We start from the raw sequence: 121896 nt of genomic DNA on the forward strand, positions 1-121896 counted from the left end.
AGAAAAAAAAGACAGAAGCCACACACAGGACTGGCACTAATGCAGATTTGCCAATCTTAATCTCCCACTTTTTTTTTTTTTTAATGGGAGAATTAGGAAAAAATCAGGCCCACAGTTATACAGTAGGTTTTCTGTGGCAGAAAGTGGCTTGAAGAGATATAACAAAAAAAATAAAAGGGACTGTACCACAATTACTATCTCCCTACAGTAATCTCAGAAAAGTGTGGCAGGCAGCAATAAAAAGGAGTGCTGTACACAAGTCAAAAGTGTGGACAAACAAAAAAGATAGCTGTGCAGAAAGGAAGGAGCAACAGGATTTGTGCTTTGAAAAAAGCAGTTGGTTTGTACAGCGGCGTACACACAGCAACGCAGCTATCAGGGAGCCTTATAACCTACAGAGCTGTTGCACAGAAATGTAGCCTCCACTGTCCCTGCACAGAAAAGGTGGTGTTGGACAGTGGAAATTGCTACAGCACAAGCGGTTTTGGGGTCAATTTACCCTGCCTAACGCTATCCCTGCTTCTGATGAAGCGACAGCATCCTCTCCCTACGCGCAGATCAGCAGCAGTAAGATGGCGGTCGGCGGGAACGCCCTTTTATAGCCCCTGTGACGCCGCAGAAAGCAAGCCAATCACTGCCATGCCCTTCTCTAAGATGGTGGGGACCAGGACCTATGTCATCACGCTGCACACACTCTGCATGCACCTTCATTGGCTGAGAAATGGCGCTTTAAGCGTCATATGAAACGCGACTGGCGCGAAGATCGTGTACCGCATGGCCGATCCCACGCTGGGATCGGATCAGGTTTCATAAAACCTGACTTTGCCAAAGGTCGGCGACTTTTGAAAATGACCGATCCGTTTCGCTCAACCCTACTTGACATACCTAGGTGAAAGCAAGGAAAGGCACACAAAATGTTGAAAATGGTCAAGGGAAATCAAGCAAAATGCTACATTTGGCATCTGAAATGTGCTTCTTTGACCCTGAAATGAATTCACATAAAGGGTTAAAAGACAACTTGCGCTGATTTCAATTCAATCTGTTTTTAGAAACTGGATCAGAGAAGGAGTGCACTGTTCCCGGAGATACTGCAATAACGGGTCAATGCGTGGAGTGGACAGAGCAAGCTCTTCTTCCATCTCCCTGTTCCAAAAATCCATTTAATATATGGTCCCCAAATAGGGGACGTATCAGATATTAAACTGATAACAGATTTTTTTTTTTCCCAACTCAGATAGGCAGAGCCCAATGCTCAATCAAATCAGCTTAAAAAAAAGCTTCAAATGATACTCGCCTTCATCATACATGGCATATATTCAAAAAATAAAATCACAACAAAGAACACTAATTAAACTTCACAACAAATCTCCACTTCTTGAATTTCCAAACTCCTTCAGCATCAATAACACTTCCTCGTTTCTGGTCCCACAGGTAAATCACATACATACGTGAATGAATCAAACTCAAACATTCATTAACAGACATTTTCTTCCTCCTGAAAACTAACAAATTCCTCGCATCCCATATACTTTCAATTACACATACAACCAACAGCCATAAAATCCTATCCTTCACCCTACTACACGCACCCATTCCAAACATTGCAAGCTTCCAATTAAGATACGATACTCCAGCCAATTCCTTACAAAGACCACCTATACCTTTCCATACAGCATACACAAAATTACAGTCCCAAACCAAATGTCTAACATGCTCTCTCGCACCACATCCCTCCCTCGGGCGTACCTAAGATTTAATTAAATCCCTCCTCTTTTGCACATCCCTAACAGGCAAAATATCATGCAACATCATCCAAACAATATCTCTCTGTCTATTCGTCACAATTTCTATACTTAGTTTCTTCCACATCTCAGGCACCTCTTCACCTCTCAATCCCATAATATCACATACAACCTCACGCACCATCCTAACAACTTTTTTCTTTTCTCTAAAATCATTCATACTAACAGACAACAAATCATACTTTCCAACAAATTTCTCAACAGAAGCATACCACAATGGACATTTAAAAGCAACTGGTACACTAGCATCCCTTTTCACCCACTTCAAACCATACAACATCCATTCAGCCAAAAATTTCATCATATAAGCACACTTATTACCTTTCACCAAACATACTACAATCATTTTCACATAACTGATCCCCAAAAAGAACTCAACACTCAAAAAATTCAAACCGCCATTCACACATAACTTATACACAGACTCCCGCTTCAATTTCTCCATGCGACTTCCCCAGAGAAAATTAAAAATTAATTTCTCAGTTTTCCTGATTTTCTTAAATGCAGTAGGATACACATTCCCAACAAATAACAAAATAGGCAAAATAACCGCCTTAATAATCAAGACCTTCCCAGTTAGAGTCAATTCTCTTAACATCCAAAAATTCAATTTACGCACCACTCTCTCCCCACACTCATCCCAACTTTCATTTCCCTTTAAGTCATCATTGAACTTAATCCCAAGCACCTTCATCGGACCATCCTCACATTTCACACCATCCATCCTAACATTCCTATCACCAAAACATTTAAAAGAACTCTTAGCCCAATTAACCCTAAAAGCTGAAACACTACAGAACAGACTTAATATCAACCTCGCCCTACTCAATGCAGCCATACTTTCATTCACTATCACCACATCATCCATATAACCCAAAATTCTGACATCCTTCCCACCACTCCCAGGAATCAACACACCTTTGATAACCTTATCCTTCCTAACCATACACATCAAACACCTCAATCACACTAATGAACAAAATAGGGGACATAGGGCACACCTGACGCACTCCAGACTTAATCCTCACTTTATCACTCAAACACCCATTCACCAAAAATTCACTCGTCACATTACTATACAAACTCCAAACACAGCTCACAAAATTCCTCGAATAACCCATCTTGGCCAAAACATGAAACATAAAACTATGCGACACACGGTCAAAAGCTTTTTCAAAATCAACAGAAAGAACCAGACATTTCTGTTTCGACTCATACAATCTCCAATCACATCACGCAACAAAACCAAATTCTCAGTCATACTTCTCCCTGGCACTGAACACACTTGATCTTCATCCACCACACCACCAATCACTTCCCTCATCCGATTAGCCAACAACTTACTAAAAACCTTATAGTCAGCATTTAAAAGCATGATAGGCCTCCAATTGCCCAAATCCTTGTTATCACCTTTCTTAAACACCAAAACCACCACTGCTTCTCTCATTGAATCACTCAACATGTTCTCCCAAAACATATACTGACACACTTCCACCAAGTCAACCCCAATCGTATCCCATTCCTTCACATACAATTCCACAGGCAAACCACCTTTTCCAGGAGTTTTATTCTTTTTGCAGACATAACCACTTTTTTAACTTCATCCAACACAATTTCATCATCCAATATTCCACACTCATCCTCCCCCAGTTGGCTATTTAAACACCCCAACACATCATTCATCATCTGATCATCAAACCATTTTTCCCCATACAACTCCTTATAGAACAGCACAACCTTATCCATCACATCTTTACCACTTACACACACACCTTCACCATTCACCGCCTCATGCATATCCATTTTCTTACCAAACACTTTTTTGAAAAAAAACCTTGTACATTTCTCATTTTTTTCCAAAGTGTTCAATCTTAGAACGAAAAATAATTTCTTTACCTTTTACCTCAATAAATTTCTTAATTTCATCTTTCACATGACACATCAAATCATCCACATCCACTCCAATTGTCCTCAACTTTCGCAACCACTCCAATCTGACACTTAGCTCATTAAATTTCGCCCGATTCATAGCAGCTTTCCTCCTACCCCATTTTTTAAAGAAAATACCAATCTGACACTTCAGCCAATCCCACCATTCAAGCACATTCATAAAATCACTTTTTTATCCCTCCACTTTACATACATCCTTTTAAAGTCATGCATAATTCTTTTATCTTCCAACAAATGCACATTAAGCTTCCACACACCTCCACCATATACGAAATCACACTTCCCTTCCAACCGTGCTCTCAAATACACATGATCAGAAAAAAGGGACATCTTCCTGCTGGAAATCCTACAAACAATATTTTGAGAGAAAAAAATACGGTCTATTCTAGACTCTATACCTCCCCTGTCAGCCTTATAGGTCACAGGAGGAGGTTTACCGAGGATAACTTCCGCAGCATCCTGAAAAGAAAAATCTGACACAAGACTCTTGAGTCTTTTACCTCTGATATCCATCTTATCTCCCTCTGTCACACAATTAAAATCTCGAACCAAAATCACTGCCATTTTCCCATATAAAAAAACACACAATTTCTCAAAAATTTCCAGCCTCTCCCCCTTATCTACTGGTGCATACATGTTAACCACCCCCTCCATTCCCCTTTTGTTCTAAAGTGTGCAGTAACTGAGTGGGAAATTCAAAAAACAGACAGGCGAGCAGTTGTCTTACCAGCTCTCCTGAAGCTGGGCACAGACACCCCCTGCCATGTGGTCTGCTGCTGCACCAGCAGCAGACTGAAGACGGCGGCCATTTTTCACTGCCTGTTATAGGCCAAGAGCCCATTGTGACATGTGAGAGTTCCGGAGACAATGGCCAAAGGCTCATTGTGACTGCAGGTGAAGGTTCCGTGCTCAGATTCTATCTACTGCAGGCAGCGCACCTGATTGGTCCAAAGCATTACAATACTCACACAGGTGTAGATGGACAAGACAAGCATATTCAAGATCAGCACAGACACCATTTTTCCTTTTTTTTAAATACATATAATACACTACATTTAAAAGTCGGTGGTCCACAAGAGGGAGACAACGTTTTACAAAAGAATTCATGCGGTCAGAAATGTGGTATGTATGGCAGAACTACTCATTGGATACTTCAATTTAAACACTTAGTACTGACAGCCGGGGCCTAATTTTGTAGATGGCACAGTGTATTTGCAACACTGTAACAAAGGCCTAATACAGGCCTACATCTTAACACACCTGTTGCAACCAGTAAAGACACATTGATTGATTGATTGCATATTGAATGCAATACAATGTTTGACATACATAGGTGAAAGCAAAGCCCCCAAATGGTCTGCAAATAGGGGACGTATCAGAGATTAAACTGATAACAACAGATTTTTTTTTTTTTGCTTCCATCAGATGGGAAAATCTACGGTCCAGAAATCCAAGACCAAAGAAACATCCCAAACAGCTGCGTCAAATCCAAAACACAAAAGCTGTTCCCATCATCATTGGAAAATTCATTTTTTAAAAGACATAGTACAGCATCAGAAAAAAACAATCAAGAAGTAGCTACAAGGTATCTCCACTTTTTCACCTTCCAAATTCCCTCCGCATCCACCTCCCCCTTCCTTTTCTTATCCCACAAAAAACAAACATATATCTTCCCCAAAATCACCTTCACAGTATTTCTAACCTCAATATTCTTTCTCTTAAAAACATACACATTTCTCACATCCCATAACACTTCCTTTATACATGCAAGCATTAACCACAACATTCTCTCCTTCACTCCATCACACAGCCCTAAACCAAACATGAACAACTCAAAGGATAAAAAATTCACACCACACAATTCTTTGCACAAAGGACCCATTCTTCCAATCACTTCTCTAGCATACTGACAATTCCAAAACATATGTATTACACTTTCACTCCCACCACAACCTTCTCTCGGACACATCTCACTCCTCACTAAACCCCTATTTCTCTGAAACTCTCTTACTGGTAAAACTCTATGCAATGACTGCCACACAATCTCACTCTGCCTATTCGTCATACCATCCATCCATACTTTCTTCCACACTTTTTGCACATCAGCCCCTCTAACCATATTGATGTCACACTCTATCTCTCTACACTCAATCATCCTATACACAGCCTTCTTCTTTTCCATCAATCTTACATCCACATCACACAACTCATACTTAACCAAAAACTTATAAACCCACACATACCATACAGGCACCTCAAAAGCAACAGGACACCTCAAATCCCTTTCCCTCCATTTTAACTTAAACAAATACGCTCCAAACAAATACCTACACATAGATGAAAACTTCCCATCCGCCCTAATCACTTTCAGCACAAAAACAACAATATTCACACCAAAAAAACTTCCAAATTTGGAAAACCCAACCCACCTTTCTCCAATCTCTTTACCAAAATATCTCTCCTAGCCCTCTCCATCTTCGAATTCCATAAAAACACGAACAGAATCCTATTCAAACTCCTCACACACATATACCTTGGTGGAAACACCACTGCTATATACAAAAAAATCGGCAACACCACACTCTTAATAACTAAAATTTTTCCAAAAAACGTAAGATTTCTCAACCTCCAAAAACACAATTTCCGCTCAACCTTCTCTTTCGCATCATCCCAACTTTCCTTCCCATCCAATTTCTCTGAAAACTTCACACCCAATACTTTAATAGGCCCATTAACCACATTCACTCCAACATCCCTACTTAAAACACCATTTCCAAAAACCTTACACTCACTCTTTTCCCAATTAACTTTAAATGCTGACGCACCACAATAAAAGGACACTAATAACTTCACCCGCCTCACCGAACATTCTGAATCGCACAATACACACACATCATCCATATAACCACTAACTTTCCACTCCTTACCCCCTCCACCCGGCACATGCACACCCCGAATCACCTTATCTTTCCTCAGCATACAAAGCAAAGGTTCAATTGCACAAATAAAGGCCACAGGGGATAAAGGACACCCCTGTCGAACTCCCGAAAAGACATTCACTCTCCTTCCCACATAACCATTCATCAAAACACAACTGTAAATATCCTTATATAAACTCCTCACTCGCCCAACAAAATCAGCAGGAAAACCCATTCTTAACAACACACTAAACAAAAACCCATGCGATAATCTATCATACGCCTTCTCAAAATCTAAACTCAACAAGAACACACTCTTCTTTCACCCCATACAGTCCCACAAACAATCTCTCAGCATACACACACAATCATGTATACGCCTCCCAGGTACCACACAATACTGTTCATCCCCAATCACACTCTCTATCACATCACGCATCCTATTTGCCATTAACTTTACATAGATGTTATAATCACAATTTAATAATGTTATCGGCCTCCAAATTCTCAAACTCCTCAAATCCCCCTTTTTAGATATCAACACAACCATTCCCGCACGCATACTCTCAGCCACCTCCATATTTGCCCACATATACTTACATACATCCACAAAATCATTACCAATTACATCCCACATCACTCGATAAAACTCTACTGGGAGACCATCCTCCCCTGGCGTCTTATTTAGCGCCATACTATTTATTACCTTCCACACCTCATCACTAGTCACCTCACACATCACACTCTCCCTTTCCGTCTCAGTCAACTTACTCTCTAACATACCTAACACATCACTCTCCAAACTCTCATCCCTCCACTGCATACAACTCCTCATAAAACTTAGCCACCTCTTCACACACATCCTCACCACTCACTTCTATTCCATCCTCCCCATTCAGCACACTCATACTCTTTCTTCCCAAACACCTTTTTAAAGAAAAAATGTGAACATTTCTCATCATGTTCCATTTTGTCAACTTTTGCTCTAAAAACTATACTCTTCCCTTTCTCTAACAAAAAATCATTAATTTCCTTTTTCACCTGTAATATTTCCTCTTCCACCTCCATCCCTCCTTTCCTCAACTTATACAATACACTCAAACGTGCATTCAACCTAACAAAATTCTCTCTTTTAATAGCAGCAAACTTATACCCTAAACTTCTAAAGAACATTTTTGTTTGTCTCTTCAGCCAATCCCACCAACCACAAACATTCCCAAAACCATTTTTACACTTACGCCACCCTTCATACCGTCTTGCATACTCCTTTCTCACATCTTCACTCTCTAACAACTTCACGTTTAACTTCCACAACCCTTTTCCAAACACTTCATCAACCTTTATATCCAACTCACACTTCATACACACATGATCAGAAAACAAAACATTTTCTTGCTTATAATCAACAGCAATTATATTTTTTGAAATAAAGCAATAATCCAACCTATATTGCACCCTTCCACTCTCAGAAAAAAAAGTATTCAACACAGGACTCACATTACACACATGCTGCATATCACTCAAATCAAAATCACTCACTAACTCCAACAAAGCTTTCCCTGACACATCCACATTCACTTTCCCCATATCACAATTCATATCCCCCACAATCACTACAGGCATCCTCCCTGGAACAAAAAGCTTGACTTTTTCAAATAAAGCTTTACGCTCATTTCTATCAACTGGCGCATAAATATTTATAACACAAAACTTTACATTCCTATACTCAAAATTAGCCAAAATACACCTCCCTACCTCAATCACCAGATAGTCACCCAATGCCACCTCCCTCCCTTTAACTAAAATTTCCACCCCATCATTCTTATTGCATGCACTCCCTGACCAAACAGATGCACCATAAGACCATTCATCCCCTTTCACACCATCCACTACCCCACATTCCTGTAGACAAAAAATAGATGCATTTTGCATAGCCAAAAACTCAAAAATTGCAGCTCTTCTAACGTTACTTTTAAAGACTCTAACATTTTGTGAAATTATAGTAAACCCCATATTACAAAAAAACACACTTCAGCTAAAATACTCAAGAAATAAAAGCCTTTGGCCTAAGCCAAAGCTCACAAGAGAAAAAAACAACAACACATTTAGTGCACTGTATGGCAACACTATCCAGCATCACCACTATCCTCCTCCACCATCTGAATTGAACAGCAAGTGTCTGACCCACTGATCTCACCACCCTCACTCATCCTTCTCGCAGGACCAGTCTTTCTCAGAGGAGCACGGCTCTCCACCTCCTCACTGTCTCCATCATCCTCCCGCCGGCTCTTCTTTGCATCTCTACCGTCATCTGAAACAAAATCTTCAATATGCTCAGGGTTAGACAGGTGCTCAGGGCTATCAACCTCAGAAATATGCTCTCCGCGGCATCCATTGCCTCACTGAAGGCCATCATTTCAGGCAATTGCTCCTCCTTTTCAGGCAACTGCACCTCCATTTCAGGAAACTGCGCCTCCACCTCTGCAGCTGCCTTCCAAAACTCCTTCTCTTCCCTCCTCCACTCCTTTTCCTTCTTTTTCTTCTTCTTTTCCTCCATTTTTTCCTTTTTCTCTGCCGTATATCTCGGCCTCAGACTCACACTCTGGATCTGGAGGGGGTGTGGCTCTACTTGCACTCCGCCTCCTCCCCTCTTCTTCCTCCCTCTCTACCCTTGCAAGTTCTTTTGCAACTCTTGCCCTTTACCTCCTATCCAACTCTTCCTCCATTTGCTCCTTGTCCGACCAACTAGGTGCACTCTTGGGACAGTTTTTGTTCATGTGCTCACCACTCCCACAAACATCACAGGTCTTAGGCGAAGGGCATTGATTAGCAGTATGCCCCTCCTTTTTACAATTACGGCAGCACTGTCCTTTGTTGCACTCCGCCTGTATGTGCCCAAAAGAAAGCATTTCCTACAAAACCGAGGCTGTCCTGGGTAGGTCAAAAAACCTCTATGACCTGCCACAGAAAAGTTTGCAGGAGGGTGTCTGAAACCCCCCACACTGTCAGGGTCCCTTCTCAACTTTACACGGTAAATATATTTACAGTTGAAAATTCCCCAAATATTGACCTGCCGCTCTCCTATTTTCACATAATCACAGTATTGAGAGAGAAAGCTCTGTAACAAAGCAGGATCTGTAAAAGGGTTATACACTGTAACAGTTACCTCCTTTTCCTGCAGTCCAAACAAGGGTATCCAAGCAACTCCTTCCAGAATAGGATCATCAGCGTTGTTCCGAAGCCACTCATAGACATTCAGGCAAACATTCTGATCCACAAAGGTAACATCATAATTACCTTGCCGAGGAAACTCATTGCAGCTGAAAATTTCTGTTCGTCTTGCTCCAGCTTTTTCCTCAATAACATCCCGAATAATGAAAACAATGGTGTTCTTCCTCGAGTTGCTTGGGTCCACGGTCATACGAATCGTATTCTTCACGAAATTCATGATGAAAATCTGTCGGTATAGATTACCACAGGAAAAAGAAGAAATTCCACCACGAGGGTCGTCACACACGGACACGGCCTATAGCCTAGAGATCGCAACCGGATGCAAGGGAACTAAGCCGACTCCCTAATAGCAGCAGGGGGGTGAAGTCCCACCAGAGGTGAGACAATCCCCCCAGGGCAAGGAGCCGGGTACCCCAGGCACCTCTCAGCCAAGACCAAGGCAGCAACTGTAAGGTCACTGCACTTGATCTTAGCCAAAAGGCCGAGAAGCCATCCTGGACACGCTGTGCCACGTGGGCCACACCAAGGCCTACAACCGACACCCATTGTGGAGACAGAGCAAAAGATTGCCACAGGGAAGACATTTTCAGAAACTCTGGAGGCCTTCTCAATGACAGTTCTGCTGTCAATGACAATTCTGCTGTGTATGTGTGTCTGTGTGTTCATTCAAGCTGTGCACGGCGCATTTTGAATCTGCATAACTCCGCCTACTTTGACCACACCCTCCAGCCCCATTGTGACTGCACATGAATGTTCCGTGCTAAGATTCTATCTACTGCAGGCAGCGCACCTGGTTGGTGAAAAGCATTAGAATACTCACACAGGTGTAGATGGACAAGACAAGCATATTCAAGATCAGCACAGGCACCATTTTTTTTTTTTTTTTAAATGCATGTAATACACCGCATTGAAAAGTCGGTGGTCCACAAGAGGGAGACAATGTTTCAAAAAAGAATTCATGCGGTCACAAATGCAGTATGTATGGCAGAACTACTCATTGGATACTTCAATTGAAACGCCACCAAGTACTGACAGCAGGGGCCTAATTTTGTAGATGGCACAGTATATTTGCAACACTGTAAGAAAGGCCTAATAGAGGCCTATATCTTAACACACCTGTTGCAGCAACCAGTAAAGACAAATTGATTGATTGATTGATTGCATATTGAATGCAATGCAATGTTTGACAGACATAGGTGAAAGCAAGGCCAGGCAAGGCACACAAAATGTTGCAATTGGCCAAGAGAAATCAAACAAAATGCTACATTTGGCATGAGAAAAGTGCTTCTTTGACCCTGAAATCAATTCACATAAAGGGTTAAAAGACAACTTGCGCTGATTTCAATTCAATCTGTTTTTAGAAACTGGATCAGAGAAGGAGTGCACTGGTCCCGGAGATACTGCAATAACGGGTCAATGCGTGGAGTGGACAGAGCAAGCTCTTCTTCCATCTCCCTGTTCCAAAAATCCATTTAATATATGGTCCCCAAATAGGGGACGTATCAGATATTAAACTGATAAGAACAGATTTTTTTTTTAACTTTGAAGTACCCAAATTTAGGTACACCCGTTTATTAAAGTTTTAAAAGCAATTACAGGAAAAAAAGTATATATACAGTGTTTTACATATTTGAAGCATTGTAACATATTGATCAAATTTTTTTTTTTTTTTTTTAATGTTACATGCAAACAAAACAAGCAATATACAAGCATCGGCCAATAATTCACATTAGTGGTGGCATTCAAATTATGGTATTCCACTCCTCTACCATCCATTGCTTTGACAATAAGAGATTCTTTTTCTTGTCCAATAAATAATAAATACACATCTCACTAAAAGCCAATGATAAAACGTCTTTCACAGATAAAACATCATGTTTAAAAAGAAGGATGTTCCTGGCCTTCCACAGAGCTTCTTTGATGGTGCTGATTGTCTTCCATGCAATGATCCTCTTGCTTGCGTTGGGGCATTCCATGTCACCAAATAAAACAGTCTCAAAACTTAAGTCTCTTAAATCAGTTACTTTCTGGATTAATGGAAACATTTTTGTCCATATTTGTTTTGTGAATTGACAAGTCCAAAGAATGTGCAGCACTGTTTCTTCTCCTTGGCACTGCTCTCTTGGGCATTTGGAGGATCTCACGAGTCTTCTTCGGTGTTGGAATGCCCGGCATGGAAGACAATCATGCACACAGCTCCAGGCGAGGTCCTTCTGAGAATTAAAAAGATATGAGGCATTAACATTTTTCCATATTTCTAAACACTTAGGGTCATTAAAATTTCCGATCTGTGTCACTTGTTCTTTTCCTTTGAGGCCCTTTAAGATCTTTTTGCTATCCCCTAGGGCCTCTGTGTTTTTACTCTTTAGGTCATATGTATTAACAATGGTACCTAAAATTTTATAGTTTTCTGGTGTATTAAAAGCATATGGGGAATTTAAAACTGTTTCAAACCACCCAAGGCGTCTCATAAAAAAACCAATGTTAAAACGGATAAAATATGACCAGTAACTAGTGTTGAGCGATACCTTCCGATACTCAAAGGTATCGGTATCGGATGGTATCGGCCAATATCCAAAAAGTATCGGATATTGCCGATACCGATACCCGATACCAATGCAAGTCAATGGGACACAAGTATCGGAAGGTATCCAGGATGGTTCCCATGGTCTGAAGGAGAGGAAACTCTCCTTCAGGCCCTGGGATCCATATCCATGTGTAAAATAAAGAATTAAAATAAAAAATATGGATATACTCACCTCTCCGGCGGCCCCTGGACCCTTACCGATGTAACCGGCCGGGAGCCTCCGTTCCTAAGAATGAGAGCGTGAAGGGCCTTCGATGACGTCGCGGCTTCTGATTGGTCGCGTGACCGCTCATGTGACCGCTCACGCAACCAATCACAAGCCGCGACGTCATCGCAGGTCCTTCACGTGCTCATTCTTAGGAACGGAGGCTGCCGGTTACAGCGGTAAGGTCCAGGGGCTGCCGGAGAGGTGAGTATATCCATATTTTTTATTTTAATTCTTTATTTTACACATGAATATGGATCCCGATACCGATTCCCGATATCACAAAAGTATCGGAACTCTGTATCGGAATTCCGATACCGCAAGTATCGGCTGATACCCGATACTTGCGGTATCGGAATGCTCAACACTACCAGTAACTATTTTTAAAAAGGGAATTAAAACACAGGACAAAGAATCGGATTAAAACAAAAGCTCTAAAATCTGGGAAATCTTTTTCACCATTACCTTTGGATTTTACCACCAGCTCTCTCTTTAGTTTTTCCATCTTGGAACTCCAATAAAAGGTAAAACAAGCTTTGATTATTTTGTTAAAAATGCAGTTTGGAGGAGGGAAGACCAGGCTTAAATATAATAAAAGCGGCAATATGACCATTTTAATAATTAAAATTTTCCCCTCCATAGTCAATTTTCTTAAATTCCACATAAATAATTTCTGGTTTACCTTCTTGGCCACCATATGTTAGGTGTCGAGTTCCCGCCTCTGCACAAGGGGAATCTCGAACCATCTCCACTGCGGTCTACCATTCTTCTCCAGCCACAGTGGAGTCTGCTCAGCGGAGACGTCGGTCCCAGCGTCTTGCTCAGTCCCACTCTGTACAAAGAGTTACTGCTGCTTTTCCGGCTTCTGCCATTGAAGTCAGTGCTGGGCAGCGGCGAGCAGACGCTTCTGGGACGAAGTCCTGCTTTTCTCGTTCTGAGCATGCCCTGAGTAAGATCTCTCAGTGGAGATCGAGGGTCACATGGTCAGATGCTGCAGCTAAGTCCATTGGCCCTTTCAGGAAGGTCCTTTAAGTGCTAAGGCTAAGTCTTGCTTTGCACACACTGAGCATGCCCAGGGCAAGATCTCTCAGTGGAGATTTAGGGTCACATGCTCAGGTATGGCAGTCTCTCATTGGTCCTTCTAGGAAGGTCTTTTACTTGCTGCAGCTATATAAGGCTCGCATGGCCGCACGGCCGCACGGCCATGCGCTAGTGTACATTTGTAAACGTGTGTGTGTTGTGAGTGAAAGCCGTTCTTGGAAATCCCCTCCCTATTGGATGACTGCTCGCGGAAGGTGGATGATTGCTATCTAGCGCCCGACTTAGCCATCAGCACGTAACACACCATACAGTGTCCAATTGCTGTGACCGCCAGTGCGGCGCCGTGCGCTTTCAGCGCTTTCCTGACCCAAGCCTGGGTGGTTAGTGGCATCCGCCAGTGTGGCACCGCATGCACTCTCGTGCAGCTTTAATTATTATTTTGGTTACGCGGACACCCCATTAGCGGTGTCGAGCGCAAGTGGTCTAGACGGACTCGGATCCCAGGTCTCGGGACTGAGCTCGGTGACTCCTTGCTTGCGCTCGTGTGCGGTACCGCGGCCATGTGACTTAACAGGGTTCACTTCCTTCACACAGGGTGAAGTTAACCCGTGTGTGTATTCACATTGTATCGCCATATAGTCCGTCATTACTTGGCAGCAGGTTCCATCTCTGCATGGTGGACCCCGGGCTGTGAACGCACCTTATTCGATCTTTCTTATTATTTGGTGCGTTCCGCTAGCCCTAACACCATATTCCAGCTTTCTTTGCCTTTATTTTCTTCATTAAATATTACACCTAAAATTTGAATAGAGTCCCTCTCAGGGACTTGGATATCTGTTAAAACCACTGCCAACCTTTAAAATAGAACTTTTGTTAAAATTTAACTTAAAACCAGACCCACAGCAGAAAAACTCCACCTGCCTTAAGGCTTTTTGTATAGAAGGGGAATCCCTGCATATTATGGCTACATCATCCATATACCCTGTGACTTTTGCCTCCAGACCCCATTCACCAGGCAGTGGGATTCCCCGGATTTGTTTATCCCTCCTCAGGGTACAGAGCAGAGGCTCAAGAGCACAAATAAATAAAAGTGGGGACAGGGGACAACCCTGCTTAACCCCAGATTTTAAAACCACGTCTTTAGTTTTAAAACCATTTACAACGATCTTACTTGTGCAGTCTTTATAAAATGCCTTAAGTGACAATAAAAACCCTTCTGGTATACCCATTTTACTTAAAACATTAAAAAGGAACTCGTGAGATACTCTATCAAAGGCTTTTTCAAAATCAAAGGACAAGACCGCCAATCCACCTCCCCTTGATTTAGTGTCATCAATTATGTCTTTGATTAGATTTAGGTTTTCCCATATGCTTCTCTCCGGTATACCACAGACCTGGTTAGGATGTATTATGTTTCCCACCACTTTTTGAGTCTGTTTGCACAAATTTTGGCCATCATTTTATTGTCACAATTAGGGTTGAGCAAAACGGATCGTTCATTTTCATAAGTCGCCGACTTTTGGCATAGTCGGCGTCTCATGAAGCCGACACGATCCCTGTGTGGGGTCGGCCATGCGGTACGCGACTTTCGCGCCAAAGTTGCGTTTCAATGACGCTAAAAGTGCCATTTCTCATCCAATGAAGGTGGACGCAGAGTGTGGGCAGCATGATGACATAGATCTCAGTCCCCACCATCTTAGAGAAGGGCATTGCAGTGATTGGCTTGCTGTCTGCCGCGTCACAGGGGCTATAAAGGGGCGTTCCCGCCGACCGCCATCTTACTGCTGCTGATCTGAGCATAGGGAGAGGTTGCTGCCGCTTCTTCAGAAGCAGGGATAGTGATAGGCAGGGTACATAAAGCCACAAACCGCTTGTGCTGTAGCGATTTCCACTGTCCAACACCACCTTTTGTTTGCAGGGACAGTGGAAGCTACATTTTTTTTTCCTCAGCGCTGTAGCTCATTGGGCTGTCCTAGAATGCTCCCTGATAGCTGCGTTGCTGTGTGTGTACGCCGCTGTGCAAACCAACTGCTTTTTTCAAAGCACAAATCCTGTTGTTCCTTCCTTTCTGCAAAGCTATCTTGTGTGTTTGTCCCCACTTTTGTGTGCAGCAGTCCTTTTTATAGCTGCCTGCCATACTTTCCTGAGATTACTGCAGGGAGATAAAGATTGGCAAGTCTGCCTCTGTGCCATTGCTGTGTGTGGCATCTGTCTCTCTTTGTGTGCCACCGAAAACCACTGTGTAATACTTGGCCATTTTTTGGGGGGGGTAAATTCTCCCTGTAAAAAAAAAAAATAATTAGTGGGAGATAAAGATTGGCACGTCTGCCTCTGTGCCAGTCCTGTGTGTGGCATCTGTCTCTCATTGTGCCATTGAAAACCACTGAGTAATACTTGGCCATTTATTGTTTTTGGGTAAATTCTCCCTGTAAAAAAAAAAATAATTAGTGGGAGATAAAGATTGGCAAGTCTGCCTCTGTGCCAGTCCTGTGTGTGGCATCTGTCTCTCATTGTGTGCCACCGAAAACCACTGTGTAATACTGGGCCTTTTTTTTTTCTAAATTCTCCCTTTTAAAAATAAAATAATTAGTGGGAGATAAAGATTGGCAAGTCTGCCTCTGTGCCAGTCCTGTGTGTGGCATCTGTCTCTCATTGTGTGCTACCGAAAACCACTGTGTAATACTTGGCCATTTATTTTTTTGGGGGGGGTAAATTCTCACTGTAAAAAAAAAAAATAATTAGTGGGAGATAAAGATTGGCACGTCTGCCTCTGTGCCAGTCCTGTGTGTGGCATCTGTCTCTCATTGTGTGCCACCGAAAACCACTGTGTAATACTTGGCCATTTTTTTGGGGGGTAAGTTCTCCCTGTAAAAAAAATAATAATTAGTGGGAGATAAAGATTGGCAAGTCTGCCTCTGTGCCAGTCCTGTGTGTGGGATCTGTCTCTCATTGTGTGCCACCGAAAACCACTGTGTAATATTTGGCCATTTTTTTTTTGGGGGGGGGTAAATTCTCCCTGTAAAAAAAATAATAATTAGTGGGAGATAAAGATTGGCAAGTCTGCCTCTGTGCCATTCCTGTGTGTGGCATCTGTCTCTCATTGTGTGCCACCGAAAACCACTGTGTAATACTTGGCCATTTATTTTTTTTGGGTAAATTCTCCCTGTAAAAAAATAAATAAATAGTGGGAGATAAAGATTGGCAAGTCTGCCTCTGTGCCAGTCCTGTGTGTGGCATCTGTCTCTCATTGTATGCCACCGAAAACCACTGTGTAATACTTGGCCATTTATTTTTTTGGGGTAAATTCTCCCTGTAAAAAAATAAATAAATAGTGGGAGATAAAGATTGGCAAGTCTGCCTCTGTGCCAGTCCTGTGTGTGGCATCTGTCTCTCATTGTATGCCACCGAAAACCACTGTGTAATACTTGGCCATTTATTTTTTTTGGGTAAATTCTCCCTGTAAAAAAATAAATAAATAGTGGGAGATAAAGATTGGCAAGTCTGCCTCTGTGCCAGTCCTGTGTGTGGCATCTGTCTCTCATTGTATGCCACCGAAAACCACTGTGTAATACTTGGCCATTTATTTATTTTTTGGGTAAATTCTTCCTGTAAAAAAAAAACAATTAGTGGGAGATAAAGATTGGCAAGTCTGCCTCTGTGCCAGTCCTGTGTGTGGCATCTGTCTCTCATTGTGTGCCACAGAAAACCTAGTATGTAATGTTGTTTTTTTTTAAAAAATTCTCCCAGAAAAAAAAAAAAAAATAGTGGGAGATTAAGATTGGCATTTCTGCTTGAGTGCTGGTCCTGTGTGTGCCATCTGTCTCAAATTATTGGGGCACAGAAAACCTAGTGTGTAACATTGGGCCTGATTTTCCTTTGTGTCAGGCACCTATAAAGGTATATATAAATCCTACAGAAGTTTGAGTTCACCTTATAAGTTGTTTTACAGTAACAAATACCGTTACTTTGGTTACGTTTTGCAAACAATGAGGAAGTCTAGTGGAAGAGGTCGTGGCCGTGGGCGGTCATTGTCAGCTGGTAATGATGGTAGTGGTGGTGGAGCATCAGGTGGTCGTGGTAAAAGCAGTACAGCACCTAAGTCTCGAGTTGTTGAGCCAGGTTCGTTGTCTGGCTACACAAGGCCTCGAACGCTCTCTTTTCTGGGAGTAGGAAAACCACTTTTGAAGCCGGAGCAGGAGGAACAAGTATTGGCTTTCATTGCTGACTCTGCCTCTAGCTCTTTCGCCTCCTCCTCAGAAAGTGCCAAATGTCAGAGCAGTGCATCGTCAGTGGATGCTCCCGGTCAGGAACAAGTCGCTTCCTTGTGTCCTTCACCCAGAACAACAGTGAAGGATGCGTCAGTCAACAGAACAGGTTACTCCATGGAGCTCTTTACACATACCGTTCCTTGGTTAGACAGTGAAACATTTAACAGGCCATGCCCATTCGAAGTTGAATCGGACATGGAGTGCACAGATGCACAGCCACAGCCAGATTACTATGCTGTTCCTTTGACTCAGACCAGAACATTGCCCTCGCAGTGTACTGAGGCAGAATCAAACCCAGCGGAGACTATGGTGCCCCGTCACGAACGCAATACCACCGGCTTACACGGTGACACAGACGAAGTTGCACACGACATAGAAGAGGAGGTCATAGATGACCCAGTTGTTGACCCCGATTGGCAGCCATTGGGGGAACAGGGTGCAGGCGGCAGTAGTTCTGAAGCGGAGGAGGAGGAGCCGCAGCAGGCATCAACATCACAACAGGTTCCATCTGCCAGGCCCGTATCTGGCCAAAAACGCGTGGCAAAACCAAAACCAGTTGGAGGACAGCGTGGCCATCCGGTTAAAGAAGCTCAGTCTGCAATGCCTGAAAAGGTGTCCGATAGTAGAAAGAGTGCAGTCTGGCATTTTTTTAAACAACATCCAAATGATCAGCGCAAAGTCATCTGTCAAAAATGTTCAACTACCTTAAGCAGAGGTCAGAATCTTAAAAGTCTAAATACAAGTTGCATGCATAGAAATTTATCCACCATGCATTTGCAAGCCTGGACTAACTACCAAACGTCCCTAAAGGTTGCAGCACCCTCGGCCAATGAAGCTAGTCAGCAACGCTACATGCCTTCCCTCCCTGTAAGCCCACCATTTCCCGCGCCACCTGCAGTATCTGTGCAGCTTTCGTCGCCAGGCCAAAGCAGTCAGGGAATCACCAGGTTAGTAGTAGGAAACACTGCATGTAGGGCACCGGCAAGAATACCATCTCCAACCCTCTCTGTCACCCATGTCCACCGCCACCACCGCTAGTTCCACGATCTCCAGCTCTCCAGTCCAGCTCACCCTACATGAGACTCTTGTTAGGAAAAGGAAGTACTCATCCTCGCATCCGCGTACACAGGGTTTGAACGCCCACATTGCTAGACTAATCTCATTAGAGATGATGCCCTACCAGTTAGTTGAAAGCGAAGCTTTCAAAGCACTGATAGACTACGCTGTACCATGCTACGAGCTACCCAGTCGGCACTTCTTTTCTAGAAAAGCCATCCCAGCCCTCCAACAGCATGTTAAAGACCGCATCATCCATGCACTCAGGCAGTCTGTGACTACAAAGGTGCACCTGACACCAGATGCATGGACCAGTAGGCATGGCCAGGGACGTTACGTGTCCATCACGGCACACTGGGTGAATGTGGTGGATGCAGGGTCCACAGGGGACAGCAATATTGGGACAGTTCTGCCTAGCCCACGGTCAAGGAAAGAGTTGGCTGTAGGTATTCGCCCCCCCCTCCTTCTCTTCCTCCTCCTCCTGCAGAAGCGAGAGCTCGTCCACAGACCGCAGTCGCACATCCACTCCATCCGCAGCTGCCACTGTTGCACATCAGGTGTGCCATTATGGGACAGCTAGTGGCAAGCGTCAGCAGGCTGTATTGGCAATGAAGTGTTTGGGCGACAACAGACACACTGCGGAAGTTCTGTCCGAGTTCTTGCAGAAAGAAACTCAGTCATGGCTGGGCACTGTACATCTTGAGGCAGGCAAGGTAGTGAGTGATAACGGAAGGAATTTCATGGCTGCCATAGCCCTTTCCCAACTGAAACACATTCCTTGCCTGGCTCACACCTTAAACCTGGTGGTGCAGTGCTTCCTGAAAAGTTATCCGGGGTTACCCGACCTGCTCCTCAAAGTGCGTAGACTTTGCTCGCATATCCGCCGTTCGCCCGTACACTCCAGCCGTATGCAGAACTATCAGCGTTCTTTGAACCTTCCTCAGCATCGCCTAATCATCGACGTTGCAACAAGGTGGAACTCCACACTGCACATGCTTCAGAGAGTGTGCGAACAGAGGCGTGCTGTTATGTATTTGTGGGAGGATACACGGGCAGGCAGTTGGATGGCAGACATGGAGTTGTCAGGTGTGCAGTGGTCGAAGCTACAAGACCTGTGTCAAGTCCTTCAGTGTTTTGAGGAATGCACACGGCTGGTTAGTGCAGACAATGCCATAATAAGCATGAGCATACCCCTAATGCGTCTGCTGATGCAAAGTTTGACGCACATAAAGGAGCAGGCGTCTGCAGCCGAGGAAGAGGAAAGCCTTGATGACGGTCAGCCATTGTCTGGTCAGGGCCGTGGAGAGGACGCGGTAGCGGGCGAAGAGGAGGAGGAGGACGAGGAGGATGATGGGGATGAGTACTTTTTTAATGAGGAAGCTTCTCCTGGGCCAACAGAAATTAGTGGCGTTGCAAGGCCGGGTTCTGTTTTTTTAAGGGAGACAAGTGGCGTAGATTTGCCTGTAACTGCCCCTCAAACCAGCACAACCGCAGATTTGACAACTGGAACTTTGGCCCACATGGCGGATTATGCCTTACGTATCCTCAAAAGGGACCCACGCATTATTAAAATGATGAGCGATGACGATTACTGGTTGGCCTGCATCCTTGACCCTCACTATAAAGGCAAATTGCAAAATATTATGCCACATGAGAACCTCGAACAAATATTAGCAACCAAACAAGCTACTCTTGTAGACCGTTTGATTCAGGCATTCCGAGCACACAGCGCCGGTGATGGTTCTCACACGAGCTGCAGGGAGCTACAGGGCAGAGGTGTTAGAGGTGCACAGATCAGAAGTGGCGTTGGACAGAGGGGTTTTGTGACCAGGTTGTGGAGTGATTTCGCAATGACCGCAGACAGGACAGGTACTGCAGCATCTATTCAAAGTGACAGGAGACAACATTTGTCCAGTATGGTTACTAACTATTTTTCATCCCTTATCGATGTTCTCCCTCAACCGTCATTCCCATTTGATTACTGGGCATCCAAATTAGACACCTGGCCTGAATTGGCAGAATATGCATTGCAGGAGCTTGCTTTCCCAGCAGCTAGTGTGCTATCAGAAAGAGTATTCAGTGCTGCTGGTTCAATATTAACCGAAAAAAGGACTCGTCTGGCTACCCAAAATGTGGATGATCTCACCTTCATTAAAATGAACCACTCCTGGATTTCAAATTATTTTGCCCCACCTTTCCCAGCTGACACCTAGCTTTCCTATAAAAAGGTCTTGCTTGTGGACTGGTCTTACTGAGTGTTCCAATCTCTTAATTTGCAGCAGCTGTTTGTCCAGCATACGACATGTTTACACCTCCCTCAATGGGGAAAATTCCCCCCACGGGGCCGTGGTCTCGCCACTTGGCGCAAGCACCCGTTACAGTGCTGTTTGTCTGAAGAGGTGGGTGTGCCCGCTTTTGGTCAACGGCACTGCCACTGGGTCCCTCATAGTACAATGAAGTGTCTCTGGCAGTGGTGGTGCGCACCCAACGTCAGACACACCTGTTATGATCCTAGTGGCAAGGATCGCAGGTCGGACTAGCTAAGTAACTGAACAGACTACTAGCTCTGGGGAAGTGGTAACTAGATTGACCGCAACCTGATCCTATCCGCAAACAACTATAGGCAGCCGTGGAACGTTACCTAAAAATTCTAGACGTCTCGTCACGGCCTGAGAAACTGACTATTCCTGGAGGGAAAGTAAGTCCTCACTTGCCTCAGTGGAAGACCCCAAAGATATAGAATAGCCCCCCACAAATATTAACGGTGAGTTAAGGGGAAAGCACAAACGCAGAGATGAAATCAGATTTAGCAAATGAGGCCCGCTAATACTAGATAGCAGAAAATAAGAAGGAAACTGTGCGGTCAATAAAAAACCCTATTCAAAATATCCACGCAGAGATTGCTCGAGTCCCCGCACCAACTAACGGTGCGGGGGAAGCAACTCCATACCCCAGAGCTTACCAGCAAAAAGAAATCACATATTAGCAAGCTGGACTAGACTCATCATACACAGAAATCATATTGCAGGCAGATGAGCAAAAAATATTCAAACAGAACTTAGCTTATCCTGAAGAGGCAGAAAACGAGATAATCAGGAGTAATCAGAATAGCACTGAATACATTGACAGCCGGCAACAAGTGGAAGTGAAGCAGAGCTAAATAGGAGCCTCCCTGGTGAATAACGAGACAGCTGATCCAGCAGACCCGCAGGATAATAAACCAAACCACCAGGGGGAGCCAAAAAACCAAAGTCACACAATACCATCTGTGACCACAAGAGGGAGCCTGAAAACGGAGTTCACAACACACACCATTGTAACATGAGGGGCCCTGGGACGGTACCGCCGGCCACAAGAGAGTTCCCTCCCCCCAGCTCAAACTGTGCTCTACCACGTGCAAAATTATCTCGCACAGCTCCACCAATGTTTAGTCTATGCGCTGACATCATTCAATGCCTGGCACTGACAATACCAATTTGTTGACATCTATGATGCTAGTTAAAGTAGTCTGGGTCAGTGTCCTATATTGACACCAGTAAATACTTACTGCCAAATTACTTTGTCAGAAACTCAGCAGATGAGCCCACCCCTGTACCTAAGTATGCCACACTTTTTTTTTTTTTTTGTTGTTTTGCGAGACATTAACATCTATTTATTTTTTGCGAGTACTAACTGTGTCAGACACTCCTTGCAATCCTCCTCCACTGACCACAATGCTGCCTGTGTATCCATGTAACCGATTTAAAACTGCCTTGAGCCTATTTTTTGTTATTTTAGGCCTTCGTTAGCCTGTCTGTGGTCCCTCCTTGCAATACTCCTCCACTGACCACAATGCTGCCTGTGTATCCATGTAACCGATCTAAAACTGCCTTGAGCCTATTTTTTATTTTAGGCCTTCATTAGCCTGTCTGCGGGCCTTCATTAGCCTGTCTGCGGTCCCTCCTTGCAATACTCCTCCACTGACCACAATGCTGCCTGTGTATCCATGTAACCTATTTAAAACTGCCATGAGCCTATTTTTTGTTATTTTAGGCCTTCATTAGCCTGTCTGCGGGCCTTCATTAGCCTGTCTGCGGTCCCTCCTTGCAATACTCCTCCACTGACCACAATGCTGCCTGTGTATCCATGTAACCGATTTAAAACTGCCTTGAGCCTATTTTTTGTTATTTTAGGCCTTTGTTAGCCTGTCTGCGGTCCCTCTTTGCAATACTCCTCCACTGACCACAATGCTGCCTGTGTATCCATGTAACCGATTTAAAACTTCCTTGAGCCTATTTTTTGTTATTTTAGGCCTTCGTTAGCCTGTCTGCGGGCCTTCATTAGCCTGTCTGCGGTCCCTCCTTGCAATACTCCTCCACTGACCACAATGCTGCCTGTGTATCCATGTAACCTATTTAAAACTGCCATGAGCCTATTTTTTGTTATTTTAGGCCTTCATTAGCCTGTCTGCGGGCCTTCATTAGCCTGTCTGCGGTCCCTCCTTGCAATACTCCTCCACTGACCACAATGCTGCCTGTGTATCCATGTAACCGATTTAAAAATGCCTTGAGCCTATTTTTTGTTATTTTAGGCCTTTGTTAGCCTGTCTGCGGTCCCTCTTTGCAATACTCCTCCACTGACCACAATGCTGCCTGTGTATCCATGTAACCGATTTAAAACTGCCTTGAGCCTATTTTTTGTTATTTTAGGCCTTCATTAGCCTGTCTGCGGGCCTTCATTAGCCTGTCAGCGGTCCCTCCTTGCAATACTCCTCCACTGACCACAATGCTGCCTGTGTATCCATGTAACCGATTTAAAAGTTCATAGAGCCTATTTATATATTTTATTTAATATTAATAAAGCCATGATGGACTACGCTGTACCACGCTACAAGCTAACCAGTCGACACTTCTTTTGCGAGAAAAGCCATCCCAACCCTCCACCAGCATGTAAAAGACCACATTGTCCATGCACTCTGGCAATCTGTGAGTACAAAAGGTGCACCTGACAACAGACGCATGGACCTGTAGGCATGGCCACGGAAGGTTACGTGTCCATTACGGCGCAATGGGTTAATGTGGTGGATGCATGGTCCACAGGGGACAGCCTACTAAGTCTGTCTGCAGTCCCTAATTCAAATTGTCCTCCACTGTCTAAATCTGAGCTTTAACCTTCTGGCTCTTAAGTGCTTTTTTAAAAACAAAATTGGTGTTTGGGGCCTAATACCTCTGTTTGCCGCTCACTGTTGTTTGTCCTCAACTGTATAAAGCTGAGCTTCAACCTTCTGGCTTTCGGCCTATAGTATCAGATATTAAACAGCATTTGGCCTTCAACTTTGGTTGCGGCCTACTAACGGTGTCTGCCGCTCCCTGGTGTTTGTCCTCAACTGTATAAAGCTGCTCTTCAACCTTCTGGCTCTCCTTAAGTGCTTTTTTTAAAAAAATTGGTGGTTGGGACCTAATAACTCTGTCTGCCGCTCCCTGGTGTTTGTCCTCAACTGTATAAAGCTGAGCTTCAACCTTCTGGCTTTTGGCCTATAGTATCAGATATTAAACTGCATTTGGCCTTCAACTTTGGTTACGGCCTACTAACGGTGTCTGCCGCTCCCTGGTGTTTGTCCTCAACTGTATAAAGCTGAGCTTCAACCTTCTGGCTCTCATTAAGTGCTGTTTTTTAAAAAATTGGTGGTTAGGGCCTACTAACAGTGTCTGCCGCTCCCTGGTGTTTGTCCTCAACTGTATAAAGCTGAGCTTCAACCTTCTGGCTCTCATTAAGTGCTGTTTTTTAAAAAATTGGTGGTTAGGGCCTACTAACGGTGTCTGCCGCTCCCTGGTGTTTGTCCTCAACTGTATAAAGCTGAGCTTCAACCTTCTGGCTCTCATTAAGTGCTGTTTTTTAAAAAATTGGTGGTTAGGGCCTACTAACGGTGTCTGCCGCTCCCTGGTGTTGTCCTCCTCCTGAGTGTTCTCCTCCTCCTTGGTGTTCTCCTCCAGGTTGCCTTGTCTGAGCTTCAACCTTCTGGCTCTCATTAAGTGCTTTTTTAACAAAAAATTGGTGGTTAGGGCTTACTAACGTTTTCTGCCGCTCCATGGTGTTGTCCTCCACTGTATAAAGCTGAGCTTCAGTCTTTAGGCTTTTGGCCTATAGTAGCAGATATTAAACTGCATTTGGCCTACTAGTGTGGTTGGGCCCTTAAAACAGTGTCTGCTGCTCCTGGGTTTGCTACTCCACTGAACAAAGCAATGCCGCCTGTTTAGTCCTGTTACCAATTTTGAACTGCATTTAGCCTACTTTATTCTTTGGCCCTATATCTGTGTTTCCTCCTCATCCTGCCCATTGCCCAGCCACTGCTAGATGAGTCTGCTGGTACATTGACCTAGACCACTACATTCCCCTTGCACTCTACACAGCCAGAATCTGACCCTGCTGAAAGTAAGGTTCCCCTTCCCGCATGTTATACCACCTTACACAGGGACAAAGAGGAAGGTGCAGATGAAAGTACAGGTTCCTTCATCAGGTGGGGGGCATACTCGCTGGCGACGTCACTGGCACAGGGCCCCTCAGAGTACGCAAAAGTGTCGCTGCTGGTGGGAGCCGCCCCCACCGTGCAAACACACCGCTGTACTTTGAGGGGCCCTGTGCCAGTGCCAATGCCAACGAGTGGGCCCCCCCCTGCTTGCTTAGGATCACAGCACTTGCAAACTTGACATACTTACCTCTCACTGCTCCACCGCCATGACATAGTCCACGTTTCCTGGGCCCACTAAAACCTTGAACCAGCCCTACCCCCCACAACTTTTGCCAAATGACCCCCAATTTCCAATGCCCAACTATTATTATAAAGTTAATTAAGATTGACAAGCTTCAGAAACAAGAATGGATGTTTTTGGCATTAAAATGGGCACTGTAGGTGTTTTCCTGGCCTCCACTCACTGCCGACTATGCTTCCCCATTGACTTGCATTGGGTTTCGTGTTTCGGTCGATCCCCGACTTTTAGCGATAATCAGCCGACTGCACTCGACTCGACTCTGGACAAAGTCGGGTTTCGCAAAACCCGACTCGATCTTAAAAAAATGAAAGTCGCTCAACCCTAGTCACAATTTAAAAGGGTTATTGGTCTCCAATTTTTTATGTCCGATTTGTCCCCTTTCTTATGTATAAGGGAGACCTCACCCTTTTTCCAAGAGGTGGGGAGAGTTTTTGTATTAAAAACCTCACATAAAATATTTAAAAGATCTTTTTGTAAAAGCTCATAAAATGTGGAATAAAATTCTATAGGAATACCGTCTGGCCCAGGGACTTTCCCTGTTTTAAAACTTTTAACTGTTTCAGCCACCTCTTCCTTGCTCAGATCCTGCAATAAGAAATTTTGTGACACTGGGTCTAAAATGGTTGTGATTTCCTCCATAGAGCTTTCCATAAAACTACTGTCTATAATTTTTGTATTAAAAAGGTCGGCATAAAATTGGTGGACTTTATTTAAAATTCCCTCTATTTCATTTTCTCCCTCCAAAGAATTAATAATTTTCCTACCATATTTTTAAATAAATAACGAGAGCAGGTTTCATTTTCTTCTACATGCTTGGCTTTAGAGTAAAAGATTAATTGCTTCCCCCTTTGTTCCAAGCATCTTGATATTTCAGTTTTAAGATTGATAATATCTTTATCCACATCTATGTCGTGTTCCCGTAGTTTAAAGAGCGTTTGCAGTCGGGTATTTAGGAGGTTGTAAATATCTCTCTTTTCTTTAGCTTTTTGTATTCCAGCTTTAATAAAGAAATCTTTAATATTTTTCATCATTTTTTCCCACCACCTACTAATAGGGGTATGGGGATTTCTAATTTGTTTGCAATTTGTATAAAATTCCTTAAAAACAGTTAAAATTTCTGGATCATCTAAAAGAAAGATATTTAGCTTCCAGGCACTTTTACCTTTTTTCTTAAAATCATCATATTTAACATTAAAAAGTAAAAGTTTGTGGTCTGAGAAAACATTGGTTAAAAGCTCGCAATTAAAAGGCAGTATGGAGTTAGAACAAAAAATAAAATCAATTCTGGAGCTGCAGTTCACATTGCTCCAGGTTACCCACTCTTCCGCAGGGAGATTCATATTGCATTCCTTAAAACAATCGGTAAGTTTAAAATCCTGCACAACATTTCTGAGCATAAAAGAGGTTTTGTCATAGTTTCTGTTCACCGCATTGGAGAATCTTTTCTCCCCACCCATAATACAATTAAAATCACCTGCTAAAATAAGAGGATCAGCGTCATTAATAAAAAGGGGTAACATTTCTAACATTTTTGCTCTTTCATTTTTCTCAGTAGATCCATAAAAATTTAAAAACTGCCATTTAAAACCATCAATAAAAGCTTTAACCAATAAAATCCTGCCTGGTAAAACCTCCTGAACAGAGTCAATAAAAACATTACCTTTAAAAAGAATGGCGACCCCTGCTGACCTGGATTCGTTTGATCCTGACCATACTGAGGGTCCGTGTGTCCAATCTGTTTTATACTTGTTTTAATTTAAGGAATGTGGAATATTGCATTCCTGTAAGAAAAAGACTGATGCAGACAAGGTGTACAAAAACTCAGAGCGCCAATCTCCTGGGTTTTGTTTTAATCCCTCTAGCATTGAGGGAAATTCCGGAAATCCCCGCCATAAGAGAAAATAAGAGATACAGAATTCAAAAACTCTTACCTCAGCTGGTTAAGTGTCCTCATCGGAGGGTTCGGTCTCGTCTTCGACGGTCATGAGGGAAGAGACCACGGAGGACTCTCCATCAGACAGAGCTTCGAATGGCATTACACTACCCGGGACGAGCTCATTTTTCATTGATGCCAGGTAAGCCGGCACCCATCCCTGCTCCTGATCTCCCACTGGCCCCCCCTTGGGGGAACCGATCGGAGGGGTCAGATCGAGCTCAGAGGCCGGCTGTCCTCTGACTGGAGTTACAGGCATGACTGAGGCAGTCACCCCAGTCCCCCTCTCCATCTCTGAAGAGGGTGGGGTCTCCTGCTCCTCCATGGGCTTCTCGTCGGGTTTCCCACCTACATCAGGGGGTTCCTGTGGGGGTACTTCCCTTGATACACCACCTGTTTTCTCCTGGACTTTCCGCCTTTTTACGTCCAGTTTTATGTGCCCTTGAGCCGTCCCGGAAGATCGCAGAGACGAGGGTTGGCTTTTGGCAGAAGCAGCTGTACCCTCTGCGGGGTCTCCTTGCTGCCTGCTCTCCTTCTGCCGTTCCCTCCTGCGTCTCGCTTTCTCGTTCCTCACTTCAGTAAAGGCATCCTCACCTGTACCAGGTACCTCATTTGACTCGTCCATCGACTCCTCCTCACCCTCCTTTGTCTCAGGGACAGCAGAACCAGCCGAGGGTTGGTGGGGAGCCGGAGGCTGTTCCTTCTCAGGTTGCGCTCCTTTTGTATTGTTTCTGTTAGGACAAAAGGAAAAAGAATGATCTTTGGCAAGACAATTTGTACACATACTCTGTCTGGCAATGCTCAGTTCTATGTTCCTGGCTTCCACAATTTGCACACGTAGGGTCACAATTTGAATGCCCATATAGCTTACATTTCCTGCAGAAGGAAGGCATGCCATTAAAATAGAGGTCGCCATTCGTTTTGCCAATTTTAAAATGAGCTGGTGGTAAATCTACTCCTCCAGGTTTTGAGGCATTTTTCACACAGGTTACAACGTATCTCCATTTGGAGGTCCAAATGCTGCATTCATTCAAAACCTTTCCTAAACAATTCACTTTTTTAAAGAAACCCAACAAGTATCTTCCGATTTCGCTCTCTTGCATGTTATGATCCGGTGACCCTGGAGTAGCATGAGACGTTCTCTGGAGTAAGTGGAACCTATACTGACCACAACCCTAAACTAACACCGCAACTAGAAGTAGCCGTGGGGTGTACCTAACACATCCTAGACACCTCGACACAGCCGGAGGACTAAATACCCCTAAAGATGGAAATGGGAATTCTATCTTGCCTCAGAGCAGAAACCCCAAAGGATAGGCAGCCCCCCACAAATATTGACTGTGAATATAAGAGTAAAAGACACACACAGGCAGTAGACAGGATTTCGCAAAAGAGGCACCTCTAGCTAAATAGAATAGGATAGGACAGAGTACTAAGCGGTCAGTATTAAAACCCTACAAAAATCCACAGCAGAGAATAAAAACACCACATCTAACTAAAGACATGGGATGTACATCTGCATCTCCTGAGAATCCAACATGACTGAAAAATATCCTAACTCAGTCAAAGCTGGACAAAAACACAATGAATTGAACTGAACTGTAAAGCACACAGCATGTGTGCAACAGAGACAAAAATCAGAACTTATCTTTAGCTGGATTGACAGCAGAGCAGGAGGAACCAGACAGAGATGTAACACCTCCAAGTACAATGGACAACTGGCAGGGAATCATGGATCCTGCACACCTAAATACCTAACAGAGCTGCAATCAGCAGAAACACCTGCCCCAGATTACAACCCAGAGCCAACTGCACTACCACCAACAACCACCGGAGGGAGCCCAAGAGCTGAATTCACAACACTTGCATATGGGGTGAATAAATTTTAACAATTAAGAGCCTGGTCTTTTCCAAATCATGGATGGCAAATCTAACCCCTTTTATGTCAGGGTTTTTCCGGATAATCGCATCAGGGGAGATGACCTGGTCGCAAACATGCTGGTGGATACCTTCTCCGGTGACAGTAACATCGTAGACACCACGTCTCGGATAGTCCTGGATGGCCAGGATTTCGTGTTTCCGGACTGAAAGAGTCTTCTCAAGAACATTGCCAACCACAAATTTCAGTCCACGGCCATCTCCTCCACCTTTTTCAAAAAAGATCCGAAGCGTATGCTTTAAAAGGGCATAGGCTGGAACATCGCCAGGATCGGAATCCATGGCTATAGGGCGATCGCAACTCGTTGCCTAGGGACCAAGCCCACCTCCCAATAGCGACAAGGGATTGGATCCCACTACAAGAGTGGGACCCACACCCAAGGCCGAGAGGCGGGGTACCCCAGGCACCTAAAGAACTTCGACCAAATGCAAGAAAAATCCTACACTTGATCTTAGCCAAAAGGCCGATACTCGATCCTGGATACGCTGTGCCACGTGGGCCGCACCAAGGCCTACAACCGACACCCATTGTGGAGACAGAGCAAATGATTGCCGCAGGGAAGACATTTTCAGAAACTCTGGAGGCCTTCTCAATGACAGTTCTGCTGTCAATGTGTGTGTGTGTGTTTCTTCAAGCTGTGCACGACGCGTTTTGAATCTGCATAACTCCGCCTACTTTGACCACACCCTCCAGCCCCATTGTGAGTGCACATGAATGTTCCGTGCTAAGATTCTATCTACTGCAGGCAGCGCACCTGGTTGGTCAAAAGCATTAGAATACTCACACAGGTGTAGATGGACAAGAAAAGCATATTCAAGATCAGCACAGGCACCATTTTTTTTTTTTTAATGCATATAATACACCGCATTGTGGTCCACAAGAGGGAGACAATGTTTCAAAAAAGAATTCATGCGGTCACAAATGCAGTATGTATGGCAGAACTACTCATTGGATACTTCAATTGAAATGCCACCAAGTACTGACAGCAGGGGCCTAATTTTGTAGATGGCACAGTATATTTGCAACACTGTTACAAAGGCCTAATACAGGCCTACATCTTAGCACACCTGTTGCATCAACCAGTCAAGACAAATTGATTGATTGCATACTGAATGCAATGCAATGTTTGACATACATAGGTGAAAGCAAGGCCAGGCAAGGCACAGAAAATGTTGCAACTGGTCAAGAGAAATCGAACAAAATGCTACATTTGGCATGAGAAATGTGCTTCTTTGACCCTGAAATCAATTCACATAAAGGGTTAAAAGACAACTTGCAGTGATTTCAATTCAATCTGTTTTTAGAAACCGGATCAGAGAAGGAGTGCACTGTTCCCGGAGATACTGCAATAACAGGTCAATGCGTGGAGTGGACAGAGCAAGCTCTTCTTCCATCTCCCTGTTCCAAAAATCCATTTAATATATGGTCCCCAAATAGGGGACGTATCAGATATTAAACTGATAAGAACAGATTTTTTTTTTCTTGGCTGCATCAGAATTAGACGCGACATGGTTAAAATTACTCACCAAGTCGAACGTCATTCATCATGTTGCAGCCATATTTGAATTTATTAAGCTAATTAAAAAAAAGAACATTCAAATACATGTACATAGAGATAAACAACAAAATTAACACATTCCTCCCTTCTTTGCATGCTCAATAATAATAGCCATCTCTTCTTTGGATATACGTCCCTTTTCAGTCTTGATTTTATCAATTAACTATCTGGGTAGCTTATACGTATCCGCAAACCCATTGAAATTTACCGACATATTTGTAAGGACCTTACTTTTGAAATACTCATAATCTCCACTTGCTGCTTCCATTCCCTCTACGTCAGGTTCTTCCTTTGCAGGAATTACCTTTTCAGGTGGCCGAGGCATCTCAACCTTTCTTGGAGTTCCTTTAACTTTAGGGTTCAGTTCTTCCCCTTTACTCTCACTCACAGGGGTTTGCTGTTTCTTTTCTTCTTTTCTCCTTTTAGGACAGTCCTGGAACACATGCCCAGGCATTCTACATAAGTTGCATAATTTTTCTTTCATACATTCTGAAAAAACATGACCTTGTTCGCCACACTTAGAGCATATTGTTTTCTCACAATTACTTCTTTCATGACCATATTCTTTACAATTCCTGCAAAAAGTTCTCATTTCGGGAAAAAATAAGTCTCCGGTCACATTCCCAAGCTTAAATCTTGCTGGTGGTAATAAAAGTTCACCAGGTTTTTCCGGATCTTTCTTCATCTGACACATAAATTTCCTTTTCCCAGTCCAAAAGCCAAATTCATTAAGAATTTTCCCTTCACTTTTAACATTCTTGCAATACATACTTAAGAATGTCATAATGTCTTCCTCTTCCACTAAACCAGAGTACATTTTAACTATAATCAATTTGTCACATCTTTTGAAGTGAGGTATAACACTCACTCCAGTCAACAGAGGATCTCTTTTACCCTTTTCATAATATACCGCAAAATCAAAGTAGGCTTTATCATCTATCAGAGTAACATCATAGTATCCTTTCTTGGGGTACTTCATCACCGTAAGTACCTTTTCTTTAGGAATTTTGAAGAGACCAAGAAGAAGCTCCATAATGAGAAATCTTAATCCTTTCTCCATGCGCACCGACTCGTCCATAACAACGGATAGCATTCCGCACTCGAGCATATTCTGGAATTGCTTCCATTGTGAAAAGCTCCAAACACAATCAGGAAACCTTCAGCAAGTTAGTGCCAGGTGGGTGATCGCCTCTCATTGTCTCGGGACTAAGCCGTCTCCCTATAGCTGCAAGGGGGTGAAGCCCTCTGTGATAAAGGCAATCCCCCAAAGCCGAGAGAACGGGTACCCGAGACACCTTAGGCCAGACCAAGCACAGCAACCGCTAGATCAGGTTTCAACATATTTATTAAGTCATAAACCAAGAACATGACATAACATTATTTACAATGAGCATTAAAACCATTCCAGAAAAAAAAACAAATCACTCAGTACAAAATAGTGTTCCACATATAAAAATTCCATCTCTGATTTGCCTCCTGTCTACCCGCATCTTTGACATCTTTTAAATAATAAATATACATTTCACTAAAAATTATTCTGATGCAATCATTTATGGAAATAAAATTACGTTTAAACAATAAAATGTATTTATTATGCACCAACATATCTTGTTTTGATGCAAGGTGGGGCAATTAAAAAGTCCATATAAAACATACTCATGATTAAAATCCCTCAACCCACAAACCCATTTTAAAAGCACCCCTAACTTTTTCCACAGTTCTTGAGCATAGCAGCAGTCCCAGAACAGGTGTAGCACAGTCTCACAGCTCGCACATGAGTCCCTTGGACATTTTGCTCGTGCCACCAGGCCCCTTCAGTGCTGGAAGTCTCTAGTGGGGAGGCACTGGTGGACGGTCATCCAGGCAAGATCTTTATGAACATTTGCAAGAAATTTCCCATACACGTTTCTCCAGACGTGCTTGGATCTGTTCCAAGAGAAGTTGATTACCTCCGACACTCCTTCTCTCCTTAGATGAGCCATAAATCTCCTGCGATCCTTTAAAAGGTCTGAGTCCAATTCCTTTCAATTATATTTCCTGCATACTTTCTCTAAAATACTAAGGTGCTTAGGTGGGCATAATAAAACAGGCGAGGATAGAGACGGCCGAAGCCATCTCCTAAAAACATAACCACAAGTATACTTTAAAAACTGACTAAAAACACTATTTGAATTAAAAAGCTTAAAACAGAAACAGAAAAAATTTATGTATAAAAACATGGTCAAATCTGGGACATCTTTACCACCATTTTGATATCTCTTATACATTTCTGTGCGCTTTAATTTCTCCATCTTTGAGCCCCAAATAAACATAAAAATACAACAGGTCAGTTTTTTAAGCATTAAATCAGAGGGAGGGTACACCATTGCAACATATAAAATCATTGGCAATAAAATGGACTTGATAATTAAAACTTTCCCTTCGATTGACAAACTCCGCAAGTTCCAGAAAGATAATTTCTTCACCATTTTCCCTTGTACCTCTTCCCAACTTTCACTCCCATCATTTTCTTTATTAAAAGTGATACCTATAATTTTTACATTATCCTGCTTCATTTTGACCGCTGGCAGGTCAACATCCCAAGTACCAGTTATCAAACACTCAGTTTTATTAAAATTCAACTTAAAACCCGAGGCCTGACTAAAAAAACTGGTACACCTCACCACCCTCCGGAGAGAAGCAGGGACCGTGCAGATGGCGGTGACATCATCCATGTACCCAAAGACTTTAATTTGAACCCCTCCTCCACCAGGAACAGGGACCCCTCGAATTACTTTATCTTTCTGGCATAATAAAGGCTCCATTGCACAAATAAACAAGATTGGGGAGAGCGGGCACCCTTGCTTCACTCCGGATTCCAGCGGTATCTCACCTGTTAAAAAACCATTCACAGAGATTTGACAAAATGACTTCTTGTATAAAACCATAATACGAGACACAATAAAATCTGGGATCGCCATCTTCTTTAAAACACTAAAAAGATATTTATGCGATACCCTGTCGAACGCCTTCTCAAAGTCCAGCGCCAACAGGGATACATTTTGACCACGGTCTTTAGAATACCATATTGTGTCTCTAATAACATTTAAAACTTCAGTAATACTTCTTCCTGGCACACTACACACTTGTTCAGGTTGTATCAACTTGTCAATTACTGTTTTAAGTCGGCATGCAATAATTTTAGCAAACACTTTATAGTCCACATTAAGTAGGGTTATAGGCCTCCAATTTGCGAGGTCCTCACGGGTCCCTTTTTTCTTAAAAATCATGGACACTATTCCCCTCCTCCATCCCTTCGGCAACTGTTCACACACAAGCACTTCTTTAAAAACTTCTAAAAGATCATCTTTTAAAATATCCAAGAAAGTCAGATAAAATTCTACAGGAAGACCATCCGCACCTGGGGCTTTGCCTCTTGAAAAACTCTTAAAAACACTAAAAAGTTCTTCTAGGCTAAAATCCCGAGCTAAAAAATCCTGATCTGACTGACAAAGCTTGACATCTAAAATATTAAGAGTATCACGTAAAAAAGAAAGATCTATGCTTTTCTCACTAAAAAGAAGTTGGTAAAAATCAGTTGCCACTTTTTTCATCCCTTCTATAGTGGACTCTCCATCAAGGCAGGTAATTATCTCCTTTCTCTCCATTGCTTTTAAAAAAAAGAAGCGGGTACATTTTTCATCTTCTTCTAATTGCTGCACTCTTGAATTAAAAATTATTTCTCTCCCCTTTTGCTCTAAGACTGTGTGTATCTGCGCCTTTAGGCTAGCAATATCAGCATCTACTTCAAGTCCTATTTCTTTAAATTTATAAAGTGTTTGCAGTTCAGTATTTAAATTAGAATTAAAACATTTTTTCTGCCTTGCCTTCTTCCTACCTGCCACAATGAAGAAAAGCCCAATTTTATTTTTAATATTTTCCCACCAAGACAACATCTTTATATAAGGAGGTCTATGCTGTCTCCACTTTTGGAAGGCTACACAAAAATCTACCTTATCTGAGGATCCTCCAGCAGATGCGTCCCCAAATTCCACAGCCCCTTATTTATTCTCTGCTCTCCTTGGTACTCAATCTGTAATTTTAAAAGTTTATGATCGGAAAATAAATTAGACATAATATCAAACGTTACCGGCTTAAAATCCATAGATAAAAACATAAAATCGATCCTGGAGGCCACTCCCTGACCGGACCATGTAAATCCTGGGTCCGTCGGCGAAAGCGACATCCAGGCATTGCACAATTTAAAATCAGCCTGGATGTTTTTGAGCATATAACAAGATTTATCAAGTTTACGGAGCGGGTCTCCTTCATCTCGGCGCTCGTTCACACAGAGGCAATTAAAGTCGCCACCTACCAGGAGAGGAGAAGACCCAACACAAAACACAGGTAATAACTCAAATAATTGGATATGCTCCTGCTTATCAGTAGACACATACACATTAATTATACGGAAGTTGAAGCCATTTATGTGTGCATGTACTAATATTGCCCTGCCTGGCTCAATCTCCGTAACGGAAGAAATGACAATATTGTTACCATGACAGAGCAAACCTACTCCAGCAGCTTTGTTTATATTTGAGCCAGACCATACTGATGAGCCCAACTTCCAGTCCTTTTTTAGTTCTTCATATCGTGTCGCATGCTGTAGGCCACATTCCTGCAATAGACATATATCAAAATCTACTGTCTCTAGATATTGAAAAAGAGCAGCCCTGCGGACAGGACTCTTTAAAGACCTCACATTTAGTGAGACACATCTTATAAATGGCATCTAAATCACGGTGGGAAAGTAGCATCCGTAATCATATCGTCCTCTTCTGGATATTGACCCATAACCTCCTCCAGGATTCCGGGTGATGGGGAGTCAAAAGAAATAATGTTACTAGGGTCTGAGGACGAGACTGGGTACACCGTCTTTCCCAACCACAACTCTCCTTCTTCCAGGGTGACATCAGGCGACTCTGGATTGACCTCCGTGATAATCTCTGCCCGAATCTTCTTCCTGCTAGGCTCAGGCAGGTCACTAGTGCAATCCTCTTCAGCCACTGCGACGTGACCTCTCTCCTCCACGATGCCACCTAGAAAAAAACACACAGCGTTCTGCTGGCTCGACTCCCGAGGAATGTCTGGGGCCTTCGCAGCAGGGCCAGGGCCCCCCAGTGCCAACATACTGGGGGCACCCTGCTCCAACCCAACAGACTCATGAACATGACCAGGTGTTTTGGCCTCTGCTGCAAGAGCGGCAGGACCTCTCAGCCTCGACTCCCGAACCTCCGACTCCACAGCCCGCCCCTCAGAAGGGGCTAGAGGACAAATAGGCAAAACATGAGAGGAGGTACTGGGGTCTTGGGCTCTCCCAGCCCCCACAGAGGACCCAGCAGCCTCGGCATAAGTCTTTGCTCTATTGGGGCAGTTCCAGAACACATGTCCATTATCACCACAGAGATTGCACATTCTGTCCAAAGGACAGTCCTTCATTTGGTGCCCATAACCACTACAATTATTGCAGCGGTCTACCTTTCTGTCTTTGCAGGATGCCTGTGTATGTCCCATCTTTCCACAGTTCCTGCATGACATTGGCATTCCAGGATAGAACAGATACCCCCTGCTCTTACCGATAACAAAAGTTGATGGGGGTGTAACATTCCACCGAAACCACTGGGGTCTCTCTTCAGGCGAACCAAGAACCTCCATTTCCCACACCAGAAACCAACTCCGTTCATCACTTCCCCTTGGTATCGTAGCTCATCACAGTACCTCTTTAAGTAGGTGGCGATGTCATCTACGTCCACATAGGGATTGGGGAAGTGAACCACCACAGGGATTTCATCATAGGCAAATAGGAGACAAAAGGTTAAGTCATCAAGTTCATCCATGTGAGAGTTCTCATTTACCTTTTGCACCAGTTGTTGACAGCATCCCTGGGTCTTAAAGGTGATGGTGTAGGTTCCTTTAAATTCATTGTCCTGGAAACAGAAGATGTCACTCCTCTCGAACTCCAAGACTCCAAGCAAGATCTTATGGCAAATGAAAGACAGGTTCTTCTCCTTCCGAGCACTTTCACGAACTTCAATCCTCACGGTATTCTTCATCCGGGATTCCCCCGATGCATAAGATAGCAAAGACGGCATCCTCCACAAGGAAATCCACACCGACTGTAAGAAAAAGAAAAGGCACAAGCCTTTAGGGGATCCCTTCTCGTTGCCCACGGACTAATCCTCTCTTCCAATAGAGGCAGGGGGTGAAGTCTCTCCGAAGAGGAACGATCCCCCCCAGGCCAAGAGAGAGGGTACCGAGGGCACCTAACTCGACCAGATCGCACAGGTAAACCTGATAGATCTTAGCCAAAAGGCCGAGAAGCGATCCTGGACACGCTGTGCCACATGGGCCGCACCAAGGCCTACAACCGACACCCATTGTGGAGACAGAGCAAAAGATTGCCGCAGGGAAGACATTTTCAGAAACTCTGGAGGCCTTCTCAATGACAGTTCTGCTGTGTGCGTGTGTGTGTGTGTGTGTGTGTCTGTGTGTCTGTGTTCGTTCAAGCTGTGCATGACGCGTTTTGAATCTGCATAACTCCGCCTACTTTGACCACACCCTCCATCCCCATTGTGACAGCACATGAATGTTCCATGCTAAGATTCTGTCTACTGCAGGCAGCGCACCTGGTTGGTCAAAAGCATTAGAATACTCACACAGGTGTAGATGGACAAGACAAGCGTATTCAAGATCAGCACTTGCACCATTTTTACTTATTATTTATTTTTTTTAAATGCATATAATACACCGCATTGAAAAGTCGGTGGTCCACAAGAGGGAGACAATGTTTCAAAAAAGAATTCATGCGGTCACAAATGCAGTATGTATGGCAGAACTACTCATTGGATACTTCAATTTAAATAGCAAGTGCTGACAGCAGGGGCCTAGTTTTGTAGACGACACAGTATATTTGCAACACTGTAAGAAAGGCCTAATAGATGCCTATATCTTAACACACCTGTTGCAGCAACCAGTAAAGACAAATTGATTGACTGATTGACTGATTGCATATTGAATGCAATACAATGCTTGATATACATAGGTGAAAGCAAGGCAAGGCACACAAAATGTTGCAAATGGTCAAGTGAAATCGAGCAAAATGCTACATTTGGCATCTGAAATGTGCTTCTTTGACCCTGAAAAGAATTCACATAAAGGGTTAAAAGACAACTTTGTGCTGATTTCAATTCAATCTGTTTTTGGAAACCGGATCAGAGGAGTGCACTGTTCCCAGAGAGATACTGCAATAACGGGTCAATGCGTGGAGTGGACAGAGCAAGCTCTTCTTCCATCTCCCTGTTCCAAAAATCCATTTAATATATGGTCCCTAAATAGGGGACGTATCAGATATTAAACTGATAAGAACAGATTTTTATTTATTTTTTTTTTTTTTATTTGGCTATCCCTTACAAGGGGATAAAACCGTTTATTAAAAAACTTTTAACAAATTACAAGCAAAAAACAACAAATATCAAACCATATAAACTAAAGAAACTTTTACAAAGATTTCCTTAAATAATTAAGTTCCATTGGTCGACAAGCCATTTTTTGGGAATATGTACATTCTTCTTTTTGTTGATTAAATAATAAGTGTACATTTCACATAAACATAAGTCTAAAACATCATTCAGTGATAAAACATCCTGTTTAAAAATAGCAATATTTCGCGCTTTCCAGAGAGATGACTTGGCGCAGTTCACTGTCCTCCAAGCCATTGTGCACTGATCCATTGTGGGGCATTCCATGAGTCCGTACAACACCGTTTTATATGTTAAGTCCATGAGGTCTGCCACTCTTCTCAGTAGGGGGGAACAGTCTTCGCCAAAGATCCTTTGCAAAGTTACATGTCCATAAAAGATGTTCTACCGTTTCCTCTTCCTGGCATCCGGCTCTTGGGCAGATGGCTGACATCACAAATCCTCTCCTGTATTGGAATGCCCGGCAAGGAAGACAGCAGTGCGTGCAGCTCCAAGCCAGATCTCTCTGTTCATTAGAAAGGTAAGAATCATTAATCTCTTTCCAGATAGATTTAGAATCATCATCATCATATCTGTCAACATTACATATTTCCTCACTTTTACGTATTTCTTTAATTAATTTCTTACTATTTTTTAATTCTTCTATTTTCTTAGTCCCTAAATTAAAATCAGATACTATTTTCCTTAAAATCTCGTAATGCTTCGGCAAGTTAAAAGCATGGGGAACAGATATGTTAACTTTATACCATCCAAACTTTCTCATAAAAAAACCTGCATTAAAACGCATAAAAAAGGACCAATGGTGATTCTTAAAAAGGGCATTAAAACAGTAAACGAATAGATGAATTAAAAGAAACCTATTTAGATCTGGAAAATCTTTACCACCTTTTGCTTTTGATTTCATCACAATTTCTCTTTTCAGCTTTTCCATTTTTGAATTCCAAAAAAAAGTAAAACAGGTCTTGGTTATCTTTTTTAAGACATTAACAGGTGGGGGGAAAACCATGTTTAAGGGTACTGTCACACAGTGCAATTTTGAGCGCTACGACGGCACGATTCGTGACGTCGCAGCGTCGTATGATTATCGCTCCAGCGTCGTAGACTGCGGTCACACGTTGCAATCACGGCGCTGGAGCGATGCCGAAGTCCCCGGGTAACCAGGGTAAACATCGGGTTACTAAGCGCAGGGCCGCGCTTAGTAACCCGATGTTTACCGTGGTTACCAGCGTAAAAGTAAAAAAAAAAAAACCGTACATGCTCACCATCTGATGTCCGTCAGGTCCCTTGCCGTCTGCTTCCTGCTCTGACTGAGATCCGGCCGTACAGTGAGAGCAGAGCGCAGCGGTGACGTCACCGCTGTGATCTGCTCTCACTTTCTGGCCGGCAGACAGTTAGAGCGGGAAGCGGACGGCAAGGGACCTGACGGACATCAGATGGTGAGCATGTACGTTTTTTTTTTTTTTACTTTTACGCTGGTAACCACGGTAAACATCGGGTTACTAAGCGCGGCCCTGCGCTTAGTAACCCGATGTTTACCCTGGATACCAGCGAACGCATCGCTGGATCGCTGTCACACACAACGATCCAGCGATGACAGCGGGAGATCCAGCGACGAAAGAAAGTTTCAAACGATCTGCTACGACGTACGATTCTCAGCAGGGTCCCTGATCGCAGTAGAGTGTCAGACACTGCGTAACGATATCGCTAGAACGTCACGAATCGTGCCGTCGTAGCGATCAAAATTGCACTGTGTGACAGTACCCTAAGATACAGTAACAGAGGTAAAATCACCATCTTTAAGATCAAAACTTTACCCTCCATTGTGAGTTTCCTCATATTTCACATACATATTTTTGTATTTATTCTTTGTGTGACTATTTCCCAACTATTGAAACCATCATTATTTTCAGTGAATGATATACCTAAAATGGTAATGGATTCAGACACATTAATGGGCACATCACGTAAAATCATCTCCCCAATATTTAAAATATTACACTTATTAAAATTAATTTTAAAACCAGAAGCTAAACAAAAGGATTGTATTTGATGGAGTGTGGTCACAAGTGATGGCGCATCCGTACATAAGACTGCCTCGTCATCCATGTATCCCACAACCTTAGCCTCCAAACCACCGCCTCCTGGCAGAGGGACACCACATATTTGTTTATTTCGACGTATTGCACATAACATTGGTTCCAGTGCACAGATAAAAAGCAGGGGGGACAGAGGACATCCCTGTTTCACCCCTGACCGTAAAAATACGTCGTGTCTTAAAACCGTTAACTAAAATCTTACTTGTACAATCCTTATAAAAAGCTTTAAGAGATAGTAAAAACCCTTCTGGTATGCTTATTTTCTCTAATACTTTAAAGAGATAAAAATGTGATACACGGTCAAAAGCTTTTTCAAAATCAATAGATAAAATCGCTGTTTTCCCCTTTCTATCTTTCACATCCTCAATACAGTCCTTTATTAAATTCAGATTGTCCCATATAGGCTACGTTCACATTTGCGTTGTGCGCCGCAGCGTCGGCGCCGCAGCGCACAACGCAAACAAAAACGCGGCAAAACGCACGCTAAAACGCTGCGTTTTGCGCCGCATGCGTCGTTTTTGCCCGCAAGTTGGACGCAAAAAAAATGCAACTTGAAGCGTTTCTTGCGTCCAACGCTTGCGGCCATGCGGCGCAAAACGCAGCACAACGCATGTCCATGCGCCCCCATGTTAAGTATAGGGGCGCATGACGCATGCGGCGCCGCTGCGGCGCCCGACGCTGCGGCGCTGACCGCAAATGTGAACGTAGCCATACTGCGCCCCGGCACCCCACACACTTGATTAGAATGGATAACTTTGCTGATGACTTCTTTTAGACGATTTGAACATATTTTATCCATTATTTTATGGTCACAATTTAAAAGTGTGATTGGTCTCCAGTTTTCTAATTTTGATTTATCACCTTTTTTATATAGAAGGGAGACTTCACTTTGTTTCCAAGAATTCAATAAAACCTTGTTATTAAAAACCTCGGTAAACAAATAAAACAAATCATCTTTTAAAACATCATAAAAACATACATAAAATTCTATTTTGAAATAGAATTGTGAAACCCATAAAGGCAACAGGTTTCTGCTAATAACCAAGAAAAATTATCTTTCACAATTGGTGCAGAATCCAACCAGAGGAGCAGCACTTTTAGACCTAATACTATCTAATAGACCTGACAGAATAACAAATCTGCAGGTGGTCGGGCATCTAAGAAATAGCGACCACAATATTGTACAGTTTCACCTGTCTTTCACTAGGGGGACTTGTCAGGGAGTCACAAAAACACTGAACTTTAGGAAGGCAAAGTTTGACCTGCTTAGAGATGCCCTTAATCTGGTAGCCTGAGACAATATCCTCAGAAATAAGAATACAGATAATAAATGGGAAATGTTTAAGAACATCCTAAATAGGCACTGTAAGTGGTTTATACCTTGTGGGAATAAAAGGACTAGAAATAGGAAAAACCCAATGTGGCTAAACAGAGAAGTAAGACAGGCAATTAACAGTAAAAAGAAAGCATTTGCACTACTAAAGCAGGATGGCACCATTGAAGCTCTAAAAAACTATAGGGAGAAAAATACTTTATCTAAAAAACTAACTAAAGCTGCCAAAAAGGAAACAGAGAAGCACATTGCTAAGGAGAGTAAAACTAATCCCAAACTGTTCTTCAACTATATAAATAGTAAAAGAATAAAAACTGAAAATGTAGGCCCCTTAAAAAATAGTGAGGAAAGAATGGTTGTAGATGACGAGGAATAAGCTAACATATTAAACACCTTCTTCTCCACGGTATTCACGGTGGAAAATGAAATGCTAGGTGAAATCCCAAGAAACAATGAAAACCCTATATTAAGAGTCACCAATCTAACCCAAGAAGAGGTGCGAAACCGGCTAAATAAGATTAAAATAGATAAATCTCCGGGTCCGGATGGCATACACCCACGAGTACTAAGAGAACTAAGTAATGTAATAGATAAACCATTATTTCTTATTTTTAGGGACTCTATAGCGACGGGGTCTGTTCCGCAGGACTGGCGCATAGCAAATGTGGTGCCAATATTCAAAAAGGGCTCTAAAAGTGAACCTGGAAATTATAGGCCAGTAAGTCTAACCTCTACTGTTGGTAAAATATTTGAAGGGTTTCTGAAGGATGTTATTCTGGATTATCTCAATGAGAATAACTGTTTAACTCAATATCAGCATGGGTTTATGAGAAATCGCTCATGTCAAACCAATCTAATCAGTTTTTATGAAGAGGTAAGCTATAGGCTAGACCACGGTGAGTCATTGGATGTGGTATATCTCGATTTTTCCAAAGCGTTTGATACCGTGTCGCACAAGAGGTTGGTACACAAAATGAGAATGCTTGGTCTGGGGGAAAATGTGTGTAAATGGGTTAGTAACTGGCTTAGTGATAGAAAGCAGATAGTGGTTATAAATGGTATAGTCTCTAACTGGGTCGCTGTGACCAGTGGGGTACCGCAGGGGTCGGTATTGGGACCTGTTCTCTTCAACATATTCATTAATGATCTGGTAGAAGGTTTACACAGTAAAATATTGATATTTGCAGATGATAGAAAACTATGTAAAGCAGTTAATACAAGAGAAGATAGTATTCTGCTACAGATGGATCTGGATAAGTTGGAAACTTGGGCTGAAAGGTGGCAGATGAGGTTTAACAATGATAAATGTAAGGTTATACACATGGGAAGAAGGAATCAATATCACCATTACACACTGAACGGGAAACCACTGGGTAAATTTGACAGGGAGAAGGACTTGGGGATCCTAGTGAATGATAAACTTACCTGGAGCAGCCAGTGCCAGGCAGCAGCTGCCAAGGCAAACAGGATCATGGGGTGCATTAAAAGAGATCTGGATACACATGATGAGAGCATTATACTGCCTCTGTACAAATCCCTAGTTAGACCGCACATGGAGTACTGTGTCCAGTTTTGGGCATCGGTGCTCAAGAAGGATATAATGGAACTAGAGAGAGTACAAAGGAGGGCAACAAAATTAATAAAGGGAATGGGAGAACTATAATACCCAGATAGATTAGAGAAATTAGGATTATTTAGTCTAGAAAAAAGACGACTGAGGGGCGATCTAATAACCATGTATAAGTATATAAGGGGACAATACAAATATCTCGCTGAGGATCTGTTTATACCAAGGAAGGTGACTGGCACAAGGGGGCATTCTTTGCGTCTGGAGGAGAGAAGGTTTTTCCACCAAAATAGAAGAGGATTCTTTACTGTTAGGGCAGGGAGAATCTGGAGTTGCTTGCCTGAGGAGGTGGTGATGGCAAACTCAGTTGAGGGGTTCAAGAGAGGCCTGGATGTCTTCCTGGAGCAGAACAATATTGTATAATACAATTATTAGGTTCTGTAGAAGGACGTAGATCTGGGGATTTATTATGATGGAATATAGGCTGAACTGGATGGACAAATGTCTTTTTTCGGCCTTACTAACTATGTAACTATATGTAACTATGTAACTATTGGGATACCATCAGGACCAAGAACCTTTCCATTTTTAAAACTTTTAATAGTTTTTAAAATTTCTTGTTCTGTTAAAACTTGGGATAAAAACTCTTGGGATGCGGGATCTAAACCAACTGTTATTTGTTGTAGTGAATCTTCCATTAATTTATTATCTATATTTTTCTCATTAAAAAGATTAGAGAAAAAACTCTCAACTTTACCCAGCATATTTTTTATATTATTCTCCCCATCTATATGGTCAATTATCACTTTTTCTTTTTTCTTTTTTTCTGACAAATATCTAGAACACCTTTCGTTTTCTTCTATATGCTGTACTCTGGAACGAAAAATTATCTCTTTTCCTTTTTGTTCTAGCCATTTTGAAATCTCTTTTTATAGGTTTAAAATATCGAGTTGTACATCTATCCCATTGTCTCTGAGTTTAAATAACGTTTGTAGGCGAGTATTTAAAATCCTATAATCCTCATATTTTTCTTTGGCTTTACATATACTCTTTTTAATAAAAAAAATCTTTTATTTTTACTTTCATTTCATCCCACCATACACTCATAGTCACATTTGGATTCTTCCTTTTACTACATTTCCTATAAAACTCAATTAAATCTGATAAAATCTGCGGATCAGTTAAAAGGGATACGTTCATTTTCCAGCTTTTCTTACCACATTTTTTGTTGTCATTTACTTTTATGGTAAAAGATAAAAGCTTATGGTCTGAAAATATATTAGTTAAAACTTCACATTTGGCAGGTATTATTTTATCTGAACCAAAAATAAAATCAATCCTAGAGCTACAATTAGCATTACTCCAAGTGAAACCGGCGTCCTCTGGGCTGCCTCTATTACACTCTTTATATATATCTATCAATTTAGCGTCTTTGACTATATCATGTAGTATACCTGAGGTTTTATCATAGTTTCTGCTTACAGAGCTGGCCCGCCGGTTTTCACCTTTTAAAACACAATTAAAATCCCCTGCTAAAATAAAAGGTTCAGAGTTATTAATAAATAATGGTAAAAGATCAAGCATTTCATCTCTTTTATTTTTCTCTGGGGACCCATAAAAATTTAAAAACTGCCATCTAATACTGTCAATGAAGGCTTTCACTAATAAAATACGACCTGGTATAATTTCCTGAATAAAATCAATTAGAACGTTCCCTTTAAAAAGTATGGCGACACCCGCTGATCCTGCAGCATTAGATCCGGACCAGACAGATGGCCCACACTTCCATTCATCTTTATATTTTCAATATGATATTTCATGTGAGATTTGACATTCTTGCAGAAAAAAAACAGCTGCAGTAAAACATGTGAGAAAATTAAAAAGAGCAGTTCTCCTCATGTTAGATTTTATGCCTCTCACATTGAGGGAAATAACTTTAAGTTCAGCCATCAGTAAAAAATGAAGGAGTTTTACTTAGGCTACTAAGAGCAACAGATTTACCTGTCCGATGAACCTGATCAGACCACTGGGCTTGCACCTCCCTCCTCTTCCGATGGCACCGTTAAGAGAGAGTCCGTGGAGGAGGAAAGATTACCATTTTTATATAAACCCGACGCTATATTGGCATAGCTCGGAAGAGGGCTGCCTGGCAGGAACCGCTGGGTCTCCATTGGCTGTCCATTTAATTCCTCATCAGGTGGGTCCCCGGGGGGGTCCGCCGCCCCTGTTTGACCTGTAGAAGGTTGTTCTATAGGAGGAGGTTGCGCACAAGGAAGAGCCTCCAACTCTTCAGAGGCAGCAAGATCCCGGTCCCCACCTGTCACAGCAGAGACCGAAACCCCTGAGGGTCCAGTGTCCACCTCCTTTTCAGAAGAGGTGTCCATCTGATCTCCTTCTGCTGCCTCCTCTGAACCACCCTTTTTCTTTTTCTTAGAACCCACCTTTATCCAATCAGCGCCCTCAGCCCTAGGAGACCCAGACTGGGCATGGGCCCCCGCGCCGACCCCTTGCCGGTCCCTTTTGGTCTTACCAGGAATGCCCTTCTGCTCCATCTTATCCCTCCTTTTAGACTCCCTCTGGTCCTGCAACCAGGTTTTGGGATTTGGTATGTCACCTGTCATTGACTCTGGAGACATCTCACTATTTGGTACGCCCTTATTGTCTCCAGAGGCTCCAGGTTGTTGTTCCTCCTCCTGAGGGGTGGTCTGATCTTTTGTTCCTTGTTCGGACGTCTTGGACTTTCCCTTTTGCTCATCTTCCCGGAATCTGTGAGGACAAGAAAAATAAAAATGACCTGGAGTCTGGCAAAAACTACATTTCTTTTCCTTAGGGCATTCTCTTGTCTCATGCCCTTCACTGGCACAATTTTTACATGATACATTACAGTTTTCTTTTGAATGACCATATTGCCCACAATTCCTACAAAATGCCGGCATCCCAGAAAAGAAAAAATCCCCATTTGTTTGTCCAATTTTGAAACGGGCAGGGGGGAGCCGTATACCACCTGGTGTATTTGGATCTTTTATACACTTCACAAGAAATTTCCACTTAGATGTCCATATGTTAAATTCGTTAAGTATTTTCCCAATACATTTCACACTTTTAAAATAAATTGCTAGAAATGACATGATTTCTGGAGCCGAAACAAAGGGCGAAAATACTTTAACTATAACCAGTGTTACCTCATCCAGGACGTGCTCAGCGATTTGTATCCCTTTCAAAACAGGGCGATTTTCAACTTTTTTAATCTTTTCTACAACATCTCTGAAAATACCTTCTCCGGTGAATGTAATGTCATAGTCACCTCTTCTGGGATAGTCCTGGATGGACAAAATTTCATTCCTCTGCATGCCAAGAAGGTTCCTGAGCACGTCCTGGACTTCATACCCTAATTTCCTCATAAACGAGCTGCCCTCTGTGAAGTGAACCCAGATAGAGTTTTTTAGCCTCGCATAAAGAGGCACTAGGTTAGGTTCAACCTCAATGGAAAACGCAACAAGGTTGCAAATTGCAGTCGCTTGCAATCTGCGCTCCCAGTGTTCTGCTCGGAAAACACCTGGAAGCTGGGGGATCGCAACTTGTTACCCTGGGACTAAGCCCTCTCCCTAATAGCAACAAGCAGGTTAAATCCACCTAAGTGGACGATCCTGCCAGGCCAAGGAGAGGGGTACCCGAGTGCCCTTCAACCACAATCTCCTGCAAAAAAAGCACTTGATCGTAGCCAAAAGGCCGAGAAGCGATCCTAGAAACGCTGTGCCACGTGGGCCGCACCAAGGCCTACAACCAACACCCATTGTGGAGACAGAGCAAAAGATTGCCGCAGGGAAGACATTTTCAGAAACTCTGGAGGCCTTCTCAATGACAGTTCTGCTGTTAATGACAGTTCTGCTGTGTATGTGTGTCTGTGTGTGTGAGAGACAGAGAGTGTGTGTCTGTCTGTGTGTGTGTTCGTTCAAGCTGTGCACGACGCATTTTGAATCTGCATAACTCCGCCTACTTTGACCACACCCTCCAGCCCCATTGTGACAGCACATGAATGTTCCGGGCTAAGATTCTATCTACTGCAGGCAGCGCACCTGGTTGGTCAAAAGCATTAGAATACTCACACAGGTGTAGATGGAGAAGACAAGCATATTCAAGATCAGCACAGGCACCATTTTTACTTATTATTTTTTTTTTCAAATGCATATAATACACCGCATTGAAAAGTCGGTGGTCCACAAGAGGGAGACAATGTTTCAAAAAAGAATTCATGCGGTCACAAATGCAGTATGTATGGCAGAACTACTCATTGGATACTTCAATTTAAATAGCAAGTGCTGACAGCAGGGGCCTAGTTTTGTAGATGGCACAGTATATTTGCAACACTGTAAGAAAGGCCTAATAGAGGCCTATATCTTAACACACCTGTTGCAGCAACCAGTAAAGACAAATTGATTGACTGATTGATTGACTGATTGCATATTGAATGCAATACAATGCTTGATATACATAGGTGAAAGCAAGGCAAGGCATACAAAATGTTGCAAATGGTCAAGTGAAATCGAGCAAAATGCTACATTTGGCATCTGAAATGTGCTTCTTTGACCCTGAAAAGAATTCACATAAAGGGTGATTTCAATTCAATCTGTTTTTGGAAACCGGATCAGAGAAGGAGTGCACTGTTCCCAGAGAGATACTGCAATAACGGGTCAATGCGTGGAGTGGACAGAGCAAGCTCTTCTTCCATCTCCCTGTTCCAAAAATCCATTTAATATATGGTCCCCAAATAGGGGACGTATCAGATATTAAACTGATAAGAACAGATTTTTTTTTTGATTTTTTTTTTACACTCAGATTACAAAGTCTTAGACTCCCATTAAAAAAAGAATAAAAGACTCAAATCCATCATCGTGCATTCCACCATTTTTTGTGGTTATATTTTCTATTTCCAATATCTCATTTTCTTTTTTAACTTTCCTTATTTTTACATTATCATTATTTTTCCTCATTTTTTTTTTAAGTTTTTTGTTTTGTTATATTCTTTTCCACTCATATAAAATTATATATGATATGATATATGATATAAAATTATATCAAAACAATGATTACACAGTAAGTACATTCCATTCAGACTGTTTCCATATTTCACTTGCTTTCTCCATACCAAGCGACATTTTATCTCTCCAAAAATACAAATACAAATAACTTAGACATAATTTAATACACTGGCTAACTGTTATCTCATTATGTTTAAATATCAGAATGTTTCTTGCTTTCCACAATGCCATTTTCACACACGTTATAATTACCCATACTTTTTTAAAATCCTCTTCTTTTATACCCATCCCATAAAATATTCTATTAAAATCTAGAAAATTTACAGTACTTACAGCCTTCACCAGATTACACACATTCCGCCATACTGCTTGTGCAAAGTTGCAATTCCAGAAAACATGCATGGGTGTTTCACTGTCACCACACCTGGACCTTGGACAAAACTCAGATCTTACCAATCCCCTCCTATATTGGAACTCACGGGTTGGCAGACAATCTTTAACAATACACCACAGTAGATCCTTGTGCTCATTAGATAAAAAGCTATAATTTACATTCATCCAAATCTCATTCACAATTTTCCACGAAAAACGTTCCACGGGACTAGTACCTATTCTGTCTTCTAGTATTTTCAGGATTTTCTTATGGCACTTAAGAACATTTAAATCAGCTGTTTTTAATCTAAAATCTCTTAAAATTTTTTCTAAAACAATGTAATTTTTCCGGGGGTAAAAACCTATAGGGCCTATTTAAAAACATCTCCAACCACTTATAATTTCTAATATAAAAACCTAAATTATATATAGAAAATTGTTTGAGCTTCGAATCTGGCCCTATTAAAGTGCTTACACAGTTAGCCATATATTTTGCGTATAAGAAAGATCTAATACCTGGTAACCCTTTTCCTCCTTTTTTCTTCTGCTTATACAACTCCTCCCTCTTTACTCTCTCCATTTTAGACTTCCACAAAAAATTAAAACATACTTTAATAATCTTCTTCATCATGTTATTTGGAGGAATAAAAATTGTTGCCACATATAATAACATTGGGAGTAAAACCTGCTTTATAATTAAAATCTTCCCTTCCATGGTTAGGTCTCTGAGCTGCCAAAAACAGATTTTTTTCCTAACTCTTTCCAACAAAGACTCCCAATTTTTCACATTATCACCTGATCCCGAGAAATAAATACCTAAAATTTTGACTTCGTTAAGTTTTGCTAGTTTACACTCAGAATCTAGGTTAAAATCACCAACAGTAAAGATACCAGATTTTTCCATATTAATTTTAAAACCTGGTGCTCCTCCAAACCATTCCACCATTCTTATGGCTCTGTTCATACTTCTGGTATCCTTCACCAACACCGTCACATCATCCAGATATGCTACAACTTTTACTTGTTCATTGCAACTCCCAGGAATAAAAAAGCCATTAATCACTTTATCCCTCCTAAAAGCTGCTAAGAGTGGCTCTATTGCACAAATAAATAAGATAGGGGATAAGGGGCACCCCTGTTTTACACCACAATTTATTTTCACTTCCTCAGATAAAAAACCATTGATAGATATTTTACTAAAACATGATCTGTACAAAGATTTAATACGTTTACTAAAAACATTGAAAAAGCGTACGACAGAGTTGCTCATGATTTTTTATTTTCAGTTTTAGATAAAATGGGATGCCCCAAAGTCCAAAGTTATCAATGCAAGTTTCTGTTTTCTGTCTGAAACATCCCATAAGATATCCCTGATTAAAATCAATGAGTCGCTAATTCTCCGATTCGGTACCGCACATGTCTGATCCACATCTATTACTGAACTGATCCCCTTCTTCAGCCTATTCGCCAATAATTTTGCATATATTTTATAGTCTGCATTTAAAAGAGTAATTGGTCTCCAGTTCTTTATTTCTTCCTTATTGCCTTTTTTAAAAAGTAAAACAATCAGACCCTCCCACCAAGACTCTGGGACACTAAAAGATGTCTCTGCTTCCAAAACGACTTCATAAAAATCATCGCCTATAATCTCCCATAAAAACTTGTAACATTCAATAGGTAATCCATCTGCCCCAGGTGTTTTGCCATTTTGTAATGAATTAATTGTATTAAAAACTTCTTCTTTAGTAAAATTCTCTATTAACCACGACTTATCATCTGTATCAAAAAAACTCTCCAAACCTTCCAAAAAATGTTCTTTTAGTGAAACATCCGTGTTCTTAACCGAGAATAAATCATCATAAAACTCTTTCGCTTTTCTCTTCTTTCCCTCCAAACTTCTTTCCCCTTCCAAAATTTTCATAAAATCCTTTGTGCCACAAATTTTTGAAAAAAAGAATTTTGTACATTTCTCATCCTCATCTAAAACTTTAACACGTGAATTAAAAATAATTTCCTTACCTTTTTCTTTCAGGCATTTTTGGATCTTCTCCTTCCTTACCCTAATTTCCTCCTCCATATTACATCCATTATTCATGAGGTGAAAAAAACATTGAAGATTCGCATTAAGATCACTATAAAAACGACATTTTACAGCAGCTTTTTTCTTCCCTTCTTTTATAAAAAATTCCTTTATCTTCTCCTTTGCAAAATCCCACCATTTAAAAATAGACTTAAAACTATGTTTTCTGCACTTTAGGTTAGCATATACTTTTTTAAAACCTTCCATAACCGCCTCATCTTGTAAAAGTGATACATTTAATTTCCAGTGTGAAGGTCTTTTTTCCTCATCTAACTCCATTACGCATTCTATTATTTTATGGTCAGAAAAAGGTGTCATGTGCGTTTTAAAAGCTGAACATGTTAGAGACTGTGATATAAAAAAATAATCTATTCTGGAAGAAAAACCTCTCCCTACCCAAGTGATTTCATGTTCCTTTTTTGTCCATCTAAAAACCATGCATCTTTAAGATTAAAAGCTGTTAAAATATTTCTAACACATGAAGCTGAACCATCTTTTACATTTTTCAAGTGGCAATTAAAATCCCCACCTAAAATTGTTGGATCTACTCCAGGTAAAAACAACAGCAATAATTCAAACAGATGTAGTCTCAGGGCTTTCTCTGCATTTGCATACACATTAAAACACCTCACTCTCTTTCCATCTTTCTCCACATCCACTCTTAAAATCCGCCCAGGGTATATTTCTTCATGACTTACAATTTCCCACTCTTTTGAACACAAAAAACCAACCCAATCACCTTTTAACTCATTCCCACCAGAAAAACATAAATTACCCTTCCATATTCCCTGTAGATACTGATAACTTAATTTTTTCACTAAATTACATTCCTGTAGAAAAATAAAATCAACATTTTCATTGTTTAAAGAATCCTAAAAAGCAGTTCTCTTATATAAGTCATTAAACCCCTGAACATTCAGGGACAATGAGCGAATCATTTATCCACATTAATTTTAGGGCAAATCCCCCCGCCCTCATTTTCTACCTCTGAAGAAGATAAATCCGATGCTTCTGAGGTTGAAATAACCCCCAACACGTCCGCTGCATCTACTGCCTTCACTTTTCCACCACATGGAACTACTTCACTTCAAACGCTTGTTTCCACACTTCTTTTTAAGGATTTCCTTGAGCAGTCCATTTGCTCCTGCGCGCATGGAAGACTTTGTGATAGGGAACTAGAAGGGGTGGGTTCTACCACTGTGGAACTATCACTTTTTTCTCCCTCCTCCTTCCCACCTACACCCCCTATATTACTTCCTTTACTGGGCGGAGGACATTTTTGCACCACTTGCCCCAACCCTCTTAATATGGCTTCTTTATCTCCTTCAGTTTCTTTCCTTCTTTCTTCAGTTCTTCATTCTTCAGTTCTTCATTCTTCAGTTCTTCTTTCTTCAGTTCTTCTTTCTTCTTTAGTCCCTCTTGCTCTCTCTTCTTTTTCCTTTCTTCCATCTTCCTCACCTCTTCTTCTTGTGACTTTCTAGACCTTTCCTCTTTCTTCTTCACCTTTTCCTCCTCTCCTTTCTTGACCTCTTTTTCCTTCCTTTCTGTCTCCTCCTTTTCTCTATTTTCACTTTCCTCTTTTTCTTTTCTCTCATCTGCAGCTATTCCTACTTCCACATCATTATTAGCCTTTTGCTGCTTTTCTTCTGACGATGTGTCCATTATTTCTTCATCCCTTTTACTTTTTGGGCACTCGCTTGCTTGATGAGGAGCACCGGTGCAACTATGGCATTGTTTACATTGTTCATCCCTATGTCCATATTTCTTGCACCGACGACAATAATCCGGCATCCCTTGAAAATACAAGTAACCGCGACTATGATTAATGTAGACTTGTTGCGGCGGCCTACACACGCCACCTTCCTCGTCCGAGTCTCTCTTAAATTGCACCAAAAACACTCGCTTTCCATTCCAAATTCCGAAACTTGTTTCCACACGCTTCCTTGGAATGATCTTATCACAATATCTCTCAAGGAAGTTTTCTATATCACAGTCTGGAACAAATGGATTAAATATATGAATAGTCAACAATTTCATTGTTAACTGGAAAGAGGGGATCACCTTCACTCCCTCCAGTTCCTCCTTCCCTCTATTAGCTCCATAGAGAGCGAAGGCATTCTCACATTGCGATGTACTGCATAATGTAACATCATACATTCCTCGTGTAAAAAAAGTTTGAAAACAAAATAGCTGCTCTTTCTCGATCTTCAAGAGCTTGCACACAACCTCAAAAATATATTGTGAGTCTTTCACCTGCCGATAACCAGGGCTTACCACAAACCTGATGGTATCTTTCAACGGATAATGCTCCGAAAAATAATCATTCAGGTTGCTCTCCTGGTTTTTCCCTCCTTCCTCCAGGATTCCTCCTTTCTTCCATAATTTTCTCTCCTTTTCCAGATGCCAAAGGAAAAAAAAAGAACACCGATCGCAGTTCCTCCCAAATTCCGCTTTCCACCGTCCAACGACCACCACTCCACGGACCACGGACACGATTTCCAGGAAGAAAAGGCAATCCCAGGTTTACTCTGCACCCAATAGCAACAATTAGACCAAAGTCCAAAAGGCCGAGTGTATGAGATTCCCCCGGATCACCTTAGCCAATTGACAAAATCCACTACAGATCTTAGCCAAAAGGCCGAGAAGCGATCCTGGACACGCTGTGCCACGTGGGCCGCACCAAGGCCTACAACCGACACCCATTGTGGAGACAGAGCAAAAGATTGCCGCAGGGAAGACATTTTCACAAACTCTGGAGGCCTTCTCAATGACAGTTCTGCTGTCAATGACAGTTCTGCTGTGTGCGTGTGTGTGTGTGTGTTCGTCCAAGCTGTGCACGACGCGTTTTGAATCTGTATAACTCCGCCTACTTTGACCACACCCTCCATCCCCATTGTGACAGCACATGAATGTTCCGTGCTAAGATTCTATCTACTGCAGGCAGGGCACCTGGTTGGTCAAAAGCATTAGAATACTCACACAGGTGTAGATGGACAAGACAAGCATATTCAAGGTCAGCACAGGCACCATTTTTACTTATTATTTTTTTTTAAAATGCATATAATACACCGCATTGAAAAGTCGGTGGTCCACAAGAGAGAGACAATGTTTCAAAAAAGAATTCATGCGGTCACAAATGCAGTATGTATGGCAGAACTACTCATTGGATACTTCAATTTAAATAGCAAGTGCTGACAGCAGGGGCCTAGGTTTGTAGACAACACAGTATATTTGCAACACTGTAAGAAAGGCCTAAAAAAGGCCTATATCTTAACACACCTGTTGCAGCAACCAGTAAAGACAAATTGATTGACTGACTGATTGCATATTGAATGCAATACAATGCTTGATATACATAGGTGAAAGCAAGGCAAGGCACACAAAATGTTGCAAATGGTCAAGTGAAATCGAGCAAAATGCTACATTTGGCATCTGAAATGTGCTTCTTTGACCCTGAAAAGAATTCACATAAAGGGTTAAAAGACAACTTTGTGCTGATTTCAATTCAATCTGTTTTTGGAAACCGGATCAGAGGAGTGCACTGTTCCCAGAGAGATACTGCAATAACGGGTCAATGCGTGGAGTGGACAGAGCAAGCTCTTCTTCCATCTCCCTGTTCCAAAAATCAATTTAATATATGGTCCCCAAATAGGGGATGTATCAGATATTAAACTGATAAGAACAGATTTTTTTTTTTTTTTACCAACTCAGATAGGCAGAGCACAATGCTCAATCAAAAGCTTCAAATGATACTCGCCTTCATCACACATGGTATATAGTCAAAAAATAAAATCACAACAAAGAACACTAATTAAACTTCACAAGAAATCTCCACTTCTTGAATTTCCAAACCCCTTCAGCATCAATAACACTTCCTCGTTTCTGGTCACACAGGTAAATCACAAACATACGTGACAGAATCAAACTCAAACATTCATTAACTGACATTTTCTTCCTCCTGAAAACTAACAAATTCCTCGCATCCCATATACTTACAATCACACATACAACCAACAGCCATAAAATCCTATCCTTCACCCTACTGCACGCACCCATTCCAAACATTGCAAGCTTCCAATTAAGATACGATACTCCAGCCAATTCCTTACAAAGACCACCTATACCTTTCCATACAGCATACGCAAAATCACAGTCCCAAACCAAATGTCTAACATGCTCTCTCGCACCACATCCATCCCTCGGACATACCTCAGATTTAATTAAATCCCTCCTCTTTTGCACATCCCTAACAGGCAAGATATCATGCAACATCATCCAAACAATATCTCTGTCTATTCGTCACACCTTCTATACTTAGTTCCTTCCACATCTCAGACACCTCTTCACCTCTCAATCCATTAATATCACATACAACCTCACGCACCATCCTAACAACTTTTTTCTTTTCTCTAAAATCATTCATACTAACAGACAACAAATCATACTTTCTAACAAATTTCTCAACACAAGCATACCACAACGGACACTTAAAAGCAACTGGTACACTAGCATCCCTTTTCACCCACTTCAAACTATACAACATCCATCCAGCTGAATACTTAATCATATAAGCACACTTATTACCTTTCCCCAAACATACTACAAACATTTTCACATAACTAATCCCCAAAAAGAACTCAACACTCAAAAAATTCAAACCACCATTCACACATAACTTATACACAGACTCCCGCTTCAATTTCTCCATGCGACTTCCCCAGAGAAAATTAAAAATCAATTTCTCAGTTTTCCTGATTTTCACAAATGCAGTAGGATACACATTCCCAACAAATAACAAAATAGGCAAAATAACCGCCTTAATAATCAATACCTTCCCAGTTAGTCAATTCTCTTAACACTAGAAGTCCCAGAGACGCGTCATTTGACATTTCTACCTTTGAAACCCAGAGAAGGGTCAAATGACCTAAAGGATTTTATCTATAGCTTATCTTATCTCTATTCACTGTCTTTTGTTCTGTAATTAAAGGTACATTCACACTAAGCGACGCTGCAGCGATACAGACAACGATGCCGATCGCTGCAGCATCACTGTTTGGTCGCTGGAGAGCTGTCGCACAGACAGCTCTCCAGCGACCAACAATGCCGAGGTCCCCAGGTAACCAGGGTAAACATCGGGTTGCTAAGCGCATGGCCGCGCTTAGTAACCCGATGTTTACCCTGGTTACCAGTGTAAAATGTAAAAAAACAAACAGTACATACTCACCTTCGCGTCCCCCGGCGTCCGCTTCCTGCACTGACTGTGAGTGCCGGCCCTAACAGCAGAGCGGTGACGTCACTGCTGTGCTGTGCTCTCATTTTACGGCCGGCGCTCAGTCAGTGCAGGAAGCAGACGCCGGGGGATGCGAAGGTGAGTATGTACTGTTTGTTTTTTTACATTTTACACTGGTAACCAGGGTAAACATCGGGTTACTAAGCGCGGCCCTGCGCTTAGTAACCCGATATTTACCCTGGTTACTAGGGTTGAGTGACTTTTATTTTTATAGGATCGGGTCGGGTTTCACGAAAGCCGACTTTCTCAAAAGTCGGGTCGAGTGAAATCGGCCGATCCTATAAAAAAGTCGGGGTTGGCCGAAACGCGAAACCCAATGCAGTGCAATGGGATACTATGGTTCCCAGGGTCTGAAGGAGAGGAAACTCTCCTTCAGGCCCTGGGATCCATATTTAAGTGTAAAATAAAGAATTAAAATAAAAAATATTGATATACTCACCCTCTGACGAGCCCTGGTAGTAATCGGCATCTTCCGTTCCTAAGAATGAGCGCGTTCAGGGCCTTGGATGACGTCACGGCTTTGTGATTGGTCACGGCGGCCCACGTGACCGCTCAGCGACCAATCACAAGCCGTGACGTAATTCTCTCAGGTCCTAAATTCCTCATTCTAGGAATTTAGGCCATGAGAATTACGTCATGGCTTGTGATTGGTCGCTGAGCGGTCACGTGGGCCGCCGCGACCAATCACAAAGCAGTGACGTCATCTAAGGCCCTGAACACGCTCATTCTTAAGAAGGAAGGCTGCCGGAAAGAAGCAGGGCACGTACGAGGGTGAGTATATACCTAATAGGAATATACTCACCCTCGGCTTCTTTCCGGCAGCCTTTCTTCTTAACAATGAGTGTGTTCAGGGCCTTAGATGACGTCACTGCTTTGTGACTGGCCATCTCCGTGTTCCTGCACGCACGCTGTACTCCCGCACCATTTGGTCCATTACATCCACACCGCACTTTGCGTGGTTGTATTGTGTGACCGTGTTTGGCTTCCTTTTGTTGGTATCCTCAGTCTCAACCACGCTGTGCATGCTGCTGAGAATGTAGATGGCCTTCTTTCGTTTGGGTGCATACACTGTCAGTGTGGCACCAGTGGTTGAAAACACCTGAGTGGTGAATTCAGTGCGGTCCATCTGTCTAACGGATTGAGGAATTTCCCGGCGACTCTTGTTGACTGTGCCGAGGATAGTGGTTCCCCGGCTAAGCAGTCGTTGTGCAAGTGACAATGATGTAAAGAAATTGTCCGTGGTTACAGTTCTGCCCTTGTCCATGAATGGTTCCATCAGCCTCATCACTATAGTTTCGGACAGTCTCTCCCCGCTGGGACAACTGGGGTCCTTGCCAAGATATGGGAGGACATTACAGATGGACTTTGATTTCAAGTCGCAAGCCACCCAAAACTTGATGCCAAACTTGTCTGGTTTTGTTGCAATGTATTGCAGAAAACAGCAGCGAGTCTTTGATGGGAAAAGCTGTTCATCAATAGTGATGTGTCGACCAGGGTTGTAGGATGCGATGCAGTTGGTGACAAACGATCTCCACACATCGGAGATTGCAGCAAACTTATCGGTCTCCTCTCACTCACTGCGCGTGAACATGTCATCAAAGCGTAGGTGTTGCATGATGTCTTGAAAGCGGTTTTGGGTCATAGTGGCAATGATCCTTGGGTTTCCCAGGTTTGCAAACCAGCTGTCACGTAGTGATGGAACCTTGGTCACCCCCGCAAGATAATGACTGAAATAAATGCCATTAGTTCCGGGAGACCCATGAACCAATCCACCTGCTCCATGTGACGTGCATGTTGAGTAGTCCATTCTTCAATGCTACGAAGCATGTCAAGACTGATAAAACAGAGGAAGCTCTGAAGGCGACTCTGGACACTTTGTCTGGCCTTAGCACTTGGCTCTCCATCTGTAGGGTACGGTTCTATTGGGGTCAAATGGAGATGTTTCCCCACTTGTACTTCATGCCACACTGTGCCATCTTTTGCGGTCTCTGTCGGCTCACTCGCCAACGGAGCTCTCTTTTTTGGTAGAGGCGGAGTCTCCTCATCTGCAAGATAAATAATTTCAAATAAGCATTTTGTTTTGGTTCAAAATAAAAAAGATAGTCAGGCACCACACCCACCCTGCACCGCAGCGTACTGCCCACGCACCACACCTGCCCCGCACCAACCCTTATCTGCACCAACCCCTGCAAAACATAGGATCCAAATGAACAGGCAAAAAGGGAGTGTGAAGCCAGCCTAACCTGAAGACAGCTCAGAGTCCGAATCCGGTTGAAGGACTATGTCTTCTCCATCTGAGTCAGAAGGGTTTGTGTTGCTCAGAATCAGTTCCAATGCCTCTTCAATGGTGTGCCTTCTCTCCATTTTCTTTCCTGTGAACAAAATAGGTTTCTCCCCCACAGCAGGTAAAGCTGCATGCAAATTTGCTAATGCAATGCAGCTGGGGGGGTGGGCAGACACTCAGGAGCAGCTCACATTCTTTGGCTAGGGACACACTTCAGTTTCTGATCAGTTTTCTTTCAAGATTGACACCTGTTCTGGGTTTTGGAGTCACTCCTGGGCCCTAATGGGGCCGTCACACGGGGAGATGATTCCCGGCGATGTGCAGGCGATCATGTGCGCGTGCACATCGCCGGGGCATCACTGGTGACATGACACATGTGGACATGTCGCCGGCGAACGTCTGTGAAGGATCGCCTCGGAACCAGCCTGTAGTTCAGAGGCGAACCCCGGGCCATTCTCTGGATGACTATACCTTCTCTGCACCAACCCCTGCAAAACAGGATGCAAACGATCAGGCAAAAAAAGGCACTGTGAAGCCAGCATCTCTTTCTTGTGAGCAGCAACCCCCACACTCAGGAATAGCTTGCATCCTTCTGTTTACACACTCTTATCTTAGATAATCCGCCCTGCAGATTCCTCAGGCAAGAGCACAATTACAAATGAAAGGATGCTAATTAAGGTGTCAATATGGACTGAGGGTCATTTGACCCTCTCTCAGGACATCAGGGGGGATCTTGAAATTCCCGGGACTTCTAGTGTTAACCTCCAAAAATTCAATTTACGCACCACTCTCTCCCCACACTCATCCCAACTTTCATTTCCCTTTAAGTCATCATTGAACTTAATCCCAAGCACCTTCATCGGACCATCCTCACATTTCACACCATCCATCCTAACATTCCTATCACCAAAACATTTAAAAGAACTCTTAGCCCAATTAACCCTAAAAGCTGAAACACTACAGAACAGACTTAATATCAACCTCGCCCTACTCATTGCAGCCATACTCTCATTCCCTATCACCACATCATCCATATAACTCAAAATTCTAACATCCTTCCCACCACTCCCAGGAATCAACACACCTTTCATAACCTTATCCTTCCTAACCATACACATCAACACCTCAATCACACTAATGAACAAAATAGGGGACATAGGGCACCCCTGACGTACTCCAGACTTAATCCTCACTTTATCACTCAAACACCCATTCACCAAAAAGTCACTCGTCACATTACTATACAAACTCCTAACACGGCTCACAAAATTCCTAGAATAACCCATCTTGGCCAAAACATGAAACACAAAACTATGCGACACACGATCAAAAGCCTTTTCAAAATCAACTGAAAGAACCAAACATTTCTGTTTACGACTCATACAATCTCCAATCACATCACGCAGCAAAACCAAATTCTCAGTCATGCTTCTCCCTGGCACCGAACACACTTGATCTTCATCCACCACACCACCAATCACTTCCCTCATCCGATTAGCCAACAACTTACTAAAAACCTTATGGTCAGCATTTAAAAGCGTGGTAGGCCTCCAGTTGCCCAAATCCTTCCTATCACCTTTCTTATATACCAGAACCTCCACTCCTTCTCTCATTGAATCACTCAACATATTCTCCCTAAACATATACTGACACACTTCCACCAAGTCAGCCCCAATCGTATCCCATTCCTTCACATACAATTCCACAGGCAAACCATCTTTCCCAGGAGTTTTAATCTTACTAGCAGACATAACCACTTTTTTAACTTCATCCAACACAATATCATCATCCAATATTCCACGCTCATCCTCTCCCAGTCGGCCATTTAGACACCCCAACACATCATTCATCATCTGATCATCAAACCATTTTTCCCCATACAACTCCTTATAGAACAGCACAACCTCATCCAACACCTCTTTACCACTTACACACACACATTCACCATTCACCTCACCACCTCATGCATATCCGTTTTCTTATCAAGCACTTTTTTGAAAAAGAACCTTGTACATTTCTCATTTTTTTCCAAGTGTTCAATCTTAGAACGGAAAATAATTTCTTTACCTTTTGCCTCAATAAATTTCTTAATTTCATCTTTCACCTGACACATCAAATCATCCACATCCACTCCAATTGTTCTCAACTTTCGCAACCACTCCAATCTGACACTTAGCTCATTAAACTTTGCCCAATTCATAGCAGCTTTTCTCCTACCCCATTTTTTAAAGAAAATACCAATCTCACACTTCAACCAATCCCACCACACAAGCACATTCACGAAATCACTTTTTTTATTCCTCCATCTTACATACATCCTTTTAAAGTCATGCATAATTCTTTTATCTTCCAACAAACGCACATTGAGCTTCCACACACCTCCACCATACACAAAATCACACTTACCTTCCAACCGTGCTCTCAAATACATATGATCAGAAAAAGGGACATCTTCCTGCTGGAAATCCCTACAAACAATATTTGGAGAGAAAAAAATACGGTCTATTCTAGACTCTATACCTCCCCTGTCAGCCTTATAGGTCGCAGGAGGAGGTTTACCAAGGATGAAAAGAAAAATCTGAAACAAGACTCTTGAGTCTTTTACCTGTGATATCCATCTTATCCCCCTCCGTCACACAATTAAAATCTCCAACAAAAATTACTGGCATTTTCCCAGATAAAAAAACAGACAATTTCTCAAAAATCTCCAACCTCTCCCCCTTATCTACCGGTGCATACATGTTAACCACCCTCACCCTCCAACCCCTACAATTAAGCTCACATACTACACACCTTCCTGCCTCCACCACTGTGTAACTCTCCACCTTAACCCCTCTACCATTCACCAAAAACCCCACCCCAGAATTTTTATTACATACAGACCCAGACCACACACTCTGACCCAAAGGCCAAATGTTGTCACTTAAGGGACCAGAAATCCCACATTCCTGAATGCAATACACATCCGCATTCAGGTTACTCAGGTAGTCCAATATTGCCACTCTCCTAGGCACAGACTTAATCTGCCTTACATTCAGTGACAATATGCTGAGAGTATGTATAGACACCATTTGTCAATTTGGGGACCCAAAGTGCGACAACATAACCACCTATGCATTATCCTAACCCTTCTGGAGGCAGGACGGTTGATGTGCAGAAGTCAAGAATCGCACCTTCCTCTAAAAAAGAGTCACCTTGGGGAACAGATTCCGTAGGATACATTCGGGCTGGACTTATACTGCAGTCACTCAACGGAGAAAAGGATGGCTCCACTTTTTTTTTTCTTCTTAGAAGAACTTCCCTCCTCATCAGAGCTACTGTCCTTCCACCGAAGGTCAAAATCCCCCTGACCTTCCTCCATCTCAGGGTCTGACACTTCTGCACCCCAATCCACATTTGGTGTTTATGACAAATCAGTCTCCTCTTCCCCCTGCAACGTGACTGCCATGCCAAGGATTTCAGCCTCAAAACCCTCCACCAGGGATACCTCCATACCTCCTTCCCCAGTTACAGTCTCAGTATCACTGTCATCTGAGGCAACAGAGACAGCCTGCTGTACCAAAGGCTTAGGCGCCAACTCCATATTTCCTCGTTCATTTACACGAACCTGTTCAGGAAAACAATCCTGTGCCTCCTTTTCATCCAGGAAAGCCACAGTGGACAGCGGTGCAGACGATGGCATACCTGCTGGAGCCGGAGACTGTGCTCTCCTCCTCCCCGCCGCAGCTGCATAGGAACCTGGGCGTGACTTACAGTCTCTGAAAAAGTGCCCCTTCTCTCCACAGAGGTTACAGACAATGGTGTTTTTACAATCAGAGGAGAGATGACCCTGCAGATAACGTCTATATTACAAGCTTCTTGTGTATGCCCGTACCTCCTGCAATGCCAGCAAATCATTGGTGCATTAGGGAAGAAAAGATAACCTCTCTCCTGACCAATTTAAAAATTCAAAGGAGGATAATGAATACCCCCTGGCTCATCCGGACTTGCACGGAACATGACCATTAGTCGGTATTTCCCCGACCATATATCCTCAAATGGAACAATGCCTTTTTAAAAAGGCGTTAATCAACTCCAGCTGTACATGTGGATTAAACATGAAAATTGTCAGAGGTATCTCTGTTGTGGATTCTGTTTGTGGGCTCCCTCTGGTGGTTACTGCTGGTACTGGGTGACTTTGGTGGGTTGCGGCCTTTGGTCTCCACCTGTCCATCAGTGGCTGGGTGTTTCCTATTTTACCTGGCCTTTCTGTCATTTCCCTTGCCGGCTATCAATGTATTCAGATGTGCTCTGTTTGGTTCCTGCCTACCTGCTCCCAGATCTTTCAGGATAAGCTAAGTGCTGATTTTCAGTTGTTTGGTTTTTTGTCCAGCTTGCGTAGCTCTAGTGGACTGAGGTTCTCCCCATGTGCCATGAGTTGGCACATGGGTTCTTGTAATCTCAGGATGGTTTTTTTGATTAGGGTTTTTTGCTGACCGCTCAGTCCCCTTTTGTATCGTTCTGCTTTCTAGTTTACAGCGGGCCTCAATTTGCTAAAACTATATATATCATCTCTATGTGTGTGCCTTCCTCTCATTTCACCGTCAATATATGTGGGGGGCAACTATATCTTTTGGGGTTCATTCCGCTGGAGGCAAGTGAGGTCTTTATTTTCTCTGCAGTGCTAGTTAGCTCTTAGGCTGGTGCGTGGCGTCTAGAACCAACGTAGGCACGCTCCCTGGCTATCTCTAGTTGCGTTTGTCAGGCGTAGGGCAGCGGTCAGCCCAGGTTCCATCACCCTAGAGCTCGTCCGTAATATATTTGTACTTTGCTTGTCCTGTGCTATCCCTAGCCATTGGGATTCATGACAGTATAGTCGGCCCACAAAGTGTTAATTGTTTGGGCTGAAGCAGGAGAAAGAGAAGTGTTTAAGGGAAATTTTTTTTTTTTTTTTCCCCTTCAGAGTTTTGCTGCCTAGCCCTTAATTGCTGTCTAGCTGCTTCTTACCTCCTCTTAACCCTTGAATGGCTCTGATCTTAGCTGTTTAACATGGATGTCCAGAGTTTGGCTTCCAGCCTGAGTAATCTCGCGGCAAAAGTTCAAAACATACAGGATTTTGTTGTTCACACTCCCATGTCTGAACCTAGAATTCCTATTCCAGAGTTCTTTTCTGGAGATAGATCTACCTTCCTGAATTTCAGGAACAATTGTAAATTGTTTCTTTCTTTAAAAACTCGCTCCTCTGGAGACCCTGCTCAACAGGTCAAGATTGTAATATCTTTCCTGCGGGGCGACCCTCAGAATTGGGCATTTGCTTTGGCACCAGGGGATCCTGCATTGCTCAGTGTGGATGCGTTTTTTCTGGCATTGGGATTGCTCTATGAAGAACCTAACCTGGAGATTCAGGCTGAAAAGGCTTTATTAGCCCTCTCTCAGGGGCATGATGAAGCGGAGATATATTGTCAGAAGTTTCGGAAATGGTCGGTGCTTACTCAGTGGAATGAGTGCGCCCTGGCTGCAAACTTCAGAAATGGTCTTTCTGAGGCCATTAAGGATATTATGGTGGGGTTCCCTACGCCTACAGGTCTGAATAAGTCTATGGCTATGGCCATTCAGATTGATCGGCGTTTACGGGAGCGCAAACCCGTGCACCAGATGGCGGTGTCTTCTGAACAGGCACCTGAGACTATGCAATGTGATAGAATTCAGTCCAGAAGTGAACGGCAAAATTATAGGCGGAAAAATGGATTGTGTTTCTATTGTGGTGATTCAGCTCATGTTATATCAGCATGCTCTAAACGCACAAAAAGGGTTGATAAATCTTTTGCCATTGGTACTCTGCAGCCTAAGTTCATTTTGTCTGTGACTCTGATTTTTTCACTGTCTTCCATTTCCGTCGATGCCTATGTGGATTCGGGCGCTGCCCTGAGTCTTATGGATTGGTCATTTGCTAAACGCTGCGGTTTTAGTCTGGAACCTCTGGAAGTTCCTATTCCTCTGAAGGGAATTGACTCTACACCATTGGCTATGAATAAACCGCAGTATTGGACACAAGTGACCATGCGCATGACTCCCGTTCATCAGGAGGTGATTCGCTTCCTTGTACTTTATAATTTACATGATGTACTAGTGCTTGGTCTGCCATGGTTACAAACTCATAATTCTGTCCTGGACTGGAAAACAATGTCTGTGTTAAGCTGGGGATGTCAGGGGGTTCATGATGATGCACCTCCGATTTCAATCGCTTCATCTACTCCTTCTGAGATCCCTGCGTTTTTGTCTGACTATAGGGATGTTTTTGAGGAGCCTAAGCTCAATTCGCTCCCTCCGCATAGAGATTGTGACTGTGCTATAGAATTGATTCCTGGCAGTAAGTTCCCTAAGGGTCATTTATTTAATCTGTCACTGCCAGAGCATACTGCTATGCGGAATTATATTAAGGAGTCCTTGGAAAAGGGACATATTCGTCCATCTTCGTCCCCTCTGGGAGCAGGTTTTTTTTTTGTGGCAAAAAAAGATGGTTCCCTGAGGCCTTGTATAGATTATCGCCTTCTGAATAAGATTACAGTCAAGTATCAGTATCCATTGCCATTATTGACTGATTTGTTTGCTCGCATTAAGGGGGCTAGGTGGTTCACTAAGATAGATCTTCGCGGTGCGTATAATCTGGTGCGGATAAAACAGGGTGATGAGTGGAAAACCGCATTTAATACGCCTGAGGGCCATTTTGAGTATTTGGTAATGCCTTTTGGACTCTCCAATGCTCCGTCAGTCTTTCAGTCCTTTATGCACAATATTTTCCGTGAATATCTGGATAAGTTTATGATTGTGTATTTGGATGATATTTTGGTGTTTTCTGATGACTGGGAGTCTCATGTTCTACAGGTCAGGAAGGTGTTTCAGGTTCTGCGGGCCAATTCTCTGTTTGTGAAGGGCTCAAAGTGTCTCTTCGGAGTCCAGAAGATTTCTTTTTTGGGGTACATTTTTTCTCCTTCTACTATTGAGATGGATCCTGTCAAGGTTCAGGCGATTTGTGACTGGACACAACCTACATCTGTTAAGAGCCTTCAGAAGTTCTTGGGGTTTGCTAATTTTTATCGTCGGTTCATTGCTAATTTTTCCAGTATTGTTAAACCTTTGACTGATTTGACTAAAAAGGGTGCTGATGTTGCTGATTGGTCTCCTGCGGCCGTGGAGGCCTTTCAGGAACTTAAGCGCCGGTTTTCTTCTGCTCCTGTGTTGTGTCAACCAGATGTTTCACTTCCTTTTCAGGTTGAGGTTGATGCTTCCGAGATTGGAGCGGGGGCGGTTTTGTCACAGAGAAGTTCTAATGGCTCGGTGATGAAGCCATGTGCATTCTTCTCTAGAAAATTCTCGCCCGCCGAGCGCAATTATGATGTGGGTAATCGGGAGCTTTTGGCCATGAAGTGGGCATTTGAGGAGTGGCGTCATTGGCTTGAGGGTGCTAAACATCGTGTGGTGGTCTTGACTGATCACAAGAATCTCATTTACCTTGAGTCTGCCAGGCGTTTGAATCCTAGACAGGCTCGTTGGTCGTTGTTTTTTTCTCGTTTCAATTTCGTGGTTTCATACCTGCCAGGTTCAAAGAATGTGAAGGCAGATGCTCTTTCCAGGAGTTTTGTGCCTGACTCTCCTGGAGACTCTGGGCCTACTGGTATCCTTAGGGATGGGGTAATATTGTCCGCCGTATCCCCAGACTTGCGACGTGCATTGCAGGAGTTTCAGGTGGATAAACCGGATCGTTGTCCACCAGAAAGACTGTTTGTTCCGGATGATTGGACCAGTAGAGTCATCTCCGAGGTCCATTCTTCTGTGTTGGCTGGTCATCCTGGAATATTTGGTACTAGAGACTTGGTGGCCAGGTCTTTTTGGTGGCCTTCCTTGTCTAGGGATGTGCGTACCTTTGTGCAGTCTTGTGAAGTGTGTGCTCGAGCTAAGCCTTGCTGTTCTCGGGCCAGTGGGTTGTTGTTATCCTTGCCCATCCCGAAGAGGCCTTGGACGCACATTTCCATGGATTTTATTTCTGATCTCCCGGTTTCACAGAAAATGTCCGTTATCTGGGTTGTGTGTGACCGCTTTTCTAAGATGGTTCATTTGGTGCCCTTGCCTAAGTTGCCTTCCTCCTCTGAGTTGGTCCCTTTATTTTTTCAGAACGTGGTTCGTTTGCATGGGATTCCGGAGAATATCGTTTCTGACAGGGGATCCCAGTTTGTGTCTAGATTTTGGCGGACGTTTTGTGCCAAGATGGGCATTGATTTGTCTTTCTCATCTGCATTCCATCCTCAGACGAATGGCCAGACGGAGCGAACTAATCAGACCTTGGAAACTTATTTGAGGTGTTTTGTTTCTGCTGATCAAGATGACTGGGTTGCCTTTTTGCCACTGGCCGAATTTGCTCTTAATAATCGGGCTAGTTCGGCCACGTTGGTCTCTCCTTTTTTTGTAATTCGGGGTTTCATCCTCGTTTTTCCTCTGGTCAGGTGGAGTCTTCGGATTGTCCTGGAGTGGACGTGGTGGTGGACAGGCTACATCAGATTTGGAATCAGGTGGTGGACAATTTGAAGTTATCTCAGGAGAAGACTCAGCAGTTTGCTAATCGCCGTCGCCGCGTGGGTCCCCGACTTCTTGTTGGGGATTTGGTGTGGTTGTCTTCTCGTTTTGTCCCTATGAAGGTCTCTTCTCCTAAGTTCAAGCCTCGGTTCATCGGTCCTTATAGGATCTCGGAGATTCTTAACCCTGTATCTTTTCGTTTGGATCTCCCAGCATCGTTTGCTATTCATAATGTGTTCCATCGGTCGTTGTTGCGGAGGTATGAGGTGCCCGTTGTTCCTTTGGTTGAGCCTCCGGCTCCGGTGCTGGTGGAGGGAGAATTGGAGTATGTTGTTGAGAAGATCTTGGATTCTCGTGTTTCCAGACGCAAACTCCAGTATTTGGTTAAGTGGAAGGGTTATGGTCAGGAGGATAATTCCTGGGTGGTCGCCTCCGATGTTCATGCGACTGATTTGGTCCGCGCCTTCCATAGAGCTCACCCTGATCGCCCTGGGGGTTCTCGTGAGGGTTCGGTGACTCCTCCTCAAGGGGGGGGTACTGTTGTGGATTCTGTTTGTGGGCTCCCTCTGGTGGTTACTGCTGGTACTGGGTGACTTTGGTGGGTTGCGGCCTTTGGTCTCCACCTGTCCATCAGTGGCTGGGTGTTTCCTATTTTACCTGGCCTTTCTGTCATTTCCCTTGCCGGCTATCAATGTATTCAGATGTGCTCTGTTTGGTTCCTGCCTACCTGCTCCCAGATCTTTCAGGATAAGCTAAGTGCTGATTTTCAGTTGTTTGGTTTTTTGTCCAGCTTGCTTATTATGTCTCTATGCTAGCTGGTAGCTCTAGTGGACTGAGGTTCTCCCCATGTGCCATGAGTTGGCACATGGGTTCTTGTAATCTCAGGATGGTTTTTTTGATTAGGGTTTTTTGCTGACCGTTCAGTCCCCTTTTGTATCGTTCTGCTTTCTAGTTTACAGCGGGCCTCAATTTGCTAAAACTATATATATCATCTCTATGTGTGTGCCTTCCTCTCATTTCACCGTCAATACATGTGGGGGGCAACTATATCTTTTGGGGTTCATTCCGCTGGAGGCAAGTGAGGTCTTTATTTTCTCTGCAGTGCTAGTTAGCTCTTAGGCTGGTGCGTGGCGTCTAGAACCAACGTAGGCACGCTCCCTGGCTATCTCTAGTTGCGTTTGTCAGGCGTAGGGCAGCGGTCAGCCCAGGTTCCATCACCCTAGAGCTCGTCCGTAATATATTTGTACTTTGCTTGTCCTGTGCTATCCCTAGCCATTGGGATTCATGACATATCTCCTTATCAGCATACAAAATGACAAAAGTCAGCCCATCCAAATATGAATGCTCCAGATTCCTTTTCAGGGACTCATACAAGTTATTACATGCAGCCATCGAAGTCAAAACAAGATTATATTTGCGCTTTAACTGCTGCAGGCACAGAATCTCCTCTTTCCTCACGCTGAGAACTTGAAACAGGACCTTCCACACCACAAAGCTGAGATTGACGATTTCTTCTTTTCCTTCCTCCACATCGATTTGGATTCCGAATTTCACACGAGCCTCGCCGGGCCCTGCGTAGCGTAAACGTCCCATGATCGCTGGTCGTGTCCTCTGGTCAACTCCCTAAAGCAGCATGTGGCTTAAGCCGTAAAACGGCGATGCCATAAGGCCAAGAGTCAACGCTCAGACAGCCATCCGGCAGACCCACTACAGATCGTGCCAAAAGGCCGAGAAGCGATGACCTGAAATGGTTTGCCATTTTGGCTGCACCAAGGCCTACAACCGACACCCATTGTGGAGACAGAGCAAAAGATTGCCGCAGGGAAGACATTTTCAGAAACTCTGGAGGCCTTCTCAATGACAGTTCTGCTGTGTGTGTGTGTGTGTCTGTGTGTCTGTCTGTGTGTGTCTGTGTGTGTGTTCGTTCAAGCTGTGCACAACGCGTTTTGAATCTGCATAACTCCGCCTACTTTGACCACACCCTCCAGCCCCATTGTGACAGCACATGAATGTTCCGGGCTAAGATTCTATCTACTGCAGGCAGCGCACCTGGTTGGTCAAAAGCATTAGAATACTCACACAGGTGTAGATGGACCAGACAAGCATATTCAAGATCAGCACAGGCACCATTTTTACTTATTTTTTTCTTTTAAAAATGCATATAATACACCGCATTGAAAAGTCGGTGGTCCATAAGAGGGAGACAATGTTTCAAAAAAGAATTCATGCGGTCACAAATGCAGTATGTATGGCAGAACTACTGATTGGATACTTCAATTTAAATAGCAAGTGCTGACAGCAGGGGCCTAGTTTTGTAGACGACACAGTATATTTGCAACACTGTAATAAAGGCCTAAGAGAGGCCTATATCTTAACACACCTGTTGCAGCAACCAGTAAAGACAAATTGATTGACTGATTGCATATTGAATGCAATGCAATGTTTGACATACATAGGTGAAAGCAAGGCAAGGCACACAAAATGTTGCAAATGGTCAAGTGAAATCGAGCAAAATGCTACATTTGGCATCTGAAATGTGCTTCTTTGACCCTGAAAAGAATTCACATAAAGGGTTAAAAGACAACTTTGTGCTGATTTCAATTCAATCTGTTTTTAGAAACTGGATCAGAGGAGGAGTGCACTGTTCCCGGAGATACTGCAATAACGGGTCAATGCGTGGAGTGGACAGAGCAAGCTCTTCTTCCATCTCCCTGTTCCAAAAATCCATTTAATATATAGTCCCCAAATAGGGGACTTATCAGATATTAAACTGATAAGAACAGATTTATTTATTTTTTTGATTTAGTAAACTCTTTTACTCTCATTCATTCCATAAAAAATAAGTTAACAATCGTGTACTTTGCCGTAGCCCAGTACACACATAATTCTACATCCTTTGTACAAAGCATAAGAATACAATGCACTACCTATACATCAAACTCCTATACTACACCAAAACACTCAAGCTGAAAAAAAAGCGTGTTAAACAAAACAGTACGACGACCTGTGATAGGGGGGAGGGGAGTGGAAAGAGGGGGTAGGGAGGGGGGAGATCACAGGCCCGAAGCTTTATTGAAAGACAAGATACATAAGGGAAAAGGGGGGAGGAAAAGAGGTTTTAGTCCTTGTCCTCATCCGCGTCCTCCAGACCGTCGACGATGGAATAGTCTCTGAGCAGGCTGTGGATCAGCCTGCGGCAGTCCTGGATGGACATCTTGTCCCTCCTTAAGGTGAGCCGGTTCCTGGCGACCCAAATAGCGTCTTTGAAGCAGTTCATAAGGCGCCAAGCCTCCTGGATGGCTCCGACGGTATGAACCCCAGGAAAAAGTCCGTAAAGCACAGAATGGTGCGATAGGCTTGCTCTGGGGACAGAGTTCCTCAAGTCATCCTCTAGGGCAGTCAACAGGCGCTGTGCAAACTGGCACTCCCAAAAAGTGTGCAAGGATGTTTCTTCCACGAAGGGGCACCTTGGGCAGTACCGGGTCTTACACAGGCTCCAGGCATGCATGAGCGACCGGACAGGCAGCCCGCCCTGAATCGCCATCCACGACAAGTCCTTGTGCCCGTTGGTCAGCCTGTCGGACGACACATTAGTCCATACAGTCTCCAGTGTGTCATGGTGGAGTCCTATGATGTCCTCAACATCGTCCTTGGCTCTGATCAGTTTGTGGATAGTTTTGGGCTTCCACAGGTCGGGCTTCAGTCCCTCCAGTTGGTGTTCCCCCACGAACCAAACAACGTCCCCGTAGAACCATGGCGTCGTCCAGTTGTAGGGGTAGGAGCTGTCCCACTTGTCCCAGCCGAGTCGCCTCCAAAGAGGAAGCAGGAAGAAGCGAGACATGGACCTTCCCGCAGAGCCTCTCTTGACTTGCAGAGTCCGGCGAACACAATCACAGACAAAGAAGGACCGCAGGAGGGTGGGGATATCTGGAACGTCCTTCCCACCCTTGCGTGGCTCCTTGTACATGACGGCCCGCCTGACTGTCCATCTTGGAACCCCAGACAAAGTGGAACACTGTCCTGGTAAGGCCCTGCACACGGTTACATGGGGGGGCCAGGCCTGGGCTGTGTACTGCAGCACGGGCAGTACTTCATTACGCAGGACAAGAACCTTACCCTCACAGGTGAGGCGTCTGAGGTTCCAGAGGCCGATCCGCTGGTTAACCTTGGCCAAGCGTTCCTGCCAAGACTTGAGGGCCGCTCCTTCCTTCCCGAACCAGACTCCAAGAAGTTTGATGAAATCCGGCTGGATGTTGAAGGGGAAAGGGGCGGAGGAGGCCAGTTGCCAATCCCCGAAGATCATGGCTTCCGACTTCCCGCAGTTGACTTTGGCCCCTGAAGCTTGACCGAACATCTCACACGTCTGGACGAGGGCATCGACTGAGCCACGGTCGGCGCAGAAGACGGTGACATCATCCATGTAGAGCGAGCACTTGACCTCATGTCGTTCCGGACCCAGTGCGGTGATCCCCCTGATCTTTCCATTCTGCCGGATAGCCTCTGCGAAGAGCTCTATAACACAAACAAAAAGAAGAGGTGACAGAGGACAGCCTTGTCTGACCCCAGAGAGGACAGGAAAGGGGTCAGTCTTCCAGCCGTTCACCAACACCGAGCTGTGGATATCAAAGTACATTAGACGGACATACGCACAAAACCTATCACCCAAACCTAACCGCTGCAGAGCTCTGCCCATGATCCCATGGAAAACCCGATCGAAGGCCTTTTCCTGATCCAAGGAGAACAGGGCCGCGTGTGCACGGCGGACCTTGATGTACTCGACCGTGTCTCGCACGAGAGCAAGTCTGTCTGCAATGCGACGTCTGGGGATGCCGCAGGTCTGGTCCGGGTGGATGATCCGTCCGATTACCGTCTTCAGTCTTTTCGCCATCGTCTTGGCCAGGATCTTGTAGTCCACGTTGAGCAGAGTGATGGGACGCCAATTCTTCAGGTCGCACCTCTCCCCCTTCCGTTTGCACAGGATAGTGACCATTCCTTCCCTCAATGACGGAGGCATTCTACCCTCCACCACCATCTCCTCGTAAAGTTCCAACAGGTCCGGGCAGATGAGGTCCCCCAGCGCTACATAGAGCTCTGCTGGAAGTCCATCACTGCCCGGGGTTCTGCCGGTCCTAAAGGATTTAGCGGCAGCGAGCAACTCGCCCACCGTCAGAGGTTTTTCCATGGTTGCCGCACCTGCAGGGTCAAGATGGTTAGTGATACCTGACAGGAACTTATCAGCAACATCGGGGTTGGTAGTCTTGTGGGAGTAGAGATCGCTGTAGAAGTCGCTGACGACCCTCATCACGTCCTCTTTCCCACGTCGTATGTTTCCACTCTCGTCTCGCAGCTCATTCAGGGGCACGTGGCCGGCATGGAGTTTCCTGAAAAAGAACGAGTTACATTTCTCACCCTTCTCCAGGTTCTCCACCTTGGAACGGAAGATGATTCGCCTGGACTCCTCCTCAAAGTGCCTTTTCAGGCCCCTCTTGGCCTCGTCCAGCTCCTCCCTCACATCCCAGCCGCAGTGGAGAAGGTCCTGCAGTGACCGCAGCTGTCGCTGCAGTCCTCTGAAGTCCCTCCTCTTCTCACATGCCTGTTGTTGACTCTTGGCCTGAAAGAAACAGCGAAACTCGAGTTTAACGTATTCCCACCAATCGCAAACTGTTCGGAAGCAACCTTTGCAGGACCTCCACGTTGCGTAGGCGGCTCTGAGTTCCTCCACAACTTCAGACTGAGTCAGCAGAGCACAATTCAGCTTCCAGGAGCCTGGGCCAGGTGGGAAACCGTGGCCTAGGGCACCCTGTAAGCGAATGGCTCTGTGGTCAGAGAAGAAGCAGGGAACCATAGAGTGCCTACTCTGCCTGACTGCTCGAGAGGTGAACACAAAGTCGATTTTTACACTTACGCCACCCTTCATACCGTCTTGCATACTCCTTTCTCACATCTTCACTCTCTAACAACTTCACATTTAACTTCCACAACCCTTTTCCAAACACTCCATCAACCTTTATATCCAACTCACACTTCATACACACATGATCAGAAAACAAAACATTTTCTTGCTTATAATCAACAGCAATTATATTTTTTGAAATAAAGCAATAATCCAACCTAGACTGCACCCTTCCACTCTCAGAAAAAAAAGTATTCAACACAGGACTCACATTGCACACACGCTGCATATCACACAAATCAAAATCACTCACTAACTCCAACAAAGCTCTCCCTGACACATCCACATTCACTTTACCCATATCACAATTCATATCCCCCACAATCACTACAGGCATCCTCCATGGAACAAAAAGCTTGACTTTTTCAAATAAGGCTTTACGCTCATTTTTATCAACTGGCGCATAAATATTTATAGCACAAAACTTTACATTCCTATACTCAAAATTAGCCAAAATACACCTCCCTACCTCAATCACCAGATAGTCACTCAAAGCCACTTCCCTCCCTTTAACTAAAATTCCCACCCCATCATTCTTATTGCATGCACTCCCTGACCACACAGATGCACCATAAGACCATTCATCCCCTTTCACACCATCCACTACCCCACATTCCTGTAGACAAAAAATAGATGCATTTTGCATAGCCAAAAACTCAAAAAATTGCAGCTCTCCTAACGTTACTTTTAAAGACTCTAACATTTTGTGAAATTATAGTAAACCCCATATTACAAAAAACACACTTCAGCTAACTACTCAAGAAATAAAAGCCTTTGGCCTAAGCCAAAGCTTACAAGAGAAAAAAAAAACACATTTAGTGCACTATATGGCAACACTATCCAGCATCACCACTATCCTCCTCCACCATCTGAATTGAACAGCAGGTGTCTGACCCACTGATCTCACCACCCTCACTCCTCCTTCTCGCAGGACCAGTCTTTCTCAGAGGAGCACGGCTCTCCACCTCCTCACTGTCTCCATCATCCTCCCGCCGGCTCTTCTTTGCATCTCTACCGTCATCTGAAACAAAATCCTCAATATGCTCAGGGTTAGACAGGTGCTCAGGGCTATCAACCTCAGAAATATGCGCATCGCTCTCCGCGGCATCCATTGCCTCACTAAAGGCCATCATTTCAGGCAATTGCTCCTCCTTTTCAGGCAACTGCACCTCCATTTCAGGAAACTGCGCCTCCACCTCTGCAGCTGCCTTCCAAAACTCCTTCTCTTCCCTCCTCCACTCCTTTTCCTTCTTTTTCTTCTTCTTTTCCTCCTTTTTTTCCTCTTTTTCTGCCGTATATCTCGGCCTCAGACTCACACTCTCTGGATCTGGAGGGGGTGTGGCTCTACTTGCACTCCGCCTCCTCCCCTCTTCTTCCTCCCTCTCTATCCTTGCAAGTTCTTTTGCAACTCTTGCCCTTTCCCTCCTATCCAACTCTTCCTCCATTTGTTCCTTGTCCGACCGCCTAGGTGCACTCTTGGGACAGTCATTGTACATGTGCTCACCACTCCCACACACATCACAGGTCTTAGGCGAAGGGCATTGATTAGCAGTATGCCCCTCTCTCTTACAATTATGGCAGCACTGTCCTTTGTTGCACTCCGCCTGTATGTGCCCAAAAGAAAAGCATTTCCTACAAAATCGAGGCTGTCCTGGGTAGGTCGACAACCTCTATGACCTGCCACAGAAAAGTTTGCAGGAGGGTGTCTGAAACCTCCCACACAGTCAGGGTCCCTTCTCAACTTTACACGGTAAATATATTTACAGTTGAAAATTCCCAAAATATTGACCTGCCGCTCTCCTATTTTCACATAGTCACAGTATTGAGAGAGAAAGCTCTGTAACAACGCAGGATCTGTAAAAGGATTATACACTGTGACAGTCACCTCCTTTTCCTGCAGTCCAAACAAGGGTATCCAAGCAACTCCTTCCAGAATAGGATCATCAGCGTTGTTCCGAAGCCACTCATAGACATTCAGGCAAACATTCTGATCCACAAAGGTAACATCATAATTTCCTTGCCGAGGAAACTCATTGCAGCTGAAAATTTCCGTTCGTCTTGCTCCAGCTTTTTCCTCAATAACATCCCGAATGATGAAAACAACGGTGTTCTTCCTCGAGTTGCTTGGGTCCACGGTCATACGAATCGCATTCTTCACGAAATTCATGATGAAAATCTGTCGGTATATACACTCACCGGCCACTTTATTAGGTACACCTGTCCAACTTCTTGTTAACACTTAATTTCTAATCAGCCAATCACATGGCGGCAACTCAGTGCATTTAGGCATGTAGACATGGTCAAGACAATCTCCTGCAGTTCAAACCGAGCATCAGTATGGGGAAGAAAGGTGATTTGAGTGCCTTTGAACGTGGCATGGTTGTTGGTGCCAGAAGGGCTGGTCTGAGTATTTCAGAAACTGCTGATCTACTGGGATTTTCACGCACAACCATCTCTAGGGTTTACAGAGAATGGTCCGAAAAAGAAAAAAAATCCAGTGAGCGGCAGTTCTGTGGGCGGAAATGCCTTGTTGATGCCAGAGGTCAGAGGAGAATGGGCAGACTGGTTCGAGCTGATAGAAAGGCAACAGTGACTCAAATCGCCACCCGTTACAACCAAGGTAGGCCTAAGAGCATCTCTGAACGCACAGTGCGTCGAACTTTGAGGCAGATGGGCTACAGCAGCAGAAGACCACACCGGGTACCACTCCTTTCAGCTAAGAACAGGAAACTGAGGCTACAATTTGTACAAGCTCATCGAAATTGGACAGTAGAAGATTGGAAAAACGTTGCTTGGTCTGATGAGTCTCGATTTCTGCTGCGACATTCGGATGGTAGGGTCAGAATTTGGCGTAAACAACATGAAAGCATGGATCCATCCTGCCTTGTATGGAGCATCTTTGGGATGTGCAGCCGACAAATCTGCGGCAACTGTGTGATGCCATCATGTCAATATGGACCAAAATCTCTGAGGAATGCTTCCAGCACCTTGTTGAATCTATGCCACGAAGAATTGAGGCAGTTCTGAAGGCAAAAGGGGGTCCAACCCGTTACTAGCATGGTGTACCTAATAAAGTGGCCGGTGAGTGTAGATTACCACAGGAAAAAGAAGAGATTCCACCACGAGGGTCGTCACACACGGACACGGCCTATAGCCTGGAGATCGCAACTGGATGCAAGGGGACTAAGCCAACTCCCTAATAGCAGCAGGGAGGTGAAGTCCCACCAGAGGTGAGACAATCCCCCCAGGCCAAGGAGCCGGGTACCCCAGGCACCTCTCAGCCAAGACCAAGGCAGCAACTGTAAGGTCACTGCACTTGATCTTAGCCAAAAGGCCAAGAAGCGATCAAGAACACGCTGTGCAACGTGGGCCGCACCAAGGCCTGCAACCAAAACCCATTGTGGAGACAGAGCAAAAGATTGCCGCAGGGAGGACATTTTCAGAAACTCTGGAGGCCTTCTCAATGACAGTTCTGCTGTCAATGACAGTTCTGCTGTGTCTGTGTGTGTGTGTTCGTTCAAGCTGTGCACGACGCATTTTGAATCTGCATAACTCCGCCTACTTTGACCACACCCTCCAGCCCCATTGTGACAGCACATGAATGTTCTGGGCTAAGATTCTATCTACTGCAGGCAGCGCACCTGGTTGGTCAAAAGCATTAGAATACTCACACAGGTGTAGATGGACCAGACAAGCATATTCAAGATCAGCACAGGCACCATTTTTACTTTTTTTTTTTTTTTTTTTAAATGCATATAATACACCGCATTGAAAAGTCGGTGGTCCACAAGAAGGAGACAATGTTTCAAAAAAGAATTCATGCGGTCACAAATCCGGTATGTATGGCAGAACTACTGATTGGATACTTCAATTTAAATACCAAGTGCTGACAGCAGGGGCCTAGGTTTGTAGACGACGCAGTATATTTGCAACACTGTAAGAAAGGCCTAATAGAGGCCTACATCTTAACACACCTGTTGCAGCAACCAGTAAAGACAAATTGATTGATTGACTGATTGCATATTGAATGCAATGCAATGTTTGACATACATAGGTGAAAGCAAGGCCAGGCAAGGCACACAAAATGTTGCAATTGGCCAAAAGAAATCAAACAAAATGCTACATTTGGCATGGAAAAGTGCTTCTTTGACCCTGAAATCAATTCACATAAAGGTTTAAAAGACAACTTGCGCTGATTTCAATTCAATCTGTTTTTAGAAACTGGATCAGAGAAGGAGTGCACTGTTCCCGGAGATACTGCAATAACGGGTCAATGCGTGGAGTGGACAGAGCAAGCTCTTCTTCCATCTCCCTGTTCCAAAAATCCATTTAATATATGGTCCCCAAGTAGGGGATGTATCGGATATTAAACTGATAACAGGTTTTTTTTATTTTTTTTTTTAAACCATTCAGGTTCCAAACATAGTCAAAAGTCAGAAGTCAACCCTAAAAAGGGCAAAACCACATGACAAGACTATCCCAAAACTCATCATAATGGCCATTTTTTATTAAGCACACAAAAGCAATCCATAATACAAAATCAGAAAAACAACATGAAATCCATCAAGAATCACACACCCGCCACCCAATGCTTCCACTTCAAAAATTTCCAGTTACCTTCAGCATCCATACCTCTATCAGCATCCCACCTGTAACAAAAATACAACTTATCCAATACCATTCTCACACAATCATCTATCTCAAACACTTCATTCTTATAAACACTCAAATTCCTCACATCCCACAAAACTTCCTTTACACATGCCAAAAACAACCATAGCAACCTATCACTTCTCCTACTCAACCTACAGAGACCAAACATAACAATTTCTAATGTCAAACGCCTAATCCCAGTCAGACCAAAACACATCCTACCTAATCTATTCCATACATCTCTTGCATACCTACAAGACCAGAAAACATGACTTACATCCTCATCATCTCCACATCCAACCCTAGGACACCTTTCAGAAGGCACAAGACCTCTCCTCTTCTGCACACACCTAACTGGTAAAATGCCATGCAAAGACATCCAAACAAGATCCTTCTGCTTATTTGACAAATCATATTTAGAAACTTTCCCCCACACAGCTTCCGCCTCAGCAGATTTCAAGCCATTTACTTCACATATAGACCCATCCACACACATTCTCTTAATTGACTTTTTCTCACTTACAAACTGTTCCATTTTTACATTTTCCAATCTATACTTCCTCACAAACCGCTCAACATACAAATACCATTCAGGACAAAAAAAAGCAAAAGGCTTGCTCCTATCCGGAACCACCCACTTCAAAAGACCCAACGCCGAACCCGCCAAGTATCTAAACATACAGGCGGTCTTGGAAGACTTAGAAAGAGACCCAACAAAAAAAACAATATAATTAATCCCCAGAAAAACATCCAAATTGGGGAAATCAAGTCCTCCAACTTCCCTCCTTTTTACCCAAATCTCCCGCTTTGCTTTCTCCATCCCAGACCCCCATAAGAACAAGAAAAGAATCCGATTAACCCTTTTTAACATCACATTAGAAGGAGGAAACACCAAAGCAATATATAAAATCATAGGCAAAACAACACTCTTAACAACCAGCACTTTACCAGTAAAGGACAAGTCCCTTAAATGCCAAAAATCAAGCTTCCTGGAAATCCTAAGTCATAATTCCACCCAACACTCATCCCCATTCAAACCCTCACTAAAATCCACCCCCAACACTCTAATACAATCACCAGCCAATACCATACCACAATCCACTAAAGAAACATGTTTAAAGAAAACCTTCATATTACTTTTCCCCCAATTAATCTTAAATGCAGAAGCAATACAGAAAAGACTATCCAATAACTTCACTCTGGCAACTTCACAAACCGAATCACAGAAAACACAAATATCATCCATATAACCCAAAACCTTTAAAAACCTCCCATCACTCCCCGGAACCAAAGAACCTCTAAAAACCTTATCCTTTCTCAACATCACCAAAAGCGGCTCAATAGCACATATAAACAAGATGGGAGACAAAGGACACCCCTGCCTTACCCCAGAAAGAATATCAAAAGGAAGAGTGAAAAAACCATTCACCAACACCCTACTTTTAGCCCCCTCATACATACCAAACAACAAATCAATAAACCTATCCGGGAACCCCATACGCCTCAACACTTTAAACAAAAACACATGAGCCACCTGGTCAAACGCTTTCTCAAAATATACAGGTCCTTCTCAAAAAATTAGCATATAGTGTTAAATTTCATTATTTACCATAATGTAATGATTACAATTAAACTTTCATATATTATAGATTCATTATCCACCAACTGAAATTTGTCATGTCTTTTATTGTTTTAATACTGATGATTTTGGCATACAACTCCTGAAAACCCAAAAAACCTGTCTCAATAAATTAGCATATCAAGAAAAGGTTCTCTAAACGACCTATTACCCTAATCTTCTGAATCAACTAATTAACTCTAAACACATGCAAAAGATACCTGAGGCTTTTAAAAACTCCCTGCCTGGTTCATTACTCAAAACCCCCATCATGGGTAAGACTAGCGACCTGACAGATGTCAAGAAGGCCATCATTGACACCCTCAAGCAAGAGGGTAAGACCCAGAAAGAAATTTCTCAACAAATAGGCTGTTCCCAGAGTGCTGTATCAAGGCACCTCAATGGTAAGTCTGTTGGAAGGAAACAATGTGGCAGAAAACGCTGTACAACGAGAAGAGGTGACCGGACCCTGAGGAAGATTGTGGACTGAGTCTGGTGTGGAAACATCCAGAGCCACCGTGCACAGGCGTGTGCAGGAAATGGGCTACAGGGGCTGCATTCCCCAGGTAAAGCCACTTTTGAACCATAAACAGCGGCAGAAGCGCCTGACCTGGGCTACAGAGAAGCAGCACTGGACTGTTGCTAAGTGGTCCCAAGTACTTTTTTCTGATGAAAGCAAATTTTGCATGTCATTCGGAAATCAAGGTGCCAGAGTCTGGAGGAAGACTGGGGAGAAGGAAATGCCAAAATGCCTGAAGTCCAGTGTCAAGTACCCACAGTCAGTGATGGTGTGAGGTGCCATGTCAGCTGCTGGTGTTGGTCCACTGTGTTTCATCAAGGGCAGGGTCAATGCAGCTAGCTATCAGGAGATTTTGGAGCACTTCATGCTTCCATCGGCTGAAATGCTTTATGGAGATGAAGATTTCATTTTTCAGCACGACCTGGCACCTGCTCACAGTGCCAAAACCACTGGTAAATGGTTTACTGACCATGGTATTACTGTGCTCAATTGGCCTGCCAACTCTCCTGACCTGAACCCCATAGAGAATCTGTGGGATATTGTGAAGAGAAAGTTGAGAGACGCAAGACCCAACACTCTGGATGAGCTTAAGGCCGCTATTGAAGCATCCTGGGCCTCCATAACATCTCAGCAGTGTCACAGGCTGATTGCCTCCATGCCACGCCACATTGAAGCAGTCATTTCTGCCAAAGGATTCCCGACCAAGTATTGAGTGCATAACTGAACATTATTATTTGATGGTTTTTTTGTTTGTTATTAAAAAACACTTTTATTTGATTGGACGGGTGAAATATGCTAATTTATTGAGACAGGTTTTTTGGGTTATCAGGAGTTGTATGCCAAAATCATCAGTATTAAAACAATAAAAGACCTGACAAATTTCAGTTGGTGGATAATGAATCTATAATATATGAAAGTTTAATTGTAATCATTACATTATGGTAAATAATGAAATTTAACACTATATGCTAATTTTTTGAGAAGGACCTGTAAAGCACATACAATCACACCACACTTCCTAGATTTACAATCCCCCAACATATCCCGTACTAACACCACATTATCATGAATCTTTCGACCAGGCACTGCACAAACCTGGTCTTCATGTATAACATGACCCACCACCTCTCTCATACGATTTGCCATTAATTTAGAAAAAATTTTATAATCAGTGTTCAACAGAGTAATGGGTCTCCAATTACCCAAAAAACGCCTATCACCCTTTTTGAAAATTAACACCACTACCCCTTGCTTCATACTCTCAGTCATCCTTGCACCCCCAAAAATCATACTCATCACTTCCACCACATCACCACCAATCACCTCCCAATATTTCTCGTAAAATTCCCAAGGAATCCCATCATGACCAGGAGCTTTATTTTTAGCTGCCTTAGATACAATCCCTCCAATTTCCTCCTTTGTAACTTCCCCCATTAGAAACTGAAACTCCCCCTCCAGGACAAACCTCTCTATCACATCCAAAAACTCATCATCAACTCCCAAATCACAAACTTTCCTTTCATATAAACCACTATAAAAATCAGCCACCACCTTCAAAACTTCCATACCACGCACCTCACAATTATTCCCATCCAACAACACACTCATGTCCCTTCCACCACTACACATATTTTTAAAAAAGAAACGAGTACACTTTTCATCTTTCTCTCTCACTTCCACTCTTGCTCTGAAAATAATCTTCCTACCTTCCTCTCCAAACCAACCATTCATCTCCTTTTTTGCCCGCTCCAAATCATTCTGTACATCCAAACCCAAAGATTTGCATTTATGCAAATAAGAAATCCTCCCAGAATGCCTCTTATACAACAACCTCCTATTCCTTGCCCTTTCATATCCCAAATGCCTGAAAAAACCACCTATTTTAATTTTAACCCAATCCCACCACAATAAAAGATTTGAAAAACAGCCCTTCTTCCTACACCAAAAAGCATACTTTCTCTCAAACACCCTCCTTACATTCACATCATGCAACATACTAACATTCATCCGCCACACACCCCGGCCATGGAAAACATTATTAACCTCAAACACTCCAGACAAACATTCATGATCAGAAAATCCCACCCGCTCCTGCTCATACTTCACACACTTAACCGCAAAGGATGTGTAAAAGAAAAAATCCAAGCGGGAATTAGTGCACCCATCATCCGCATGATAAGTAAAAGGGCCAGGACTAACTTCCACTGCATCTTTAAGTGAAAAATCAGACACCAGCTGCTTCCACCTGTTACCTGTAACATCTACCCTGGATACATAAGACCCAGCCCTGGCATCTTTCTCCAGGATACAGTTCAAATCCCCCACAACAAAGGTTGGAAGTTTACCATGCAAAAAGAATTTCAGCTTATCAAACAGAGCAAGCCTGGCGTTTTTATCTGCATGTGCATAAATATTAATTAACTTAAAATCCCACCCCCTACAGGAAAGAAGCAGACATATGCAGCGCCCCCTCCACCGCCGCAGGGCCGAGGGGTACCCGGTACCGGGCCTCTGAGTCTCTGCTTCTGGGGTTGTCACGGCGGCTAGGCCCCGGTCCGTGACCCTGCCGTGGGGGGGCGCACAGTGAAATGCAAGGTGTGGGTGTTGGTAGTAATGATAGCGATGTAGCGGTGCAGTTGTGGGGGTGCAGGTCGCAGTAAATAACAAGGACACCAGGTTGCAGTCTCTTTACCTCTTTACTGGAGATCTCTGAGTCCTCAGTCCAGAACACGGTTCACCAGGCTACGCAAGTCCAGCCGGTCCAATGGCACCTCCAGAGTCCTCCTCTCAGGTGGAGATCTGTGCCTTCCTTCTAGCGCTATGTGTTGTAGTCCTTCCCTGCTGTGCTCACGGAAAGTGACCCCACAACGGTTGTGTCTGTTTCTTAAGTTCCCTCACAACTCGATTTGATGTTCCTCTGTAATCCACCCCTTCCCTGTATTCGGGTTGGAATGGCACCCGTTTGTCAGGTAGGCCTGGAGTTCTTCCGGGACCCTAGAGATGCCCCTCTCCCGCAATTGCCCCCCAAGACTTCATAGGTGATATGTGGTAGACAGCCCGCCTGAGACCGACTGTCCTGCCGCTGTTTGGAGTATGGCTTGAAGCTGTATTCTAATCCACTCCCTCGGCGTTCCGGCCACCGGTATTGCGCCTCAGCAGGGTGCTGCCTCTTTCAACAAAACCCCTGCTGGTATTCTCCTTCTGCTTGATCTCGTTTCTCACTCAGCACAATCTGCCTCGCTTCTAGTCCTTTCTTGGGCACCGCCGCTAAGCTGAGCAGGCACGGTCCCGTTACGTTCTCTCAATGCCAAGCCTCTGCCAGGATCCCACCCCTGGCAGAGACCCTACAGTCTCTCCCTTCACAACACCCTCTGCCACAGGGTGTTGCTCTGTTCAATCCCGTCAGCGTTCTCTCTAACTTCCTGCCTGACCCCCAGTTTACCCACTATCGTGGGGAGTGGCCTAATGAATAGCACCCTTAGCTCCCCCCGGAGGCCCTGCTGTGAAACATATTGGTGTCTGTGATACCTGATTGGAGGAACTCCTTCAGTGCCATCGAACGTACCATGGCTCCCCTTAGTGGCAGAGCCACAGTACTGCAACGACCAGAACTCTGGGGCGCTGCACTCCCCCCTGGTTAAACACAGTACTCCGGGACTGGGAAGAAAAACAACAATACAGATTAGTAAACAGACATACAATTTTGTTGAGTGCAAAACAATAAGTATACTTGAACAAGCTTCCCTTTATGGGAGGTGAGGACACTTTTAACGTTACAAACATAGTCAACATTATAAATTACAGGCTATACATAACTCCTGTTACCCAACCGGGTATTCTACTTAGTGCAAATTCTGGAACAATAAATTAACATTGCCTTTAAGAAACATACACTCTTAGTTTACCAAAGGCCTTCCTATAATCACATTACAGGGTAGGGTAACTTCACATTCTCCTACTTTGAACCTGCAGGACCGCCTGTCCCTATGGCACCAGACCTACTGCCTCTCCTTTCTTTTACAGGACCGCCCCGTTCAGCCAGGGCCTACTGCCTTTCGCTACTATACATAGTATAGACATAACATTCCTTTCGCTTAAAGAACTCTGAGCCAGCTCTACTCGGCTCCTTTAAGGACTCACTCTCTAACCCCTACGGGTTCGCTTTCTGTCCTTAGTAACAAAGTAACTTTCTATGGGGACGCAGGGTTTACCTTCTATCCTCACCTTCATCATTACTTCTTTACTTTCAACTACGCAGATCTCTACTTCTACCCCTGCGGGCTCTCTGCATCTTTTCCTTTCACAAAACATTATTTTCAGATTTCACAATTCAAACAATTTAAACACATATAACTTTTCATGTAAAACAGTTACATTCTTTCTCAAAGCATCATCATATTACCGTTCTAAAACAGTATCGCTTTCAAGTTCAATTCCACGCATCCCCTTTAAGAGGGGACCAAGCCTTTCTGAGGTAGCTCGTCTTCTCAGCCTACCAGTCCACGCAAAGGCTCCGGAATGGCATCTTCGCAAAGTGTCTTTTAACTAAAACCAGTAGGAAAGGTATCTTCGCAAAGTGTCTTTTAACTAAAACCAGTAGGAGGCACCCTTAAGAAGGTGCAACTATTTACAAGGAAGTTCGAATCATGCACAGTCCATGATTACTGCAGTTTGTGTAAAACTTCTGGAAAACAACAATAGTGACCCCGGGTCAACAAAGGGGTCACCTTTTAAAGTTTACCCTGGACGGGTTTAGCAACAAACAATCAGGAACAGTTAAAGGAAAACTATTTACATTTTTATAAAGCAATAAAATCTTACTGGGGTTCTGCGGAAGGCGACCTCTTATCCGGCCTCACCAGGCCAACAGATCGCACCGGTGAGCCAGGACGCCATTCCGGTCCCAGTAATGATAAAATCCCTCGCCGGGAGGTCCTCCTTGTCGGCAGGTGCACCCGTCCTTCTGGGGCGCGGCGAGGCTGTGCTTCTCGTGATTCCGCGGGGCCGGGTCCCGCTGCCTTCCCTACGGGATCATCCCCTTCTTGTGTTCCAGCAGCCTGGAGGGCAACGCATCGCTGAACATCTCGGGCGAACCAGCCCGTCTCGCCAGTGTCCTTCCTCCACCTCGTGTAGGTGACGGCATCTCCTGGCTCCAGGTCACGATCGAGCCTCCCGCTGCAAGGCTCCACCTCCTCCCGATCCACGCGGACCTGCAGCGGCTCTCCAATTTCCTGAATCACCCCTCTTCCATACCGGGGATTGAAGGCCACCACTACACCCCAGTGTGAGGACGAAATCTCCGGAACACTGACCAGATCAATTTGCTCCGCAAGTTGGGGCCGGCTCCGCCATGCTGCCATCAGACGCCGTAGATGCTCGGCGTCCGGCATGATCTTTAAATCCGGTGTTGATAGCGTACTTCCAGCCGCGGTCAGTTGGGAGGGGACAGGAGACGCTGGAGTCAGACGGATCTCCGTGGGCTCACCTAACCGGGTGAGCACTCGGGCAACGGCCTTCAGCCGGCGGCTTAGCTGTCTGGCCTCGGCTGCAGCCACACATTCCTCGGACAGCGGCAAAGGGGGTCGACCCATCGGTGGCTCTGTGGGGATCAGACCCCGCAGTGTTGGCGTTCCCGGGGTTATTTCAGGCTGTGCAGGCTCAGGCCGAACCGGGTCGGCGCCGCGTGGTGCTCCGGGTGTCGCCATTTCTCGTTCTTTTCCCGCGTCTTCCTCCCGCGGTCTCTTCCGTGGGCGGCCCCGTCCCCATGGTCTCCACCCTCCGACCAAGATCAGGAGGCGTACCTCGGCTGTTGACGGGCACGTCCTCAGGACACAGAAATACTTAGACTGGGCGGCCATTGCTGTTCGCGCTCTCCAGCTTGTCTACGCCCACTCCACGCCCCTCTTCTCTTCCTGCGCTCTCCTCAGCGCTACAATGGCGGCGGATTTTGGCGGCAAATGGCACAACACACAGTCTTACAATAAAGTACAGTCCAAGCACAGTAAATCACAGTCTCTAGGCACACATGACCTGATTCTTCAGGCTTAAGTAGATCCTGTTCGTGACGCCAAGTTCTGCAGCGCCCCCTCCACCGCCGCAGGGCCGAGGGGTACCCGGTACCGGGCCTCTGAGTCTCTGCTTCTGGGGTTGTCACGGCGGCTAGGCCCCGGTCCGTGACCCTGCCGTGGGGGGGGCGCACAGTGAAATGCAAGGTGTGGGTGTTGGTAGTAATGATAGCGATGTAGCGGTGCAGTTGTGGGGGTGCAGGTCGCAGTAAATAACAAGGACACCAGGTTGCAGTCTCTTTACCTCTTTACTGGAGATCTCTGAGTCCTCAGTCCAGAACACGGTTCACCAGGCTACGCAAGTCCAGCCGGTCCAATGGCACCTCCAGAGTCCTCCTCTCAGGTGGAGATCTGTGCCTTCCTTCTAGCGCTATGTGTTGTAGTCCTTCCCTGCTGTGCTCACGGAAAGTGACCCCACAACGGTTGTGTCTGTTTCTTAAGTTCCCTCACAACTCGATTTGATGTTCCTCTGTAATCCACCCCTTCCCTGTATTCGGGTTGGAATGGCACCCGTTTGTCAGGTAGGCCTGGAGTTCTTCCGGGACCCTAGAGACGCCCCTCTCCCGCAATTGCCCCCCAAGACTTCATAGGTGATATGTGGTAGACAGCCCGCCTGAGACCGACTGTCCTGCCGCTGTTTGGAGTATGGCTTGAAGCTGTATTCTAATCCACTCCCTCGGCGTTCCGGCCACCGGTATTGCGCCTCAGCAGGGTGCTGCCTCTTTCAACAAAACCCCTGCTGGTATTCTCCTTCTGCTTGATCTCGTTTCTCACTCAGCACAATCTGCCTCGCTTCTAGTCCTTTCTTGGGCACCGCCGCTAAGCTGAGCAGGCACGGTCCCGTTACGTTCTCTCAATGCCAAGCCTCTGCCAGGATCCCACCCCTGGCAGAGACCCTACAGTCTCTCCCTTCACAACACCCTCTGCCACAGGGTGTTGCTCTGTTCAATCCCGTCAGCGTTCTCTCTAACTTCCTGCCTGACCCCCAGTTTACCCACTATCGTGGGGAGTGGCCTAATGAATAGCACCCTTAGCTCCCCCCGGAGGCCCTGCTGTGAAACATATTGGTGTCTGTGATACCTGATTGGAGGAACTCCTTCAGTGCCATCGAACGTACCATGGCTCCCCTTAGTGGCAGAGACACAGTACTGCAACGACCAGAACTCTGGGGCGCTGCACTTACACACCTTCCATCCTCCACCACAACACTTTGTTTTACCACAATATCCTTATTCCTAAACAAAACCCCAACCCCATCATTCTTATTAACCAAAGAAAAAGACCATATGGCCTCACCAAACCTCCATTCATTCTTTTTAGGATACCTATTCAAACCACACTCCTGCACACATACAATATCACCCTCTTTTAAACTCAAAAAATCCAGAATTGATGCACGCCTAGCCAGAGACTGAAAAACTCTCACATTTTGAAAGATAATTTTCAAACGCATAGCCACATACAGCTATCTCACAAAAAAAGAAAAAACACTGAGCATTCTAGTTCCGCTGAAAAGAGAGAGAAAAAAAAAAAAACAACTCGGGTTATCTCAGGATTTTCAAATAGGCTTGCCAAGCCAGCCACGTCCTTCTCTTCCAAAAAACATTCACTTGGTGATATGGAGGCGGCCTGGTATTGTTCAATTGACCTAGAGTCATCCCCTGAGTCAGACAAAACAGAAAAAGGATTGTGGGACACAAAAGATTCAGTTTTCTTCTTCTGCAACCTTTTCACCACTTTAACATTTTTCATCTTTACTTGTTTAGACATAGCCTTATGAACAATGGCAGCATTTTCCACCTCAATCTCCCTGGCCATCTTTCCCTTTGGAGTTTCTGACCACTCAATATCCATAGAACTGCTGGGAGACAACTCCTCAGGGCTGTATGCCTCCTCAATTACCTCATTGAGAGACTTCTCTGCCTCTGACGCAGGTAGCAACTCTGGCTTGTCAGAAGGCACCACACCCACATCAAGTGGCACCTGGTCTTCAGTATCTCCCTCTACCAAGAGTGGATCATGACCTTCAGGCACACTATTAATCAAATCCACCATCTCCTCCACAGTCACAGCAGGACCAGGGTCAACCAAAGTTTCAGTGGAACTGTCCTGAGCCAGAGGAGACTCGCGCCTGTCTCCCCATGCCCTACGCCTCTCAGGATTTGGATGTCCAAAAAAAGCCTGTCGGCTAGTGTTAGGACAAGATCTGCAAGAGTGACCACTTTCTCCGCACAAATCACAAACTCTAGGGCAGGGGCATTCAAAGGCTTCATGCCCAGATTTTTTACAATTTCTACAGGTAACATCAGAGGTACATTCCTCAACTGTATGACCATATTGAAAGCATTTCCTACAGAAGGAAGGCTGCCCAGGATAGTGCAAAAAGCCACGATTTCCACCGATAGAAAAATTTGCCGGCGGATGCATAATTCCACCAATGTTCTCAGGGTCTGGTTTAAAGCGAACCCAAAATTTCACATTTCCATTAAAGACAGCAAAAATATTTTTCTGCATAATTCCCCCTCTTATTACTGAGCAATATCTGGATAAGAAGGCTCTAATCAAAGGAATTTCCACAAAAGGGTTGTACATATGCACAGTAACAGGTCTTTCAATGTTTGAAAATAATGGCTTTGGGACTATGAATTGTAAATATTCATGATGACTTTTCGCCTTCAAACGCTGGAAAAAAGTCAGACAGTCTGCTTCCATGTAAAAGGAAATGTCATAATTACCGGCTTTAGGGAATTCTTGGATGCAAAAAATCTTCTCCAGTTTAATCCCGGTGAGCTCCAACACGATGTTCCGGACAATGTACTCCAAACCGATATTGTGCCTGTGGTCCTCAATCACCTCCAAACGCACTGTATTCTTCACTGCCGCCATTATAATGCCCAAGGCACGGATCGCTTTCTCCACCACTCGAACCCTGGATACGCACCTCTCAGCAAAGACCAGGGCAATAGACGATGATCTTAGCCATGAGGCCAAGAAGCGATCCTGAACACGCTGTGCCACATGGGCCGCACCAAGGCCTGCAACCAAAACCCATTGTGGAGACAGAGCAAAAGATTGCCGCAGGGAGGACATTTTCAGAAACTCTGGAGGCCTTCTCAATGACAGTTCTCCTGTTAATGACAGTTCTGCTGTGTATGTGTGTGTGTGTGAGTGACAGAGAGTGAGTGTGTGTGTGTCTGTCTGTCTGTGTCTGTGTGTGTTCGTTCAAGCAGTGCACGACGCATTTTGAATCTGCATAACTCCGCCTACTTTGACCACACCCTCCAGCCCCATTGTGACAACACATGAATGTTCCGGGCTAAGATTCTATCTACTGCAGGCAGCGCACCTGGTTGGTCAAAAGCATTAGAATACTCACACAGGTGTAGATGGACAAGACAAGCATATTCAAGATCAGCACAGGCACCATTTTTACTTTTTTTTTTTTTTTTTAAATGCATATAATACACCGCATTGAAAAGTCGGTGGTCCACAAGAGGGAGACAATGTTTAAAAAAAGAATTCATGCTGTCACAAATGCGGTATGTATGGCAGAACTACTGATTGGATACTAAAATTTAAATACCAAGTGCTGACAGACAGCAGGGGCCTAGGTTTGTAGACGACACAGTATATTTGCAACACTGTAAGAAAGGCCTAATAGAGGCCTACATCTTAACACACCTGTTGCAGCAACCAGTAAAGACAAATTGATTGATTGACTGATTGCATATTGAATGCAATGCAATGTTTGACATACATAGGTGAAAGCAAGGCCAGGCAAGGCACACAAAATGTTGCAATTGGCCAAGAGAAATCAAACAAAATGCTACATTTGGCCTGAGAAAAAGTGCTTCTTTGACCCTGAAATCAATTCACATAAAGGGTTAAAAGACAACTTGCGCTGATTTCAATTCAATCTGTTTTTAGAAACTGGATCAGAGAAGGAGTGCACTGGTCCCGGAGATACTGCAATAACGGGTCAATGCATGGAGTGGACAGAGCAAGCTCTTCTTCCATCTCCCTGTTCCAAAAATCCATTTAATATATGGTCCCCAAATAGGGGACCTATCAGATATTAAACTGATAAGAACAGATTTTTTTTTTTTTTTTTTTACACTCAGATTACAAAAGTCTTCCAAGAATGAAAACTTATATATCCATCATCGTGTACATCTGATATTTATCCTCTTTTGATTTTTAAGTTTTCTTATTATATATTAATTTCTATTATTATTGTCATATACTTTACGATAAATATCTAACCTTTTCACAGGGGGTTACAAGATTTACAAGAAAACGTAACATCATAAGGTAAGCGTATTCCAATCTTTTGGTTTCCATATCACATTAGCTTTTCTTTCTCCTAATAGCACTTTATCTCTCCAGAAATATAAATACATATAACTTAAACATAATTTAACACATTGATCCACAGACAGCACCTCATGTTTAAAAAGTATAATATTCCGAGCTTTCCAAAGTGCTATTTTTACACACGTTAAAATTATCCACACTACCTTAAAAATGTTTTCCTTTATCCCCATCCCGTAAAAGATAATATTAAAATCCAGAAAATTCATATTGCTTAAAACCTTAATTAAATTACACATTTTATGCCATACAGACTGTGCAAAACTACAATTCCAAAAAATATGTAAGGGAGTCTCTGGATCAGCACATTTCCTTCTGGGACATTTCTCAAATCTTACCAGTCCCCTCCTGTCCTGAAACTCTCTGGTCGGCAAACAATCTTTTATACTGCACCATAGCAAGTCTTTATGCTCATTAGACTAGTAACTGGCATTCACATTTGACCAAATCCTATCAACGATACTAGAAGAGAACCGCTCCACTGTGCTTGCAATCACTCTCCCCTCCAGTTTTTTAAAAATCTTATGATTCCTCAAAATATTCACATCCACATTTTTCAAATCATACTCCCTTAAAATTCTTTCTAAAACCACATAGTTTTCGGACGGTAAAAACCTATACGGCCTATTTCGATGCATGTTAAGCCACTTATAATTTCTTATGAAGAAACCCAGATTATAAATTGAAAAAATTTTTAATCTAGAATCGGGACCTAATAAAGTCCTTACACAATTAGAGAGGTATTTAGCATATATAAATTCCCTAATATTCGGGACATTTTTCCCTCCCTTCCTTTTTGACTTATAAAGCTCATCCTGTTGTGAACTCTGTTTTTGGGCTCCCTCTTGTGGTCACAACTGGTACTGTGTGAGTGCTGTCTTTGGGCTCCCTCTGGTGGTTCTTTGTGTCATTCTGCAGGTCTGAGGCAGGATCAGCTGTCTCGTTATCTCTTAGCTGGTTTCCTATTTAGTTCACCTGGACTCTCAGTTGTTGCCTGCTGTCAATGTCTTCAGTGCTATTTTGGAGCTCTCCTGCAGTCCTTCGTTATCAGTCTCTTCAAGAGAAGCTAAGTTTTGCTTGGTTCATTTTTTGACCATCAGTGGTCATATGTTTCTTGGTTTATTTTTGTCCAGCTTGCTAATATGTGATTTCCTTGCTTGCTGGTAGCTCTAGGGGGCTGAGTTTCTCCCCTCACACCGTTAGTTGGTGTGAGGGTTCTTGTATTCTCAGCGTGGATATTTTGCATAGGGTTTTTTTACTGACCACACAGTTCCCTATCTGTCTTCTGCTATCTAGTATTAGCGGGCCTCATTTGCTTAATCTGTTTTCATTTCTACATTTGTGTTTTCCCCTTACCTCACCGTTATTATTTGTTGGGGGCTTCCTATATCTTTGGGGTGATTTCTCTTGAGGCAAGTGAGGTCTTACTTTCCCTCCAGGAGTAGATAGTTTCTCAGGCTGCGTCGAGACGTCCAGGATTTTAGGCACGTTCACCGGCTTCCTTTAGTGTGTTGGTTAGGATCAGGTTTGCGGTCAGTCCAGTTACCACCTCCCTAGAGCTCGTGTCTATGTTCATAAACTTAGCTAGTCCGTTTTGTGATCCTCAGCCACTAGGATCATAACATCATCCCTTTTCAATCTCTCCATTTTTGAATTCCATAAAAAAATTAAAACATAATTTAATAATTTTTCTCATAACATTAACTGGCGGTATAAAAATAGTTTATACGTATAAAATTATTGGGAGTAAAACCTGTTTTATTATCAGAGTCCTCCCCTCCAGCGTCAAACTTCTCAAATTCCAAAAACTGATCTTCTTTCTCACCCTTTCAAGTAATGACTCCCAATTTTTCACATTCCCACAAGACTCCATAAAGAACACCCCTAAAATCTTAATTTCCGACAATCTCATAAGTTTACAGTTAGCATCTAAAACAAAGTTACCCATAGTTAAAACACCTGATTTATCAAAATTTATTTTAAAACCAGATGCCCCACCGAACCATTCCACCGTCCTTACAACTCTGTTAAAACTTCTGAGATCTTGCACCAACACCGTCACGTCATCCATGTAGGCTATCACTTTTACTTGATCTTTATTACTGCCAGGAATAAAAAAACCATTAATCACTTTATCTTTCCTAAAAGCAGATAAAAGGGGCTCTATTGCAACAATAAAAAGAACTGGAGACAAAGGGCACCCCTGCTTTACCCCACAGTCAATGCTAATATTTTCTGATAAAATCCCATTAATTGAAATCCAGCTAAAACTTAATTTATATAAACATTTAATACGATCAATAAAAATACCAGGGCATCCCATTTTTTCTAATACAGCAAATAAAAACCCATGAGCAACCCTATCGTATGCCTTCTCAAAATCTAAAGAAACCAGTGCCAACCTTTGTTTCCTGTCGGCCACATCCCATATAATGTCTCTTAAAAGAACTAAAGAATCGCTGATCTTACGATTTGGCACTGCACATGATTGATCAGTCTCTATCACCGATCCAATCACCCTTTTTAATCTATTGGCTAGCAATTTAGCATAAATTTTATAATCTGTATTTAACAATGTAATGAGTCGCCAATTTTTCAGTTGCTCCTTATCCCCTTTCTTGTGTAATAAAACGATAAGACCCTCCTCCCATGACTTAGGAGTACTAAAGGAAGACTCTACCTTTAAAAAAACCTCATAAAAATCTTCTCCAATAATATCCCATACAGCCTTATAGAATTCAACCGGGAGGCCGTCTACCCCTGGTGTTTTTTGATTCTGCATTGTATTAATTGTATTAAAAACTTCCTCTTTTGTAAAACACTTCATTAAAACGTATACATCATCTTTCCTAAAACACTTATCAAGGCATTCTAAAAAATGATTTTTAAATGAAGCGTCAACTATTTTCCGGGAAAATAACTCATCATAAAAACTCTTGGCCTTCGATGCTTTCCCTTCCGGACTCATCTCGCCCTCCAAAACTTCAATAAAATCTTTCTTTTCACAAATTTTTTTAAAGAAAAATTTTGAACACTTCTCATCCTCTTCTAGCACTCTTACTCTAGAATTAAATATGATCTCTTTTCCTTTTTCTTTAAGAGCCTTATTAATTTTCTCTTTAGTTTCCCTAATACATTTCTCCATTTCAACACCATTATTCTTAAAAATATAAAAACAATGTAAATTAGCATTTAAAGAATTATAAAAAAGTAGTTTTTTCTCAGCTTCTTCTTTACCCAATTTAATAAAGAAAGATTTAATCCTGCTCTTCATAAAATCCCACCATTCCAAAATACACTTAAAACCATCCTTATAACTTTTAAGTTTTTCGTAAAAAAACCTAAAAACTTCTTTAAAACCCTCACAATGCAATAAGGAAGTATTCAACTTCCAATGGGAAGATTTCTTACTATAAGAAGGATTCAAAATTAAAGTGCATATAATAAACTTATGATCAGAAAAGGGATTACTACTTGTTTTAAAAGAAGAGCATTTAAAAGCATCAGATATAAAAAAATGGTCGATCCTGGACGAACACCCTCTAGCCGACCATGTAACCTCAAACTCTTTTTTACTCCCATCCAATGTCCAAACATCCTTAAGATTAAATGAGGAAATAATTCTTTTAAGATATGATACAGACCCATCCCGTTCTTTTTTCAATTGGCAGTTAAAATCACCCCCAACTAAAACAGGATCCGTACCTGGTAAAAAAAGCTGTAAAATTTCAAAGAGATGCAACCCCTGACTTTTTTCCACATTAGCATATATACAAAAACAACGACATTTTTTCCCATCTTTTTTTACATCAACTCTTAGAATGCGGCCAGGATAAATTTCCTCATGTCCCACCACCTCCCACTCTTTTGAACACAGGAACCCCACGTCATCACTCTTTGATTCATTCCCACCTGAAAAAACCATATTACCCTTCCAAATCCCACGTAAAAACTCATAACTCATCTTTCTTTGTAAATTACACTCTTGTAAAAAAACAAAATCATATTTTACATTATTTAAAAAATCATATAAGGCTGTTCGTTTATATAAGTTATTTAACCCCTGAACATTCAGGGAACATATGGTGATCATCTCATAACCTTTACAGAAGGGCTTCCCCCACCCTCATCAGACACGGAACCTGCTTCATCAATTACTAAGGAGCCATCCTCTGAAGTGGCAATAGGGGATAAAGGCTCAGGAGTAGGTGAGAACCCACCTCGAGCCCTCTTCCCACTCGTATCCTCCACCACATCCTCAGATTCTTTCTCCTCCGTGTTTCTCTTTAAAGTATCTCTTCCAAAATCCATCTCATCTTGACCACAGGGAATACCAGACGACTCCTGAGACTCTGCCGGCGGTGCCCCACCACTGGACTCCCCAAGTGAGACTCCGGAGTTTCCTCTACTACACTTCCTGCCTCCACTTTCTCTTCTTCCCATCTTCTCTCCTCTTCTTTCTTCTTTTCTTCATTCTTCTTTTCTTCATACTTCTTTTCTTCATACTTCTTTTCTTCATACTTCTTTTCTTCATTCTTCTTTTCTTCATTCTTCTTTTCTTCATTCTTCTTTTCTTCATTCTTCTTTTCTTCATTCTTCTTTTCTTCATTCTTCTTCTTTTTTTCTACTTCTTTCCTCTTCCTTTCTTCCCTTTTCTCCCTGTTGCTCATAGAAGAAAAAGGCGTATCCTACTGTGAAGTACCATCAAGAGATGACTCTTTCTGGACTTCCATCTCTGCCACTTCTTGTATATTCTCTACACAAATCTCCGAAGTACCTCCACGCCTCTTCGGACACACATCAGTTTGATGCACTTGATGCGGGCATTCTCTACATAACACACAATCTTCAAGCGTATGACCATATTTTTGGCATGTTTTACAAAATGGTGGCATGTGAGAAAAAAACAAAAAACCCCTATCCCGTTTTATGAAAACAGTTGGAGGGGGCATTAGTACACGCCCCTCCTCATTGGGGTCCTTTTTGAAAACGACTTGGAATAGTCTCTTGCCATTCCAAGCCCCAAAAGAAGTTAAACATCTCTTTTTAAATATAATAATTGAACAAAACTTCCTTAGATATGCTTTTATATCTTCATCTTGTACAAAAGGATTGTACATGTGGATAGTCAGAGTTCTCTGCTCAAAACGGAACAGAGGCAAAGCGGTGATACCTCTCATCACCTCCGCCTGCTGCTCCTGCTTAAAATGAGCAAAGACCTTCTCGCACATGCCTGATGATCTAAGAGTCACATCATGTATACCATTGTTTGAAAAGGATTGCACACAAAAATAATCCTCATTGTCGATCTTCAACAAGGGAGAAAAGATTCTTGAATGCAAGAAATTTAAGTTTTTAACTTGCCTGTAACCTTTCTCCACCACAAATCAGATTGTGTCCTTCAGGAAAAATTCTTCCACCTCTTGCTCCATTTTCCTTCAATAGCACGAAAAAACCCAGTAAGGTCACAAACAACTTCACCAGGTTCGATCCCCTCCGTCCAGCGTATCCAGGAACTCCCATCACCCGAAGTAGATCCTCCACGATCCAGGAATCCTTCCACGCCAAAAGGTAAGTAGAACACCTTCCTTCCTTCCCAATAGCAGCAATCTAAAAAGACAGGCCGGGAAAGATATCTGGTGACCACCACGTGCCCTCTAACTCCAACCACTAGGATCGAAGCCAAAAGGCCGAGAAGCGATCCTGAACACGCTGTGCCACGTGGGCCGCACCAAGGCCTACAACCAAAACCCATTGTGGAGACAGAGCAAAAGATTGCCGCAGGGAGGACATTTTCAGAAACTCTGGAGGCCTTCTCAATGACAGTTCTGCTGTCAATGACAGTTCTGCTGTGTATGTGTGTGTGTGTGTGTGTGAGAGACAGAGAGTGTGTGTGTGTCTGTCTGTCTGTGTGTGTGTGTGTTTGTTCAAGCTGTGCACGACGCGTTTTGAATCTGCATAACTCCGCCTACTTTGACCACACCCTCCAGCCCCATTGTGACAGCACATGAATGTTCCGGGCTAAGATTCTATCTACTGCAGGCAGCGCACCTGGTTGGTCAAAAGCATAAGAATACTCACACAGGTGTAGATGGACCAGACAAGCATATTCAAGATCAGCACAGGCACCATTTTTACTTTTTTTTTTTTTTTTTTTTTTTTAAATGCATATAATACACCGCATTGAAAAGTCGGTGGTCCACAAGAGGGAGACAATGTTTCAAAAAAGAATTCACAAATGCGGTATGTATGGCAGAACTACTGATTGGATACTTCAATTTAAATAGCAAGTGCTGACAGCAGGGGCCTAGGTTTGTAGACGACACAGTATATTTGCAACACTGTAAGAAAGGCCTAATAGAGGCCTACATCTTAACACACCTGTTGCAGCAACCAGTAAAGACAAATTGATTGATTGATTGCATATTGAATGCAATGCAATGTATGACATACATAGGTGAAAGCAAGGCCAGGCAAGGCACACAAAATGTTGCAATTGGCCAAGAGAAATCAAGCAAAATGCTACATTTGGCATGAGAAAAGTGCTTCTTTGACCCTGATATCAATTCACATAAAGGGTTAAAAGACAACTTGCGCTGATTTCAATTCAATCTGTTTTTAGAAACTGGATCAGAGAAGGAGTGCACTGTTCCCGGAGATACTGCAATAATGGGTCAATGCGTGGAGTGGACAGAGCAAGCTCTTCTTCCATCTCCCTGTTCCAAAAATCCATTTAATATATAGTCCCCAAATAGGGGAACTATCAGATATTAAACTGATAAGAACAGATTTTTTTTTTTTTTTTTTTTAAACCATTCAGGTTCCAAACATAGTCAAAAGTCAGAAGTCAACCCTAAAAAGGGCAAAACCACCTGACAAGACTATCCCAAAACTCATCATAATGGCCATTTTTTATTAAGCACACAAAAGCAATCCATAATACAATATCAGAAAAATAACATGAAATCCATCAAGAATCACACACCTGCCACCCAATGCTTCCACTTCAAAAATTTCCAGTTACCTTCAGCATCCATTCCTCAGCATCCCACCTATAACAAAAATACAACTTATCCAATACCATTCTCACACAATCATCTATCTCAAACACTTCATTCAAATTCCTCACATCCCACAAAACTTCCTTTACACATGCCAAAAACAACCATAGCAACCTATCACTTCTCCTACTCAACCTACAGAGACCAAACATAACAATTTCTAAGGTCCAACGCCTAATCCCAGTCAGACCAAAACACATCCTACCTAATCTATTCCATACATCTCTTGCATACCTACAAGACCAGAAAACATGACTTATATCCTCATCATCTCCACATCCAACCCTAGGACACCTTTCAGAAGGCACAAGACCTCTCCTCTTCTGCACACACCTAACTGGTAAAATGCCATGCAAAGACATCCAAACAAGATCCTTCTGCTTATTTGACAAATCATATTTAGAAACTTTCCCCCACACAGCTTCCGCCTCAGCAAATTTCAAGCCATTTACTTCACATATAGACCCATCCACACACATTCTCTTAATTGACTTTTTCTCACTTACAAACTGTTCCATTTTTACATTTTCCAATCTATACTTCCTCACAAACCGCTCAACATACAAATACCATTCAGGACAAAAAAAGCAAAAGGCTTGCTCCTATCCGGAACCACCCATTTCAAACGACCCAACGCCGAACCCGCCAAGTATCTAAACATACAGGCGGTCTTGGAAGACTTAGAAAGAGACCCAACAAAAAAACCAATATAATTAATCCCCAGAAAAACATCCAAATTGGGGAAATCAAGTCCTCGAACTTCCCTCCTTTTTACCAAAATCTCCTGCTTTGCCTTCTCCATCACAGACCCCCATAAGAACAAGAAAAGAATCCGATTAACCCTTTTTAACATCACATTAGAAGGAGGAAACACCAAAGCAATATATAAAATCATAGGCAAAACAACACTCTTAACAACCAGCACTTTACCAGTAAAGGACAAGTCCCTTAAATGCCAAAAATCAAGCTTCCTGGAAATCCTACATCCTAATTCCACCCAACACTCATCCCCATTCAAACCCTCACTAAAATCCACCCCCAACACTCTAATACAATCACCAGCCAATACCATACCACAATCCACTAAAGAAACATGTTTAAAAAAAACCTTCATATTACTTTTCCCCCAATTAATCTTAAATGCAGAAGCAATACAGAAAAAACTAACCAATAACTTCACTCTGGCAACTTCACAAACCGAATCACAGAAAACACAAATATCATCCATATAACCCAAAACCTTTAAAAACCTCCCATCACTCCCCGGAACCAAAAAACCTCTAAAAACCTTATCCTTTCTCAACATCACCAAAAGCGGCTCAATAGCACATATAAACAAGATGGGAGACAAAGGACACCCCTGCCTTACCCCAGAAAGAATATTAAAAGGAAGAGTAAAAAAAACATTCACCAACACTCTACTTTTAGCCCCCTCATACATACCAAACAACAAATCAACAAACCTATCCGGGAACCCCATACGCCTCAACACTTTAAACAAAAACACATGAGCCACCCGGTCAAACGCTTTCTCAAAATCTAAAGCACATACAATCACACCACACTTCCTAGATTTACAATCCCCCAACATATCCCGTACTAACGCCACATTATCATGAATCTTTCGACCAGGCACTGCACAAACCTGGTCTTCATGTATAACATGACCCACCACCTCTCTCATACGATTTGCCATTAATTTAGAAACATTTTTATAATCGGTGTTCAACAGAGTAATGGGTCTCCAATTACCCAAAAAACGCCTATCACCCTTTTTGAAAATTAACACCACTACCCCTTGCTTCATACTCTGTCATCCTTGCACCCCCAAAAATCATACTCATCACTTCCACCACATCACCACCAATCACCTCCCAATACTTCTCGTGAAATTCCCAAGGAATCCCATCATGGCCAGGAGCTTTATTTTTAGCTGCCTTAGATACAATCCCTCCAATTTCCTCCTTTGTAACTTCCCCCATTAGAAACTGAAACTCCCCCTCCAGGACAAACCTCTCTATCACATCCAAAAACTCATCATCAACTCCCAAATCACAAACTTTCCTTTCATATAAACCACTATAAAAATCAGCCACCACCTTCAAAACTTCCATACCACGCACCTCACAATTATTCCCATCCAGCAACACACTCATGTTCCTTCCACCACTACACATTTTTTTAAAAAAAGAAACGAGTACACTTTTCATCTTTCTCTCTCACTTCCACTCTTGCTCTGAAAATAATCTTCCTACCTTCCTCTCCAAACCAACCATTCATCTCCTTTTTTGCCCGCTCCAAATCATTCTGTACGTCCAAACCCAAAGATTTGCATTTATGCAAATAAGAAATCCTCCCAGAATGCCTCTTATACAACAACCTCCTATTCTTTGCCCTTTCATATCCCAAATGCCTGAAAAAACCACCTATTTTAATTTTAACCCAATCCCACCACAATAAAAGATTTGAAAAACAGCCCTTCTTCCTACACCAAAAAGCATACTTTCTCTCAAACACACTCCTTACATTCACATCATGCAACATACTAACATTCATCCACCACACACCCCGGCCTTGGAAAACATTGCTAACCTCAAACACTCCAGACAAACATTCATGATCAGAAAATCCTACCCGCTCCTGCTCATACTTCACACACTTAACCGCAAAAGATGTGTAAAAGAAAAAATCCAAGCGGGAATCAGTGCACCCATCATCCGCATGATAAGTAAAAGGGCCAGGACTAACTTCCACTGCATCTTTAAGTGAAAAATCAAACACCGGCTGCTTCCACCTGTTACCTGTAACATCTACCCTGGATACATAAGACCCAGCCCTGGCATCTTTCTCCAGGTTACAGTTCAAATCCCCCACAACAAAGGTTGGAAGTTTACCATGCAAAAAGAATTTCAGCTTATCAAAGAGCAAGCCTGGCGTTTTTATCTGCATGTGCATAAATATTAATCAACTTAAAATCCCACCCCCTACAGGAAAGAAGCAGACATACACACCTTCCATCATCCACCACAACACTTTGTTTTAACACAATATCCTTATTCCTAAACAAAACCCCAACCCCATCATTCTTATTAACCAAAGAAAAAGACCATATGGCCTCACCAAACCTCCATTCATTCTTTTTAGGATACCTATTCAAACCACACTCCTGCACACATACAATATCACCTCCTTTTAAACTCAAAAAATCCAGAATTGATGCACGCCTAGCCAGAGACTGAAAAATTCTCACATTTTGAGAGATGATTTTCAAACGCATAGCCATATATAGCTGTCTCAGACAAAAAGAAAAAACACTGAGCATTCTAGTTCCGCTGAAAAGAGAGAGAGAAAAAAAAAACAACTCAGGTTATCTCAGGATATTCAAATAGGCTTGCCAAGGTTACACTACTGTCAGAGTCAGACATAAAGCCCACAGGTGTCAATGGGCTTTGGACATCAGAGTCCGAGAATTCAATATTTATTGGATCCGAAGGCCGTGGCTCTTCAGGGGGATCCACAGGGTGTAGTGGCTTCAGCTTATACTGCAGGAGGCTCGGCTTCAGAGGATTCTTTCTAGAAGATTTGATGACATTTGTGTCTTCTGTCTTCCTCTTCCTTCTAATCAGCTCCATCTCCATTGCTTCATCCTCCAGCTCAAGTTCCTCATCAAGACACTCCGACCAGTCAGCCGAAGCATCTGCCTTGTCAGGGGGACCTGGTTTCTCTAATAGAGGCCTCTGCGCAGCCAGTGCAGGCGCCGGATCACCGGCAGGTTTCATCTGCACAGTAGCTGCAGGCGCTGGCACAGAACTGCTGCCAGACACCACAACAGAGGCACTGGCCTTGACAACCCCTTGTACAGACAAAGCCTTGTTAGCAGGCTCACTTGCAGCTTTTCTGTGTCACAGGCTGTGGAGGAGTACAGGAAGCGGGTGCAGGCGTTTTGGCATAAGTCTCTGCTTTTCCCTTTAGCGGACACTCCCGGAAGGAATGACCCAGCAGCCGGCAGATGTTACACACCATGCTGTTGGTGCAATTGGCTGTTGCATGGCCGCGCTCATAGCACTTTTTGCAGATTGCCACTTCATCTGTGCAGCTTTCGTAGGTGTGTCCAAACTGCATACATTTCCGGCAGAAGCGGGGCATGTCAGGGTAGAAGAGGCGCCCTCGCTCTCTGCCAATCAGAAAACTTGATGGGGGGTGGTGAAGCCCTCCGATGCCATTAGAGTCTTCCATAAACTTAACAAAAAACTTGTGCTTCCCTGTCCACAGGTTTTCTTCATTCATCACCCTGTGGGAATAACGCAACTCCGGGAAGTATTGCTGAAGGAATGGAAGACAATCATGCACACAGCTCCAGGCCAGGTCCTTCTGAGAATTAAAAAGATACGAGGCATTAACATTTTTCCATATTTCTAAACACTTAGGGTCATTAAAATTTCCAATCTGCGTCACTTGTTCTTTTCCTTTGAGGCCCTTTAAGATTTTTTTGCTATCCCCTAGGGCCTCTGTGTTTATACCCTTTAGGTCATATGTATTAATAATGGTACCTAAAATTTTATAATTTTCGGGTGTATTAAAAGCATATGGGGAATTTAAAACTGTTTCGAACCACCCAAGTCACCTCATAAAAAAAACAATGTTAAAATGGATAAAATATGACCAATAACTATTTTTAAAAAGGGAATTAATACACAGGACAAAGAAACGGATTAAAACAAAAGCTCTAAAATCTGGAAAATCTTTGCCACCATTACCTTTGGATTTTACCACCAGCTCTCTCTTTAGTTTTTCCATCTTGGAACTCCAATAAAAGGTAAAACAAGCTTTGATTATTTTGTTAAAAATGCAGTTTGGAGGAGGGAAGACAAGGCTTAAATATAATAAAAGCGGCAATATGACCATTTTAATAATTAAAATTTTCCCCTCCATGGTCAGTTTTCTCAGATTCCACATACATAATTTCTGGTTTACCTTTTGAGCCACCATATTCCAGCTTTCTGTGCCTTTATTTTCTTCATTAAAAATTACACCTAAAATTTGAACAGAGTCCCTCTCAGGGACTTGAATATCTGTTAAAACCATATTGCCAACCTTTAAAATAGAACTTTTGTTAAAATTTAACTTAAAACCAGACCCACAGCAGAAAAACTCCACCTGCCTTAAGGCTTTTTGTATAGAAGGGGAATCCCTGCATATTATGGCTACATCATCCATATAACCTGTGACTTTTGCCTCCAGACCCCCTCCACCAGGCAGTGGGATTCCCCGGATTTGTTTATCCCTCCTCAGGGTACAGAGCAGGGGCTCAAGAGCACAAATAAATAAAAGTGGGGACAGGGGACAACCCTGTTTAACCCCAGATTTTAAAACCACGTCTTTAGTTTTAAAGGGAACCTGTCACCACGTTTTTGGAAGATGGGATAAAAATAGCGTTAAATAGGGGCAGAGGTGGGCGTTACATTAGTGTGTGTGTTATGCGTTTATTACCCACCTAAGTTGCCGAAATAACTTTGCAAAGTCTCCGTTTTCGCCTGTCAATCAGGCTGGTCAGGTCACATGGGCGTGGTGTCTTCACCCAGATTTGGCGTAGTTTTCCGTTGGTGGCGTAGTGGTGTGCGCATGCCCAAAGTCCGGAATCCTCTTCCAGGGGATTTAAAATAGCGCGGTGTTCGTTATTGCATTGGTGATCGGTGGGCGCGGCCATCTTCCTTTGGCCGCGCGTGCGCAGAAGCGGCGCTCTGCTGGCCGCGGCTTCAGGAAAATGGCCGCGGGATGCCGCGCGTGCGCAGATGGATATCGCGGCGGCCATTTTCCTGAAGCCGCGGCCAGCAGAGCGCCGCTTCTGCGCACGCGCGGCCAAAGGAAGATGGCCGCGCCCACCGATCACCAATGCAATAACGAACACCGCGCTATTTTAAATCCCCTGGAAGAGGATTCCGGACTTTGGGCATGCGCACACCACTACGCCACCAACGGAAAACTACGCCAAATCTGGGGGAAGACAACGCCCATGCGACCTGACCAGCCTGATTGACAGGCGAAAACGGAGACTTTGCAAAGTTATTTCGGCAACTTAGGTGGGTAATAAACGCATAACACACACACTAATGTAACGCCCACCTCTGCCCCTATTTAACGCTATTTTTATCCCATCTTCCAAAAACGTGGTGACAGGTTCCCTTTAAAACCATTTACAACGATCTTGCTTGTGCAGTCTTTATAAAATGCCTTAAGTGACAATAAAAACCCCTCTGGTATACCCATTTTACTTAAAACATTAAAAAGGAACTCGTGAGATACTCTATCAAAGGCTTTTTCAAAATCAAGGAATAAAACCGCCAATCCACCTCCCCTTGATTTAGTGTCATCAATTATGTCTTTGATAAGATTTAGGTTTTCCCATGTGCTTCTCTCCGGTATACCACATACCTGGTTAGGGTGTATTATGTTTCCCACCACTTTTTTGAGTCTGTTTGCACAAATTTTAGCCATCATTTTATAGTCACAATTTAAAAGGGTTATTGGTCTCCAATTTTTTATGTCCGTTTTGTCCCCTTTTTTATATATAAGGGAGACCTCACCCTTTTTCCAAGAGGTGGGGAGAGTTTTTGTATTAAAAACCTCACTTAAAATATTTAAAAGATCTTCTTGTAAAAGCTCATAACATGTGGAATAAAATTCTATAGGAATACCGTCTGGCCCGGGGACTTTTCCTGTTTTAAAACTTTTAATTGTTTCAGCCACCTCTTCCTCGCTCAGATCCTGCAATAAAAAATTTTGTGACACTGGGTCTAAAATGGTTGTGATTTCCTCCATAGAGCTTTCCATAAAACTACTGTCTATAATTTTTGTGTTAAAAAGGTCAGCATAAAATTGGTGGACTTTATTTAAAATACCCTCTATTTCATTTTCTCCCTCCAAAGAATTAATAAATACCCTTTTTCCTACCATATTTTTAAAGAAATAACGAGAGCAGGTTTAAATATCTTCTACATGCTGGACTTTAGAGTGAAAGATTAATTGCTTCCCCCTTTGTTCCAAGCATCTTGATATTTCAGTTTTAAGATTGATAATATCTTTATCCACTTCTATGTCGTGTTCTCGTAGTTTATAGAGGGTTTGCAGTCGGGTATTTAGGAGGTTTTAAATCTCTCTCTTTTCTTTAGCTTTTTGTATTCCAGCTTTAATAAAGAAATCTTTAATATTTTTCTTCATTTTTTTCCCACCACCTACTAATAGAAGTATGGGGATTTCTAATTTGTTTGCAATTTGTATAAAATTCCTTAAAACCAGTTAAAATTTCTGAATCATCTAAAAGAGAGATATTTAGCTTCCAGGCACTTTTACCTTTTTTCTTAAAATCATCATATTTAACATTAAAAAGTAAAAGTTTGTGGTCTGAGAAAACATTGGTTAAAAGCTCGCATTTAAAAGGCAGTATGGAATTAGAACAAAAAATAAAATCAATTCTGGAGCTGCAGTTCACATTGCTCCAGGTTACCCACTCTTCAGCAGGGAGATTCATATTGCATTCCTTAAAACAATCGGTAAGTTTAAAATCCTGCACAACATTTCTGAGCATAAAAGCGGTTTTGTCATAGTTTCTGCTCACCGCATTGGAGAATCTTTTCTCCCCATCCATAATACAATTAAAATCACCTGCTAAAATAAGAGGATCAGAGTCATTGATAAAAAGGGGTAACATTTCTAACATTTTTGCTCTTTCATTTTTCTCAGTAGATCCATAAAAATTTAAAAACTGCCATTTAAAACCATCAATAAAAGCTTTAACCAATAAAATCCTGCCTGGTAAAACCTCCTGCACAGAGTCAATAAAAACATTACCTTTAAAAAGAATGGCGACCCCTGCTGACCCGGATTCATTAGATCCTGACCACACTGAGGGTCCATGTGACCAATCTGTTTCATACTTGTTATAATTTAAGGAATGTGGAATATTGCATTCCTGTAAGAAAAAAACTGATGCAGACAGGGTGTACAAAAACTCAAAGAGCACCAACCTCCTGGATTTTGTTTTGATCCCTCTAGCATTGAGGGAAATTCCGGAAATCCCCGCCATAAGAGAAAATGAAAAGGTACGGAATTCAAAAAACTCTTACCTCAGCTGGTTATAAGTCATCATCGGAGGGTTCGGTCTTTTCCTCGACGGTCACGAGGGAAGAGACCACGGAGGACCCCCCATCCAACAGGACTTCGGATGGCAATATACTTCCCGGGATGAACTCATTTTCCATAGGTACTGTCTCATTTGTCAGGTAGGCCGACTCCCATCCCTGCTCCTGATCTCCCACTGGCCCCCCCTCCGGGGAACCAATCGGAGGGGTCAGATCGAGCTCAGGGGCCGGCTGTCCTCTGACCGGAGTTACAGGCATGACTGAGGCAGTCACCCCAGTCCGCCTCTCCATCTCTGAAGAGGGTGGGGTTTCCTGCTCCTCCATGGGCATCTCTTCGGGTTTCTCACCTCCATCAGGGGGTTCCTGTGGGGGGGTACTTCCCTTGATGCGCCACCTGTTTTCTCCTGGACTTTCCGCCTTTTTGAGTCAGATTTTTCGCGCCCATGAGCCGTCCCGGAAGATCGCAGAGACGAGGGTTGGCTTTTGGCAGAAGCAGCTGTACCCTCTGCGGGGTCTCCTTTCTGCTGCCTGCTCTCCTTCTGCCGTTCCCTCCTGCGTCTCGCTTTCTCGTTTCTCACTTCAGTATAGCCATCCTCACCTGTACCAGGTACCTCGTTTGACTCGTCCATCGACTCCTCCTCACCCTCCTTTGTCTCGGGGACAGCAGAACCAGCCGAGGGTTGGCGGGGGGCCGGAGGCTGCTCCTGCTCTGGTTGTGCTCCTTTTGACTTGTTTCTGTTAGGACAAAAGGAAAAAGAATGACCTTTTACAAGACAAATTGTACACACACTCTCTGTCTGGCATTGCTCAGTTCTATGTTCCTGGCTTCCACATTTTGCGCAGGTAGGGTCACAATTTGAATGCCCATATAGCTTACATTTTCTACAGAAGGGAGGCATGCCATTAAAATAGAGGTCGCCATTCGTTTTGCCAATTTTAAAATGAGCTGGTGGTAAATCTACTCCTCCTGGTTTTGAGGCATTTTTAACACAGGTTACAACGTATCTCCATTTGGAGGTCCAAATGCCGCATTCATTTAAAATCTTTCCCAAACAAGTGACTTTTTTAAAGAAACCCAACAGGTATCTTCCAATTTCGCTCTCTTGCATATGGGGTGAATAAATTTTAACAATTAAGAGCCTGGTCTCTTCTAAATCGTGGATGGCAAATTTATCCCCTTTAAGCTCAGGGTTTTTCCGGATAATCGCATCAGGGGAGATGACCTGGTCGCAAACATGCTGGTGGATACCTTCTCCGGTAAAAGTAACATCGTAGACACCACGTCTCGGATAGTCCTGGATGGCCAGGATTTCGTGCTTCCGGACTGAAAGAGCCTTCTCAAGAACATTGCCAACCACGAATTTCAGTCCACGGCCATCTCCTCCACCTTTTTCAAAAAAGATCAGAAGCGTATGCTTTAAAAGGGCATAGGCTGGAACATCGCCAGGGTCAGAATCCATGGCTACAGGGAAACAAACGGGGGTGTTCCGCAACAACCAACGGGGTTGTTCCGCGACAAAGGAAAGGCACCAAGTAATCCACGGACTACCTGGCTAGGGCAATCGCAACTCGTTGCCTAGGGACTAAGCCCACCTCCCAATAGCGACAAGGGATTGGATCCCACTACAAGAGTGGGACCCGCACCCAAGGCCGAGAGGCGGGGTACCCCAGGCACCTAAAGAACTTCGACCAAATGCAAGAAAATCCTACACTTGATCTTAGCCAAGAGGCCGAAAAGCGATCCTGAACACGCTGTGCCACGTGGGCCGCACCAAGGCCTACAACCAAAACCCATTGTGGAGACAGAGCCAAAGATTGCCGCAGGGAGGACACTTTCAGAAACTCTGGAGGCCTTCTCAATGACAGTTCTGCTGTCAATGACAGTTCTGCTGTGTATGTGTGTCTGTGTGTGAGAGACAGAGAGTGTGTGTGTGTGTCTGTCTGTGTGTGTGTGTGTGTTCGTTCAAGCTGTGCACGACACGTTTTGAATCTGCATAACTCCGCCTACTTTGACCACACCCTCCAGCCAGCCCCATTGTGACAGCACATGAATGTTCCGTGCTAAGATTCTATCTACTGCAGGCAGCGCACCTGGTTGGTGAAAAAGCATTAGAATACTCACACAGGTGTAGATGGACAAGACAAGCATATTCAAGATCAGCACAGGCACCATTTTTACCTATTTTTTTTTTTTTTAAATGCATATAATACACCGCATTGAAAAGTCGGTGGTCCACAAGAGGGAGACAATGTTTAAAAAAAGAATTCATGCGGTAACAAATACAGTATGTATGGCAGAACTACTCATTGGATACTTCAATTTAAATAGCAAGTGCTGACAGCAGGGGCCTAGTTGTATAGGCGACATAGTATATTTGCAACACTGTAAGAAAGGCCTAATAGAGGCCTATATCTTAACACACCTGTTGCAGCAACCAGTAAAGACAAATTGATTGATTGATTGCATATTGAATGCAATGCAATGTTTGACATACATAGGGGAAAGCAAGGCCAGGCAAGGCACACAAAATGTTGCAATTGGCCAAGAGAAATCAAATAAAATGCTACATTTAGCATGAGAAAAGTGCTTCTTTGACCCTGAAATCAATTCACATAAAGGGTTAAAAGACAACTGGCGCTGATTTCAATTCAATCTGTTTTTAGAAACTGGATCAGAGAAGGACTGCACTGGTCCCGGAGATACTGCAATAAAGGGTCAATGCGTGGAGTGGACAGAGCAAGCTCTTCTTCCATCTCCCTGTTCCAAAAATCCATTTAATATACAGGTCCTTCTCAAAAAATTAGCATATAGTGTTAAATTTCATTATTTACCATAATGTAATGATTACAATTAAACTTTCATATATTATAGATTCATTATCCACCAACTGAAATTTGTCAGGTCTTTTATTGTTTTAATACTGATGATTTTGGCATACAACTCCTGATAACCCAAAAAACCTGTCTCAATAAATTAGCATATTTCACCCGTCCAATCAAATAAAAGTGTTTTTTAATAACAAACAAAAAAACCATCAAATAATAATGTTCAGTTATGCACTCAATACTTGGTCGGGAATCCTTTGGCAGAAATGACTGCTTCAATGCGGCGTGGCATGGAGGCAATCAGCCTGTGACACTGCTGAGATGTTATGGAGGCCCAGGATGCTTCAATAGCGGCCTTAAGCTCATCCAGAGTGTTGGGTCTTGCGTCTCTCAACTTTCTCTTCACAATATCCCACAGATTCTCTATGGGGTTCAGGTCAGGAGAGTTGGCAGGCCAATTGAGCACAGTAATACCATGGTCAGTAAACCATTTACCAGTGGTTTTGGCACTGTGAGCAGGTGCCAGGTCGTGCTGAAAAATGAAATCTTCATCTCCATAAAGCATTTCAGCCGATGGAAGCATGAAGTGCTCCAAAATCTCCTGATATCTAGCTGCGTTGACCCTGCCCTTGATGAAACACAGTGGACCAACACCAGCAGCTGACATGGCACCCCACACCATCACTGACTGTGGGTACTTGACACTGGACTTCAGGCATTTTGGCATTTCCTTCTCCCCAGTCTTCCTCCAGACTCTGGCACCTTGATTTCCGAATGACATGCAAAATTTGCTTTCATCAGAAAAAAGTACTTGGGACCACTTAGCAACAGTCCAGTGCTGCTTCTCTGTAGCCCAGGTCAGGCGCTTCTGCCGCTGTTTATGGTTCAAAAGTGGCTTTACCTGGGGAATGCGGCACCTGTAGCCCATTTCCTGCACACGCCTGTGCACGGTGGCTCTGGATGTTTCCACACCAGACTCAGTCCACTGCTTCCTCAGGTTCCCCAAGGTCTGGAATCGGTCCTTCTCCACAATCTTCCTCAGGGTCCGGTCACCTCTTCTCGTTGTACAGCGTTTTCTGCCACATTGTTTCCTTCCAACAGACTTACCATTGAGGTGCCTTGATACAGCACTCTGGGAACAGCCTATTTGTTGAGAAATTTCTTTCTGGGTCTTACCCTCTTGCTTGAGGGTGTCAATGATGGCCTTCTTGACATCTGTCAGGTCGCTAGTCTTACCCATGATGGGGGTTTTGAGTAATGAACCAGGCAGGGAGTTTTTAAAAGCCTCAGGTATCTTTTGCATGTGTTTAGAGTTAATTAGTTGATTCAGAAGATTAGGGTAATAGGTCGTTTAGAGAACCTTTTCTTGATATGCTAATTTATTGAGACAGGTTTTTTGGGTTATCAGGAGTTGTAGGCCAAAATCATCAGCATTAAAACAATAAAAGACCTGACAAATTTCAGTTGGTGGATAATGAATCTATAATATATGAAAGTTTAATTGTAATCATTACATTATGGTAAATAATGAAATTTAACACTATATGCTAATTTTTTGAGAAGGACCTGTATGGTCCCCAAATAGGGGACGTATCAGATATTAAACTGATAAGAACAGATAAGGTTTCATCATAATTTTATTGTTCACAAAAATAACACATTACAAGAGTAAAAAGGAACATTTGAAACATTACAATGGATAATACATCTAAAATACAGAAATACCAAGACATTTTAAAAAACACAAATATAAAAAACACAAATATAAAAACCAATCACAGAATTGTGTTCCATAATTGTATACACCACATTGAAGCAGCTTCTTTTGCACCATACAGTTTTTTGTCTCTAAGATAATAGATATACATTTCACTTAGGGCAATTTTTATACAATTAGCTGAATCAATAAAATCACGTTTAAAAAGTAAAATATTTCTGACTTTCCACATGGCATTTTTAAAACAATTAATAATTATCCAGGCCACTCTGAATTGTTTAAGATTTGGGCACCTAAAAAGACCGTACAAGACATAAATATGGTTAAAATCTCTCAGGCCACATGCCCACTTTAGTAGTGGCCCTACCTTTCTCCATACCTCCTGTGCAAATGGACAGTTCCACATGAGATGTAGTACAGACTCGTTCTCGCAGCATGTCACTCTTGGACATTTGGCCCTTGCCACCAGCCCTCGCCTATGTTGGAACTCACGAGTAGGGAGGCACTGGTGGACAATTGCCCAGGCAAGGTCCTTGTGTACATTTGCTAGGTATTTCCCGTACACATTTCGCCACACCGTCTTGGACCTTGCCTGTGAAAAATTGGAGACAGGAATTGTATCCTCCGAATGCCTACAAGCCATTGATACCTTCCTCTGATCACCCAATATGTCAGGTTCCAATTCCTGGAGACCTAACAGCTTGACCGTTTTCTCAAGTATCACATACTGTTTAGGAGGACATAGGAGCACAGGAGAATCCAAAGGTAAGCGGAACCATCTTTTAAAAATCATTCCTGCTGCATATTTTAAAAAATAACTAAAAATGCCATCAGATTTAAAAACTTTAAAACAGAAACAGAAATATTTTATATAAAAGAAAGTAAAAAAATTGGGTACATCTTTACCCCCATTAATTTTGTCTTTATACATCAAAACTCGTTTTAATTTTTCCATTTTGGAACCCCATAAAAACATAAAAACAATTCTGGTTACTTTTTTAATCTGTAGATTGGAAGGGGGAAAAACCATTGCAACATACAACATAATGGGAATTAAAACAGCCTTGATAATTAAAATTTTCCCTTCCATACTGAGGTTCCTTAATTTCCAGAGAGAGATCTTTTTCTCTAATTTGTCTATAGCAGAGTCCCAATTAGGGGTACCTTCATTAGCTTGGTTAAAAACAATACCTAAAATTTTTATCTGATTCTTTTGAATCACTATCCCAGGGGTTAAAGAAGAGTCCCATCTACCCACATTAAAACAATCACTTTTGTCCACATCTAGTTTAAAACCAGAGGCTTCGCAGAAGAATTGAGTATTTCTCAATACCCTTCTGAGGGATGTGGAATCTGGGCATAATATGGTGACATCATCCATGTAACTTAGGACTTTAACTTGCATGCCCCTCCCTCCAGGAATAGGTACCCCTTTAATTACTTTATCTTTCCTTAATAAAGTTAGCAGTGGTTCCATCGCACAGATAAAGAGTAGCGGAGACAGAGGGCACCCCTGTTTTACCCCAGACAGCAGAGGAACTCCCTTTGTTAAAAACCCATTTATAGAGATTTGACTTAAACAAGAATTATATAAAAGCATGATGCAGGTTAAAATTTTCTCTGGAAACGCCATTTTTTTAAGAACCATAAAAAGGAAATCGTGTGACACCCTGTCAAAGGCTTTTTCGAAATCCAAAGATAAAATGGCAAGACCTTGACCTCTCTTTTTAAAATACCATATAGCATCTCTAATTATATTGAGAGGCTCAGCTATCGTTCTACCGGGGACTCCACACACTTGGTTAGGGTGAATTAATTTCGAAATAAATGGTTTTAAACGGAGCGCAATGAGTTTGGCTAAAATTTTATAATCAATATTTAAAAGTGTAATAGGCCGCCAATTTTTAAGTTGGCTCCTGTCTCCTTTTTTGTATATTAGAGACACCAAACCTCTCCTCCAAGAAGGGGGTAATTCCTTGGTATTAAAAGCCTCTTTGAACAATAAAAACATATCCTCCTTTAAAATCCCCCAAAAAGTCAGATAAAACTCAATTGGCAAACCATCCTCTCCGGGAGCTTTCCCATTGGAGAAGCTTTTAAAGCCCCATAAAAGTTCCTCACTGGTGAGGTTACTGGATAAAATACTTTGGTCCAAAGAATCCAACTTAAAATCAAGGGAATTAATAGCATAATCTAAAAATGAAGGGTTTATCACTTTGGTATTAAAAAGGTGTTGATAAAAATAAAAAGCTTTATCTAGCATTCCCACAGTATTATTTTCACCCTCCAGATTTAAAATTGCGTCCCTCCTCCCCATTACCTTTTTGAAGAAGAAACGGGAACATTTTTCTCCTTCCTCCAGATGCTGTACATGGGAGTTAAAAATTATTTGTTTTCCTTTCTCATCCAGGGCACTTTTTATTTCAGACTTTAAATTTGCAATATCATCATCTACATCAACCCCGACTTCTTTTAGTTTAAAAAGTACTTGTAATTTCATATTTAAAACATAGAACCACTGCTTTTTCTGTTTAGCTTTATTTTTCCCTTCCATAATAAAGAAAAATTTAACTTTGGGTTTTATACTCTCCCACCAACATAGCATAGAGGCTCTGGGGTATCTTTTGGATTGCCAGTGTCGGTACACGTGCACAAACCTTTCCTGGGTCTCAGGGTCCTCTAGGAGAGTTGTATTTAATCTCCATGGGCCTCTGGAGGTTTTTTGTTCCCCCTCCAGCTCCAGCTCCACAGATAAAACCTTATGATCTGAAAATAAATTAGATAAAAGAGAGCATTTTTGGGGCTTAAAACCAGTTGACGCAAACATAAAATCAATCCTAGAAGAAACTCTACCATTGGACCATGTAACCCCTGGGTCCGCCGGCATGAGCACCTTCCAACAATCTTGCAACTTAAAATCATTAATCAGACTTTTTAATAAATAGGTGGTACGGTCCTTACGATTCACGTCCCCACCCTGTCGACATTCCCCCTCCCGTGTGCAATTGAAGTCTCCTCCAACCAACAGGGGGGTTGACCCAACACAGAATAAAGGCAACATTTCCAATAATTCAGCTCTCTCCTGCTTTCCAGGCGGAGCATACACATTCAATATACGCATAGGAAGTCCTTTGAAACTAAGATGGACTAAGATAGCTCTACCCGGCATAATCTCAGTCACGGACTGGATGATGGTAGAATGACCACGGCAGAGTAGTCCAATTCCAGCAGCTCAGCAATCATTGGCACCAGACCACACGGAAGTGCCCAGTGTCCAATCTTCTTTTAAGTCCTTATAATTTAAGTTGCACTGGATGCCACATTCTTGTAAGAATAAAAAATCAAAGTCAAGTGTCTCTAAATAAGAGAATAAAGCAGCCCTGCGTATAGGGCTCTTTAGGGACCTCACATTTCGTGAGGCAATCTTTATGGGAGCAGACATTTAAGAGGAATCAGAACTTAGTGAAGGAAAAAAAACAATTTGCAGCGTCTACTCCTCCACCTCTCCAGGGGTCAGGATTTGTTGAATATTACTTGGATCCGAGGCAGGAAGAAAGGTGACATCCTCTCTTGGCTCCTCCTCGGTACTTCGACATCCAAATTTCCTCTGAACCTTAGGCTGCTTTACCTCATCTCTCTGTCTTTTCAGATGCTGTGAGGAGTCCATATTCTCTGGTTCACTTACATCTGCTGTCATCATGGAGGTCTGGTCTGCTGTCATCTTGGAGGTCTGGTCTATGATGTCATCCCTCTGGTCATTCTCCGCTCTCGATCTGGTCAAGGAATTACTGCGACTTCTGGTACATGGCTTACGACCCGATGAGGTCTTATCAGGATCTTTTTTATTTCGCGCCCTAGAGGTTTCCCTCTGATTTTCCGCACTGGCTGATCAATATGGATTCATACCCCGCTTGCCTTTACCCGAGCTTCCCATTAATGGTAGGGCAAAACTGGGATTTCCCTTTTCCATCGGGGTACTAGAGGTCTCCTCAGCTCCGCACAATGCCGGGGGTGCATTCATGCTGACCGAGGACCTTTTCTCCTTTTGACTCTGGGGAACTGCAACGTCTAGAGCCACTACATCGATCAATTCCACATTTTGGGAATCCACAGGAGGATTTACGGAGCCCCTACGACCATCCCTCTGAGAATCCACCGGCAAGTTTTCCGGCGGGACTACAGAAGGGCCTGGTCCGGACCCGTCAGCGTGCGCCAACCCAGGTCCAGGGGTAGGTGTCACCATACTCCCTTCGGTGATAGTCAGTTGGCCTGACTTAGATGGACCATCAGCTCTTGTCCTTTTGCTCGGACAATTTTTGAAGGCGTGACCGGCCTTCCCACATAGATTACATACAATGTCAGAGTCACACATGGCGGAGATGTGCCCACTCTTACCGCACTTGTTACAGAGGACTACATGAGCGTTTGCGCAACTTTCTCGTGTATGCCCATATTCTTGGCAGTTTCGGCAGCGCAAGGGCATTCCTGGGTAGCGTAGGAACCCCCTGACACTACCAATCGCGAAAGTGGCAGGCGGATGGCATAAGCCCCCAATGTTACCATGTTCCATATGGAATTTTACAAGATATTTCCTCTTCCCATTCCAGAAGCGTTGGGAGTTGAGGATCTCATGTGAGAAGCGCACTGACCTGCAGTAACGCCTCAAAAAGGTTTCGATATTGCCCTCGGAGACAAATGGACTGTACATGAAGAGCACCAATGGTACTTCTTCGCCATACAGGAAGTCAAACCTTAGTCCATTCAGTACGTTACTGTCCTTGTCCGCAACCATCAATGCTGCATGGATGTTTTCACAGCATGATTTGGGCGTAAACGAGATGGTATATCGGCCACGGAACTCCTGGTCGTACAGACACAGGATTTTATTTCTCTCTAGGAGGAAGAACCCGAAAAGAACCTCATTCACAATATAGTGAAAGTTCTTTTCATGACGCTGGCATTCATCCACCTCGATTCTAATGGATTGTCGCAGAGGAGTGTCCCCCACTGCAAATCCAAAAGAGAATGGCATTTTCGGCTCTCAGGGACTAAGCCCCTTCCTAATAGTAACAAGGGACAGAATCCCACCAGAGGCAAGACTCGTTTCAAGACCAAGAAGGGGGTACCCCAAGAACCTACACTGCCCACTAAGCGTTTAAACGCTCAGCAAAAAGGAACGCCCTTATTGATTCAGGTCGCCCTGAAAACAAGATGCGATCACTCCTCGTTGTCTGGGGACTAAGCCGGACGCCTATAGCAGCAAGGGGGAGAAGTCCCCACCGTTAAGTAAGGTCAATCCCCCAAGGCCGACGAACCGGGTACCCCAGACACCTTAGACCAGACCAAGCACAGCAACAATTAAGCCACTGCACTTGATCTTAGCCAAAGGGCCGAGAAGCGATCCTGAACACGCTGTGCCACGTGGGCCGCACCAAGGCCTACAACCAAAACCCTTTGTGGAGGCAGAGCAAAAGATTGCCGCAGGGAGGACATTTTCAGAAACTCTGGAGGCCTTCTCAATGACAGTTCTGCTGTCAATGACAGTTCTGCTGTGTGTGTGTGTGTGTGTGTGTGTGTGTGAGAGACAGAGAGTGTGTGTGTGTCTGTCTGTGTGTGTGTTCGTTCAAGCTGTGCACAACGTGTTTTGAATCTGCATAACTCCGCCTACTTTGACCACACCCTCCAGCCAGCCCCATTGTGACAGCACATGAATGTTCCGTGCTAAGATTCTATCTACTGCAGGCAGCGCACCTGGTTGGTGAAAAGCATTAGAATGCTCACACACACAGGTGTAGATGGACAAGACAAGCATATTCAAGATCAGCACAGGCACCATTTTTACTTATTTTTTTATTTTTAAATGCATATAATACACCGCATTGAAAAGTCGGTGGTCCACAAGAGGGAGACAATGTTTCAAAAAAGAATTCATGCGGTCACAAATGCAGTATGTATGGCAGAACTACTCATTGGATACTTCAATTTAAATAGCAAGTGCTGACAGCAGGTGCCTAGTTGTGTAGACGACATAGTATATTTGCATACATACATACATAGGTGAAAGCAAGGCCAGGCAAGGCACACAAAATGTTGCAATTGGCCAAGAGAAATCAAACAAAATGCTACATTTAGCATGAGAAAAGTGCTTCTTTGACCCTGAAATCAATTCACATAAAGGGTTAAAAGACAACTTGCGCTGATTTCAATTCAATCTGTTTTTAGAAACTGGATCAGAGAAGGAGTGCACTGTTCCCGGAGATACTGCAATAACGGGTCAATGCGTGGAGTGGACAGAGCAAGCTCTTCTTCCATCTCCCTGTTCCAAAAACCCATTTAATATATGGTCCCCAAATAGGGGACGTATCAGATATTAAACTGATAAGAACAGATTTGATTTAATAAACTCTTTTATTCTCATTCATTCCATAAAAAATAAGTTAACAATCGTGTACTTTGCCGCAGCCCAGTACACACATAATTCCACATCGTTTGTACAAAGCATAAGAATACGACGCACTACCTATACATCAAACTCCTATGCTACACCAAAACACTCAAGCTGAAAGAAAAAGCATGTTAAACAAAATGAAACAGTACGACGACCTGTGATAGGGGGAGGGGATTGGAAAGAAGGGGGAGGGAGGGGGAGATCACAGGCCCGAAGCTTTATTGAAAGACAAGATACATAAGGGAAAAGGGGGGAGGAAAAGGGTTTTTAGTCCTTGTCCTCATCCGCGTCCTCCAGACCGTCGACGATGGAATAGTCTCTGAGCAGGCTGTGGATCAGCTTGCGGCAGTCCTGGATGGACATCTTCTCCCTCCTTAAGGTGAGCCGGTTCCTGGCGACCCAAATAGCGTCTTTGAAGCAGTTCATATGGCGCCAAGCCTCCTGGTTGGCTCCGACGGTATGAACCCCAGGGAAAAGTCCGTAAAGCACAGAATGGTGCGATAGGCTTGCTCTGGGGACAGAGTTCCTCAAGTCATCCTCTATGGCAGTCAACAGGCGCTGTGCAAACCGGCACTCCCAAAAAATGTGCAACGATGTTTCTTCCACGAAGGGGCACCTTGGGCAGTACCGGGTCTTACACAGGTTCCGGGCATTCATGAACGACCGGACGGGCAGCCCGCCCTGAATCGCCATCCACGACAAGTCCTTTTGCCCGTTGGTCAGCCTGTCAGATAACACATTAGTCCATACAGTCTCCAGTGTGTCATGGTGGAGTCCTATGATGTCCTCAACATCGTCCTTGGCTCTGATCAGTTTGTGGATAGTTTTGGGCTTCCACAGGTCGGGCTTCAGTCCCTCCAGTTGGTGTTCCCCCACGAACCAAACAACGTCCCCGTAGAACCATGGCGTCGTCCAGTTGTAGGGGTAGGAGCTGTCCCACTTGTCCCAGCCGAGTCGCCTCCAAAGAGGAAGCAGGAAGAAGCGAGACATGGACCTTCCCGCAGAGCCTCTCTTGACTTGCAGAGTCCGGCGAACACAATCACAGACAAAGGAGGACCGCAGGAGGGTGGTGATATCTGGAACGCCCTTCCCACCCTTGCGTGGCTCCTTGTACATGACGGCCCGCCTGACTCTGTCCATCTTGGAACCCCAGACAAAGTGGAACACTTTCCTGGTAATGGCCCTGCACACGGTTACATGGGGGGGCCAGGCCTGGGCTGTGTACTGCAGCACGGGCAGTACTTCATTACGCAGGACAAGAACCTTACCTTCGCAGGTGAGGCGTCTGAGGTTCCAGAGGCCGATCCGTTGGTTAACCTTGGCCAACCGTTCCTGGCAAGACTTGAGGGCGGCTCCTTCCTGCCCGAACCAGACTCCAAGAACTTTGATGAAATCCGGCTGGATGTTGAAGGGGAACGGGGCGGAGGAGGCAGGTTGCCAATCCCCGAAGATCAAGGCTTCCGACTTCCCGCAGTTGACTTTGGCCCCTGAAGCTTGACCGAACATCTCACACGTCTGGACGAGGGCGTTGACTGAGCCACGGTCGGCGCAGAAGATGGTGACATCATCCATGTAGAGCGAGCACTTGACCTCATGTCGTTCCGGACCCGGTGCGGTGATCCCCCTGATCTATCCATTCTGCCGGATAGCCTCTGCGAAGAGCTCTATAACACAAACAAAAAGAAGAGGTGACAGAGGACAGCCTTGTCTGACCCCAGAGAGGACAGGAAAGGGGTCAGTCTTCCAGCCGTTCACCAACACCGAGCTGTGGATGTCAAGGCACAAAACCTATCACCCAAACCCAACCGCTGCAGAGCTCTGCCCATGAACCCATAGGAAACCCGATCGAAGGCCTTTTCCTGATCCAAGGAGACCAGGGCCGCGTGTGCACGGCGGACCTTGATGTACTCGACCGTGTCCCGCACGAGAGCAAGGCTGTCTGCAATGCGACGTCCGGTGATGCCGCAGGTCTGGTCCGGGTGGATGATCCGTCCGATGACCGTCTTCAGTCTTGTTGCCATCGTCTTGGCCAGGATCTTGTAGTCCACGTTGAGCAGAGTGATGGGACGCCAATTCTTCAGGTCGCACCTCTCCCCCTTCCGTTTGTACAGGATCATGACCATTCCTTCCCTCAATGACGGAGGCATTCTACCCTCTACCACCATCTCCTCGTAAAGTTCCAACAGGTCCAGGCAGATGAGGTCCCCCAGCGCTACATAGAGCTCTGCTGGAAGTCCATCACTGCCCGGGGTTCTGCCGGTCCTAAAGGATTTAGCGGCAGCGAGCAATTCGCCCACCGTCAGAGGTTTGTCCATGGTTGCTGCACCTGCAGGGTCAAGATGGTTAGTGATACCTGACAGGAACTTATCGGCAGCATCGGGGTTGGTAGTCTTGTGGGAGTAGAGGTCGCTGTAGAAGTCGCTGATGACCCTTATCACGTCCTCCTTCCCACGTCGTATGTTTCCACTCTCGTCTCGCAGCTCATTCAGGGGCATGTGGCCGGCATGGAGTTTCCTGAAAAAGAACGAGTTACATTTCTCACCCTTCTCCATGTTCTCCACCTTGGAACGGAAGACGATTCGCCTGAACTCATCCTCAAAGTGCCTTTTCAGGCCCCTCTTGGCCTCGTCCAGCTCCTCCCTCACATCCCAGCCGCAGTGGAGAAGGTCCTGCAGTGACCGCAGCTGTCGCTGCAGTCCTCTGAAGTCCCTCCTCTTCTCACGTGCCTGTTGTCGACTCTTGGCCTGAAAGAAACAGCGAAACTCGAGTTTAACGTATTCCCACCAATCGCCAACCGTTGGGAAGCTACATTTGCAGGACCTCCACGTTGCGTTGGCGGCTCTGAGTTCCTCCACAACTTCAGACTGAGTCAGCAGAGCACAATTCAGCTTCCAGGAGCCTGGGCCAGGTGGGAAACTGTGGCCCAGGACACCCTGTAAGCGAATGGCTCTGTGGTCAGAGAAGAAGCAGGGGACCACAGAGTGCCTACTCTGCCTGACTGCTCGAGAGGTGAACACAAAGTCAATCCTGGAACGAAGTGAGCCATCGGGTCGGCTCCATGAATAGTTCACTGAGCCTCTCCCCATGGAGCCCACCACGTCCTCCAGACGGGCCTCGGTCACCATCTCGATGAGCAGTTTGGACGTGATGTCCAACTTGGCAGACGTGTCGGAACTACGACCGTCTTCCTCGATAGGGCAGTTGAAATCCCCGGCCATCACTAAGGTCCTGGTGGTGGCAAGCTGGAGCCGCAGGGTCTGGAAAACATCCAAGTGCTCGTTCTTCAGAGGGGGCACATACACGTTGATGAACCTAACGGGTTCCCCCCCCAGTTGCCGTCTACAACAAGAAGCCTGCCGCAGACGAGCTCCTGGAAGGACTCAAGCATGAAAGCGTTCTCCCTGATAAGGATGGCGAGTGGCGACCCCTGCAGACTTGCAGTCACCCCCTCCGGACCAGTAGGGTGGACCTTGGGACCTGTCATGAATCCCAATGGCTAGGGATAGCACAGGACAAGCAAAGTACAAATATATTACGGACGAGCTCTAGGGTGATGGAACCTGGGCTGACCGCTGCCCTACGCCTGACAAACGCAACTAGAGATAGCCAGGGAGCGTGCCTACGTTGGTTCTAGACGCCACGCACCAGCCTAAGAGCTAACTAGCACTGCAGAGAAAATAAAGACCTCACTTGCCTCCAGCGGAATGAACCCCAAAAGATATAGTTGCCCCCCACATGTATTGACGGTGAAATGAGAGGAAGGCACACACATAGAGATGATATATATAGTTTTAGCAAATTGAGGCCCGCTGTAAACTAGAAAGCAGAACGATACAAAAGGGGACTGAGCGGTCAGCAAAAAACCCTAATCAAAAAAACCATCCTGAGATTACAAGAACCCATGTGCCAACTCATGGCACATGGGGAGAACCTCAGTCCACTAGAGCTACCAGCTAGCATAGAGACATAATAAGCAAGCTGGACAAAAAAACAAACAACTGAAAATCAGCACTTAGCTTATCCTGAAAGATCTGGGAGCAGGTAGGCAGGAACCAAACAGAGCACATCTGAATACATTGATAGCCGGCAAGGGAAATGACAGAAAGGCCAGGTAAAAAAGGAAACACCCAGCCACTGATGGACAGGTGGAAACCAAAGGCCGCAACCCACCAAAGTCACCCAGTACCAGCAGTAACCACCAGAGGGAGCCCACAAACAGAATCCACAACAGTACCCCCCCCTTGAGGAGGGGTCACCGAACCCTCACGAGAACCCCCAGGGCGATCAGGGTGAGCTCTATGGAAGGCGCGGACCAAATCAGTCGCATGAACATCGGAGGCGACCACCCAGGAATTATCCTCCTGACCATAACCCTTCCACTTAACCAAATACTGGAGTTTGCGTCTGGAAACACGAGAATCCAAGATCTTCTCAACAACATACTCCAATTCTCCCTCCACCAGCACCGGAGCAGGAGGCTCAACCGAAGGAACAACGGGCACCTCATACCTCCGCAACAACGACCGATGGAACACATTATGAATAGCAAACGATGCTGGGAGATCCAAACGAAAAGATACAGGGTTAAGAATCTCCGAGATCCTATAAGGACCGATGAACCGAGGCTTGAACTTAGGAGAAGAGACCTTCATAGGGACAAAACGAGAAGACAACCACACCAAATCCCCAACAAGAAGTCGGGGACCCACGCGGCGACGGCGATTAGCAAACTGCTGAGTCTTCTCCTGAGATAACTTCAAATTGTCCACCACCTGATTCCAAATCTGATGTAGCCTGTCCACCACCACGTCCACTCCAGGACAATCCGAAGACTCCACCTGACCAGAGGAAAAACGAGGATGAAACCCCGAATTACAAAAAAAGGAGAGACCAACGTGGCCGAACTAGCCCGATTATTAAGAGCAAATTCGGCCAGTGGCAAAAAGGCAACCCAGTCATCTTGATCAGCAGAAACAAAACACCTCAAATAAGTTTCCAAGGTCTGATTAGTTCGCTCCGTCTGGCCATTCGTCTGAGGATGGAATGCAGACGAGAAAGACAAATCAATGCCCATCTTGGCACAAAACGTCCGCCAAAATCTAGACACAAACTGGGATCCCCTGTCAGAAACGATATTCTCCGGAATCCCATGCAAACGAAC

General features: G+C 43.7%; 1 long non-coding RNA gene, 4 other non-coding genes and 9 pseudogenes across 8 annotated transcripts; 1 reads left to right on the forward strand and 13 right to left on the reverse strand.

Annotated features, from left to right (window-relative positions):
- Positions 1 to 1063: 1063 nt before the first annotated feature.
- Positions 1064 to 1242, reverse strand: LOC143770748 (U2 spliceosomal RNA; annotated as a pseudogene).
- A 10034-nt stretch (positions 1243 to 11276) lies between these two features.
- Positions 11277 to 11494, reverse strand: LOC143771254 (U2 spliceosomal RNA; annotated as a pseudogene).
- A 19503-nt stretch (positions 11495 to 30997) lies between these two features.
- Positions 30998 to 31187, reverse strand: LOC143771334 (U2 spliceosomal RNA). The gene has a single exon (XR_013215084.1). It is a non-coding gene; the product is annotated as a U2 spliceosomal RNA (small nuclear RNA).
- A 7303-nt stretch (positions 31188 to 38490) lies between these two features.
- LOC143770722 (U2 spliceosomal RNA) lies at positions 38491 to 38694 on the reverse strand (annotated as a pseudogene).
- Positions 38695 to 48401: 9707 nt separating this feature from the next.
- Positions 48402 to 48621, reverse strand: LOC143771281 (U2 spliceosomal RNA; annotated as a pseudogene).
- A 6151-nt stretch (positions 48622 to 54772) lies between these two features.
- Positions 54773 to 54960, reverse strand: LOC143770744 (U2 spliceosomal RNA). The gene has a single exon (XR_013214719.1). It is a non-coding gene; the product is annotated as a U2 spliceosomal RNA (small nuclear RNA).
- A 15036-nt stretch (positions 54961 to 69996) lies between these two features.
- Positions 69997 to 70208, reverse strand: LOC143771300 (U2 spliceosomal RNA; annotated as a pseudogene).
- A 6732-nt stretch (positions 70209 to 76940) lies between these two features.
- On the forward strand, positions 76941 to 102056 carry LOC143769238 (uncharacterized). Of its 4 annotated transcripts, none has more exons than XR_013214293.1 (6): positions 76941 to 77154; positions 90448 to 90485; positions 94655 to 94753; positions 94873 to 94930; positions 95991 to 96116; positions 101879 to 102056. It is a non-coding gene; the product is annotated as an uncharacterized LOC143769238 (long non-coding RNA). The 4 variants fall into 4 exon arrangements; XR_013214292.1 differs by lacking the exon at positions 76941 to 77154 and adding an exon at positions 89502 to 89713; XR_013214291.1 differs by lacking the exons at positions 94655 to 94753; positions 94873 to 94930.
- Positions 77551 to 77755, reverse strand: LOC143770775 (U2 spliceosomal RNA; annotated as a pseudogene).
- On the reverse strand, positions 90116 to 90309 carry LOC143771347 (U2 spliceosomal RNA). The gene has a single exon (XR_013215091.1). It is a non-coding gene; the product is annotated as a U2 spliceosomal RNA (small nuclear RNA).
- LOC143770715 (U2 spliceosomal RNA) lies at positions 97182 to 97389 on the reverse strand (annotated as a pseudogene).
- A 6366-nt stretch (positions 102057 to 108422) lies between the features above and the next one.
- On the reverse strand, positions 108423 to 108546 carry LOC143770788 (U2 spliceosomal RNA; annotated as a pseudogene).
- A 1597-nt stretch (positions 108547 to 110143) lies between these two features.
- Positions 110144 to 110191, reverse strand: LOC143770803 (U2 spliceosomal RNA; annotated as a pseudogene).
- A 6332-nt stretch (positions 110192 to 116523) lies between these two features.
- On the reverse strand, positions 116524 to 116723 carry LOC143771248 (U2 spliceosomal RNA). The gene has a single exon (XR_013215052.1). It is a non-coding gene; the product is annotated as a U2 spliceosomal RNA (small nuclear RNA).
- Between the last annotated feature and the right edge of the window lie 5173 nt (positions 116724 to 121896).

Source organism: Ranitomeya variabilis, chromosome 4 (assembly GCF_051348905.1).
Source record: "Ranitomeya variabilis isolate aRanVar5 chromosome 4, aRanVar5.hap1, whole genome shotgun sequence".
Lineage (NCBI taxonomy): Eukaryota > Metazoa > Chordata > Amphibia > Anura > Dendrobatidae > Ranitomeya > Ranitomeya variabilis.